General features: G+C 38.2%; 5 protein-coding genes across 22 annotated transcripts; 1 reads left to right on the forward strand and 4 right to left on the reverse strand.

The window, feature by feature from the left end:
- Positions 1 to 1,730: 1,730 nt before the first annotated feature.
- Positions 1,731 to 18,452, reverse strand: XRCC3 (X-ray repair cross complementing 3). Of its 7 annotated transcripts, none has more exons than XM_056346700.1 (10): positions 17,647 to 18,448; positions 17,419 to 17,557; positions 16,801 to 16,906; positions 16,304 to 16,441; positions 15,216 to 15,422; positions 9,033 to 9,187; positions 7,986 to 8,198; positions 5,754 to 5,800; positions 4,567 to 4,696; positions 1,731 to 3,107 (listed from the first exon to the last, which is right to left on the reverse strand). In XM_056346700.1, exons 3-10 carry the CDS (start codon positions 16,886 to 16,888, stop codon positions 3,009 to 3,011), a joined length of 1,077 nt encoding a protein of 358 aa, XP_056202675.1. In that variant the 5' UTR covers positions 16,889 to 16,906; positions 17,419 to 17,557; positions 17,647 to 18,448; the 3' UTR covers positions 1,731 to 3,008. The 7 variants fall into 7 exon arrangements, 6 of the variants coding, with proteins under 6 accessions (XP_056202675.1, XP_056202678.1, XP_056202679.1 ...); XR_008823085.1 differs by lacking the exon at positions 1,731 to 3,107 and adding an exon at positions 6,634 to 6,782 and having other exon boundaries at positions 4,609 to 4,696; positions 17,647 to 18,449; XM_056346703.1 differs by lacking the exon at positions 16,304 to 16,441 and having other exon boundaries at positions 17,647 to 18,452.
- Positions 18,453 to 18,651: 199 nt separating this feature from the next.
- ZFYVE21 (zinc finger FYVE-type containing 21) lies at positions 18,652 to 34,859 on the forward strand. 4 transcript variants are annotated; one of them, XM_056346707.1, is made up of 8 exons: positions 18,656 to 18,881; positions 24,974 to 25,024; positions 27,650 to 27,818; positions 29,551 to 29,626; positions 30,326 to 30,417; positions 31,273 to 31,326; positions 32,846 to 32,988; positions 34,345 to 34,859. In XM_056346707.1, the coding sequence occupies exons 1-8, from the start codon at positions 18,750 to 18,752 to the stop codon at positions 34,378 to 34,380; spliced, it is 753 nt and encodes a 250-aa protein (XP_056202682.1). In that variant the 5' UTR covers positions 18,656 to 18,749; the 3' UTR covers positions 34,381 to 34,859. The 4 variants fall into 4 exon arrangements, 3 of the variants coding, with proteins under 3 accessions (XP_056202681.1, XP_056202682.1, XP_056202683.1); XR_008823086.1 differs by lacking the exon at positions 34,345 to 34,859 and having other exon boundaries at positions 18,652 to 18,881; positions 30,976 to 31,326; positions 32,846 to 32,916; XM_056346708.1 differs by lacking the exon at positions 31,273 to 31,326 and having other exon boundaries at positions 18,661 to 18,881.
- Positions 34,860 to 35,564: 705 nt separating this feature from the next.
- On the reverse strand, positions 35,565 to 104,506 carry PPP1R13B (protein phosphatase 1 regulatory subunit 13B). 6 transcript variants are annotated; one of them, XM_056346683.1, is made up of 18 exons: positions 104,275 to 104,506; positions 80,622 to 80,769; positions 73,578 to 73,697; positions 72,047 to 72,114; positions 54,492 to 54,593; positions 53,289 to 53,463; positions 52,709 to 52,905; positions 50,822 to 50,986; positions 49,813 to 49,993; positions 47,943 to 48,098; positions 44,575 to 44,744; positions 43,225 to 43,726; positions 41,890 to 42,656; positions 40,147 to 40,284; positions 39,932 to 40,065; positions 39,066 to 39,232; positions 37,956 to 38,155; positions 35,565 to 37,090 (listed from the first exon to the last, which is right to left on the reverse strand). In XM_056346683.1, exons 1-18 carry the CDS (start codon positions 104,281 to 104,283, stop codon positions 37,049 to 37,051), a joined length of 3,441 nt encoding a protein of 1,146 aa, XP_056202658.1. In that variant the 5' UTR covers positions 104,284 to 104,506; the 3' UTR covers positions 35,565 to 37,048. The 6 variants fall into 6 exon arrangements, with proteins under 6 accessions (XP_056202658.1, XP_056202657.1, XP_056202656.1 ...); XM_056346682.1 differs by lacking the exon at positions 104,275 to 104,506 and adding an exon at positions 90,307 to 90,517 and having other exon boundaries at positions 50,846 to 50,986; XM_056346681.1 differs by lacking the exon at positions 104,275 to 104,506 and adding an exon at positions 90,307 to 90,516.
- Positions 104,507 to 117,604: 13,098 nt separating this feature from the next.
- ATP5MJ (ATP synthase membrane subunit j) lies at positions 117,605 to 122,349 on the reverse strand. Its single transcript, XM_056346714.1, has 4 exons — positions 122,202 to 122,349; positions 120,484 to 120,607; positions 118,683 to 118,703; positions 117,605 to 117,802 (listed from the first exon to the last, which is right to left on the reverse strand). Exons 2-4 carry the CDS (start codon positions 120,605 to 120,607, stop codon positions 117,777 to 117,779), a joined length of 171 nt encoding a protein of 56 aa, XP_056202689.1. The 5' UTR covers positions 122,202 to 122,349; the 3' UTR covers positions 117,605 to 117,776.
- A 5,972-nt stretch (positions 122,350 to 128,321) lies between these two features.
- On the reverse strand, positions 128,322 to 133,003 carry RD3L (RD3 like). Of its 4 annotated transcripts, none has more exons than XM_056346710.1 (4): positions 132,720 to 133,003; positions 131,729 to 131,817; positions 130,705 to 131,010; positions 128,322 to 129,825 (listed from the first exon to the last, which is right to left on the reverse strand). In XM_056346710.1, exons 3-4 carry the CDS (start codon positions 131,001 to 131,003, stop codon positions 129,528 to 129,530), a joined length of 597 nt encoding a protein of 198 aa, XP_056202685.1. In that variant the 5' UTR covers positions 131,004 to 131,010; positions 131,729 to 131,817; positions 132,720 to 133,003; the 3' UTR covers positions 128,322 to 129,527. The 4 variants fall into 4 exon arrangements, with proteins under 4 accessions (XP_056202685.1, XP_056202688.1, XP_056202687.1 ...); XM_056346713.1 differs by having other exon boundaries at positions 131,729 to 131,820; XM_056346712.1 differs by lacking the exon at positions 132,720 to 133,003 and adding an exon at positions 132,047 to 132,636.
- Positions 133,004 to 142,907: the final 9,904 nt, after the last annotated feature.

Raw genomic sequence — 142,907 nt, forward strand, 5'->3', positions numbered from 1 at the left:
TGGAAAAACAACTGGATGTGTTACCTAGTTTGTACCCTTTTTTAAAACAGCTCCCCCCATCCCCCCAAGCCCTCCTGAATGGTAGTAAATTAAAGTAGTTTTGAGAAGTATGTGTGCTGAAATTGTACCATTTGAATCCAGTAATTTTGAAAACGGTGTGGTTCTGTTGTAAATACATAGAAAAAGGGGTGTGCGGTGCTTTGTTGAAAGTGTGTTTACAATACTTGATGAGTTCAAGTTACTTTAGTTTTTGTTATGCAGGTCATGTATTTTGTCTGAAAGCTGCTAAAAGAATTGCGTTTTTGGTAATGTTAGCCTGTGCTGAGAGAATAAATGTTAAAAGATGTGATGCTGTGAAGTTTACAGTTTTATTATAGCAACTTTACATTGTCACAGAGTTATTGAAGTATTGGTGTAAACGATGGCTTTTGGTTTTGTGTTCTGTTTTGGTTTTGTTTGTTTGTTTTTTAGAATAGTTTAGAATTGAGGGAAATCTTGAATATCTAAATTTGATTGTTTTTTTTTCTCCCAAACCATTTGCAGTCGTCTCAGTACACTGAACAGCCAAGGTCAGTAGCTTTTTAAAAAAAGCCTGAAATGACAAAACAAGAAGCAAAACACAGTGCCACCATCTGACAGAGGTCAGGTTGGGAAGATGCTTATGCTTATGGTGAAATTGTGAAACTGTTCTTTAGCTATGGCTACTTTTAAATACGAAAGATTACAGAGAACCCTAGTTGGAAGTTCATTTAATGCTCCAGCTACATCAGGAAGCTCAAAGCTGCTGTAGCGGTTGTGCTGGCACACAAGAGAGACTAGAAATTGTATACAGCTTGGAACAAGCATAGCCAAGTACTTCTAAAAAGCAGATCTATCGGTAGGCTCCCTGTATTTAGTCTCAATTCAAGCATGGAAGGTTTTTGAGTCTTTAGTTTTAAATTCTGTAGTAGAAGCATTACACAGTAGTGGTGGGAGGCTACAGTATATAATTAAGCCAGATGAGTTCCTTCCAATCGGGAATGGTATTTTCTCCTTTCTAGGACCTGGTTTAACAAAACAAGCCCCAAACCCAGTAACAGCAAAACAGAAAACCACTGCCCCCCTCTGATCTGTGGATTTCATGTTTGATTTTAAAAAACTAATAAACCTTCCAAGATTGGATTTAAAATGCTGCATCTTGCTCTCCATGTGTAGTTACTGCTGGTCACAGCTATGGACAAAACCCCATTCAGAGTTTGCCTGGTTTTCTTGCCCCATAAAACTTTGTTGAAAATAAACTTCCACAAATGTTGTTTGTAACAAATAGTGGTAATTCACTTGTTTTCATCAAGAAACTTGTAATGAGAATTTTTTAACGTGTTTTGCTACATCTGTTTTGTTAATAGGTCAGTCATGTAAATTTTTATCTTTACCAAGCACAAATTAATTTGGTAATTTGGTTCAACTTTTCCATAGCAGCGTTTCCAGAACCCTACATGATCCTTCTGCTGAAAAAGGCCTCTCTAAATACATCATGGATCTGTAGATTAATTTGAAACTGTTTAAAAGTTTCTCAAGTGTCATTTAATGTTTCTTTTCAAAGTGTAGAAAAATATTTAAACATAATCTTACAAGATAAAGGTGATACACTTAATACATTCTAGAATGTAAATTTTCTTTGTAAAAATTACTTCCATTTTTTTCCTGTATAGAAACAACTCTCAGTTGTGAAATCCAAAGATGAATAAAGCTGTATAAAGGGAAGGTTCTTAAATTGCATTTATTGAAACTTAAGCATGTTTCAACGCTTTTGACACAAGGCTTTGCAGATGGCAGATGCTTTGTTCAGTCTTTGTGAGGGTTTGCAGCCCCAGAGCTGCCCTACAGATTTCTGACTGGGGGTGTAAGTAACTGGAGAAAGTGGTAGAAACTGCAGAGGGACGTTCAGCTGCTGCGAGCGACTGACGTAAGCCTGGGCTCAGTTGTATTTTGGAGGTTAAAGGTGTGCGCATGTGATGATGCGCCAGGAAGCACACTGTAATGTGTTCTCACTCAGCTTTAAACCTCCAGCTGGAAAGCTAAGTAAGTTACCAGCGTGAGTGATGACAGGACTTACTTAGATGTTACTTAAATTTGGTGGTAAAAGTGTTCTTTACCAGGTAACCCGGGGCTTTGGTTACAGACCCATCTGTGACGTTTAACATGTCTGTCTCATTCCTGCAGGCGGTCAGGTTGCAAGAAGAGATGTTCATCAAAATACTACGCAACTGAGCCTTGAGCCGCGTATCCATGAACGTGGTGCACAGAGAGGCCAGTTCCTGGGGCTGGAGCCTGGGCTTCCGTGAGGCTCCTCAGTAAATGCATGTCCAGGTAGAGGTTGACTGATGCCTGTTAATCAGTTACATCTGTCTGTGGCTTTTTTTTTTTCTAAATCAAATTCACGCAATAGGATGAGCAATATACTGGCTAAAGTTCTTGTCCCAGATACACAGGCCAAGAATGGAAGAGAGTAACTTGAATGTTACTTGTGCTGTATTAATCTATGGCCAGTAAAATAGTTAGGAAAGAGGCATGGAACAGAAGGATTTGAGGACTGAGGTAGCCATGCCTCTGAGCTGTAGCACTCACTTTTTCCTTGGCCAGACTACACAAAGATTTCTAAGCTTCATGGTTGGATTTTACTAAATACCAGAGAACAGTCATTTTCAAATACAGGGAATTAAGACAATTTAGGAAAGAGATTTAGAGACAATTTATGCTATTTGCACAAGTCCCTGTAGATGACTGAAGGGATTGCAGAACGCACTGAAATAAACTCATCCTTCTTTCTGCTTGCTTAGCGTTTCCTTCCTTCAGCTTCGAGCCACGACTGTGCCTGTTCTCATCCAGAACTTCCCGGTGGCAGTCACGGAGTCCCTGTCTTCCTGGGTCTCTTCCTTGTGTCATATGCTCTGTTGTGCTCAGAGAACTCTTCCTGCTGCCAGAGAGTTCCACCTGACCCCATGTCTGCTACACACTTTTCCTTTCTGCTACCCAGCTGCACGCTTCCACATGGAGATGGCTGCTGCACCCTTAAACAGGTATGACTGGGGAAAGGCAGAGGTGGCTATTTCCCTTACATAGTGTACCTGAAGAACACAAAAGGAATGTCTCTGGACTTGCCTTTGGCCAAGTGACAGTCATTCCTCTGAACTTGTATTTATGGAAGAGACCGTATTGTTTTAAACTACAGAGAACAAAAGGTTCTCATTTGCCAAAAGACAGAACTGAGCGATGTAACTGCACAGACAGATGTGAGACCCGGTAGGCTGCTGCTTTGGGCAACCTGGGGAGGCAGGCGGAAGGGGGAAATCTGAAAGCGTAACAAGTACGTGATACAAGTGAGCAGCGTACACTGGTATGAGCAGCATCTACATAGCCTAGGCCCAATAAGGTCTAAGTCCTTTAGAAAATGCACCTAAATAACTTCCTCTAGCTTGCTTTCACATTGAGTTCAGCAATGACTAGAAAAAGCAGAAGTCATAGCAGTAGCCTGAGGACAACAGAAAAACATGAGAAATAGTGTAAAGATGGGAAGAAAAAAGCGTCGTCAACAAAAACCTGAGGAGAGTAATAGCTCTATGGCTGGATGAAAACAGCTCGAGGTGCCCTTCAGAAGCCTAATTCCGTTAAAAGCCCAGCAGCAAGGACAAGGTACTAGAGGCAGTGATCCAGAAGCTGATGGAGAATGCTGTCCAGGTCCAGTAAAAACAGAGCAGGGCCGAGTACCAGGAAGAACAAGAACGGGGCCCTTGTTCTGAAAGGACCTGGTTACACCGCTTCAGCAATTAGCAAACAAGGGGATGGAGGTATGTGGTTTGTTATTTTTTAAGTGGAAGATGCTGAAGAGGCTTCTGCTATAAGGGGAGGGGACTGGAAAGCAGAAAAAGAGTGGAAAAGACCAAAAAAAAATCTTGAAAAAATCTGTAGAAGTTCTATGAAGCTAGATGTGCCTGTGTAGTACAGAAAGCAGTACAATTTTAACTCTTTACAGTAAGATGTTAAAATCAAGTATCTTTCTGGAGTTTTTTTTAATCCCAATAATAAGTAGTTTAAAAAAATGGGATAGCTGCTTTGTGTTATTTCTGAGGCCCTACAGATAGAAGAAGGGCTATACTTAATGGCAGCATGAGGCCCAGAAACACCAGCAAGCAAAATTAACTGGTCGAGTTTAGGTCCCTTTGTGTCTGGAAACAGAGTGGGTACACAGCTGCAGTCTCCTCCTTCAGAATACTTTTCTCACAAGGAAAAGCTGATAAACATATATCCAAGTATTAAAAAAAAAAAATCATCTTTCACAGCGTAAGCAAGGCTTACTGTAGTTGTATCACTGTCTGTGCATTTCAGGATCCGTTTCTCTCCTCTAGGAAGAATTTCATTTTACTAGTAATTCTTCCTGAAACAAAAGTAGTGTTAATTTTTTTTTGGAGCAGGATACTTTACTATGCAAAGGATTTATTTTATTCCTTTTACACCTTCCAATTTTACTGTATAGTAGCGAAAGGATGGAGGGAGATGAGGAGCAAAAACTACTCTGAGAGTCCTCACACTTCCACTGTGGTGTGATGCCGCTCCAGGTGATCGCTCAGGCTGCGGTACTCGGCTGACCATCAGTCTCATTAGCAGCTGATTTGCCCAGGTTATTCCAAGTGCTGGATAGGCTTTGTTATCCGCTACACTATAAAGAAAACATTACAAATTTCTGCATGTGTGAGTTTAATATGAAATATCTTCACTTCTGTTGTAACAAGATTACACTGAAAGAAATTATCTGCTCTTTCTCTATATTTAATGTTGTTTGCTGTATTTAAAACTGTGTCTTTCAAGACAGAGATTACAGGGTGTACGCACAAAACTATACTCTAGGTTCTCTCTATAGCAAAGTGCTTCTACACAGAACAATTCATTCATTCTTCCAACTACAACCATGGTGAATACCTGCCTCTGCCTTGGTGGGCCCACTCTTGTGACAGGACAGTAACAACAGAAAGATGGTTGAGCTTCAAGTATTTGAAATGTGTAACTGCTGGCCCTGGATTCCACTCAAAGGTATATTTAGAAACGTTGGCTAGATATAATACTGCATAAGTATTACTTTAAACACTAAATTTAAACCCATTTTTCTTCCTGGAAAAAGTGCCATCTCTCCAGTAAGAGAATTACAAGATAACAAGGGGGGAATAAAAATCGAACCTTATCCTTGTTCCATGTCAGTTTCTGTATCTGGAAGATGTAACTAACTTCTCACAAAAACACAATTTATGTAGCACCTAGCTTATCTAGTAAACCGAGATTCAAACGACAAGTAAGTATGTTTCGATCCTGTTAATACCTTGGTGTCAGAAGGTATTTTTCTTAAGCAACTAACAAAACCAACTGATAAGGTTCGGTTACTGTATTTTTTTAATCGGGCAGAAAATGCACTCAGTTATATCAAGAGGCAAGAAGAGATGCAAAAATACTCTTGTGTAAGTAAGCAAGTGCCAGCCATTAACTCCAGGTAATCTTCCCCCTAACTTGCTGATTAGGGATTATCGTGTAAGTGTATATGACAGTTTCTTCCACTTCACGCACATCAGTTATTGCCAATATCAGCAAATACAACATTGCTGGCTAAATGCGCTAGTGCTCCTAACACACTCTGGTAGTTTATACTGGAGTTAAAAAGAGAAAAAAAAAAACGGTTAAATGCTGCTGTGTATGACATCGTGACAGTTCTGTTGTGGATGACTTACCTGCAACTGCCCTGAGCAGCTTCCAACTCGCTCACTGCATCGGTCACCTAAAGCAGAACAACAATGTTTGAAGTTGATCTGTAGCCCTGCATTTGTTTTTAGCAAGCAGAAGGGCAGGGAAGGGAACAAAGCCTATAGAAAATCCAATTTATTGGATCACATACTAAGCCAAGTTAGAAAACATGTACTCTTTCAAGGCAAGTGAGAAGGGAGTTGTGAATTATAACCTTATTCCACAGCGCTACACCTATTTAGCTAGCTACAGCTTATATGAATTTAACTACTAGTAGATACTTAATTTGTTTAAAAAAACCAAACAAAAAAGCCAGAACCACACAAAACTCTTCCAGTGCTGTAGCTATACATAAAAGGTACTGACATCCAAATCTCCAAAAGGTGTCCTCAATGATTTCACCCCCTTCGAAGGCCTGCTTAATGGAGCAGTTTGACTACAGCCCAGAAAAATCCACACCTCTCCACTCCCTCTGTTGTCTTTTAATGTCATAATTCTTCCACACAAGTTCTTCACAAAGTACAACCAATTAAGTTCTAGGTACTTCTCTACATAGAATGTACATAATGGATTAATTTACAGCCATAAGCTTTCTTAGTGTTATTATATCCACAGTTTATTTCTGTAGCTACAGACCTGATGTAATGAGTCTCCTTCCATTAGGATACAGTCTTGAAGGACCCTCTGTCAGCACATGGTCAGACTGTTGTCATTCCATGTCCGGCACTGACTGCATCTGTGAGCCAGCACCAATGTAAGACCCTCATCATGGGAAGGCAGATTTAAGAAGCTCCCTTAAATTACTTTTTTCCCTCTGGTGCTGAACCATTCCAAGGCAGAGGCTGGGTACGTCTAGACATGTCTTACCCTTAAATCTGATCTTTTGCTGGCTAGATGGGTCCTCAGAACCCCCAGGAAAAAGGCAGATAACCTTTTCCAAATGCCCGTACTTGGAGTATCCCAGAAACTTGAATCCAAGGAACTTGAATCCAGTGGTTGGCTTGACAGTGTAAATGCTGAAACACACAAACCTTGGCTCAAAGAGTAAAATCCAAACCATGCTTCCCAGGGAGAACGAATTGTCTCTAATACCAAAATTCAGAAAGCAGTTAAAGGAACTGTCAGTTTTCCTTAAAAGCTAGCTGACCCTATGAAAGACTACGTAAGAAAAAGTTGGTTAAGAAATCAGGAGTAATTCAAGGCTGAAGTTTAAATTCTACTGAATCTTAATGGGAATCTTAGTGCAAGTAAAACACTGAACGCCTGAAAGCTGTTCATATTACTGCTACGTGTGAATTCCAATACACTCCCTTCCAGTGCTGGTAGTAAGTGTAAGGCTTTACACACTGCCCATTCTGTAGTCCCAGAACTCCTCCCAGGGAACAGAAATCAAACAAGTAACAGCTGACTTGATGTTCTAGAAACATCTTTCTTCCCGACATAAACCCCTTCTTGTTTGTGACTCAAATTCAACTTTTCTCCCTACTCCTTTTCTTCTGCTTTGAGAAGGAAACCTCCAGGCTGAGTACTTACTTAGTTGATTGAAGTGCCTTCTGGAAAGGAAGTTTTCTGACAGTGGCCTGCCTGTGCATTTACTCACCCCTTTTGTGATTAGACCAAGAGCAGTGGCATGCCACTTCTACAGGATGGAAGTAGGGTCTTGTTTAGTTTTCTCAAAAGAATATTCTTTTTGACTAGTATCATTTCTGGCCTTTTTTTGGTTGAGCTCAAGTCAGCCTGCATGCATTCTAATGCTTTAGTAATTTCAGCAGTAAGGCAAAGATGCTGAGCTTCACAAAAATGCAAAGTCCCGGGTCATTCATGGCCTCCTGTATATGTGGAATATCAGTGTGCATGCAGAGTTCCCAGCGCAATTGGGCTGGCAATGGCATTTGAAGCTAGTGTTAAGAAAGAACTCTGTTATTTTAGTTTGATGCTTTGTGCAGTTGCTGTAGGTACCTATTTTCATTAGCTTTAATGGACAACCTTTGAGAATATTAACAGTCTATAAAAGCCTAAATGATATTCGCAAAGTTTAGAGAAGTTAAATTTACTAAAGTACATCAGTTTAAGGAAGCTTCAGTTTCCATCAGTCATCGATACTCAGTTAACAGTGTTAAATGCAACACTAAGAAATCTGCATACACAGATTTCCCTCCCCCACTCCAGCCATTTCTTAAATGGTCCCTATAAAATGAGGGGCAATTTGGATGTCCTACCTGATTAATGCACAGTATTGGAGTCCTGAATCTAGTGCTTAAACTGTGAAGCTGTGCTCCAAATGTCTGCAAATACCGAGCCTTCGTAACAGAATCTGAAGCTCCAAATTCACATCGAAACAAAGCAGCAAGAGAGTCTATGATCACCAGCCGCACCATGCCTCTTGTGAGCAGGAGGGAAATCCTTTTAGTAATGCAGTTGTGAAAGGTATCCTACCGCAAAATACAAACAGCCAGCATTAAAACAGTTCAGAGTGATCTGTAAAAATCAAGATAGTAACTACAGATATCACTGCTGAAACAAGCTGAGAGTTTCTAATCGTAAAGTGAGTTTGTGTCTTTAAGTCTCACTAGTAAGCATTTTTTGCAAATCTCTTGTGGTTTTACCTGAAATAAAAATAAAGAGACCAAACTGCAGTGTACAGTTATCTGCAACTCTGACTTAAATCAGTTATTTACCAACATTTTGAAAGCTCAAGAATGCAATACTGTGATCCTAAACGGCTCCCACATTGCAGGAATGGTTCTCACTGAAACACTGAGAGGTCGACACCAGCACTGAATATTCAAGCCAGAAGTCTATGCTGCTGTTCCATTAATGACATATTAACAGCAAAATACATACCTGCTACATCAAGTCCATATTGATCAAGAGTCTTTAACAACTTTGGTGTTGCAAGTTAGTCAGGATACACACCAGCTTCTGCGTATATATTTATAACCTGTCTCCAAATTCAATGAAGATCTCCCTAGAAGCTGCAGTAAAACTAGTAGCAATAACTCTACTACATTTTAATAAATATAATGACCTACAAAAATCCACCACAATTCATTCTAAAAAAAATTCATATTTATCTTTTAATATATTTCATAATAAACCCCTACAATCGACAGTTCTTTAACAGCAAATTGCAGAGGTTAACTAGTATTTGTAACAGATCTTAGTTGACTCTTAGCTTTTTGAAAGGTCTCTTGTATCAGAAAAAGCCTGCGGTTACTGGATTATAGTGTAACGACTATGCATTTTTAATTTGTGCTAATACTTACTAGGTCTGCTGCATGCTCAACAAAAATACTGTTTCCAAATTTGATCTTTTGTATGATTTCAGCTGGAACATCCGTACGCATCTTACGTTGTTGTTCTATAAGTTGTTGCAAACGCTTACTTGGGAATATATCTTCTGTACAAATGTAGACAGCTCCTATAGTCAAGGAAACCAATTCCGTTATTACAATAGGGCTATCACATGCAAAATCTTCCTATCAGCACAAAAATAAAACAACACATTATGCACTCAAAAGCTAGACATATGCACCTGGAAATTCATGCTACTTTTTTGCAGCCATATTGAATCAATGATGAGAAACAAAAAGCCACTCCTATGACTTTCCTGTAGTGGCCCGGTCCTTTTTTTGATGCCTGTTGACACAATTGGATTTTTGTACTCTCTATTAGCTGACACATTTTGCACAGCTGCAGAGCCACCTGACCACCTAACCTGGATGACTGTGAGTATTGTAATTTATCCAACCCACTAACAGTGATACTGCACAGTTTGCTTGTTTTGGTTGGAAATCCAAACCAAAGCACTATACTGTGAAGAAAATGAACTATCCCAGCCCAAACCATACAATTAGTATTTTGATTAATTTCACTCACTGTTTTCAAATTTCTTGGGTTTAAATTTACATATGGAGGGTACTCATTGCCACAATTTTGTAAGCCAGTTTAAAGAGGATCACTCATCCAATCTCAGTCCAATTAACTCTTCCTGAAAATAGTAGATTAGATAGAAAGTATTATACTTCAATCACATTACTGTGAGTGATGTCTATATATTTTTACTGCGGTTTCTGGTTAGTAAGTATGCATTATTGCAGACAAAATTAACCATACACATCAAAGATGCTGGGAAAGAAAATATGCACAGTATTTTCTTTAATAAAAATTGTTAGTTATTGCAGAACTAGACAGAATTAGCAGCTAATACTTATAGGGTTACATCTAAGGATTAAGTCCACTCACTAAAGTGGCTGAAGCTGCTAACGCAGCTTGGCAGCCAATGTGCTTGGCAATATGAGACATCCTGAACGTTTCCACCCCACTGGTCTACCCCTATGCCAGCTGCCCAGGGAGCGGGAAGTCCCATTTCCAGATGCAACTTCCAAATCCAATCCAAGTATATTCCATGGGAAAAAAAAATGAAACTATATCCAATAGCATAAACTGAAAGATCTCAGGAGCGGATCAAGTACAATTCATGGTTAGTTTATCAATAAAAATATTCTGCTGATGGACACTTGTAGAACACGGGGTTCTGAATTCTGATAATCTTCTATACAAGGCAAAGGTGAGCCTGAGCCTAGGCCTGATTTTCTTTAGGCCTAGGCTTGCATCTTTAGTTTAATTCTCCCCAGCCTGACTATAAATTCTTATATAAATCACCCTACTTCATTTAACAAAAAAATATTTATCCGATATACAGTCTTATTTTTGAATACCAAAAAGCTATCAGGCAAAGCAAAACAATTTACCTATGCCCACTAATTAAAATAATTGTCTTTGACAGGTGGGAATTAAAGACCTTCCTCAATTATTAACACCTGGAAAAATACTTCAGCATCATCTATGCCTTCCATAGGAGATACTGAAATGTTCCTGCAATTTCTATTTCCATTCTACCTAATAACAGGTTCAAATTATACTTTGGCTTCTTTTAACTCCCCTTGGCCCTGGCAGCCAATAGCATTTATTACGAGAAGATTCATTCTCCATTCTTAATTCCCCAGTTCCATTACGTATATATTTATGTCAGACGGAATGAGGGTTGTTAGCAGTTTACAATATTTGACAGTAAATAAGGGCTACAATAAAGCATCAGTGATCAGAGCAGTCATGATCTGATCATGATCCCTGAACTACAACACACAAAAAACCTAAGAAGCTGAACCACGAATATTTTCTGTACTTCCACTTTTTTCCTAGCATTTGAGTAGATAGAATTCTGAAATTTAAACTGTGGGTATAAATGCTGTCTTCGGTAATTACAATTACTGAAGTCATACGCAATACCAGTAGACACAAATGAACACATACACAAATGTTCATCAGCAAAGAAGGAAAATAAAAGAAGAAAAAACAGAGTCCACAGTTACTTGTATCCATTAAGTTTACAGTGACACCAGTAGCCTGTTGAATACTATCTGAATTTGTATGAAGCTCAAGTGAGGAAAACAGTAAACTATTAATTATATCACTTAACTGCTGAAGACTTTTTAAATAGCTAATTATGAAACAGTTAATTAGGTGAACCTTAACTTTCTTGACTATTTCCCCAGGTTAATTTCTCCTAATTGCACTAATTTTCACCTCACTCTCCAACTTGACAATGACTGAGTATCAAATAGGCAGGTGAGTATTTTTACTAAGGGCAGTTCATGCATTCCTAATCAGATTTTCAGTTTCATGATTTCTACAGAGACAGTAAGTCAAGAAAAATTTCTAACCACAGATTTGACATTACGTATAACTAATACCAGTACTCACTCAGACAAACCAATTATGCCTTGCAACACTTATACCACAACACTGAAAGTCATAATGATGCAAATTCAAAACCAAGTAAACAAACAAAGAAATAAAGAAAACCCACCAAGATATACAGCTTCCTTAAGCCCGCGTGGTTTTTGAATTTCATAGTAACAAAAGCTATGCCAACTTGTGATAATAGTTCCTGAAGCAAAACATTCTGGACTTCTCACCTACCATTCTTATTCACAGCCGATTGTCTTCCACACAATATTGCCTAATTCTGAAAGACAAAGTTTTCTTTACCATGAATGCTGGCTTGCAGACGAATCATCTGCTTTCCAAAAATCCAACCTGCCTTAAGGAGTATGTCCCTTGTCTTCTCCTTGGTTTACTTAAAAAGGATGGAATGTCCATTACTTTAGATTTCATGGTTGGTGGGTTTGTTTTTTTTCTCTGAATGCAGATTTACATTAGATAGATCGAGAAATGTATTTTGATCCTGAGATATTGTAACATTCAAGACATTTCAAAACAGAAAACCTACTGAAAAAAATGCTTTTTTCCAAAATTAACTTATCTGGAGAAAAAGAACTGCAGAATTTTAAAGATATTTTTTTTGCAGGTTATTTCATTACAGTAATAAGAACAGTGAAACACTGAAAAAAAGTAATAAAAAATTGAAGATTAATTCCTTCTTAAGCACAGTTCTGCTTCACAGACTGGCTATTTCTGCCCCAGTTTAGTTTTGTAAATATCAGCAGTCACCTGCCTATTTTCTGCTCTGCTGTAATGCTTTTTCGACACCAGATAAATTGACTACAGCAGATATTGTACTCCGAGTACCTAACTGGTCCATTTGTGATTTCTCAAAAATACAAAGTGGCACAAGTTTGTGGATTTTTTTCCCCTTTGAGTTCTGCTCATTTCACAAAACAATTGCGTAATTTTAATCTTGAACTTTAAGAGAGTTAAGCCATATAAAATTTATCAGAGTAACTTTGCCCCGGCTTAAAATTTGAGTTTCATGGTACAATGAGACCAGCACTCTCTCCCACCAGACCTTCATCAAGCCTCTTCAGCTTTTGTTTGTGCTCTTCAGTTTGAACCACAGTAAAACTTTTGATTAGGGAGAATACGCACCCATGCACTAAAAACACAGGAGCTGCTTCATAGCCAAGTGACAAGGGCTAGAAGAGACTGACAAACAACTAAACCCAGTATTAAAGACCAATACCTAATTATGAGGCAAATACACTTAATATTCACATATCTGTAAAGATAAATGAATTGTCATAACCTAAATAAAAAGAGGAGACTAGTACAAGCATCATGCTATTTGTAGTTTATTAGGAAGCTGTTAACAAGTCAAGAGTCAGGGTAGTTACCACTTTTGGGAAAACAGTGGAGAGACACTCTTTTAAGAAGTCAGTTGTCCTCAGTGATCATATAAGCGTCTTTCCTCACAGGTCCACAAAAAACAAACAGAAATCAGCTATTTCATCAAATCCCAGTGCTTCACTTTTATTTAGGCTGATAAAAGTGCTATGCTGGTTGTTGACCAAAAACCACCCCAAAGCCAAACAAATAAAATTAAAAACCAAACCAAAACACTAAAAAACCCCACCCTCAAAGGACAAATCTTGATTCCTACAAACTGTCATGCATCATACCAGCCTGTTACTAAGATTCAGTAGAAAACCTTTTTTTTTTCTAGTTCAGAATTCTAATATGGTTATGAATGCATTCACACTATATGCATGTATTACTTTTGAGTATCTGCATATAAAATAAATTCAGCCAACTTGTGGTTGGCCATAACTGACACTCTTAGAATGGTAGACAGATAACCTGCAGGCAAAGGATGTCCTAATTTCTTTGTTTGCTGCCAACCTCCCAGCACTGAGAATTGTAAACAAGATTAGCACTAAGTCAAATGAAGTAAATACACAATAAATCTATACTGTCTAAAGAAATGTATTTCAACATCACCATCAAAAGAACAGGAAGTTTCCAGCACTAAAACAACCACACAAAAAAATCCGCCAATCCACCATAACTTTAAATCAGTAGCAAAGTTTTAGCACCGAGATTGATCTTCTATTGGTAGTGCTAGACTTCTGTGATAGTTACTAAGCATTGTTGTTCTCATCAAGTTGCCTAAAGACTAAAACTCCTCATACTTAACATAAGCTTTTAATTCCTGTATTTCTCGTAACTCAACACAACCTTTACTATTCTTTAGGCAACCCTTAATTATTGACTGCAGAGAAACCAAGTTTCATTTTCTAAATGCTATGCAAACAGAATCTGCTGCTATGACTGTATGCAGTCTAACATATGGCAAAATACCACCCTGAGAGTAAAGAACTGCAAGAATTAGGATTCCACTACTCCCTTTGCTCTCCAATTCCAGCAGCAGGATAATTCTCCCTTCTCTACCTTCTAGATTGTCAGAACTTCTGTCCTCTCACCCCTTCCAAAACACTCTGATCCTCTCACAGGATCATCGATATGATTGGCATTCTATCCCACCTTTCATGAAACTCTTAGGAGCAGGTAGATGGAGAACACTGACACGACACAGCAATCGCAATAGCACCAAGTGCTAGGTGCATAGGAAACAAGAATCGTATTCAAACAGAAATAATGAAAACACTTTGCCATTTTGTAGCCCTACAAGGAAGACTGTAGTCTGGTATAAATAGGGAGAAGTGTTGGGGCATGAATAAAAATGTATTTGCAAACTATCTGCAGTAGCTAGCAGCAACACACAAAGGAATTGAACAAAATCTATTTGCTTCTGCCCTGACTAATGATGTAACTTAAAACAAAGTGATATAAGCCACAGGCTAATTAAGGCCCTTTAAGCAAGATCTTCATTTGGACATTCCATGACTTTTCGACATGGGTGGATATAGTACAAGAAATAATTGAGTTCCCCCACAACAAACCACTGAGCTGCCAAATTAAACCCAGGGCTGCACAGAAGGAAGAGCAAGATCACAGCCAACACACACCTAAGGCAGACTACCAGGACACCAAATCCTGAGAAGTGACACAAGTTTCCTCCCTTGCTTAGGCTGCATAAAATACTAAAAATAAAATTAAAAAAATCAGGAGTTAGAGAAATGTGATAGGTTAAAAACCCCATATTCAAATAAAAGAACAAATCTGTATACTGTGGCAAGGCCAGGAAAATTGCAGGTACAAAAAAATGTTAACTTTGTTCAATTATATTTCCATCAATTTTACTCTGCGAATCACTATAATTCTTGTCATCAAACATTCTCTGAAATTTGAAACCTCCAACTAAGAATATATACCATATATCCCAAGATGTTTATGGAAAATTATCTGACAAGCTGCTGTGCTGTGGTTGTTACCTGAGGAGTCAGTAGCTACTTAGGACAGCAATGTTTTTCATATATGGTTTGCATATGTCTAGTTTAACCCACAGTGGCAGGCAGGTAAACAACAGCATAATTTAACACAAATTTTGTATTGCATTATGCTGTGATGCAAGGCATGTGCACAGCATGCTTTTGTCTGTTTCAAGGCGTACTAAAGTATCATTACTAAACGAGCTTACTACTAAAGCTATTGCAGAAGGGCAAGACATGCACTGAACATGTGCATCTACAAAGACAATATATTCCTCCAAGTGGCAAATTAATCAGTATTTATTTTTCAGTACTTACCAGACTCTAATCCTCCATACTTGTAAGGATACTGCACACAAAGGCACAGTTGTAAGCTAATCTGAGTCTTCCCAGCAGAACTTTCCCCGGCAAGTTCTGTGATTCCCTCTAAAGGAATGCCACCTTTTAGCAAGTTATCTAGTACTGAACATCCAAGGCTTAGCTTCTGGTGTTGGGAGGTGAGATGATCTTGGTAGAGCTGAAGAGCTGGAGGGTTTAGGATTTTTTTAACATGGGGGGGGGGGGGGGTTTGGAAAAAAAAAAAAAGTTTTATTCAGTATCTTTCTGACACACAAGGATACAAAATAGAGGCTGTATACCAGGTTTATATCTACAAGGGATGCTTTCTTTGCTGATGGGAAATTTTTCTGATTCAGCCTGGTCTTCCCCACATCTTTTCCTCACCCTCACAGGGCCTACTAACTAAATGCCTGTTCAATACTTGATAGTTTACCCTGAGCCCTTTCTTCCTCTCAAACTTTTTTCCTTTCTCTGCCTCTAAGGAGTCTCTATGGAAAGCTATGCTCTGGGAAAATACTGCCAGCAAGGTTCAAGCACAGCAATTGCAGAAATGTAAAGCTATAGCAGACTATGAAACAGCATAGAAGGCATCTCGCTAAGGCCTGATGAAATAGGCAAATCACAAGAAAATAACTTTGAAGTACAGAGCTGCCACGAAGCATTTGTACAGGAGGATCTATTAGTTTCTGCTTATTTTGGAATAAGGTGTTTATAGTGAATCAGTTTATATAGTTTTTTAAGTTTTTCAACAAGTCTTAGTCCAAAAGGAAAATAGTGAGAGAGAGAGAAAGAAAAAGGAAAGATTCTGTTCCTCTAATCAAGTTTTTCAGACTGGAGAATCATTTTGTCCCATTTCAAGCAGGCTTGATCCTGAAGAAGGACACCCACCCACTTCCATCTCTTTTCAAGGTCTCAGAGGAACCGTCCTTAGGATAGTTTAATAAAAACACTTGCCTTTTCATTTTCAAAAGCCATGTTACTGTGTCGAGGAGCCAAAAACATATTTTCTCCCAGTGACATTATTTTAAGACTTAAATAAAACTTTTTTTTTGTATTGACCAGATTACCTGTAAGCATACTGTTTCTCCTCAGCGCATGAGAGACTGTTTTCAGTAAGCACTGTATATCTGCACTAGATAGTTTCATCAATCTTTGCAAGTCCGCTCCAGAAAGATTTAAAATCTCTTTTATTGATTTTATGTCAGCTGAAATTAGAAGAACTTTTACAAATACTTTTGGCTGGATTACAGTGTTATACACAACAGTAAAACTTTTTCCACTTTCTACTGTTCATTTACTTGAAGTTTATCTACGCTGCATTATTGTAAGCTGAGCAGGCAACTATTACTTTGTACCAACAAACGCTATAAAATTGTTCAGAAAATGATTATTGCAGCATGGGCAAAAGCTATCCATTCTAATTACTCAAAAAACTTGCTTATCAAATAATTAGTTCTAAAATGTTAGTATACATCTATATACTTATATGCATAAACACACAATTACATAAAGGAAGACACTATGGCGACAGATCTATTAGTAAGACACTGGCAAACTAAGTTACCTTTCTTAAGGGCAGCAACTACTTTAGGGTTCAAGTCAAACTGCTCCCAATTCATTTCCTGATTACAGCGCCGGGCTGAACAGCACATCAGGTAATTTTAAAGCGGCTTTTTGACATAAATGCAACAACAACAAAAAAGCATCATTCAGTGTCAAAAGTTTGTAGGATTTTCTTCATGTATTAACAATGTATTTATCAATTGTCTTAGAAAAGTAACAGCGATTCGGCACACTGGTAAAAGTCTTCTCAGATGGCTGTTTAAATATATTGTTAAGAGTTCAGCTAATAATACTGCAGTTAAGAACTACTAGTAATTTTAATTGCTTGTGATCCTGCATAGTACTTTTGCTCTGGGTTGAAGCTTGTGATGTTGGATAGTCATTTCTACCCTGCCACACTTTACACTAGCTTTTCATTTCCCAACAGAAAATAAGATCCCATGCATGTACAATTTGGGATGATCCAGGTCTATTCATACACTGGACAGTCAAATACATTTTGATCAGCTAAAAGCAAAATTTAGCATTCAAACCAGTTTCTTGTAACAACATTAAACATTCTTTTTGATACAAAAGGCAACAGTTCACAGTTCAGCACTACAGCTGCCTAGAAGAGTACCTGGGCTCTGTCACTGTTACCAGCTCCCAGTCAGGCAGGGCTGCGGCGGGTGCGTTGAGGGTTACACAAGAACACAGGAATCACGGAGGGTCCCTCTGTTAACACGGGGGAGGAGAGGCTGACGACAGAGGGGAGGATTCTGACGACAGAACAAATGCAGAAGAAGGTTCTTTTCGAGCAGCATTTATTTAAAGCAACACTCTGACAAGAGTTTTAAGTCGAACTTACTGAAATGAACCATGACTATAAGGACCTTTGACTGGAGGGACCTCAGACCATTCCGTATACTCCCCTCCCACGAAGCCACTCCACCGCAGCCACTGTGCGAGGCACTGGGAAAACAGGGAAATCACCGGCGGGGAGCCAGCGGGAAGCCAGGCGTGTCCCACGGGCAAGGCGCCGCCAGGGCCTACCGCGGCCTGCCCTGGGCACGGGGCGCCGAGCGGCAGCACCGCCGTGAGAAACGGTTGAGGGGGAGCGGGACAGCCGGGCCCGCCCCGCCCGCGGCCTAGCAGCCCCCCAGCACTGCCGGGAGCGGCCACGCCACAGCCGGCGCCCCCGCGGGGGCCTTGGCGGCGGCCGGCAGGACCTCGCCTCAGAGCACCCACAGACAGGGCCGCGACACCGCCCTCGCCCTCGCTACGAGCCCCCCGGCAAAGGCCGTAGCCAATCGGCGAGCAACCTGCCTGCGACGTCACCGGCCACAGGCCAATCAAAATTCCTCAAAGCGATCTCCGCGGCAGGACAACCAATGGCAGGGCGCTGCTCAACGAGCGGGCGGGACGCTCTGCGCTCTGGTATGGGCTCTTCCGCGGGGCTGGACGGGGAGCGGCAGCGGAGAGGAGCGTTCGCTACTGCCAGCGGTGACGCGAGGGCCTTGGGGCGGGCGCTGCCCACTACCAATGGCGGGGCCACCACCGAACCGCTCCTCAAGGCCGCGGCCGGCGGAGCCCGCCCGCGGGCGGCCCTGCTCGCTAATTGGCTATCGCGCTTCCCCGAACGCGGAAAGCGGGGGCGGGGGTGAGGCTCGCGCTCCCTTCGTTTCCGGGTTGCGGGGCAGGCAATTCCCAATGCGCATGCGCCTCGAGCGGCCAAAGGGGGTGGGGTGGGAATGATATACCGGCCTGAAAGCCCACGCGGTACAGGATTGGCTGAGAAGTCTGGAGCCAGTGTTCTATTGGGCGTCTGGAGTATGTGGGCGGGGACGGGCGGCTCGCCGCTTTGCATTGGCCTTGCGCCGTGCCCGTTGCGAAGGGCCCGGGCGGCCATTGGGTGGTGGCAGTGCCACTCCCGAGGGGGAGAGTAGCGGTGGCGGAGTTTGAGGGGGGAAGATGTCGGGCTGCGAGGCCCGCGACGCCAAGAAGCTGGTGCGCTCGCCCAGCGGGCTGCGCATGGTGCCCGAGCACCGCTCTGCCCGCAGCCCCTTCGGCCTGGACGAGCCGCCCTGGGTGCCTGACAAGGAGGTATCGGCGGGCGGGCGCTGCCGCTCTTCCCTTCCCAGGCGGGGCGGGGGGGCTCCCTGCGCGAGGACAGCGCCCGCTCGCGCCGCCTCAGGGGCCAGTGCCCGCGGGCAGCCGCGGCGGAACGCCCGGGCGGGAACCGCGGGTCGAGGTCGCGCTGCTTCCCCTTCCCTCCGCCGCCGCGGTTCCCGGCGCCTCCTTCCCCCCCGCTGCCGTCGCTGCCTGCCGCGGCACGGCGCTGGTCGGAGCGCCGGGGAGTGGGTTTCCCGGCCCCGGGGCGGCGGGGGGGAGGTTGCCGGCCCCGGGGGTGCCGCGCTGGCCCGCGGGGGTCGCCCGGGTGCTGAGGGGCGAGTGCCAGGCGGGCTGGGCTCGCCTCCCCTCGCCAGCCCCACCCGGGTGCGGTTGTTGATTTCCCAACCCCGGGATTTTGTTCCCCTGGGTTAACGCACAGGAGGGAGGGGGCTGCCACTCGTTCCTCAGGGGTGGGCGGCCCTGTCACAAACGTTAGTGAAGAACTTAACGAGGTAACAGCATTAATGTTTAGGGAAGCAGCCTCTTTAAATGCTTATAAAGGTAATTCTGAAGACCGTGTTGATTTAAAAAAAAAAAAAAAAAGCAAAGTATTAAGGCACTAAGGCTAAGTTAGAACAGCTCTTCTGGCTCCCGATTTAAATGTTCATAGTGTCAAACAAGTATTGAATAACTTAAACTGCTTCAGTCAGCTTTGTTTTTACATTCTTTTCAAATAACCTACGTGATCATTATATTAAATTTAATGTAACATGCATTTTTTGTTACCTCTCCCTACAGCTAGATGCTAAAATAACTTGACAATCAGTTGTTTGTTTACTTATTGCCAGCGTTCTGTGGTGTGGATGCATGCCAGTGTCTTTAAATGTGGCTGGAATGAAGATTTATTTTAGATGAGCCAATATGAATTTAAGCAGGGAGTCTGTAAACAGAGCTGTTCTTTGCCACATACTGACGTGGTTGGTCTGTTTTGTATGGGAACACTATGTCCTCCTTGGTGAGGAATGAGGAAGAAAATTTTGTCCCTACCTTGTATCTCTTGAGGCAAAGAGCTCTGTGTAAGAGTAGTAATTCTGGAGATTCTCTGCCAGCACAGCTTCTGCAGCTCAGACTAACTTTTACTGTCATAAGGTCTGTGATGTTGGTTTTGTCCAAAATAACCACCGTTTTTTGAAAACTAACTTTTCCAACGTATTTTAAACAAGGGGTCTGCTAAAACATGTTGTGGGAGTTTTCTCAATTTATTCTCTTCCATACTTAGTCAATAAAAAAATCAATAATTCTCCTTGTTATCTGTAGAAACTAGTTATCGGCCTTACAGGGGCTGTAGGTAAGACAGAATTTTCACTGACCACGGCTGAGTGTCATTTGAAGGTCTGGGTGCTCAGCTCTCCGGGTTGCCACCCAGCTGGCGCCATAGTGGTGTGGTGTACTGGGTGTGTTGCAGACCGAGTGTGCATTTATCAGTGAGCTTGTGGCAAAGTCTCAGCAGTTATTGTGCAAGCGGTTTCCCTTTGCGTTGCATGGAGTCTGCTTTTGCTGCGTAGATAACTTGGTGTGCCCTGTGTGCACTCACTTAGGCCACCTGGGAACCCGATTCCTGACATCCTCATCACCATCAGTGGATATGATTTGTGTAACGGTTAAATTGAAATTAGTTTTCTCCCTGACCTTCTGAAATGTATTTTATATTTCAGTAGTCATTGATTATAGCAGGCTACTCTCATTTAAAAAAAAAAACAACCTCCAAGGTACTTGAACTCATATATATATATATATATGAGTACTCTAATAGATAGTACCATCTTAATTCAACTAAAGGCTGTTTGAGGATTGCGGTAGGATTTATTTAAACTAGTTAGATAGATTTTAGAATTAAGTCTGTATATTTTAGATACATCCATCTGATGTGTATGGTTAGTTTGAATTTTATGTTGCAGTTGTACTGCAAGTATTCATGTTCCTTAAAATTCAGTTTTTCCCCTGTAGCCTGTTGGTCCGTAGGCTGATAGTGTTGGTTTATGACTGAATGTTGCCTTTGCATCAGTCTCTGATATTTGCTATTGAGGGGAAGTGTATTATAGGCAAATGTTTTAAGTGTATTTGTTAATGCATATTCTTAATCTTGCATTATTGTTATTTTGTAGAAAGTTGTTTTACTAGATTTCTTAAAGTGTATTGAAGTTCTGACATCCCTTTGGTTAATGATTACCAAATTTGTTACAGAGTTTTTCCTTAAATAAAGCAGGTACATGATATACTGGAAAGCTTATAAAAACATGTTTTTATTAATAAAACAGAATTTAAAGAAAATGTTATCTAATTAGTTAATTCAGCAAGAACACTTGCTCTTGTTACCTTGTCAGATGTAATTAAAAAAAAAAAAAAAAGTGTTCTTTATCCAAGACAAGAGAGTGGTATTAGCAAATGTTGATCTGTCTTTTCAAATACACTGGCTTCTGCTGTGCACCCAGTAACACAACTTCAGTAGCTTTATTTTTCTTATGCAGGAAGAGGCTGCTGGCTTATTTTAAAAAAGTAAAGGCACCTAAAAATTATGGCAGTTAGTAGTTTTGCAAAACTTACATAACACTGAAATATATTGCAATTCTTAAATTTTATGTCACAAGATTATACAGTCTTAAAATACCAGTTGCTTTGAAGAGTTTGAAGTGTAAGGCTGAAGCAGAACTACAGAAAACTTTCTTTTTGGTAGTCTTCTAATAATGTGTCAAGGTGGATAGTATTAAGAAAATTCATGCTGAACATCATTGAACTTGAAACATAGCTTAAAATGCTTGTCACTGCATGTGCCTTGTCTAACCTGGAATTTCTTTGTTAATCGCCAGCAGGGCTCAACTGATTATGTTCCTATTAAGGAAATCTTGGACTAGAAATTGAGCAAAATTTGTGTGTTTGAATGCAGAGGTGGCCAAACCTTGTGACATCCAGCTGTGTACCAGATCTTTGTGGCTGAGGAACACTATGTGCCTCGGAGCTGGGATGTGTGAGGGGAGCTTACAGATGTGGTGAAATTGATTCCCTAGAGCGCCTCAATCACTGCAGGAGGGAGCTGGGCTTTGCATGGCTGGGTCCTTGGTTGGTTCAGATGCTCGGAGTTGGCACTAGCAGTGTGACAGCTGTGCTTGGACTGCTGCAAACTTGTATAGCTCAGGCAATGATTTGGCCCTGTCCAGCTGTAATATCAGAAAGCATTGTAAGCCAGATCTGCCACATGTTTGCATTGTATCATTTTCCACTCTGGCATCAGCTGTTTTTTTGGTCAGGTGTGTTGCAAGGTGTCATTTGATGAGCTTGTGAACTTCTGCATTTGCAGAAGTTCACTCTGTTAGGAGCTCAGCCGAGTGTTATCTTGTGTGACTTTCTGAATCTCTTTGTTATTGTATATGCAAATAAAGCATATGAAGCGTAACTATAGCTTCCTGTGCATCTACAGTATTCTCACCTCTGGCTGAATCCAAAGTATTATGCAAATTTGTTATCACACTTCAGCAAATCTATGAGAAGTTCTACTGTATTTGTAATAAACTAGCTCTCAGTATTTTTAAATTAATACCAGGATCCAGCAGCTGTTGGATGTTCTTCCATTTTCCTCTTGCTGTATGAAGTAATCTGATACCAGTATTAGTGTTATATTGATTGTATGTGACATGAATATACTGGTGACATGTGTTTTTATTTCTTACTTCATATTTTTTTGTTTCTACTTGACAAAAAATTTAATTTGCACTAGTTTTAAAAAGCCTGTATCTTGAAGACCTGGAAATAACTCAAACATCATGCTTCCTCCTCTGTAAATGTGATAAAAAAACCCTTCAAGCAATAAAGCTTAATTCAATACTCATGTACTCTCTAATTATGTCAGCATATGGATGAATAGGAAGAATTCACCTTTCAAGGTGTTCCTTGATAGAGATCTCTTCCCAGGCAAAGTAGAAGTTGCTCTTATACAAATGGGTTCACTTGGTTCTGGTTACTTAAAGCAAAGTGCCTTGAAGGAACAGTGTATCAAGCCTGCTTGTGTTGGAATATTTTTGTAGGAGAATCCCGTTCTGTGATGCCTGCTACCAAATGTCATTTGACTTGTGGTTTATTTATGACTGTTCTATATATCAGGCAGTACTATCATGATAGGTCTGGAATTCAGAAATGCTTTTCTGTAGAGTTTGTGTTAAGTAAGAGGATGGATAACTTTGTTCCTTCCTGAAAAGCAACTTGTATGTTTAACATAACATTGTATATGAAATCTATTTAGGATAGTATTTAGAAAAGTGTTTTTTCCCCCCTCCTTTGTGGCTTGCACTTTCTAATTTCTGACCAAAAAACCCCCCAAACAATATGTTGTCATTAAGAAAATGAGTTAGGCTTCTGGTAAATTTCAAAATGTACCAGAATTCTTGCCAGGTTCAGCTCCCAGAGAAGCTCTTAAGCTACACATGTCAAAATTTAAAACACTAAATCAAGATCAACATAGAGTAAAATGTGGTATTAGCAGTAGAGTATTACTTGTTTCAGAGCTGAAGCCTGGGGTATGCTGAAGTTGCTTTATGCTGAAGGTTATTCATCAGTGAATGTTAGAATAAGCTTTTCTGCAGCTATTGTGAAAAGAGGTGGTTGGCTGCCTTAATTCAGTACAGTATTTGAAACAATACAGGAACATTTCTGGTTCTCTTTTGTGTGGCATTTAGAAACAGATAGCCTACTGTAACAAATACTGCAAGTAGTATTTATGTTCCATTACGGTGACTGCAGTTACGCTCTAATGTGTTAAACTTCTGTTTAGACATCAGAACACTTCATATAAACTATTGCGAATTATCAACAAACTTCTACTTAAAAAGAATGTGAAAAGTTTCTTGGGAATTTTTAATTTAGCTGCTGTAAAATTTTTCTTGGCTATAGTTACTGAGCTTGTCTCAGTGATTGGGTATCTGCTGAAGCAAAAGTCCCTGAAATGGACAACAAAAGCTGTTGTAACCTGAAGGAATTTATAGAAGATAAAGGATTAAGTATTGAAATACATTAATTAAAGGCAAATGGTGATTAATGTATGCTTAGCAAATAGCACCTGCTCAGCTTACGGCATGTTTTTGAGATGACATTTTGCTGTAGTCTGAGACAGTTTGGTTTGAGGAGTTGCGGTTTCTAGAGTTATAAAACTTACTACAGGATCTAACCATGTTCTCCTGATTCAGATGTCAGCCTAATTTTGCATTAATATTTGCAAATAAATCTAGCGATATTTGCATTATAAGCCTTGGAGAGTGGTTTTTGGTATGGTAGAAAAAAATACGTAAAATCTTCATGAAAATCCAGTGATCTAATGGCAGAGTATCAGCCTTTTGGTAGGTGACTTTCTATACAGAAAACTTTACTTGTATAACAATCACTAATCACTTCTGGTAGTTTAGAAAATTAAAACTGTCATCCCCTAAACTCTACTTAGTTGTGAGAGGAAAAAAAAAAGTCTTCAGTTTTTTTTTCTGGCTTTTCTTTTGGGAGGAGTGTGGGTGTATGCTGCTTTTAGGAAAGAGATATTTCAGGAAGTGACATTTGTAGCTGGAATAAAAATTCTTAGTGGCTTGGAAGAAAACCAAGTATCTCCTAGCATTTTTCAGAAATGTGTAACTATTGAGAGCATTAAAATATAAACAATGTTTTAGAGAGTCAACAGAGCATCACAGTATAATGCAGTGAGGATGACAACTTAACACAAATCAGTCGACTCTGGAATATATGACTGACTGGATAGCCAAACATAATTAAGCATAATACTTCTGAAATGTGGTTTTGACTGCTGGCAAGATGCAGTATTCCTTAGGGCAAATGGGTTTGGCAGCATTTTTAGTCTTAGAAATGGGGATGATGTTATTTTGCTACATCAATATGAAATGAAAGCCATCCATAGTGAAAAGATGAAGGATGGAAATTTGTTGGAGGGGTTTCTTTTTAGGGCATAATATAAAGCTCAGTCCTTGTATGTGGTAATAGGTTTAAAGGTTTAGAAATCTTGTAGGTTAATCTTAATTTGTACTGTTTTCTAGTGCCCAAGATGTATGCAGTGTGATGCAAAGTTTGACTTCATAACTAGAAAGGTAAGAGAAACCAGTGAAGTGTAAAGCATTAACTGTTGCAAAATACTATTATGGACTTACTTGGATGTAAAATGTAGACGATTTCAGTAGAATAGCATGCAAAATCAGATGTAACTTGGAAGTAGTTTTTCTTTCTGTTCTGCCTTTTCTGACTACACATCCTTTTTGTTTTAATTCTGCTTTGAAATTCTTCTTGTTGCTCAATGTGTACTACACAGTTAGGGTTCTTCCAAATTACTGGGTACCCATGGGATTTATATTCAAAGGAAGGGTTAGAGCAGCTCGTGTGGAAGTGGCCTGCTAACACCAGTACTGACACAGAAACCAAATCAACTAATTGCGTTCTGTTTTGGGAGATAAAATTAGTTGTGGAAATGTAAGCAAACATGTTTTCAGGAGTAATGAATTATAGTCTTACACTTAAGAACTGTATTGTTAAAAAGCAGATAACCAAAACTCAGATTCTTCTGTTCTAAAAGTAAAACAAGATTTATCTCAGGTTGGGAAAAGGGAATTCCTGATTAAAATAGAAAGTGTAAACCACCTTGATTGCTGTGAGCCATAATTAGGCTCACTGTATGAAGAGAAAACACTAACATTAGAGTTAAGTTATGTTCATTGCATAAGAGTAAGCAGGTCACTGTGGACTGCACGCTGGTGTGCGGAATACTACTATCAGAAAACATTCTGCTGATATTGGGGTTTCTGCATGGAGAAGGAAAGCAGCCTGGCTCCCCACCCCATCACCCTCCCAAATAAAAAAGTCCAACAATGATTTTTAGCAGGGAATATAATTCCTTTGTATAACTACATTGACACTGTCAGCACGTGCTTGTGGAAGTGTGACTTACAGCGTACTGACATAATTGATGTTTTTTAATTTATTGTTTGGAGGGAGAGGGAAGGAAATATTGTAAACCAGACATACCAATATGTTAACCAGGTAGGTGTAAGTTTTCAGGAGGCCTGAAAAGCATTAGGATGTCAGTTAGTAATCCTAGTAATAGACTAGACTAGACCATTTCAGTTGGAAGGGACCTACAACAACTATTTCAGTCCAACTGCCTGACCAGTGCAGGGCTGACCAAGTTAAACCATGTTGTTAATGGCATTGGCCAAATGCCTCTTAAACACTGACAGGCTTGGGGCATCGACCACCTCTCTAGGGAGCCTGTTCCAGTGTCTGACCACCCTCTCGATAAAGAAATGCTTCCTGATGTCCAGTCTGAACCTTCCCTGGCACAGCTTTGAACTGTTCCTACATGTCCCATCACTGGATCCCAGGGAGAAGAGATCAGCACCTCCCTCTCCACTTCCCCTCAATCATGGGAGTGCACTTTCTCCTAGTTCCTGTTTTACCTTTTAGCTGGATGAGTTACGAGCATAGTGTTTGGTTGGAGTGTTCGGGCTGAGAAGTACTAATTCATTAGGCTGCTGCATTTTACTTGTGTTAGCTTTGGGAAGTAAATGCAGGTAGCCCTGGCAAACAGGTACTCCAGAGAATTTTGCCTAGTATTTGGAAGGAAAGCCTAAAACTGACCAAAACTGCAGTGTATCAGTTCCTCATATCAAACTGTTCAAACTTGCTTTGAGCCACAAATGAGTTCCTGCTTGCCTGGGAATACTGGTTCTCACATGAGAACTTGCATCAGGAAGACCTGCTGGGACTGTCACACCCCAACAGTGATGTGGAGCACAAGCCACTGGTTGCAGATTTAGTAGCTGAGAAACACAGTGCAGTACTACTTCTGGTTTTGCAACTTCATTGGATTTGTACTGTTCCACCTCGTATTTCTGATGGAGGAATAGCTTTAGGTTTTAAGTATGAAGACACTATCTTTTTTCCATGGGAAAATCTTGAGAGTAGGTTTTAAAGGAGAAGCATAGGATCTGCAGTTGAAGTTCCCTAATGCTTTTGCTTGCAACTGGGAAGGGACCTAGAAACCACTCTTCTCTTGTGTATTTATTGACAGTAAGGTGAAGGATTTACTGTACGCTGGAGAAGCCCTTTCAGTGTCTTGTCTGGTCTGCTTTGGAAGCATGTTTACAGAGTGCCAACAGGCTTATAGTGCTGCTGTTCATACTGTATTCAGTCATCAGAGATTTCTTTCTACCACCCTAGCAGTTACATTTCCCTTACCTATCCCTCAGCTTGCATGTTTCACATCTGAGAAACTGTTCTGTTTCTTGGGGGATGAGTGTATTTAATGTAGTAACTTTCTCAAATTATTCCCTAATAGTTTCCTTTGTAAATAAATAAAATACTCTGTGCCAACAGGCCGTGGCTGTAGCAAGATACAGCTGCTGGGAAAGCAGGTGCAGGGCCAAGAAAGATAGGGAGCGGTATGGGAAAGTAGGGAGTAACAAACTACAAGGCTGAAGTACAGCAACACAATTAGCTACATGGATAGAATGCTTATTTTAGTCATGATAATTAGGGGTGTGAGAACCACGCGCGTTTAGAGACTACTAACCAATTGTATTTCTGCTTTACGAATATGCATGTTATCGGTTCTATATAAGAAGTGTTAGAAACTAATAAAGTTGAGCAAGATGCATAACTCATATTGAGCGTCTTCTTGACTCCGGTGAACCCTTCTTCCAACAATATTCTTTCATGCTTAGCATCACTGTCGAAGATGTGGAAAATGTTTCTGTGACAAGTGCTGCAGTAAAAAAGTGCCTCTGCCTCGCATGTGCTTTGTGGACCCTGTGCGCCAGTGTGCTGAATGTGCCCTCATCTCTCAGAAAGAAACAGAGTTCTATGACAAACAGCTTAAAGTACTCATGAATGGTAAGGACTGAACGCGTATTTATGCTGTTTTGATCTCATCTGTATTTATTCAAATTGTGTTAAACAAATCTGATAAACAGTAAGAGTAATGCCCCTTGTCAAACAAGCTGCATTTTTGCCTCCTTTAAAGACTGTTTTGTTGTTACGCTTGTTTGTCAGTTAATAATTCTGTGTAATTGACTTAGAGAGAAGTTTACACTTTTTAGTCAATGTTTACAAAGAGTGATTTAATTAAAAAGACAGGAATTTTTAATGCCTCTGAGAACAGATGTGTGTGCAGTTGACATTTTTCTTAAAATGCATCTTTTAGCCATATTCCTGTTACATTAAATAAGGATGAAAAATACTTGACAATAGAGAATATTTTAATACTTTTTTAACAAGATACAGTGCTTGTTTCAGGCTTAATTTGTGAGCTTTGATCTTGTCCATGGCTTACAGCTATGGTTGATGGCAAATCATCCTGAGTAGTCCATTTTGTATAGTATTAAAACTACATGTGATACAGTAATTCATGTTCCAGTTACATTAAGAAAGCTGAGTCTTCAGTTTTTAAATGTTCTGTGATTGTTCAGTGCCTGTGGATGGTCTCTCAGCCCGATGCCAGGGTGTATGATCGGTAAGCTAAGCCACATGTCTGATTAGCACGAATGTTCCTAGGGAGATTCTGTGTTCAGGAAGGAGTATGTTCATCCCTGTAACACACAATGATTCGTAATTCTGCTTTGCAGATGAGGGTGTAGGTGAGTGTTTGAATAATGCATTTTAACCTCAAGACCTGTTTTAAACCTTGTCCTGCTTGCATTTGTGTTAGACAATGAAAGTCTGAAGTTGTGCCTGACTTACTGTAGAGCCAGTGGTCTGAGAGAGGTGGTGGTTGTGATGTCCTTTGCCGTTTTGCTGCTGTTGTCTCTGTCTTGCTTCAGCAGCAGCCTGGGGTCCATGACGAGGGGTCAGTGAGACTGTGTGAAATAGCTGAAATACAGCGAGGTGAAGCCCATTGAGGCTGCATGGTTCACGTTATGGAGATGGACTGCAGGCCATGTGGCAGGGCTGTATGTTGGGTTTTTTTTCATCTCCCAGACCAGCAGTATTGGGATGAGGTAATACAGGGAGCATAAGGCATGGAGGAAATAAAGTGGTTAGGCGTGTAGTCTGTTTTATTTTAAGTTATGCATCACTTCACCAGTGTAGCCAAGATGACTTTTCCGATGTCAAAGAAGCTGTTTTGAGCAGGAGGAAACATAACGTGAAGGCTGAGGTTTATTGACCTCAAAGTAAGGCTTAGCTAGCCTTCAATGGTGAAAGAGAGGTTGTCTTTACTATTTAAGTGTAGAGCTGAAGGTCCCATCCTGCTGTTAGATTTTTTTATTTTTTTTTTAATACCAAAACAATAGTTTGTATTATGGTGACAAGGTGGGGTCTTTAATTCTTGCCATTTCCAAATCTGTTCTCATTTTTAAAAGATTCATCTTGGATATCATCTGTATTTCCACTACATGTGGGAGAAATTACAGAGCAATTGTGAAAGGTCCTGTGAGTCAAAACATGATAATTAAAGATCAGCTTTTTATACTTCAGTGTTCTGCTGATGTTAATCAGTTTAACATTTCAATTGGTCTGTTTACCCAATTCAGTGTATTAGGTGCAGTAATTAAAAGTTAATTATTCTTTTTGATACTTGAATCTTCCTTCCAAACCAGCATTAGAATACTAAAACATTTCTTTCCAGGTGCTACATTCTTTGTAACTCTGGGAACATCAGATAAATCTGAGCTCATGGTTTGTCGACTTTCCAACAATCAGAGGTGAGAAAGATTGATAGAAATTACACTTGTAAACTACATTATTGTTGCACTTACAGCTACGTTATTATCTTATAACCTGAACAAAATATAACAACAACAGGCTGTGAGGATATCAGAGAGAGTATAGACACAACTTTATGGGAGTAAGTTGGTTTGAATTTACTAGCAGTGTGGATCAGAATGCCTTGGAATGGTGGAGCTCCACTCGCTGATAATGCCTCTCAGTGCCACTGGAGTACAGTGGTGTTTGCCAGCTAACAGGGGGTCACAGAAGTGGGGGCAGGAAAAAATCTGTAGCCCTTGATAAAAGCTGGTTTCAGAGTGATTCTAACACTGCACTACATTGTTCATCGTTGCATCCCAAAGCATTGCTTTGGTCATCCCTATAATTTGGTTGGCTAGAAAACTTTAGATTCTGTGTTCTCTTTTTCTGCTAGAACTTTGGTAGAATGCTTTTAAAATTTTGAAAGGGTCTTCTGGCAAACTGAACTATAGGTTTTGTGGTTTGTTTGTTTTTTTTTTTCTTTAAGTGAAGAACTTCAATTAAAAGTAATTTTTCTTGCTTGATTTTTCTCCCTGTCCACCCCAAAGAACACAAAAATAGCTAGTCACTGAGAGATTATCTTTTTCCTTTGATTTGGACTTGATATTGTAGGGGAAATTACGCTTTTTTTAAAAAGGTTTTCTTCTGTTACATAGGTATCTGGTTTTGGATGGAGACAGCCACTATGAAATTGAAATTATACAGATTTCAACTGTTCAGATACTTACAGAGGGATTCACTCCTGGAGGTAATTTTTTCATTGAGTACAAATTAACTGTTAAGGAAAAAATTACGTGAAGTAATTATTGTTTAAGCTAGAGAGTGCATTTCTAGGTTATTGGTAACCTAGGTGTAACTATGTTAGTTACAGCTGCTTTCAGAATAGAGCGCAGTGTGTGAAAGCCTGTCCATGTGGCTGCTGGGATTTTTGGGAAAACCTAAAAATTGAGAAATTGCCTTCCAGCTATACTATGGGAGAGCTTCTTGACAAACCTGAGTAAAGGTGATCATCATCTGTTTTGGTCCTTTCTCTTGGCTAAATATAAACCCCTATTGATTCAAAAGCTCGTAGGAGGGAACTGTTAAGTCTTTTGTAGCTTCCATCTCGGAATCCAGCTGGGATTTCTCTTCTATGGGTACAGTTGTGAGGAGAGAGAGAAAGAGAGAGAGAAACTGGGGGGGGGGGGGGGGGGGGGAAGTAATTAAACTATGTTTTCATAACTTCATTCAACATGAAGGGGTGGCCAAATGAAACTGGTAACATCTGAATCAGAGGGCAGCTACTTACTGCCTCATCTCTTATCAGATTTTAGAGTATTTCAGGATGAACTTGAATATGATTTCACTGAAATGAGAGCAAACAAGGTCAGGAATTTTAATAATTGTTCTTTAGCAACACCTCTGCCACTGCTGGATTTTTCTAATTGGACAGCCTATCTGTGCAATATTCAGTCAGTACAGCATGTTAACTTTAACAAACTTATCTTGGTATTCAAATCAACCAGACATGTTGCTGAGTTACTTAATGCTCCTATAATTCCTTGTTCACTACTCTTCTGACTGCTTTGTCTTTTTGCCTGCCTGCCTGCCTACCTGATGGTAGAAAAAGATATTCACACTTACACCAGCCTTCTGGAGAGCCAGCATATTACTGAAGGTATCACCGGTACCTTTGAGCATGACTCACCTAAGCATGCTGTCATGACCCCCCTCCCATCTTTCTTTGCGGTGCTGGTTTTTCGCTTGATCTGTAGCTGTTCAACTTAAAGATGAGTTATGTTCAAATCTGACATGTATCTGTTCCTTCCTGTCTGTTTAATAAACTGAGAATGAATGTTGTGTAACTTTTCAGAGAACTAAAACACTCAAGGCCTTCTTTAGACCAAGTGTGCTATTATTATCTGTGCTAGAAGAGAGAAGGGAAGATGAGAAATAGTATCTTTGGTGGTACACAGTATTACACATCACCTACTTCAGCAGAGGTATATGCCAGAAATGAACAATGTACTTTTTGTGTACTGTCCAGTAAGGCTTTGCACTGAATAAATGAACTGTTAATTAACGTCTTGCTTTTCCACATCTTTAAAAGAAGTAAGACCTCTTGTTACGTAAGGTTACTGCCCAACTCGGTAATGTCCTGGAATGCCAGACTTGGGCAAACTGGTTAAATCTGGTGTTTGATTTCCACTGATTTAAATAGTGCCTTAATCTGTTATCCTGACCAGGTAGATGCAGGGGTGGGAGTGATGAAGTTGGATTGCAGTTTATCCTAGAATGGGGGGCACACAGTGACTTGTACAGACACTGCCTGCCAGCTTTTGATCAGGTTGCTTAGATTGAGATTGTCTTTGTTTGGTTTCTTGGCTATTACAGTCGTGGCCTCCAGGAGCCCTCTTGTGCAGACATTTTTAAAAAGAACTCCACAAAAAGCATCCTTCTGTATATTGTGGTGCTGTTCCTGGGGCTTAGTTTGTGCTTTACTACTCCAGGAAATAATGCCAATCAGATGCGGTATTTTAAACAAAGCTTTTGTTTCACATCTGTATTTTTGCTTTGGTTTATCTCTTTTACTCTAGCTGCATAGAGATTAAGATACAAACATCTTGCTATCACACTGTTGTCAGAGCAATGACTTTCGTAGCGGATTTCCTTCAGGAAGTAAATGATGTTGCCAGTTGTTTTCTAGTCTTGCGTAAGCATCTCTCCCAACTCTTGTCAGGTTTGAAGGGACTTTTGACTGCTACGCCAGGCTTCTCACCAAGCAGGGGTCCCTCTTTGGTATCAGTCTAACTGGACACTAGTAAATCAGTTTACAACCTGCAGGCTACAGTATGAAACTATGGTGTCTACTCCAGAGAAGATGTGGTAACAGTAAAACGTGAGGGTATTCTTAGTGTGGGTAGCTAGCAACTTTACCTGACGGCTTACACAAGTGCTGCCTCGGCCGTTGCCAGAGAGAATTACACAACATTGAGTCTGCACGTTCTGTTGCCTGGCACAAGCTCCTGCAGTCACCACCTCCTCTGATGTGGCAGTTGGTAGTGCACTGGCAGTTAGTAGTGCTTTGAATTAAGTGATAAGCTAGTTTTCTTCAAACGTGCCTGTTAGCTAAGAAGAAGTTGTGTTACTTGGTTGGTAAAACCTGTTGCTGTTCAAGACTTTACTTCTTTTTTCAGGAGGTAATACTCGTGCCATAGGTATGATTCTGCAGTATAAGGTACCAGGATCAGAGGAGGTAACACAGATGAAATTTACAGCCAGTGAAGACTTCAGCTGTAACAAGAAGTTGTCAGCAAGCTGGCTGGCAGCTATGCATAAGGTAAGCAAAGGAGGGAAAGCTCAGAGAAGGCTGAAGAAAATCTTCATGTGGGGCTGCTCAGTAGCACTGAAGAGAGTCTGCAGCCTTAGGAGTCTTTTTTACCATTATTTTTTATTTAAGGACTTTAGGGCCTTGTCACTAAGAAAACAGAAGCTATGGATTGTTGTTACAAACATGACTTTAGCTTTATGCTCAGGTACCTGACGAAAATGGGCACTACAAACGGTTTCCTAACATCTTATGTATGTCATTAGGTGAAAAGAAGTAGGAATTAAGACTTTCAAGTTCCTTAGGTTTTTGTTACTCACTGAAGAATGTGCATTATGAAATACTCTTCTGAACCTAAACTCAGCTAATTGTTTTCACTACTTCATGAAGGTTCAAAGAAGTTGATTTTTGAAAATGGGGGCAGGACCCTGTGGAAGACTGTTCCACCTTTTGTTGCTAGGCTCTCTGTGGCTAATGAAACTGACAGTTATGGGAAGGAAAAACCAAACGCACCCCTAGTTCTGGAACTTTGTTCATTTGACCAACTGATAATCCAAACTGTAATTTATAAGCTGTCTGCAAATGCAGGTGCGTGGCTGTTTGCTTCTTTATCCCTGTTGTTAGGTTCCCCAGCCACCCCCAACCCTCGTATTGAACTCTGCATTCAGCAGAGAACTTTGCATTGCCACGCGAGTGCAGTGTAGCACTTCCTGAATACCTGTTTTAATTCACCTTTCACAAGCGATGCAACTCCTGCAGATGCAGTGAGAACCGGTATTTTATGGATAAACTGAACACCCTTCCCACACTGATTTGTCTCCTTTAAACTCTTCACAGGAGTTAAGCTCGGTTTTGAGCAACAGTCAGTGCTGTGAGACTTCCAGAGGGCCTAGCTAACAGTACGTAAAAGGACTTGCAGCTAGAGAACGCACATCTCTTCCCATGGCAGGGGGCAGGTCGAAACTGTTGTTTGAGGCACATGAACACCTTGCCAGAACTGTGCAGGGAAGAGGCAGAAGGGGTGTGGGGAATATAGACCGGAATAACATTGTTTACTGCCTATGTTTAGAGAGATTACCAAGATCTCTGAAACACTACTACTAGTCTCTTCATTTCTGACCAAGAAGAAACAAATTAAGTTGGTCTAAAATCTTCAGTGACCTAGGTTCTGCACTTAAGTAACCCTGAATAGTCTTGAAAGTTTACTCTAGTGCCTATCGCATTGGTGTTAAAGGCCTTAGACTAAGGAAAGTAGAAGAAGAATTTAAAGCCTTGGGTTGAAAGGAAGTTTTTGGAGGGGTAGGAAGGAGATGAGGGGGCTGCAAGTGAAACTTCAGTTAACACAGTGACCTTTTGCCTTCACATCAGGCAACAAAACTTCTTTATGAGTCCCGGGACCAGTAAGGGCAGCGAACTGGTGGCCGCTTGAAGGAAGACACTAGCCTCCACGGACCCGCCCTCTCACTTTTTGCTAATTCGACAGCTGGTAACACTTGCTGTTCTTGACCCTTTCCCATTCCAGTGTGGTTCATGATGTAAGAATTGGCAAACACGAGAAATTTTTTTGAACCATAAGTATTCACTATAGTGTGCAATATGTATACAATTAATGCTTTAAACAGCCTCACCTTTTAAGACTCTGTATATTTTGTTAAGCCTTTATTGGCACTTAATATGTAAGTGACCTGCACTACAGCTAATGTACAGCACAACTTTTATAGTAACACTTATATATACTGTTTGCTACAGAAAGCAAACAAATGTGTATGTCTCTTCTGCAGAGAATAGCTTTTGGGTATAGATCTCAGGTTTTTCCCTCTATCCAAATGTTTAAAATCAAATGTACAATAAAATCTGCCTTAGATATGATTTTATAGAACTCACTTGGGGTTTGTTTGGTTTTTTTAAGCATTTCATTTTAAATATCTAAGTATTTCACCAAATACCACCAAATGGACTTACATGAACGTGACCTTGGAACTTAATTTCTGTAATAAGTAAATCTCCAGAATAATTCTTAGTTTTGTATTTTCTTTTGGTAACTAGCTTTTGTTAATCTAACTGTAATTGTATACAATTTAATGTACAAATATGAATAAATTAATTCACTTATTTAAAAAAAGGTGATACTTAATTTTACAATATATAGCTTCTTTAACGACGGGTACCATGGTCTCTGCTCTGAAACTTCTGACTTGTTATAAACAGCACCCTGCTTTTAGTTTGGAGTGCTGCTAATTGGTTCAGCTATTGGGATGAATCCTCAGCTACATGTGCTGTGCCAGGTTCTGCCCTCAGTCATCCTACCCTGGTAAAAATTGCGTATGTGAACACAGCTTGTGTCTAAAGGACCCTTGAAGGCTGTTCTAGACAAGCATTAATTTGGCACAGCTGGAATGCTGGAGAACTAGTGTGAGGAGGTTCCAAAGCTGCTGGGCAAGTCATTTTTTGTGCAGCTGGTAAAGCCGTGAGGAAGCATGAGTTAGCAGATAGAACACCGCAAGCTAGAACTAACCTTTTTGTGTCGGCTGTGACCAAAGGCCTGTCTATCCTTGCTCCCTGTATAAAGATACTGGAGAATGCAGCCATGCCTTAGCAGTACTTTATTGTGCACATTTACATGTTCTCTGAATTAGTGTATCATAGGCTCTTGAAATCATCACATTCATGTAGCAAATTCTTCAACAATAATACCCTTTCACTTTTCACCACAATATATACAGTTAATGCTAACCTGTGGTAAAAGCAAGTTACAGCACTGCAGAAATGGATATATAAATTATACACAGAACTTGTACATGAAGAATTAATCAAATTGCATACTGTTAAATGGGAGAAAATTACAAGAAATATGGCTAAAACTTATAATGGGAAATTCAAAATATAGTTTTGGTATATAAAATCATGTACAATTAAAATTCCAGTGAAGTGCCTTTTTTTTTTTTGCCTTTTTTTTTCCTTTTTTGTTGCGTGAAACTACAACGTAGTGGAATAGGTTATTGCATAACTTGCCTTGGCAACAGATTTAGGCTGCCAAGAACCACAGAAACTGTCCTCAAGTAAGCTATTGCCTTTCTTAAATCCTTCCCTAAACTTTGTTTCTTTCTTCTCCTTGACTTAACATCTACACTACCCTCTTTCTACTTCTATCCCATCCTTCATATTTTCTTCTAGACTGACTCAGGCAGACTTCAAATGACACAGTATAACCCTTACCCGGACTCTTACCCTTTTCAACTATTGCACTTTCATCCATGCAGACATACAAATCCCTTAAGCTGCTGCAAGTTCGGTACTAACTGTTGTGTCCAGGACGGACAAGCTCGGGTGGTTAGTAGGGGATCCTTTACATTAGCAGAGGTAACACTGGTGCTGTAGGCTGAATAGTCAGAAAAGAAAACACCAAGTGAAATACTGTGTAGGGATTTTGAGATGTGTACAAATACTAGCTTGATTCTAAATGCAAATACTAGATGCCAGATTATGTAAAAGCTTTTGTCAGGGTTGTCTAGACCAGGATTGAAGTGTAGAGCATGTAAACACTTAAAATCCTAGCCTTCATCAAGCTTTGGTGACTACTTAAGTTACACATGTAATAGGTGAAGATCTTGTGTCCTAGAACCCAAAAAGTTGATCAGTAATAAGAACTCAACATTCACTGGTATCGAACAAAATGTCCAAAGTCCTGACGTGGGACAGTTACTGTGGGGTTGGAGCAAACTGGACAGCGTATCTGCACTCCGCAAATGACACCTCTGAACATTGAACACAAGAAAGCTCCTACCATGGAACTTTTAACTTAAAACACTGCTTTAGATGATAGTTGGCGCAACACTGTAGGTAGTGGAGGTATCACTGTCCTCATCAGTGGTGGGTCACATAAAAACGATCCTCATTTACAAACTGCAGATCTTGAAAATCGTGGATGCTGTCCATTTAACAAGAGAAAGCACCATTAAAACTAAATGTCATAGTTTTATTTCTCTGTGTGAAATGATCAAAAATGATGGCTCCAGTGTATGTTTTAAGTTTCCAGTTACCAGCACGGTATTGCACTGTTGTACAACCGATTTCAAGCAAGGGTTCGCTGTCTAGGTTTTATTCGTGGATATAACTGTAAAAACAGAATAAAAGTATTAGGCTTTGCGTGCTTGATACCAAGTTAAATATAAATCAGTTCAGTTATAACCAAGGGGTACTTGCTAACAAGAACTGGGAGATGAAGTGTTTGGGGGGTGGGGGGAGGAAGTTTTGGTAAGCTACAGCATGTTCTTAGGTAACCTTTGAAAAATCACACAGAAACAGCAGGATGCCAAGGGCTGACTTACTCCTGGCAGCAGCAGCAAAATTGCTGCTGTGAGGGTGACTTCATTCGTTTAGCTCCAAGATCCCAGACAAGACCAAAGGACGGACGCTTTGACGTAAGTACAAGAATTCCCTGTTGAGCCCCAGAGGGCTTCCTTCCTGCTCCGTACGGTTCCCTTACGTGTTCTGTCCCCTGTATCTCTCTACTTAGTAGCCATATGTTCCCCATCTCCCATGGTAGCAGTGTTCCCAACTTGCCTACAGTTGTCATCTTCAAGACTCCTTCCTGAAAGTTCTAAATTTCTACATATCTATATATTGCTTAGCTCGTGCCAGGTATTAAAACCCTTCCTACAGAACTTCCTGGGCCAAAGCTTCAAGCTGCCTAAATAGAGCCACTGCACTTTACGTAGGGGCCCTATATTTTAGCCAAGGGGGGAAAAAAAAAGCTTGTTAAAGATTAAAGCATAAACTACATTAAATGTATTAACTTGCCAAATGAAAAACAGCACTAATCTCCTAAACATAGCCTCTCCTTTTTGTTTGTAATGACACAGAGGCCAGAAAGAATAAAGATAATCTGCTTTGTGCCACTTCATACACAGAGGGATTCTGACCAAAGATCCATCTGGCGTTCCTGCTTCAGGAGGAAGTAAAAAATAAGAAGAACTTACCCCAAGAAGGTTTTTAGGCACATAGCCTTCTTTGTCATTGAGGCGGGCCCACCACCACTCTGTTTCATTGTCGTCCTTACGTCTTAGAATAGTAATGGCATCACCCTCGTGAAATGACAACTCATCATTATTCTGGGCTTCGTAATCCCACAGAGCGTACACCACTCCTTTATTCATCACTCCCAACTTCTCCTGCACTCCTGTTAACAACAGATTGGAGAACGCACTAGACAGTAAAATACCTTGGGTTTCTCCCCAAGTTTTTTAGTATGGACACTGTGGCCCAAATATTAGTCTGTTATTTATAAAAGTTTCATGAACAATATTCTGCACTTCCATGACGAAATACTTTCAGAAGTTTAACTGTGATAAAACCAAACTTTACAGAATGTTTTAAACCAATTTAGAGCGTAATGTTTTCCTCTTATTATATACACAATAGAAACTTTACAATCTTACATTCAAATGAGAATAAAAGTAGTTTTACAAATGTTTGAGCAAAGCAGCTTTCTATAACTGCTGTTATGTTTCTCACAGGGCTGCCTTACACAGTAGCACTTGGAACCTTTTGAAAACCAGCAACGTCAAGTGTATAGAGCCTTAATGAAACTTACAGCTTCTGATGGAAATTAAAAACTTGTCTGTTACATCCAGGTACTTTTCTTGCAAAATACACATTTTATTTATATATACACACACACTCTCTCTCTCTCCAAATACATCCCTTCATTAATTATTCATAAAGTATATGTATGTATTCATGTGATCTAGAAATTTGTGCACCTGGAGGTTAGGAATATCTCTGTCAAGATAACTGATGACTCACTGTTGCTGTCAAAACCTCCCCATGGAAGCATTTCCTTGAAATTAAGCCAAATTAAACTTTAGAAATCTAACATTAGAAGGACCCTGCAAAGTAACTCAAAGAACAGAAGGGCTATGAGCAATGCAATAATGAAAATACTACTCTGCTTTTACTATTTTGAAAGAACAGGTGGTTGATGGGCAGTATTGTCAAATCTGGGGCCTAGGCAGATGTTTCATGCATATCAGAGAGAGAAAAAAAAAAAAAAAAAAGCTAAAAGTTTCTGAAGTAGTATCACAGCTTACCATACAAGAACTGGGAACACTGAATATAGCCTTCTTCCATCTCTTCACACTTGTCTGCAGCAGTTTCTATATCACTTATAGTTGAAGCGAAAATAGCTGCCCCAGATTCAACCAGCAGTTTACAGAGATGAACACTATTGCAAGAAGCAGCACAATGCAAGGGTGTCCTGAAATAAAGCAAAAGTGTATACATGAAAAAAAACAACTTCCATGAATCCTAGCTTTTGCAATAGAGTTTAGCCTGTCAGTTTTAAAGAAAATTGTTCTTTATGATTATAGCCTATGTATGCATTGTTCAAAACCTGCTAAGCAACTGGAGTGCACTCCAGGATTTACCTGACTCCAAGTACAGCCACACATTATAAAACAGATGTTAGCAAAAATGTCTGTTCTCATAGCTTAGAAAGCTGCTGGGTATAAAAAGGTATTTTCCAATATGAGGAAATTTGAAAGGCAGAACAAAGGCGAGTGAAACAGATCAGCACAGCAAGGCTTCACATCCCCTCCAAACACCTCTAAAGTGCTACACCTACCTGTAAGGCTAGATTCTTCAAGGACACCAAAATCTGTGGCGAGTTATATGAAGGTGAAACTTAACCAAATTAACTTTTGTCATGTTTTATTTACAGTTTAATTATTTCAGCATCTGAGCAAGAAAGGCAACTATACCCCTAAGGAAAACCAAAAAGTAATGTACTTTATGATTTAAGTGTGCTTGCACAGGAGTTGAACACAGATCAGAATGTGCTCACTTCCTAGGTGTAAAAGGGAAGGAAATGGTTCCCAAAACAGGTCTCGACTAAATCTTGAGTGTGCATCAAAATGGCATTTCTCCCAGATGCCAAGTTAAAAATCTTGACACTTACCACCCGTCACTATCTGCTGCATTTACATTTACACCAAAATCAAGCAGGAACTTCACAATGTGGTGATGACCAGCACACACTGCGTTATGCAAAGGTGTAATTCCTTCATCATTTGGTTTACTGGGATCATCAACCTATTGAAAACGTAAAATAGTTCAGCAACTTTTTTTCTTCTTCTAAATATCTAAAGAGGTTGCCATTGTCTAGAATCTCACCTCATATATGATTCGTTGTACAAGATCAAATTCTCCCTCCAAAGAAGCATCTAGGAGAAGGGCCAATGGATTGAACTTCACTCTCAAACCGTGGCCTGTTCTTTCAGAGTTAGGTTTCTTCAAGTTGGTACGTTTTGTCTGAGTAGAGATGAAGGTTGGAAGGCATCATTTCAGCTCCCGTAAGTAGTACAAATTGATTCAGTTACTTTTTAACTCAATGAAGAATCCCATCCTTCTTGAATGGTAATTAGCTAACTATGCAAACATTTCTGTCAAAGTCTCTAAATAAAAGGCTCAATATCTCACTACGTCTTATCCAGTCAAAAAATGAAAAAAACACACCAATATCATTTAGAAGCTTCTAATTAATGGTAGCGAGTACAAGAAATGAAGTACTTAAGTCAATGATTTTTGAGCACGACTATCTTAATTGTATCTAATACAAGCTGAATGTGTTTCTGGTGGATTGTCTCAGGCACTGTCAAAACTTTTGCTTAGACTAGAAAGCATGACACAATTAAGCCCGAGTATCATTCTCTACTCGGAGTAATCTTTGCCTTGAAATAGCGAAAGTACCTGCTGTAGGTCAGTACCTACAAAGAGTTTTGCTGTGGGAAAGAAAAGTACAGAACATGAAGCTGTTTTATGTGACGTTCTAGCTGGTGTTATCGGAGGAAGCATTCTCAAGATCTGAAACACGGAAATGCACTTTGAGAATATTTTGAATCATTCACATGCGTTCTTGCCACCTTCCAGAAAAAAACATTATTTTTTCCAGAAAATATATTCCAGAAAAAAACTACAGCTTTTATAGAATGCTTTTAGTGTCTAACACTGTATAAGATCCATTTTCATTCATGCTCCTATTTAGTATGGCTATTTCAGTTTGGAAAATAAGCCTCTCACAGTACGAATAGTATCTGTTGCCAGCATGTTCCATTCTCCCAGAAGTATCCTGGCCCGCTTGTGCTCATGGAAAATGCATTCAGGGCTCTGTGCACACTGCAGTCCAGTTGTCAGAGGAATGCAAGTTCCCCAGATGAACCAGAAAGTGGAGATGTTCTTTGAAACTAATGTTAAAGTGCGTCATACATCAACAACTACAAATAAAATTCAGTTTTCTCCCTATTTCCAATTCTCCATATGCTGTAGATTTTGGTAATGACAAGTATTTAAAAGATTTTGGTGCAGCTGGAGGAGGGCCTTTGAAAGCGATTCAAATTATGTGACAAGCCCATTAGAAAAAACATTTCTGCTAAAACAAGTCAGCTGTGTTGCTGTTAGTGTTGGCCATGGTCTCACAACTCTGCTGAGAGGGGAAAAGGAGCACACTTCTCCCAGAACAGTTATTTTGGCTTGCCTGCAAATTAAAAAGCTTCCCACTGATACAGCTTACCCTTAGTTGCAAACAAATTGTTTTGTAGGCCCAGGGAAATGAGTATTTTTAATGGAATCTCAGATTCCAGAATTAGTTCTACAAGAGTATATCCCTAAAAAAGTTCTACAACCTAAAGTACATACACAATCTCCTGTTACCTCCATTAACAGCTTTATTATTAAACAGCTACAGCAGTATAACTAATCCACCAGAATACTCCTTGGAGCTCCCCTGGTTTTTCTTTTCTTTTAATATGAAACGTGAAGTGCAAACATACTGCTTAGCATCCTACCATCTTCCAGTTGCACTTAAACACACAGCTAATTCTATAGTTCAAAAAACTGTCTTTTTGCTTTGTTACTTACTGGAGGAAGTGGAGGAGGAACAGCAGGTGGCAAAGGAGCTTCATCTTCTACTGGTGAACTGACCTCAGGTGTGGGACTGGATGACTCTTCAGTAGAAGGAACTATAGCAGGATTATTGTTGTTATCTTCAGTTGTCTCAGAGGTTTGATTTGTGGTTTCAGTGCTTATCAGTTCCTCGGTAGCAGGGGAAGGTAATTCATTATCGTTGGCATCTGACGAAGGGGGTGGCTCATCAGGGAGGGGAACTGTAGGCTGTATGGAAATCGGTTCTTCAATATTGCCATTGGTACTAGTGTTACCATTATCAACATCAGCTAAGATGCCTATGAAGTCCTGTGGATTGCTTGGCTGATAAAAAGGAGCACTTTCTATTCCTCCAGCCAGAGTATTAAAGCGCTGATACAACAATTTTTGTATATTTGGTCCACTTGGGCCTTCTGGTTCAGTGATAGAACTACGCTTCTTTAATGGCCTAGGGGCATTGGCCAATTTTCTTCTTAGAGCTTCAAGGTCAGCATCGCTTTGATAGCGTAGGGGTGAGTGCACAATAGGTGTCAGCTTAGTAGGACTGAGAGGACGAGGAATGTTTTCCACATTGCTGTTTTCACTGGATGGCGGAGCATTTTCCAGCTCTTGATCTTTTTCAGATACCTCAGTCTGAGGCTGTGACTGTGGCTGTGAGGAAGTCTGCGCAGGCAAAGAACCATGAAGGAATGGCAAGGGTGAGGGAGAAGTTGAACCAGATTGTAATACAGGTTTTCCGTAGACTGAAGAAAAGAAAGAGAGAAAACAGTGAAGAACTGTTCTCAAATTAAGTAATAAAATATTTGCAAATAAATTGCATGTCTCTGTTGCTACTCGTTTGACACTAATGCAGAAAGAAAAAACATCAAATTAATTGTATCAGAGCCTGTCAAGACAGAAATAAATACTCACCTGTTGGTGATGGTGATGCTTCTTACCATTACAAGCTACAAGTAACACCTGGAATGTTTTTCCTCTTTCCTGAGGAAACAGTAAAAGAAGAAAAACTCTCCTCTCTAGACACTGTTTTTTCAACTTGTTTATGAAAGTATTGGTAGAGTAACCAGACTATATTGTTCTAATTGCATCCTGTTCTAAGGAAAAGTTAGCTGAGTGTATACTTATCACCCCCAAAATACATGGGATCATTTTTCTGCCACACTGTGCACATAAAAATACCTTTCCTCTTCTCACAGATTTAGACAAGTTTTTCAAACTAATATGGAAAGTAAACTAAGCCCAGTAAGTAGATCTCAACAGTCTACTTCAAAGCAAAAAAAAAAAAAAAAAAAAAAAAAAAAAATATTCTACCTGCTTTTACTGACTTGTTTAAAGTATTGTATACAGCTTGTTGATAATTCTTTGGTGGTGTTGCTTGCTGGAGATACATTGAGTAGATGGAACTGGAGTTCACTGTCTGTGGCCCTTTTCGAGGAGACTGAGGTCTTGATCCTTTATCAGCTAGAAAAGGTCTGATTGCCACAGTTAAAGGGAGTTCTGGCCTGCCATCTCCTCCTGGAAACAAGGGGGGACCGGAAGGTTGATACGTAGGGCTGGGAGGTACAGAAATTCTCTGTTGAATCTGCTGTGAAGAGCTGGGCTGATGTGCATTGCTTGGTGGCGGAAGCGGAACAGGTCTTTGCCGATTTGTTATACTAGTGCCAGGTCTGGGCAGGCTGCCATCCTTCCTTCTTTCTAGAGAATTTGTAGAACCTGTTCCTAAGGGAACTGGACTTGGATAGGTCCCATAGTTTTGAGGCAACTGCTTGCTTACGCCAGGAACTGTCGGTGGCACCTTCCCCAGGTCAAGACCCTATGTAAGAACAGTATATACCGTTTAATTAAATAAAGTATTTGTGAGCGAGAATATTCCTCAGTCAACAAAACATACTAATAATGTCGTGTGACAGCAAAGCAGTAAATATAACAATTTGTGTTCTTTAATCACTAGGTAAGATTCTACCTGAATTTATCACAAGACCTCACTGTACATCACGCAGAGGCTGCTGTTTAAAGGCATCTTCAGCTGTAGTACATTTATATGAATCCAAAACCACCTGCATACTTTCAAAGCCTGAATAACCTGTTCTAGGTTCTGGGTCTCAGTATCTAGTTGATAATGTATTTGATAATATACAGTGTGGTAGCACTTTACCAAAACTATTTAAAGACGACGTCCTTATTCTTTAAAGATCAGAGTCTTAAAGAATTCATAAAGTACTAGAACAACACTGCAAAAAACCACCACCAGTGGACTCACTCAAGGATGGATTTAATGACTTCTTTTGCGAGACAAAAAAAAGAAGACTGCATTTAAAAAAAATCATAATTACACCAAGAAAAAAGACTAACAAAGATTTGAATTAGAAAAACAGAAAGGTGGGGGAGATGATTAGGAGAAGCAAAGGGAGAGAAAAGGGGGGACCAGGTATGTAGAAGAACAGAAAGGAATACAAACTACTGAAGTTGGAAAAAATAAATACTGTCATGTGGTAAGAACAGAAAGGAATAGAAGGAATACAAAGGTAATTTTCTTTGTGACTATTTAAGAACAGCAGCAGGGAAACTAGTTCTGTATGCAACTGAAGTGAGTTCAGGTATGGAAGCCAAAAGTTCATGTCAGCAAAACAGATCTATAAATATATCACAGATGAAACCCACCAGCTTATCAGTACTTCCTAATACTGAAGTTGGCAAAGGCTGGCTGGATATAGTTCCTTGTTTTAAAGCAGTATCCATGCTTGATTCTTTCCAGTCTGTGTTGGAGATCTGAGGGGGTTTGACCACAGGCGTTGAGCTCTGTTTAAGTATTGGCCAGTTGCCATCATTAGCTTGAAAACAGACAAAAATACTGTATTTAAGATAATCCACACCACCACTGTAAATAAGCAAAACGTGAAACACAATAGCTTGGATTACAACAGGATTAATTTGATTCCAGAAATGAGATAAGTCACTATTAATGTTTGATTCAGAAACTGATACTCATTGCCCAATCACTTCTCATTACCCTTTGACATTCAAATTGTATTGAAAATTTCTATAGAAAAAAAGATATGGTTGAAATTTTGGTTTGAGCATTGCATATTCTGCTATTTGACAGCAAACAAATTCAGAACAAAAATCCTTCTTACAGAAACACTTCACCAACATATTTGATACTATCCAGAGACACTACATGTTAAAGCTACGTAAGCTCTGAGTGGACTTACTCCATATTTAAACTATGGTTACTAGATTCATTCACTCATAACAGGATGTAAAAAACTCCATTCAACAATGGGGTGGAACAAAAGCATAAATTCCTTTGCTGGAAATGGAAGTTAACTTACCTTTTGTTTTTCTTCAACATACTCACCTGATAAGAACAGCCCCAGAGATTTACTTTTAAAGAATTTTTATAAAGTCAGCTGACAGCTTCAACTCACAGCATCAAGATACAAGTCATGGGCTTTTATTTTCATAATATGCAAGAAATCATGCATAGCTGCACATAAACTGAGGCAACAAATCCTTAATGAAGTCCTAGATGCATTGATATGTTACTTTATTAACTGCGTGAGACTATTTAGTTTGTTATCTAAGTAAGCAACAGATTTTAAATAGCCTGATAATTAGATCTGTTTTATAGTAACTAAATAGATCCCTGGTTAGATCCTAAGCTTTGATTTGCCTTTAAAAGATTAAACTATAGGTTTCTCTTACTCTAAGGAGACCAGAGATCACTTCTCCTTCCTTACTGCCTGTAATTATCTTTGGGGAGCAGTACATATCAGTAAAGGTGACATGTAACATGTAACCAACTTTACTAGAGAGTAACAACTAAAATGGAGGGGAATTTGTGTGTGTGTAGATTTACTGAGATTTCTGAATATAGAGAGACAACATCAAATGAAAATCAGGTATATAACAACAAAGTTTCCCATTTCAGTTTAAGTTCCTAGAAAACAGAACCAGCAATACTATTTATGAATTCTTTGCCATCTTCTGTCTGGTATAGTAGATAGTCTAAGAATAAGCTGCATGGTAACATTCTAATTACAGTAAATTTAACATCACCACTTGTACTTTCTATTCATGAGACTTACCCCTCTATTGAGTATTCCTTTTCTCCCCTCTGCCTGCCCCCCGAAATGACCTGAAAATTTCTTAATAATTGCCACCCAATGTTTTCACTATGACGGCAAATTCACTCTGTTAGCTCATAAACCTATTTATAAGTTTGTTAAAATCATACCATTTTTTAAGCGAGCAGAAGATAGTTATACTTCTTGCATTTAAGCTACCACACCAATTATTTTGTAATTATACATGTAGATTATTCCTTAATATTACATACACTATATTGTATTAAACTTTCAAATCAAGATCAACTGTGTTTGAATTTGGAGAGTTAATTACTCTGGAGCAAGAGTATTTTTGTGTTTGGTCATTAAAATAGGTTTAACACTTGCATGTTTTTTTTACACTGAGCATATTGTATATAGTCCAGAAATCACTTTTCACACTTGCAGACTGCCAGGATGTAAAGTAACGATGCTAAGCTTTAGTAGTGGCAACATCCAAGAACTGGACATGTTGGGTTTTTTGTTTGTTTGTTATTGGTTTTAATCATCTGGTATCAAGAGCAAGACCCAAAAAGATGGCCATCGAAACACTTTGACCCTAAATGGCAAATTTTACAACTATGCACTGAATTAATATTTGTTGTACAATACACATAGGACATTCCATAACTCCAGTAAGGTTATGGTTAAACATAAAAGCATCTTTAGCTGTAAGTTTAGCTATTCAGAAAGCACTTACAGTAACAACAGCAAAAGTCCAAAAGAATTTAATTAATTCTCTTACCTGCAAATACAAGCCCACACTCTTCTATTAGAAAGACAGTGATACAAGAACCTTTTGTAATCCTTGGAATTTCAAATATTAGCATGTTCATCCCCAGATTCTGAGGTAACAGACTGGAAGTAAATTTAGACTCCCTCCTCTCTCTAACTTCTCTGTTTTGTTGTACTTATATAAACATCAGAAGGCAACTGTTCCCACTTTCACGTCCTTCACATTACAATCTGGCAGACTTGTCAACTGCCATGTACTTTTTATGAGCGCCTCTCTCACATACTCCCAACAACCCAAGCTGAATCTCAGGCACTTAACTAAGCTGTTGCAATCTGCAACCGCAGCGTATGACGCCAGACGCTGCATGACAGGAGCTAAATGGAGGCAACCAAACAAAATCTTGCCTGCTGCTATCTTTGGTTAGACTGAACAGGTCCCTGACACTTACCCATTTGATGGCAACGCCCTTCTGACGTGCCCTCACTAGCTCCTGCTCTCAGCCATCCCATAGGCATTTTAGCCAACTGGCTTCCTTTTCCCCTCCAAACGTACCTTCTTGTCTACTGCTTGTAAGACTCTCACTGGTCTATTTTACATTTACATAGATAAGACAGTGACATGCAGACACATTTTGTGCACTTGCTCTGACTGCACCTAAAATTTTTTGTAGGTCTGGACCCAGTATGCTTACTATAGCAACTGAAGTGCAAAGTATAACGTTTTTGTCCAATGGAAGTTAACAAGATTCTTGCTATTGACTTGGACAGAGCGAGCTTTCATCCCAACTCTGGGGCCAGTGCAACATGGAAACTGAAAGCTTCCCACAAAATAAATCAAGCAAAACCCGTATGTAACACATCCATCTAATCTGAGATATACTAAAACATGCTTTGGTGATTGCCACAAATTTTCTAACAACAATTAGAAAATTTCAAGGTTTTCCAGTGAAGAAAACTCAACCCTAGTACACTACTCCAGGACTCTAGGAATGGATTTGCTGCAAATCTGTTTCCTTCAAAGACGAAAAGCAACTTCTCAACAATTTTACATCTCAGCAGCATCTTCCGCATGCTAGACTACAACACAAGTTCTAAAGATGCTGTTTAATATGCATCTGTATGCAAGAGCTCAGATGACCATATTAAAACCTGAGTTCTTAGCTACCCAGAGATCTTCTATGGACTCACAGTGCTGGGTGTCAAAGAGAGTAGGTGCCAGGCGGATGACATTGTGAACAGCAGACTGAAGAGAAGTGGGAGGTGACAGAATAGGATCCACTATTATGTCTAAATCAGAAACCTTCCAGGTGTCTGGAGATTTTTTCACACACCCACAGTCTGTCTCTACCGGACACACCAAGGCAGATCCAGTTACACAGAAAAAGAAAGAAAAAAAAGTGGTGGGAAAATTATAACAATGACAATGGAGAAATCAGAACAGGAACACTCAGATAATGAGAAAAGCATGACAGTTGAAAAAAATTCTCAATTTCTCTCCTTCCTGGAAGCATATAAGCTTCTTACATAAATCTATCTTAATGCAATTTATTCAAGTACCTTCAGAGTAATAAAACACAAAGTCAGTCCTAAGGCAGAATAATTACTTTTATAAAAAAAAAAGTTATCATTCAGAGATCTTGTAACCTCCTGAGGCAGGTCTAGAAGTGGGTATGTGTCTCTTCTGAGGTTGATATTTACAAAACAGTGAATCATTTTTCATTGGTGAACATTAAAGTTAAGAACTGGCCTTTCCCATATATGGAAGAGAAATCCACATGTCTGAAAACAAAACTTGCAAAATATGTCACTTCAGCAAATAAGTCATTCCATATTCTTAAGACCTCTCCATAAATCCACAGTGATGTGGTTTGTACAGCCTTCGAATTAAACTAAAGGTACTGTTAAATCACTAGTATCAATGGAAAAGAATGGGGTTTGTTTGTTAGGATAGTTTCACTTCCTGAGTTTGGGAATTTTGGGAGGGCGTTTCTGTCATTCTTTCCCTACACAGAAGTTCAGATTGTCTTCCCTCCATCTCTTCCTCCCACCTGGAAGCATGCTGCAAGCTTTGTTTGAGTATTCGGCTTTAAGTACTGGAACGTATGTGAATATTGCAGCAGCTTTGCTCTAGTGGTCACTTCTTATCTCATTTTTAGATATCTCCTAGGAGAGACCAGGCACACTAAGTCCTGTGGTTAGACCAATAGGATTGTGCATTTCAATTTGTATTTTGTATGTTTTCTGTGCTAACCATTTCTTACGAATTCTGATTTTGCTAAGATGTGAGCCCAGAGGTGTGCTTTGCCAGAATGAGAACTTAAGGTACAAATGTCATGACCTGCTTCCTTCAGTCATCAACAAATTAAAAAAAAAAAAAAGAAGAAATTCTATTTTATAATGTAGACTGAATTATTAATTATGGGAGATGTGGGACAGTTTTGGACTTCAGGTTCAGGGGAGTACTCTGGAGGGGCAGATCCTTCACTAATGAAGGCAGAAACAAGTGAACAGCATCAATGTTAAGGTTACTCCTTTTCAGAAAGGCTTCAAGCACCTCAAATTCTTCCATCTCAGAGCAAAAACCTCCCAGTTTTATTCTATTTTCCTATTTAATCTGCTTCTCAGAAGCGATACTATTTTTACTTGTTCACAAGCTTTCTTTTACTTGACAAAAAGCAACATACTGTAAATAGTTGTTTATAATATCGTTTGCCACAAAGTTGATTTAATTATTATATTCAAACACACAAACGAATTTAAAAGCTATTAAAGACAGAACATAGAATCTGTGAAGGAACATGTGCCCCTTTTAGCGGTATACCAGCTAGTAAAATTTTGAAGAAAACACTCAGTCTCCTAAGAAAAATTCATGGAAAGAGGTAAAAATGGCTCACATCAAATGACTAATGTCCATCTCACAGAACAGTACCAAGACATCTAAAACTTGCCTCTTCCACTCAGAGATTATGCCAACAGCAGGTCTCCTAAGATTACTCCTTTTCTTTATTACTCCTTTCCAAACAATGTGTACTAATAAACACCACACTTAAGTACTTACCAGATTTTGATCTTCCATGTGTTGAGCTAGAAGCAATGGTGAGAGACTGTGGTTTAACTGGATCTACTGGTACAGCATAAGTGCCAGCACTTGGAACTTGGATGTAAGGTCCTACTGCCGCCACCCTTCCTGAAGCACTCAAGGATGACTGGGGTGATGAAGTTCCATTAATACGATTCAACTAAAAAAAATCAGACAAATTGAAACGTGAACTTCCATTTAATCTAGGCATTTGTGCATGAACAGGAGGTCTACATTTAATTATCTAGAACCATGCACTGTAGCTAAAACAGGTTAATAATTAAGTTATCATACTCCATGCTTCTACCAAAAAAAAAAAAAAGGTAGAAGGTACAAATTTTATTACCTACAATCAACGCCTCAAAAATTGAATTTCTCAGCCACAGCACATATGTTTATTGTAGAGACCTGTGTAATGTCTCTTTCATTGTGCCTTTCTTAGGAACTTATTTTAGTCCAATTGCCTAAGTGATCAAATATGTATGGGATTTTTTAAAAGCAATACCTCCAGCTAGGAATACATATGGAAATCGAGAATTGATGTCTCTAGTCCTTAGATAAATGGCCTACTGAGCATCTGATTTCTTTTCAAAGTTCCAAACAACTATTAAGACTAACATTATCAGACCACTTATATTTTTATTAACTGTCCATACCAGAAGGTCAATTTTATAAAAAACAATTTTTATGCTTTCATGCTTTGAAACACAGCCCATAATCACACTTTCCTTCTTAGAAATATAAGCTACCATAGTTTTTAATATAGTATGGTCTGTGCCATAAAGAAAAATAAAAAAACACATTCTGTCTAACAGTTTTTCTGATATCTACGAAAAACCTTAAAATAGTTTTAAGAAGCTTGCTACTTTTAAAAGAGGTTCTTTAGATGTAATTGTATTACTCTACTGGGAAAAAGTGAGATTCACTTTTGCAGGTTTTTTATGTTCTTGATAAACTAAAGCGTGGCCCTTTTAACAGTTTATCTTACAGGGATGTTTTCTTTTTGACGTGCCTCAACTTTTTTCTTGTATAGTCGTTCACGCAGCTCATTGATTCGCTTGTCCATCATAGCCACCTCCATATTGCGTTTGTTTAAGAGTTCTTTCTGCTGCTGAAGCTTGGAGTTCTGCTCCTGGTTAAGCCTGTTACGAATCTTAAAAAAAGAAAAAAAAAAGAGAAAAAAGAATAAAGAAAAAAAGAAAAAAAACCCCATGTTAACCCAAAGCAACTTGGATCAGCAACTTGTTCTGACGTCTCTAATGTATGTTTCCATACAGGCTGTCAAATTAGCATTTGTAACCACGAAAAACTCTTCAAATAGTGAAAGAATGTCCTAATACACTAGTGAATACCTATTAAATACATGTAGACTGCATTCCATTTATAGCAAATGGATTGAAGAATTAGGCATAACAACATTTCAAAACTGAATTCCACCATGAAAAATTAAGTCAGAAATAGTTTGTTAAAAGTTATGTTTAACCAAGATGGTTTGTCTATCATGAAAACTAAATGATATAAAACTTGTAACGAAATCATGCTATTGATTCTGTTTCCATTTCCACATGAAACTTCTTTATATCTGGATGGGAGGTTAACTGAACTACTAGTACAGGGACTAGGCACAGATTTTCCTTTCTATATGGGGATTAAACTGAAACCTTCACAGCAGGTTTGCAGTAGATTAGGGGATGGATTACCTTTAAGGTTTAAATCAACCATGACAGTCTGTATAATTATTTCTCTTGCTTTCCCATTGGCATGTTTTCATACCTTCAATAAGCCTGACAGTATTGTCTCAGTGTTCCAATTTTCATGGTAATGTTACATGCGAAAAAAAACCTGCATGGGATCATTATGAAGCACAAGAGAAATTTTTATCTTCTGAGCATCTTTGCACTTAGAAATACTCAAAAGGCAGATATGCCTTGTAAAAATGAGGAAAGGGGAAAAAGGTTCTTTATTCCCAATTAATGAAAACGTGATGGATTAATTTGTATGTTGTATTTGCTCATCTAAAGAAATGAGCAGAACTAATTTAAAATATATATTAGAGTTGTTTTCTTGATCACAATAAAGTACATGAGTAAATAAAAATGTCTGCAGATCCCGATACCTTGGCACACAATTAAGTATTCCTTAACTTTCAAACATAAAAACTGGAGAAAATTTCAATGTCAATTGAGTATTTAATTGCTCATGTGAGAGCTACACTTCAGATGTAATTATCTTCTTGGAGGAAGACCTATGATAGTGATACAGGGAATACTGTGTGAATATACTGCAGCTACAGTGCACTATATGGTGCAGTGAATACAGTGCAGCATATATTTTTGATGATTCTGTTACAATGTGTTATTTAATTCTTATGGAATTTATATATTGTTTATTAAAATTGTTAAATATTGTTTATTTACTGCAAACATTATAGCTGTATTTTCACAACATACTTTAAATTTGGTTTTATTTACTGGACAGTCACGTCTCCAAGTTAAGATGACATTTAACTGAGCCTGCTACATGTAGTTCTCCGAAAAATAGAAAGGACCAAAATGAAAAAAAATAAAATTGAGAGATTGAAACAAATACTAGATGTCAACATTCAATATTGCAGTATTAGAGGCTGAGAAATGCCCTTCAGAACACTTGCATACTTTGTATAGTTATGTGTATGAGCAACAACAAAAATAGTTTTCAAAGCTAATGATTCTGTTTAAAAGAGGTTATATGCTAACTACAAACTCACACATCAACGTCATTCCAATACATTACTTTTATGAGATATCACAGAACCAAATGGCCACCTGTAACAGCAGTAATTCAGCTTTTATAAAATCTACAGCTATCATCCAAATAGCATCTCTCCATTACTTACCTGTAGCTCTTGATACAACTTTTTTAGTTCTACTGCTGCAGGTCCTGTCATTTGTCCATTGTAGGACTGAAACCCATTCAGTTTCCCTTTCCTTAAATCCTCCAGTTGCTGAGTAAGCTGATCCACCTTTAACACTGCAGCCTGTAGCTCCTGCTGCTTTTCCTGGAACATGGCACTTATATGCTCAATTTCTGTTGCTAAAATTAACAAGATAAAAAATAACAAAACAGAGTTTAGTAAAGCCGAAGTTGTTAACTTTTTAATTCTACAGGTATTGATAAATACAACACAATTGTTTTAAATCTAGTACATGTATGCACATATAAAATATTTATGTATTGGGAATTTGCTAAGTAATAATATTTCCTAATAGAGCACAGACTTATTCTGACCCTATGCCTGACTAAATAAAACAAAAAGTGACATCATATACGAATATCATAGAAACACGGCACCCTCTGTAAAACAAAAAACATTCTGAAATCCTGCTTCAATGCTATATTGACTAGTAGCATAGTATTATTTGCTAGTCATGCAGTGAATAGTAAATTAAATTAAATTATATAAAAATTCCACATACACAGGTTGCCATTCATGATCTTGCTGTAATCCACTTGCCCCCTCATGGCACGGATTTTTTTCAGCTTTGTCTCTTGGGTTTCAACACGTTCTTTAAGTTTTTGAAGCTTTTCACTCTCAGAAACAGACTGCTGCTGACGACGTTCTTGCTGCTTCAGATAACGCAAACGTTGTTCCTGACAAAATGAGGTTTTAGACAAGAGGTACTTTTTTAGACAAAAAGTTAACTTAGAATAGCCCGTCATGGATCAGTGGGGTTTTTTATTTCCAGAAACTAGAAAAGTTTGTCTTTAGTTAAAAAAATAAAAATGTATCAGTCTTCCTAGAAAGATTCTTAACATTAACAAATCTGGTTTAGAGCAGAGATTCAAAAAAATTTTTAGACCAAATATCAGATTTACATATGTGTGCAAACACAACCCTAGCCTGAAATTCAAACACATCCATGAATCTTCCTCTGGCATTTGTTTTCTGACACTATTAACACTTTTCCTGATGTTGCAAAATGAACTTCCGATGCTGTTACCCAGCTTCCCAAAAAAGACAAAAAAATACGTCCAACAGACCATTTTAAACAAGTTGACCTACTGTAAGGTAATGTTGCATTTCTAAATAACAGTCCCTCTGCTGGGCACACAAGGAAAATGTTTGTTTTTCTACATTATTTCCATCAAGAAAGAACAACAGAACTGGTAAGTTGATTCCTAGCTACTCCAAGCATTCAATGCATAATGTATATCGTAACACCTACAACAACGTCAAAAAACATTAAACCCACTCCCCACACTGAAAACATACTTAAGATTCTTGCATTTCGGAGACTTTGGAAATGCAATACACGAATATATATGAAGTGGGCATATTATCATTTCACACCACTATTACTATACCGAAGATGAGCACAGAGTCACGCCTGGTCTATCACAGATCATAAAGTGGGCCTCACAAAAGAGACAAATAAAATGTAGCCATGTTTTTATAAAGACAGATGACTTCGCTTGACATAGGTTGTTAAGAGTATCATTTACATTGAAACGTTTTATATCGCCTAGGCCAAGATGAAACTGGTAAAGCAATGGATTTCTCAAGCTCTTTCTTGAGCTTATCTAGAACAAATTAGTGTGTTTTTCTGTATCCATGGAATTTATGCTTGTGTGTGTTTGAAGAGAATTTGTATTTATTATGATCTGTATATAATTATTACCTTAGCAACCAACATTTGCTGTTGATTTTCAATCTGCTGCTGCTGTCGGGCAGCCATATCTTGAAGTTCAGAAAGAGTGAGCTCAACCCGTGGATTTCCAACCTGCATAACACAAAATGCTACATTAGTGTGTTGATCTGTATTAGGTGTTGTGAGTATAGAAGCTAAATCCCCACTGCTCAGAGGAAGGCTAAAGCCTCCTCCCCAGGCCTCAGAGGAAGAATAATGATGGACACCTCTGAAAAAGCAAGGAACCTCTGAGCAGAAAGAAAAGACACAGACCATGCACATACCAGGGGCAGAAAAAGCAAAAAGTGGAGAAGCAGATGAAAGAGAAGACACTAAAAGACAACACAACAGAAAAAAGCCTCTATACTACATTTAACACTGCACTGTACATACACAGTACTGGTATGGCACATGTGATAACACACATACAAACAGCTATTTTAAACAGCAGAGAAACCTGAAGCTTCTCTCCTAACATTTTCAGTGTAACTGCCTTGGCAGCTTTAACTGGTGGTTAGCATTGTTTACCTAGCGCAAGACAAGACCACAGGAGAACCCTTAGCTAAAGGCTGTCACTAAGCTCACATCCCAAGATGATGAAATTTCCTGGCTGCTTGGAGCATTTAAGGTAAGAATCTGTGAAAAACAAGTCTGTACAAAGTGAAGCAAAGTAAAGTTAATGCCCTTTGTATAAGGAAGTGGCTATTATTGAGCAAACCGTCAAAGAGGAGACATTGGTGGGGCTTTATTAGCCCTTTTGCATTTCAAAACTAACAACTGTTTTAAAAAATTGGGGTAGAGAGGCAATTACTGAAAATTATTTTAAATTAAGATAATGCTATGACAACGTGTGAGGCCAAATATTAAGTGATTTTACAAATTAATGCACTGTTTCAGTATATTCATAGTCCTATCAACAATTATAATTTAAATTTATACATCACATTACTTCAATTCAACCACATTTTTTACCATGCAATCACAAGAGAGAGAGTGCAGTGTAACAAGACAAATTCCAGAAGCTGACACTTGCCAAATACATGCTTTGCTATGCGGAAAACCCAAACCCACAACTTTAGAGTTGCAGTTTAACCACAATTTTTTAATTTGCACAGAAAGAAAATACCAGCCTTTGAAAAATTATGCTGAAAAGCTGTAAAGTTCAGAATAGCCCAACATCTGCTTCTAGGTATTTACGTGTAACTCAGTCAATTTATTGGATCAGTGTAAAAGCTGGACTACTGCATTGTAATAATTCAATGAACAATGCAGTGTTTTCACCAAACTACAACTACACTATTAGTAAAACAAATTAAAATTACATTAATTCCTATGCCCAATATAGTCAATACTGCTGAAAAAGCAAAGAGAATAAATGTTGTAGATAGATTGATAACTAAAACTCTTTCAACTGAATGTTTACAAAATGGAATGGAGTCTAAATGTTTTATAGACATACAAAAATAAAGGGGTGGGTGTGTGTGAAGAAAACACTGGAACACCTCCCCACCCCAATCAATCACGCAGCAGATTCCAGAGAAAAGCTGGTTTAGCTGCTCTGCTTTTCTGGGCCCACCCTACCGACATCTAATGCAGTCCTGCAGTGATCCTTGTCCAACGCGTCCTCTGCAATACTCGTACTTCAAGAAAAATAAATTTCTCCTCTAACAACTTGTTGATACCAAAGTATCTCAGCCACTTTGAATAGCTTGTTTCATATTCCTACATCACATTCCTACTTAAGTAATTTACCAGTTCTCCAACAAATGCATAACATAAATCTGTTTCTTTAAGCTTCAGAGAAGAAAGAAAAACACTATTTGTTTTAAAATAACAGATTACTCTCTCTTCTTTTTTCCCCCTTTTTTAAACTATCTGAACTCAAATTAATATTTTATGTTTCTGCATACAATTATTTAGGTAAGACATGCACCCCAAGGTCAGTCACTAAAATAAGCCAGATTTGGAACACTAACTCTTAAAGCTGCTGCATCTTAGATGCATGACAAACATGTCAGACTACAATTTTTAGACAAAGTTATTGTCCCTCTTTGAGCATTTCCTACTGGATAAATTATGGAGTGAAATTATAATTTTTAATGGATACTACATCTGAAACGCCTCTTACTAGTCAACAATAATGAAAACTATAGTAGAGAAGTCATTAAAAGATCATCCATGTATTTATTTACAGTTACAGCTATACAGAATAGTGGAACCAGAACAGAAGGTAAAATCCACACAAAATGCTGATTTTCTATTTCAACACTTTATTAGTGAACACAGTAATTAAATTTTTTTAAAAAAAAATTTAACTTAGTAGTAACTGTTTTTATTAACATGACTTATGACTGACAAAAGTCCTTCCCAATATTCTTTAAGGCCAAATAACTTGTGCACACTCATGGCCATCAAAGAGACATTATTAATTACACACTGAAAGGCACTAATTGGGTAAGAAAGTAAGAAAGCTTTTCCAAGTGCCATCCACAAACCAAAACGTCCTCTCTTGAGACAAAAAAATAATAACATAGAAAAATAGATGCTGTGCCCAGAACATGTTCAGGTTCTGCTGATTTCCTCTGGCACAACCTTCCTGCCAGAACAACCTAAACCTTTACATCCACTTCTGCTGGACTCTAAGTAATTCTTGAAAGGGGCTCAGAGTGGTTTGAAGGCTTCCATCTGAATCACCGATTTTAGAAGTAAAAAAAAAAAAAAGGGGGGGGGCGGTGTGCATGTGTCAATTGATAGTATTTTCTCACTACACAAATGCTCTGTTTCAAAAACATCCATCTTGCATCAGGCTACGAAAGTCTTCCCAATGCTGCCCCCTCCTTTCTGCTTTGATCATCCGGTTAACAACATTGATAGCTCATTCTCTTTCCAGTAGTAATTTCCAGTATAACACTGTCCAAAACACAGAGATCTTTCATTCTGCTAAGAAGTCTTGTTAAAATATATCCAGACTCAAAAAGCAGTATCTGTATAGGGGTTGTGCATGTTTCAAAGTAAAAAGGCCATTTCACCAAGTGAAAATTATGGATTTTCTAAATAAAAAATGTAACCTGGAATGCACAATGACAATAAGAAATTGGTTTGTAAAAGCACCAGAAACAAAAAAAATCATTTTGTTCCAAAAGCTCAGAATTTTTACTGCTTTAAATAACCATATTTGAAAGTATATCTTATAACGCCTGAAAATTATGGCATTTGTATTATGTAAAATACAGAAGATTAATTATAAGATGAATGCAAATATTAGCTTCTCCTTGAACAAGCTATTAACTACTGTAAAACGTCCCATTTCGAAAGTGTAATGTCTTAAAACCTGTATACATGGCATAGCACAAGAACACAGGAAACAGTGCTAATTAAGCATTTAAATACAAACACCCTATAAGAAATCTTTTCATGTTTACCTCACTGAATACAAGTAAGCATCCCTTCCACTTAAAATAACCACACTGTACTTAGGAAAGAAAAGAGACAGCTGAGGAAACAAAGTTTTAAACCTGTAACTTCACTCGCAGTTTGTTCTTTTTCATCCACATGGCAAACCAAGTGAACAGACCAAGCAGAATTCCTTTTTGACATCAAATCAATTATTTTCAGGTCTCCAAAACAGGACAGCATTGTTTTCCAAACAGCATGAAAAACACTGAATCTTGCTCTTGCCGAGATCTAGTTGAATCAATTTGTGCAGAGCGTTTCATATTAGTTGAGTCTGCTTTTAACCATTTGCATGCAAACACCACCACTGAAAAAAAAGTCAGTCTTGGTCCTTCTTCAGAACCTCAGGTTATGCAAGGCAAAGAGAGCACTGCATTTTCTCAGTTCTTTAATGAGGTTGTTGGTTTCCTGGATTCTTAAGTTTGTGCTGTTCATACTAGTTATTAACAATTTCATCCATGAAGTCACTCACCTCTCAAAACAAACACAAGCCTATCACATTTAAGGTCCAGACCTCCTCCTCTCTCCTGCAGCAAGAGAAACCTACATCCTACAGAACTGCCTTCTGAAGGAGGTACTAAAAAGCCACTACAAGTATCTACTCCTGCAAATTCCACAGATTCATTTGCTACATGGTGATACATCAAAGCAGACAGTTTTGCTGAATTGTAAATTTCTTTCCATTGATTCACAGAAGCATTTACACGTAGAGATGAATTAAATGAAATGCTATAGAGCAAACACTGCATCATTAGGCACTAAGAAAGTATTATGTATGTCTTGGAAACACAAGAATACACCTGTATTCCCTGTTGTCTTAATATTGGCAAAAATCTAAAAAAAAAAAATATTTTGTTTAGCATGCACTTTAAAAGGTCATGATGAGAGACAGAATTTGTAATGAACTGGAGTTTCAGCTTCTGACATTACCCTCCTACTACAAGCTAATATTTTACCATTTGATGATTAATATTTTTAAGACAGGTGAGATGAATAGTACAGTAGTAATTAAATAGTTTGGGAACCAGTTTACAAGCAACCTCAAAACAAGTCATACTGTAGGCATTTAATTAAGAAAAGGAACCTCCTTTAATATTTAGCTCTCCACATTAGTCTTGTCACTTTGAAAATTCATTTTCTCATTCCTTCTTCATTTCTTTCTACTGTCACACTATGCTGTTCTGTCTATCATCACAAACTCCTCAGCCTACATGCTGCTGAGCTATTATGAAACATCTTATTCATTGGCAACCCACAATACTAAATGAAAAATGGCACCTGAACTCAAGAACATTTGACAAGCAGAGTGTACTGTAGCCAATACATGTAAGCAGTAAGGGCAAATTCCAGTGGGTTTTTGCTTTTACTCCCATCAGAACTATCTTTTAAGAGGAATCTAATTATGTCAATATTAAAATAAAAAACCATGAGACCAATGTTTTTGAATAGAATATTTTTTAAAATATGAGAATTAGGATGTGATTTGATTGTATGTATTTCTTTGCCTCCATGTCTAAGTCATGAAGATACTTATTTTTGATCATTTTCTAAGTTTTCACTAGTAAGAACAGAAATTTACTTTGAAAATAATGATGAAACGTACACCAAATCCACACCTGAGACACTTATGATTTCAGAAATAAGAGCTTTAAAGGAAAACAACAAATATTCAAAAGCTATACAGGCCACCATAATGACTGGCAATTTCACATTTAGGTTCAGCAGCACCTAGCCACTCAAAATCGCTAGTGTAAAGCATAATGTAACCAATTAATTGAAAAAGAAAACCAAAGCGTACAAGAATTTACCAGTCATTTCCTGCACACTGTCTCTTCATATCTTTTTCTAGGTTTGCAAAAGCCACCATGTCATTAACTTCCCTTATCTAATTCTTCCTTCTTTTTAAGATAGGTGTTCACACCCATCTCCCATGCAATTCTTCTTCAGTTCCCTTCCCAACACCCTGCACTAGAAAGCGTAGGTTCAAGTACCTCAAGCCTCCTGAAATGGGCCAATCTCCACCTTCTCCTATGTGTATTCTCACAGGTTTTCTAGTCTTTTTCCTACCATTCACCATCATCTCTATCCTTACTCCCTCATTTACGGCTTCTCTTTTGGTACTTTGGCCCACCCTTCCCTTACAGTCAGATGATTCTGAGGTTAAACCACCAATTTACCAACATAATCTAGATAAAATGTAATTAACAGTGTGCAGAGAGGTGAGAAAGTCTGCGTCTTAGCTTTTGCCTTGGAGCCCAGAATAGCTGGTTTTGACCTTGGCCATCAAAAACGCTACCCATAAAGTTTTTTCTGCCTGTATCCCAATACTTTCAACTGCCTATTAATTTATTGACAAGGCAATACAGAACAGCTACTAAAGACAATGTGGCATATATCCCACCTGCAACCCAGCTATGCTTATTTATTCTTTACATAGGTTGTCACTCCAAAATTGTAGTACAGATAAGGAACGTTTTGGGCTAAATGGCCTTTTTGGCTAAAACCCAAAAAAAGCAATCCTCTGAAGTCCTCCCATACACATACTCCCCAAAACATTTGCGATGGTAAAGGTAACCACATCCTCAGCCAGAAAAAAACCCCATGTTTTCTTTCACATTTAATCCAGGTTGGGACAACACCAGCAAACCAAAGGCTGGTGAGGCAGACACACCTACTGACTCCACAAAACCAAAATCCCATGCACCCAAAAAGCCCAAACACAGACCAAGGACAAGACCAGTACTGAATTAGAGGCAGAAACTGCAACAGAGAGAAATCCAAGAAGCAACTCCTTCAGGCTCATGATTTAAAGAATTTACTCCCCCATGTGGGATTCATTAACGAGCCAAGCAGTTTTGCCATGGTAAAAAGAAAACATCATCTTCACCAGCCTAATAGGAGAGGACAGCAAAGGCCAGAAAGGTACTGCAAATTGTTCCAAAACAGGCTTGAAATGCCAACATAGAAATTCAAAGTAAATACTCTGTTTTTACTGCACTGCAAGACTCCATTGTCCATGATCTAGAGCAGTTTTAAGTTGCTGGTTCCTTCCTAGGGCAAATGAGGGAATACAAAACTTACCTCCAGACTAGGAATTTACCTTTGTAGAGCTGTCAAACCCCAGAAATCTATATAGCACACGACAAACACAGAGCTGACAGGTCTGGGACTATGTATATAAGCATGTGGACAAAAGAAATGAAGTGTATTACATAAATGAGCATATTCCCAGAATGAAGCAGACTCACAACCGTAAAATGAACAGGGGTAGGTTGGAGTGCTCCCTAGCCAGTGATTTCCAGACTGGGATCAGAGCTCTGCCTCCCCAGACCGGGGCATTTTCCTCCTCTGTGCCACATTTACAGCAAAGAAAGACCTACAGCTCTGGCTGCAAACTACCAAATTGCCAAAGCAAGAAAGTAAGGAACAGCTTGCTTTGCCTGCTGAATCTAGCAAAAGATTTCCTAGTTCTCCCATGCTAACTTGGACACAAGCAGCAGAAGCCCATCAGTCACATGTACTTCTCTTCCTTAAGGCTCATTCAAAGGAACGTAGTTTCAGGGATGCTTTAATTAGCTTAGTTGGCAACAAAGCTTTAAAGGTTGCTGAAGAAAAGGCAGGACACACTTTAGGTACATGTCCTCAGCACAACAGTAGTGATGGGGAAAACAGATGGAAGATATGGGAGTTTATTATACCAGTTCTGTATCAAATAGGTCTTATACAAAATATGCCTCCTTGTGCTATCTGAGGAGTATGAGAGGAGAACGCAGGATGGAGCATATGCTGAAGATGATTGATTCTGACCTCCTTACATTTCTGAAACACACTAACCTTATATATCACCAAATTGAAGAATTCTAATAGATTTTGATCACATTTTCCATGAAACCTGATCTTAGTGCCATGTACAACGAAGACAATTAGAAAATCTCGTGTGAAAACACATATATAACACTGTAAAAACACAAAAGAAAATATCTGGTTTTATTTAAGCTAAAATAGAATTTTTGCTGATCTCAACATGGATGACATTATTTCCAGTTTAATGGCTTTATCCACAGCTCTGCCTTGCATTTTTTTAATTGGGTCAGAAATATGCCGATAGCAGAAATCCATTTTAAAGAATCCAATGATAACAGCACGTGCCTTTTTTAGCTTAATGGAAAAGAACAAGCTAATTATACCCAGAAAAGGCAACCAGAATATTGGGAATTAAAGAAAAACATGTCTAGCACGTGCTATCTCCTGATAATCAAATACTCTAGAAATTAACGTTACAAATCTGGTAACTTTACTCAGAAGTTTATATAATAAAAGTGTTGTTTTATTTGTGCAAATACATACAGTAACAGTTTCTTAGGATAAACACACTTAAGCCGCATCCCAATTTGCTGAAAAATCTCACACTAGCTATGTTTGATAAAATCTTAACATCTCTCAAACTATACTACCTTGTTAGCAATTCCTCCAACTTGCTGATGCTAGTAAGTCACTCTATTTAATAAAATGTTTGAAGTCTACTCAGCGTAAGCCACAGACTCCAGATTTCCTGTTTTCCCATATTATTTTCTTAGAAGTCTCACAACTGAGGCTGTCCTCTCTTTTGCACAGAATTGCTAAGAAAAGGAAGAACTTAACACAAATCAAAACAAGGTCAAAATAGATTTTCAAAATTAAACATGGATTTAAGCATATATTGAACATCTGCTACATATGAAATAAACTCCTTATAATCACATCTACAATATAGGAAAGTTGTAACTGGAACTCAATTATTTAAAATACTACTTTCCTCCTTGGCCTTGCAGACACTTTTAAAGAGCCACAGAAATCTTAAGCATGTTTATATTAACTTTAGTATCAGCTAAAATAGCCAGTAGCTGACTTGAAGGATCAACCTCATACACATATAAAAGTAAATTATCTTAAAAGAAATTATGCATTCTTATAGAAATAACAGATCAGTTGTGCACAAAACTTTATATCTGTTTACAATACCAATCCTTTCACACAAGAGTGATTTTACATAACAGGCCTGTTAGAATATATGTTGAAAACACTATCCAAGTGCCTTTAAAAATAGTCTTGGAAGTATAGTTTACTGGGTCTGTGAGAAGAACAACATCTTAATCTGATAGGATAGCCAAGTATGGTTAAGATGCACTTATTAGTCTGAGTGACATCTTTAGCATCAAATGTGTGTTCATTCTTCCCTTAATTGTTTCAATATTAAGTTTTTCTGTGGTAATATAATATTGTTTATATGAGAACAGTACAATAAAACATTTCCAAACCACACAAGTACTGAAAATAAGCATCCTGTAACTGAAAGATACATTGTGAAACACAGTGTTCAACTTGCGCTTCCCATAAAACCTAAGTGGTTAAAAGCAAAAATTGACCATGACATTACAAAGTAATGAGCTTTTGGTAAAGGTCTTAAAATGACAGCAAATGCATCTCACAAAATCTGATTAAACTATGAATTTCAATTCAAAGATAAGGCATTACAAACCCCAAACTAGTCTGCATTCCAGGCACATGACAATGAAACCCACAATCATTTAAAGTGCAAAAGCTACAGAGTATTTAAATAACATGTCCACTAAAGTGTAAACATAACATTTTGAAAACTAATGAATTACCTGTTCACTATTTTCCCATGTAATTTTTAAAAGAGCACATCTTTATTTGACGGCAGTGCCCATCAGCTGTAAACATTTGTGTTGCGTTAACATGCTTCAGCTCCATGTTTCTGTTATTTTCTGTGTACACTAATTATTTAACTGCTGTGAACAAGTCATATCAACTATTGTACGCATCTCATGAGTTCCTGCATGGCCTTTTTGGCTTAATGCAGTCAACAGGAGGTAGGGTATTTTTCAGTCTTATTCCACATGAAATTAAGGTTTCCCCAAATTCTTTATCAATATGAAAAGCTGTCTCTCTCCATTCATCAACAATCAGCTAACGGAAAAGGCTAGTGGATTTTGCCAGAAGTAAAAGACCTAATTATGGCAAGATCAAGCCAGCTGTCAACTACAATCAGCTTGATTCATTGCACTTTTCATATTCAATAGAAAATGTTGAGCAACAGAGTTCTTTTGCAGTTATCAGGCTAAACTGGAAATATAAGAATACAGACAATTTAGCTTTAAAAACACATGAATTACTTGTTCCATTTGTATTTTGTAGTCTTACCAACTCACTGCAAAAACTGAATACCCCAAAACCAGAGGAAAATCATCATTATTTGTATTTAATGTTACTGTTTAAAGTGACAAAAAACCATACCACCTGAAATTTAACAAATAGTTTAACAGAGACTGCCTAAGATAAAAGGCAAACAGTACAGTCAGAATAGATACCCCAATCTCATGCAAATAACCTTTCCAGTGTTTGCTGTATGCTTTTCCCTACATATTTCAGGTCTTTCTTAAATCTTGCATGCCGGAAGATGAATACATGACCCAGCAATAAAAGCTGAAGCATATAATAGCATAAATCAAGAAGCTGCAAGTCAGAGAAGACTGCAGCAAGCCAAAACCTAGACCTAAGGATTTTTAAATATTAAATAAAATACTAAACCCCATTAACAATTTCTTTTGTATCTAAAAATTATTATATTGTGGAAGCTTACAAACATAAAAAGCTATAGTTTACCTTGTCAAACTCAAGAATGACATGCAAGTTCACCCTCTCTTCGTTCTTTCAAGAAAGTCATTCAAGCATGATTCAGTGCACTTAGACAAGAGATCCAGCCAAATGGGTCTCCATAAGGACACTGAAGAACTGTATGTCCAAGCACAATACAGTGAATATTCCAGCTGCATAAAGAACAGGCTTATTTTTAGCAAGCGAGAAAAGGTATGAGCTGTAGAGTATGATCATCCAGTAGGAATAAGAGAAGAAAAACAAGTTCAACTCCCTTGCTCCTAAATTAGCTGGAGGGACTTTCATTTCCTTCGCTTTGATCCGAGGAAGACTGCAGGGGGAACAAACCTAACAACAATTGGATCTGGAGGCAGCTGCAGAGACAATAGAGAAATGGAAAGGTTCACTCGCCTGGGAAAAACATGTGGCTGGGAAATAGTTATGCTAGGTGTCCGAAGGCAAAATGGACAGGAAACTAAATGAACAAGTCTGTGAACGTGGAAAGGTGTGTCAGAGAAAGGAGGCCACAGTAGCACTGCACAAGAAAAAACACAGAGACTGTGGAAAAGATGAGAGAAAACACTAATTTGCAGATGACATGGCTACATAAAAGACAGAATTCTAAAGGTGGCCTGAAAAGGAACAGTTGGCCTTATAGGTACCAGAAGAGTCTCCTGCTCAGAAATGAAAGCTGCTCGGAGAGGCAGAGGGACTGTCTAAACTTTCAAGCTTTCACAATTAAGCTCTTGGAGCTCTGTACTGACACAGTCAATGTAATCATCTATGTCCTGTAAGGAACTACAGAAATAAAGGAAAAGGCAAGTCCCATCTTCCTTACAATACCTTAATATTAAAATATTTGGCTTAATTAAAACTGATATGTGACTGCGAAAGGATACAACTGTGACAAAAGGCACTGAAGTTTACAGTGCCAGTGTAAAGACTGTGAAAGCACAGCAATGCTCCATGAAAAATAACAAGTGAACTCTTTAAGTAACGTTTACTTTATGAGCTAATGTGTATTATGTTATGTGGCAGCTGAAGCACTCATTTATTCTAAACTATTCTACCTTTATATAAGGGCCAAGCAACTCAGGATCTCTATGTGCAGCGACAACTGGAGGCAATTCTCCAGGTTCCATTTAGTTAGAAATCTAGGAAAAAAAAGAGTAAATTGCATTGCTCCATGTTCACAGTACAAATATATGAAAATAAATACCATAGAGGTTAAACAAACAGACAGGACTTCTCATCGTCCCCCTTCCATGGAGATCTGCAACTAAGTATTGGTGTAAAATTGCAAAGCCGTGCCTCAGGAAAAGCAGTAAGATCTGTAAAAGTGGGAATTAAAGGTGTAGCTTGAGTAAATGGTGCAGTTTAAGGCTTTCCGTCTCTGCAAAATGGGAAGTCACTTGTTGGCTGTTACAGACTAGAAAACTGCATCTTCGTTCCCTGTAACTTCTTGAGCAGAGCTACTTTTGATGCCCAGAAGGGCAGCAGAGCTACAAAGTCTGTGTGTTACGAGTGTGTACAAGTGTCTGTTTACTGTGTGTCTCATACCCATTGCTATCTAGATAGGTATTTGGTATCTAGAGTGACAGATTAAAAATTACGTAAAGACATAGCGAAGATACGGAGGAAAACAGTTCTCCTGCAGTGTTCCAAGGGTATTTCCTGTTGCCAATTAGTCAATCTTTAAATTTCTCACAAATTAATTCAGATATTAAGAGCTAACATTAGTTATAAACTAATGCTATCATAACTAAAATTGTAACAGGAAAATTACCACAGAATAAGCCTGATGAAACTTATAAAATTATTTTCATCAAATGTAAGCATCTAGTGTTTGTCCATATGGATTGAAATCTATTTGAGATTGCACAGGACATGTCAAAACACTGTTGATGACATTCCAAGTCCAAAACGGATGCGATTCTGCCTAAAAAGTTTAGAAGAGGCCTCAGAGTAAGGTACAAGGTCAGGACTATCTGAATTCGCTACAGTTTCATAGAAGTTCTTTCTATGAGATCATATAGTTAGTCTTGTAGAGACGTTACCATACATAGCTGTCCTTTACTGAGTGAAGAGACTGGGATTTCTAGTCCAGCAAGAATTCAAAAGGTATTTGTATGCATGAAAATTAGCTTTAGACTGTAATTTTATTTTTTTTTTTTACTTCCAAATTTAATTTTTTTTCCCTTAAGTCCTTTAGTTGGATTAGCTTTTCTATTTTTTGAAGAGCAGGATACTGCCAGCTGTCTGGAAAACGCTTCAGACAGACTTAAAGAACTGTATCAGTCTGAGGGGAATCCAAACTCTTATTAAGCTGACCCAGGGCTTGAACTAGATATCTGACAGTGCAGAAGGCTGCTCTAGGGGCAGCAAGGCTCCCCTCTCTGTTAGTGAAAAATAATTTTAGGAATGTATGTCTTAGATGAGGGAACTCCTTTGACTGTAAAAGTAGTAGATACAATCATTTTTGTCTTCTTAACAAAAGCAACAGAGAAAGTTGCAGCAGAAAATGAGGAAAACTTGGATCTGATTTAATTACCAGTTTTTTTACATGGTCAAAATATACCAGGAAGCCTACAAGAAAATTTCTTGGGGGGGGGAATTCTCTGCAAACTGTTTGAATTCCTTGCGCCTAAATTTCTTTTTATCATCTTTTAATGGAATTTGCTCAGACTTTGCTATGAGCCCCCTGAAAGAACCTAGATTTCCAAGACTGACATAGTTATTTGTTCATTTTAAACAAGTTTGATTAAGACCTGTCTTATGTGAATGGCAGCCTCTTCCAAGTACATTGTTAAATGTTACAAACAGAAAGTACTTAATGCTTACAAGCTTATATTAAATTGAATTTGCAGCTGAGGTTTGAAGAACAACTATTCCAGACTAAGCTCTTTATCCTTCAACATTTCAAATGAGAAACTTCAACCAAGCCCATATAATGTATTTCTCATCTCTTGAGGTTAAAACTTCTTTTAAAAAAAATGGTTTGCTTTTTTCCTTACAATTAGATTGTCATATGTTTGCCTGACAGGCTAAGGAAACCATGAAGTATTTTTACCTGTGCAAGTATACTTGTAAAAACCCTCAATCAGCCATCTCTGAAACTTCTTTATCAGATGCTTTTTAGAACACATTTTAAAATATTTAACTGTCATAAGTGTAATAAATGACAAAATGTATAATAGATGTTTAATGCTTTTTTATCTGGTCACACTTGTATGGATCAAATCATTAGAACTAATGAACATACAATTCCACTCAAGGATTTTGGCATCACATGTAAATCTATCTAAACTCTTAAGTCTAGAATTTGATAAGCCATACCACAGGAACTTGAAAGCACTGTAGCTGTACTACTGTCACGATGGAATAGGATAGAGAGACTGACTGCATCACGTGGCTTCTGCTCTCTGTCAGCAACCATAGGCTCTTGTAAGTTAAATTAGTACTATTAAAAACTGCTTTCCATCTATTTCTAGACATTTTAACCTACTTGTTAATGGAATTTCCCTGAGCAATTCCCCCAGCATGAAAGAGTCTCTTGATGCTAAAACAGTTAGACTACCAGTATAAAAATCTTGCTAAAAGCCTGATTTGAGCCACTTAAACTGAAATAGTGAACTTCAGTTCTGTTATCTAATTGGCATAAAATTTTAATTCGCAATTTTATGTACTGGTCACAGCTTCAAGACTAATAAGATTTACAGCAGTGTGATTCTCCAGTTTGGGATGACGGGGAAGTTTTCTTCCTCTGGATAAGTTTCTTTTAATAAAGCTAACACAGATTTCACAGCGAGAGATAAAAATCAGGTTCCACTTTGTATTTCTTGACAACAGCTTCAGTCACTACCCATCAAGAAAAAAGCTTATTGATATCAGTCTCTCTGATTTTACTACTAGAAATAACAAGAAGAGAAAATGGTATAGGCGACCACAACCTCATTTTATTCTCTCCAAGTAAATTCCCAATTAGAAAAATAATTCAAACAAGGCAACTACAGCAAACGACTATCATCTTTGTATACAGACTTTTCATTACACTAATTACTTCTACTCAGCCCAACACACTTTAATTCCATCATGTTCCAGCACCCCATCCTTTTTCCCTCCAGAACTGCATCTGCTTTCTTGTTTTCTCATCTCCAAGAAACTTCTCGGTTATCCGATTACCTTCTCATACGGACAACTGTCATCATTCGGTCAGTCCTCTTTCTGGGACTTCCTTTAAGCACACCTCGGATCCACTTTTCCTGTTGACTGGTTGCTGCACCACGACGGGTGGCTCCCCAGTCCCTCCCTGTCCTGGCTACCACTGACCCCCAGTGGTTACAACTATAGTTGCTCTAACTCACTGTTCCCAGACCACTGCAGCCGCTATGGAATGACGGTTGGATCATGCTAGGACATACGGGAGCAAACAAGACCCAGCATCCTATGACCACTGTTTCACGGCCACCGATCACAGAATCGAAGAAATTATTCTTCGATTATTAGGTACAAAGGAGCTTCTGGAAGTCAGCCGGTTCAATAACCCTTGCTCAGAGCAGTTTAGACTGCTCAGGACTTGATTCAGCTAGACAGACATTGTACACGCTCCGGACAGTCTGTTCCGATGTCTATTACTCTCACCGAGAAAACATTTTCCCCGATATTTAATTAGAATTTCTCTTGTTACAACTTGTGTTCAAGTCCAGCTGGCTCAGTAACACATGCAAAAGAAAGGAGGAGGAGGAAAAGGCAGCTATTATCAGAGAAGAGAATCCCTCTTGACACGCTGTCCAATCTCCTTGGCAAAAGGAAATCTTCAGTTATGTAAGTCTTATCTCCACATATCTATACCTTTGGGTACCGGCGGAAACAGATGAGGCCCTGATTACAGCATAATTCCACTTCTAAGAAGGAAAGTTGTAAACAACAGCAAACCCCAAAAGGTTACCTCAGCAGTGAGACAAGTTGTCAATTTACAAAACCTCACATAGTTTTTTCCTTTAGACTTTGTTATGCAGAATGCAAAGTTCTCAGATGAGCACTTGCAGGTAAGTATTCTTTTTACAACAATGCATGTTTCACTGTTTGAAGACACCCAGCCTATTCTATTTTTAACATTAAATCTTTATTTGGAAAATAATCCAATGAAGTTTAAGCATTTATATACTGTGATTTCAAGCTAACAATTATTTAATAATTGCTAATCAAGCACATATAGTTTCAAAGAGCAAAAAATCCTACTGCATATGACAAAATGCCAATTAATAGAATTAACCAAATTGAATTCCAGACAGATTGCCCATGATTTTTTCCAAGACTATTGATTCAAACATTAAAGCAAACACTCAAAATTTTATATGCACATCACACTTTCAACTCTATCCCGGTATTAAGTAAAAAGCAATTATTTCATCATTAAAGCAATACACATAATAAAGATATACCTGAATGCAGAGTATTTGGTAAGATTTGAGCAGTCTTCAGTGTTCCATTGGTTTGTATTGACTTTAGGGCTAGTCTAACATTCAGCATGCCAGTAACAATGAATAAGCCTAATGCATTACGTAAGTGTAAGCTGATTAAATCCTTGATCCTGAAGCCACCTCTTTTTCCCCCTCCCCCATTGATTTGAAACTTGGCACAATTAAAAAAAATCTTAGTTTTATACACATTCAAAACCTAATTTGTACCATTTTTCGCATAAACCCCACCACAATTTACATTAATATAACCCCTTCAGGTTTTAGTCTTTCTTGTATTTTACCAGGTTTAGGAAATTATTGAACGTCCATTTAAAAGTGATCAGTTCCCTAACAAATTTTAATTTTGTGGCTAAATTTTTTTTTTTTCATATATACTGAACGGCACAAAGGTAGCAGTGTTATTCAAGTTATCAGGTCTGAGTTCACCTGTAAAAATTAACAGCAAATTTAAAGTACAATGCCACACTATCATAAACTTCAGTGCTGCTAAGTGAGATTGTAAGGCATACTGCACATGCCAGTCCTAATTTCCAAAGATATTAGTTTCTCAAATGAAGTATACGTGCTACGACCTACATGGAAGAATAGATCAGGAGCAGTCATGAAAGAGTTACGTTCCCCTAGCACATTATAGCACTATGATCTCACTACATTGTCAGTATGACAATGGAAGCAGGATAAATGGATCCTGCAGCAGAGGATATGTTAGTGTTCTCTACAGAAAAGGAACTTAGAAAGCAATACATGATTAACTGTTTTGAATAGGGCAAAAAAATTCCTTCCACTAGGCCCACATGCCATACACAAAACAAGCTGCTAAGAGCTGCAAACTGATTGAACGACTTCGTTGCTCTGTATGTGTGAATTTTAGATGCCAATTATCAGGCAATATACAAGCACAGCGCTGTTTAATCTCCACAATTATTTTTAACATTTTAGTTCCATTTTTCTTCAAGACATCTCAGCTTGAAAAACCTGATTTGTTTGCTTTTGAACCTTTTCTTAAGCACTACTTTACCCTGAGAAAGAGCCCTATGCACATTTGGAAATTGACAGTGCTTCACAGAGACAATACAACTATGAGTTGGTGAGCTCAGATCTTTTTCCTGAAATTTAAAAATGTTTAAAAATAGTCAGCTATAGCTACAGTGCCCCAGTCAAGGCAGCAGAATGACCCTGAGCAAAGGAGAACAGCATATGCTCTGTAGACTCTTCATTAGTATTGAGGATGAGAAGACAGAGAAGAAAGTAAAGTGAGTTCCAGCTCAGTAGAAGGTTTTTAAGCCATGGTAATTTTTAAAGTAATGCACTACATTTTACTTGTAAAAGAGAGAATGTTCAAGCCAGGACTCACTGAATGCCACCAAACAGGTTGCCTATGCTATGTAATATGCATTTTAAATTAGAAACCTAGTAATATTTTAGTCAAAGAAAAAAAAAAAAAGGCATAGAAATTAACTAAGTGTGTAAAAACCAGTATAAATAGGTGGCTCTGAGGGGGTATGCAACCCCTTCTACCATCTGAAAACATCCCAATCCATGGATATATTCTCATATTTTAACACATGAGGCTATGTTGTGAATCAATACCAGTGAGATAAATCAAACAAGGAAAGATGTCTGGAGGCAATACTAGTATGAAACAATAATGTAGCTGTTTTTTGCTCCACACAGGATGAGTAAGACAGAGGAAGACAGATTAAAAAATGCAGCAATTAATAAGACTCCAGCAGCTTCCCACATCACGTAAGTGTATTTCTAGACAGAAAATTTAGTTTCATTAATGAAAAAGCCACATTCTCCCATTCACTTTATAATAAAACAATCTAAACAGAACAAGGTCTATACATTTTCCACCAGTTCCCACCATACCAGAGCTTGAACAAAAAGAATTTCAAAAACATCAAATATTTGAGTGGAATTGATCCAAAACCTTTAGGATTTATTACATACCCCATTCTCTGTACGTTTCTCCACAGGTATATTTATGCCATTTCTTTGATTTTGGGCTTGACGTCCACCTAAAAGTAAAGCAAGTGTAAAGTTCAGTTTTCAACACAAATTGTTTTCACTCTTGAATCTGTCCTTTCCAGAATTTTTTGTATAAAGTTTTTGCCTATAAATCTTTATTCTGCTAGTCCCAACCCCTTCTTACTAGGTTATTCTTTGTAGGCAGTGGAGTCAGCAGAAATAAAGCATTTACTTCACAGACATCATCTGTTCAAAGTACAGCCATGCAGCTGTCATGACAAAGATGTCATGAAAGGGAATGTAGCGAGTGTGACTACTAACGTTTCATACTTCTATGTCTACAACAAGCAGTACCTTCAGTTGAATTAATTATAAATTAATACAGTAGAGGAACCTTTTCTAATACCATACAAACAACTTTAATTTACGAATTGATCCATAGGTCAACGATTAATTAAAAAGCCTTGCACACATGGTTCAGATGCATGTATGTGAAACTCTGTGGCTTCAGGTGTATCTTAAATTTCTTCGCATACTTTAAGTTTGTATTGCCCAAAGGATGACCAAGTATTTTACAAAGTACCTAATTAATACAAAAATAACATGACATAGGATTTGATACTTCTGGCATGCAAAGCACCCAGGAGTTACTTAGAAATACTAAAGGAAACTCCAGCTCTAAGCAATAAGGACTCAGCCAAGACTTGAAATCCGGTTGTTGGAAGTAGTCAGATTAGTTGAATGAGTAAGGATAACCTGAGCATGCAATTACACATCTCACTGATAGAACTTTCATATATACTTCATAGCTGTCAGACTGTGTAAAGGATAACACACAGCCTCAAAAACCTTCTCATAAATTAAGTATAGCCTATACTAGTTAGATCAGAAAACTGAAGTGCTCCTTGTTTTTCATTCCAGTCTTAAGAAAACCCCACTTCATACAGAACTGTTTTACATAAATACTTTTGTTGTAGATCCAAGCAGACCAGCAATTTTTCAAAGTGCAAATTATCACCACCATCAAATATATCTACGTGAAGTACTGAGAAAGTAAAGACACGGAAACCTCTACCATTGATGTCGGTAAAATAGATTTTAGTTTCTAAAGGAGGTAAAGAAGTTTACTGATTTTTTTCTATGGGGCAACTGAAAGAACAGGAAGTCAAAAAGCATATTCCCACCCACTCAAAATGTACGGACTTTCTCTCAACAAGAAAAAACAATGCATTAAGCCTCTAATACCCACCAACATGTTTGGATCAGTATTAAGCAGAACAGAAACTGATCTTACTACAAAAATATTACTCTGACTGGTAGAAATTGTTTTAGAGAAGGAAATTTGAGAATATGAATAAATGTGCCCCTGAGGAAGGTTCAAAATCGCTTTGGTATAAGGAAGTTGTACTACACATATCGGCTGAAATGCACTGAAAGAACTGATGATCGAACTCACTTCAGAAAATACTCTAAATATGTTTAGGTAACAAGGCTACAGGGTAAGTGTACTTACTCTGTTCATTACTTTCAGCTGGTGACTCCTCATGACGAAGGAAGAATTTCACCTCTTCCCTGCGGGGACCCCATTTCTGTAGGTGGTCATACATCATGTGATCAAAGGGTATGGGCCGCTCTGAAAGTACAAGATCAAAAAACTTATCACAACTATTTCAAATTAAGCTAAGTTTTATAGAATTCTCACTAAGAACCAGAATGTCCTTTTTGGTAGCAATTCCATCTATCTGGTATATTTTGTCTTAGGCAATGTCAAAGAAATGGGCTCCAACAGACAATAGTTGCACTGTATTAAAAGCTAGCCTGTTAGTGTAACATAGCTCACTGCTTAACAGCAGTACCTAACCAGTTTGCAAAACTATACAAAAAATATCAGCGCTTAGAAACCCTAACTTAGGAATTCTTCATCACAACCTTTTTCACCATGCTGATCTTTGCACTTTTGCTCCCCATCACCACCGGATGGGTATTTCGTTCATTATTCAAATGACCGTTCAACATGAACCTCCAGTTTTCCACTCAGACTAAAAGCCTTATCACTACACTGACATTACATCTCCTAAGAACTTGAGCAGGTGCTCCCACTCCAGTACACTATGCCAGACAACATCCAGTGTATGTGGAATTTCTGTCAAATCTTTGAACAAATAAAGGCTAAGTTCTATGCAGCAGTCAGTCTCTGTTTTTCCCCAAAGAAATGTAAAACATTCTCATAGTGTAGCTATTTCTTCCAAATTTATCAAATATATTACTAAGAGGCTGCCCACTATATATTTAGTATTTTAAAATGAAAATACATTTCAAAAGAAAAGTTTTCAGTTTCCCTAATTATACTTTTATTTTTTATTTGTAATTTGTTTTCATTAAGGTAAGAAAATCTTCCTTTTAAGATCTAATACTAAGCATGTTATTAGAAGATGTCTTCAAATCAGAATAAAATTATACTAGAAGAGATTTAATTAGCTTTCCTACATGCAGCACCATGTCAAGCCAATATTACTACAGAATATCAGGCTTAGATGGAAACCAGAAAGCATAGTTTGTGTTCTTCATTGTTAGAAGCAAAACGCTCTCTTCCCCTAAAAACCCAAACCACAGTATCTCCTACCAGGCAAAGCACTGCTAACAATTTGTTATCCATTTCATACTTTACCCATTTGACATAAGAATACAAAATGATTCAAAGATATAACACATATCTTGGGGAAAGCCTGGGAAAAACACAAATACACATTTTTATACTGCAATTTAACTGAATTTATATTTATTATGAACTATATAAATGTATACATCTCTTGATAATCTTGGGATACTCATTTGTGTTATTTAAAGAACAATACATTTTCATACTTTATTCACAATTGATTTAATACAATGAAGTGTCTTGTCAAAATCTGACATGTCAAATATGTATAGTGATTAACACAGTTTAGCCACAGTTAGATCTCGCTGCTTTCAACAGGGAAGGGTCGTTTCAAGCACAAGCTCATTACATTCATCAACTGACTGGTTACCTGTCTTCCTAAGCCCCTCAACAAAACAAAAAAAAAAATCACAACACCTGGATTTTAAAATATAGATGCTTTTATTTTCTTTTTATTGTTCCTCACACAAGTAGACTCCAAGAAACAATGTCAACAGTGTTTATGCACACAAGAATAAGGTCAGTGGCTTATTACAATTTAGTTCTTGAAAGGGAATTTGAAAAACATGATTTTCAGGTTTTTCAACTCCTAAAGTAAAGTAGGATTTCAGATGCTTTGAAGAATATCTACTAAAATTGCAGCATGAGTCTTCTAAAGATCACAAAGTGTAAAAATATTTAAATGGTTTAGTTCAGAGAATTTAGGACACAGAAGGATCTTTAGGAATTCTCCCAAACAGGAAAACTACTACGTAAACCTAGCAAGAACTGAAGCATGATAAGAAGGTACCAAGAAACTGGATGTCTGAACAGGGTTGTGATAATTTTGGAATGGTGAGGAGTGGCTGCAGCATCACTCTTGGTTAAGCTGGTGTCCCATTAAAAGTAAGGCCATGATCCTAACAGCTATTCAAAATGAATGTTTCATTTACATAACATAACTTGAAGAATCAAAGCTAGTATTTTTCAGACATGACCAAGAGAAATGGGAAAGACATTTTGTACTACTTTTGCAATTCTTCCACAAAAAGAATTCAGGATACATTGCCTTAAATTAAACAGAAAACAGGTTAAAGTAATAACAGCAATATCATCATCACTGAAATGAATTTAAAAAAATAATGAAAAAGCACTAATTGTTCTGTGCAACTTGGCTACATGAAACAGATTCAGATAAGAAAGGGGAAGAAGAAACGGACATTAACACTTGACACAAGACATGATGAGAATTAAAGTTGCCATTCCTCCCTTCAGTTTAAATCCTTTAAATATAGAAAAAATGTAGGAATAAAGCATGTTCTTATATTTGTTGTAACTTAGGACAGCACAAAGAGTTATTTTTCTGGAAATACCTGTTCTCTAACAATCAAAATCAAACAAAAAACCTGCAGTTAAACTTTACCAGTTGTTACAGCTTCAGACATAGTCAGTCATTGTTTTCACAATACTATTTCAAACTTTAATTTTTTAAACTTTAAATAGAAGAGAATGAAGAAAAAGTGAAATAGGAGAATGGGTGTAGAGTAATAATATACAGGTTGGATCCCTGTAACAACACAGTAAAAAAAATATCTAGAGAACGTTTGTTTTCATTAATAACTAAGTTATAAACCATGATATATGCATATCTCATAATTATTTGCAAAAACTGATTTAGATTTTAAGTTGGATGAAAATTCTGAAGACATTTAAGGTAGACTCCTTTCCTTTTAAGTAAAAGTTTTGAGGATGGCTTTTTAAATACTTTGAAGTGACTGAAACACCCTCAAAGACCAAAACACAGATAGTGCATCAATAAAGAGAATTGCAAAAATCTTTCTGCTGGAACTATATATTCACTATTTAAAACAAATTAACTGTCAGACTTCAGAATTTGGTTTTATCCTGATTACAAATATCCTGCTGTTTGTAACAAACACATTTAAGCCTGCTATACATGAAACAAGAATACAAAGTAATGATTATCTCCATAGTGGGGGAGTTCACTGCAACGTTTTCCCCCCCCCTCACGGTTGCAGAAGTACACTTGTAGTAAACAACTGTTTCTTCCATAGTCACTTGCCCCTGTTACCACTAAATTCAGGAAGACCAACATTAATTGCTGAAGGGCGTTCCAGATGTAAATGAAGTGAATAATTGAGTACTGGGGACATTTAAAGGTTTAAAACCATCCTCTCTTGAAACAAAACTACAAGTTCCTGGCATCATACCTGTCTTTCGATCTCCTTGCCAATTGCTATTTGCAATAGCTGAGGAATAAGGAAGAATATTCTGTAGGGTTTTTTTTCCTGTTATAGCATGAGAAATCCATGCAAAAAGAGGAAGCTTCAAACTGACAAAGCAATAGGTAGTACAAAATGTACTGATGTATCAGGCACTAATGTTTTTCAACTTTTTCAACTATTACTCATTTCAAGAAACTGGAAAGAAGGAAAAGGAACGAAACACAAAAATCAAATGTGAATAAAACAAATGCTTATGCCACGCAGCTCTGAAGAATCAGTTTATTAACTCTTAATACAAACAATACTTTAAACTATTTTACAAGTCTTGTGAAGCTCCTCAACCATTTCTTTGCCACACAAAAGCAAAGAGAGAAAAGCTAACATACTAAACAAGTAAGTTTTCCAGCAGCTAAGCAATTGTAATCCTACTCTGAACTCTAGAAATCTTACATAATTTTTTGAGCCAAACTTGCATGGATTTTAATAACTTTTTCTGAAAGACAAATGGTCTCTGTCACCCTCTAAAATATAAAATTAAGTATTTCTCATTTATTTGTACATGCACATTCAAAAGAGGAAGACTATTAGAGGAGACAACATTTTCTTAGATTGATACAATTCAGAAAATAGACAAGCTTTGGGGCACATAAACTGGTTTTTTGTACCTGATAATAAAACTACAATCTACAAGCCCCATTGCTTAGAATTTGAGTAGACATGTATTACTCAGTTGGGCTACCTAAGAGAGGCTGGGGCTACCTGCAGAACACAGGAGTTAAGCACATTCACAAGAGGAGAGGTATGACAGCTCTCTTAGGGAGAGAGCTGTGATTTGTCATCTGTGCAACATGAAGAGACTTCCAAGAAAACAGACCACGTACAGTGTGTGACAAAACCTAATGTGTTTATTCAACCCATGATTTTCTGTATCAAATTTTGTTTTGAATTTCAATTTCCAAAATGTTCTCTGAAAGAGCTTCTCTTGAAGAGAAAGGCTAAGGGGTCAGAGACAGTGCAATAGAAGAGAAAAAATGCTCTTCCACTGGCACAATATGCAATGAAACTACAACAAATTGCTTCACACTTCCCACTCAGAACCAGGGCTTTAAGTTTTTTGGTTTTCTAACTGTTGCACTTAACTGTTTAGACTCCTGTTTTCGACATCAGATCTCTGCTTCAGGCAAAATTATTTTTCAAAACTTCAGATGAAAGAGTTCAATTTGGCTCGCGAGAGCAGCTGAAGGAAAAAATATTTATGCCCTCTTTAAAAAAATAAAAATATCACTGTGTTTCGCTGATAAATTTATGTACCCCAGACTTCAGAGCATGAAGGTGAGACCACCAACACATATTTTGTAACAGTATCCTACATTTAAGAACAACAAAGTGCTTGTGCTGAAATTCCTGTCCCAGACACTTAAAACCGGTGCACAGGACATCTTTTTCGCTGACAGTACAGGCCTGTTTGGGAGATCCAGAAACATGTGACTGTCCATCCATCGTGTGCCCCCCCCCTTCTCTCTAGTCTTTTCTGTCCCACACTTTCAATGGAACAGATTTATACTGTTACCACTTTGGGTATTTAGCAAGTGAATCTAGATTTGTGAAAGCACCTTCACATGATTTTTAAAAGAAATGTGGAGCCACAAGCACATTCTAAGGTTGCACAGACCCATTCAACATGTAGAAGCTTTGGGCAGGATTCTGCTTCCTAAACTTAGGTGTCTGTATGTAGGCGTACACTTTCAAAAACTGGGTGAGCTCCAATGCTCAAAATCTAAATCTAACAGATAACAACTAGCTGAAATCAGCAATGTCCGTGTTCCACTCACAGTAATATCTAGATCTCCATTGGCTATAATGGGACCAAAACCACATCAATCACAGGGTAGACACACGAAATGTAGTCTTAGTCTCTCCATCACAACTTCCTGGACAAGTTTTATTTCCCACTTTACAGAAACTTTGAGCTTTAGATATCTAGCACTTTGAGAAATAAGTATTACATCCACAGGCAAAATATTTTCTCAATCTTAGAAGTTATTATAGAAAACATGTGCTTGCACTTGGCAGGGTTGCAAGCTGTGAGTGTGCTAGAAAGATACTGTGGATCACTTTTTCAGTTTCCAGTCACCCTTTGAAGCTAGCTGGCAACACTGTCTGCATTTTTTAAGTAGTACACCCTCAAAGTATTGTGAAAGCAAAAGAACAAGTAATACCATATATGTTTCACAGACAAGTGTTTGGAAAATATTGGGAATATTCGAGTGCTGTTAAACACAGTTGCAGACCCATTTTAGAAATTTATGCAATGCACTTGGCATCATAGACTCTCCATAATCTCAGCTACCAATGTGAAAGTTTTAACCCTCTTGTAAGTTTTATCCTTAAAGACAGTTATCTAACTAAGCATAAACAGGATTTGTATTCCTTGGACTGCAGACATGCTTAACCTCTCCCTTCCTCACTCTTGCCTAAACTCTTATGAGTTCCCATTCAGCTAGGAAATGTTTTGAGACACCTTTTCCCTTTACAAAGTCTCAGAACAGTTTAGAAAAGAGGAGGAACAGTTCCCCCAAGAGGAAAATGTTATAGATTGCTAATATTTGTAAGCTCCAAAGGCATCTGAATAACGTCAGATATAATGTAATGCTTTACATTACACCTGTTTGACAAAAAGCCCCGACCAACATAAAACACCTCTATGCAAAACTTAAGAATTCAATATCAAAGCACAACCTCATCAGTCTATACAAAACAGAAGACAAACAGCTTGAACACGGGTGACCTTAGTAACTGAGGGATAAGAACTTGCCTAACCGTTATCCTCACCCATCCACTGATTCTACTCACATCCACACTTTGATATACTATGACCTGGAGGCTTGTACTACACACAATTGCAAGAGCTCATCTAGAAACAAAATCTGTAACAGGCTGTTTTGACACACTTCTGAAAAGAACTGCCCGCCTCATTCTGTGAAATAACAATTGCAACACACACTCAATACGGGCACTACTATGTGCCCCAAGGGAGGCTGTCAAATCTTTGAGAGGAAATGTTCATGAAGAAGCTGGAGATATTAAGTCTGGCACAAATCTGTCTGCAGAACATCTGCTATTCATGATAGAGAAGAAAATAAAATCTATACTAATTTTTAAATGTCATGTTCTGTTCACATGTCTAACAGTGAAGAAATAGGATGGGAAAGAACACAGGTGGTGATCTACACCCACTGACCATAACAGAAGATCACAGAGATTCCATATTGTCATTTAAATACCCTCCATCCTATATATGCAGCATAACTATTTGAAATAAATGGTTTCTAAAATAACTAATACCCATCCCATTATTTTTTTCTTCTAAGATGGTGATACAGAATACTTTTCTAATGTAATTTGAAAAACTGAAATACAGAATACTAACATATCTTACACATGCATTTTATCAAATACTCCGTGCTGAGGAAGAAAACAGAGGGGTGAAAAAAAAAAAGTCAAGAATTGTATTAATCTCTACAGATATTGAATTACCATGCTTTGCATCAAAGTTTGCTAGAAAAAATAAAAAAGTACAAATTGAAATCATTAATATTGAAAAGTCAGTCTTATCTTTTTTATAATTAGCACATACATTTAAAATCAAATTTCCACTGAACATTTTACTTACCATTTCCACGCCATACTTCAGCCAGATGGCAGCTTCCTTCTCCAGGCTCTTTGCAGAACTCTACTACATCACGACAGGTTGTTTCTGGTGTAATTGGAACTTCTGTCAGAATCTGTTCATTGTTGCTCAGAAACACAGTTAATATCATCTGAAAGAAAAAAAGAAAAGTAGCAGAATATTTAAAAAATTTTACAAGAATAAGATTGTGAGTAAGATTTATAATCCCCCTGTAAATGGAAATGTATTCTTATGGTTGGTTACCACTATCCATCAAAGCAGTTTGCAGTTTCTTGTAATTTTGCCAAAGCTTAGTCCTTCGTGTTGAATTTTTCTTGACAGTGCACTGAATTGACAATTTTTTAAAAAGCTTCATTTAGTTCTGTCTGAAAATAAGGCTAGGAGGGAAAGAACAAGTTGTGGCTATGTTGAATGCTTGAAATCATAGCATTTAAATGTTGCAAATAAATACATACTTTGGCAAAGTAACCTGAAGCTTCGCAGCTGAGCGACCCTTGGCATGATCGACATAATTTTTGCACTTTGTCTGAAGACACAATTACACTTGGTTGAACTGTAAGCCTTTGGTTAAATGGCAAGCCTCAGAGTTTAAACATGCTCCCTTCACTCAAAGTTACAACACTGAAAGACTACTTTTTCTCTAGTAAACTGATCCCAGCTATTCCAGTTGGAAAGTAGCTACAAACCAGAAAATAGCTTTTCTTCCCACCCCTACACCTTCTTAGTAACATTCAAGATGACTTGACATCAAGGAAAACAGAAAGAAGAAAGTGGGATGAAATGTATAAAGAAAAAGCCTAGCACTAAGAGCTATTACTAATATGGGTCGATGTAAACTTCTGTTGAAATTGCTTGCTCCACCTTGAATAAATGTGTGCGCAAATACCTGTACCCAGAGATACTCTCATCCTTCTTCATGCTAGCAGATGTAACTTGCTGCAAAGTTAAAACACTCAAAAACTCTGCACATTAATCAGCCTCACCCCTTTGGTGCTTATGTATTATGATATGTTCATTAATAACACGTTCATTTGCTACCTTCACCCCCCATGAAGGGCCTCAGCCTCATGGAGCAGTTTCAATGGATTTGTTCTGTAGGTCCTCATGTAATTTACTGCAAAAGCTGGAAGCACATAGTAAACAGCTGAGGGGCTTGTAAGAAGGAAAAGACAACATTCCACCAAGAAACAAAGTCCTAATGCAACAATGTTGAAGTGATTCTTTTTTTTCCTGAGTGAGACTGGTTCAGGACCAATAAAGGTTGCATTCAAAGACAAGTATTCCTACGCTACACTAAATCCTCTGAAAGATACCTGACCCTAAGCTCCCGCTTAAAATTAAACAGATACTTTTAACCATTCTACTCTGCATATTAATTTCCCATCTGTCATCAAAACACTGTTCTGTAAACCCATAGGGATGGCACAGAGATAACCTGATGTTCAAAAGACAAAGATACCACAATAATAATGTCACTATTATTAATTTGACAAAAACAGTAATTTTATCTGCAAGGAAAGTTCTTTCAGATCTTTCCAGTAAATAAAATGTGGGATCACATACTGAACCACAAAGATTAAATCTAATTATTTAAAAGCTCTTCCTTAAATGAGCACGCTCCACTTACAGTTGGACTTCAGTTTGCATAGGCAATTCATAAAAACATTCATAATATTTGTAGGACATATATGTGGAGATTTGCATTGGTAACAGCTAGATAATGAGCAAGAGCAGTCTATCTCCTTTAGAATTATGCAAAGGACAAAATTCCAGGAAAGCCCAGGCTTTGAGCTCTCAGTCTCCTTGTCAGTCCTCCAGCTATTTTAGTCCATGTTTCTACTCTCCCTCAGCCTGCCAAGTTTGTACACTGTATCCTGAAGTTTTCAAGTGACTACAACACAAGAACAGTCATCCAGGGCTGTGAATATACCAGAATTCACTCCGAGTTTCTCCAACAGCAGCATTAAAGCATGCTATACTAAAAGCTATAGTACAAGCTAGGAGGAAGCTATAAGGATGCAGCCACAGATAGTAACGTGCCTGTAGCCACCTACTGTAAATAGCTCACAACGTTATTTTTTCCCCTGTAGAAGATTCAGACACAGCCTCAATATCCATGACTGTGGAATCTTTTACAGAATAAATACCTGGTGTGGAATCTGGCAGTGGAATTTGATCTCTTAAAGATGAGGAGTCATACATGAACATAAACCAACAGGCTTAGAAGAAACCTTAAGAGGTCATATAATGCAGTCTCTTGGCCTCAGGCAGGATCAACCTTCAAATGAGTCTGATGTCCTTTGTTCTATATGAGCTTGTTCAGGCTGTCCTAGAAACCACCCTGACTTCCCTACGAGTTTTGCAACTTCAGGTGCGCTCCCCTAGTACAATGCAATGACTTACAATTGCAATAAAACTAGACCGCCACCACAGGAACAGAAGATGGCAGCTGATGTAGCACATTGCTTCCCTGTTAAGGAATAGCCTAGGAATCACCTAGAAAGCTAAAATTCCAACTGCTGAATAAAGTCTTTTCCTCACAATTTTTCTACAGTCTTGCTGGAAAAAAATGAAACTTTTCCCATCTTCAGCTGATATCCTGAATTAAAAACCAACAGGTATACCTTTAATTAGACCCTCCTCAACAACAATTTTTGTGGATACACGAAATACATTTTACTCAACTATTCTCTTATGGTAACAAGACCTGAAACACTGGTGCTTGAGAAGAAATAAACTGTACACCCACACCTCTACTGCCTTATGCCCAAGTTAATTTACTAACTCAGACATCTAATACAATAAATATTGTAAATACAATTAACGCAGCCCATGTAAGCATATTCTATCCTGATTGCAGAAAACTGAATTTAACTATCAGAAAGCAATCAGACAAGCATTATTTCAGGACATGCTGAAACATTAGAATTTAAAACAAGTCTGAGAATATTTTCTTATAGTAATAGTCATATATTCAATTAGAAAAACAGAAATAGCAAGTTCTTGGGATGAAGATGGGAACTTAACTCAGCTGGCTTTTTACTTTACATGTAACTGTTTTTTAACTAAACCCCACGTTTCCACTCAAAACCAGTGTTCCTGTCAAAAATGGATCAGATTATTATTACTCTTCCTGCATATAACCTATTTTATGTCCACAACAATGAAGTAATCTAGAAAAATCACACCTATGAAAGATTAGAAGTGAGACCAATTAAAGCAGTGAACAAAAGTTTAAAAAAATCAACACATTCCAAGAAAATGAAAACCATTAATTTTTCCCTTTGTGCTATCCGCTGCCCTCATTACACAAATCTAGATATAGGAATGCCTACCCGATATTAAAGATATAGTGGATAGAGATCTTTTTGTGTTAACGACTTCTGCCAATTTAAGAATTATCAAGCATAGGACTGTGAGTTACAAATATACTGGATATTTAATATGGCTAAATTCACACACTGCTCTTTAGTCTTACTAGATTTTCCCTTTGCCTTCTTTTTTTTTTAAACCAACCTAGAAATTTCATTATGTAAAAGTAAGAAACAGCAAAGCAACAAGAAAACCCCCAACTCCTCTTCCAGCAAGAGTGATCAGACATTTCAAAAACAGATTTCTCCATTCCTTCTGTTTCACAAGAACTGGAAGGCATTATCTTCTCACCATGCATTTTCCCCTAATAAGAGAGTTCCAAAGCACTCATTCGTGATTTTGTGCTTTGCCATTTCAGAGCACTTGGTAGTGTCTACAACTCCAACACAACAACAATCAGCAAAGAAAAAGCCTTCTTCAAAGTTAATCTCCCTTGCACCATAGAGACCTCAACATCTCCCAGAAAGTTTTAATAACTTTCATCCTTTATTTTACTGACTAGGGAGTCCCAGGAGCTTGCTATATTTAAGGTGTTTCTAAAATGATGTTTTAACCAGAATGTCCAAAACCTTATCTTACTGAAATGTCAAAGCTCCATCAATCAAATATGAACTTGGATTAAGACTGTTTTCACTTAATAAAAAAACTGCAGAAAGAAACACAAGTAATATGTGAAGACGTGAAAAATCATCCCTTTGATGAGTCATACTAATATGCACAACTCTGCATGTAGAATGGACACAAAAAAAGTTAGAAGTTATCAATTATCTCATGCAAGTTTGCTTGCCTGGAATTCATGCCATTACATAAAACTTGCATCAGCTACAGCTGTAGAAATTCTAGCTGCATATTTCAAGTAGTAAAACAGAACTTTAACTTTATTTTGAATATGAACGCTGTCCCTTTTTAAGGCTGTACTTAATTAGATGAAGCTTTAAGCAATTACATTTTAAAGAAAACAGACTATGAAAGTACAACCACAAAACTGTTTTAATTAAAGCCACCTAAAGATACATTCTTGACTCAAGTAATCAGTATTTCTTTAAACTGTTGAGATTTCAGAACAAATCCCAAATAAATCTGATGTTGATTATTATATGTAAACCGCAGAAAAACAGTAATAAGATTAAGCAGTTTCACATCCCTATATTAAAAAGAAACATTTAAAGCCCATCCAATATAGTTATTCACCAGCATGCTTTTCTCCAATAACTATTCACCTTCAGAATTAAACTGTTATTTTCAAAATAGATCTGTTGAAGAATTTCTTGCAATATATTTACAGGTCTTATTTTAAATAAAAGCACCAAGACATACAGCAGATTTATTATAAATTACTCTGTTTTTCATCAGGACATTTCTTTCCTTTAACATCTTTCCCTGAGAAATGACTGTGTTCAATTTCCATGTTTCTGAACACATTTCTTCACACCTTCCTCGCATCCAAGCTGTACAAACTTCAAGTTCAGGCCAAAATTTAAAGCTCAGTAATGCCTTTTGACTGTATTAGCAAAATTCACAAAGGTAGCACAACGAACAGAGTTCAGTTTGCAAAAAATACAGAAATGAGTTTTCTGCCAAAATGCAGACTTGTGAAACCAATAGCATGTTTCCTACTACACTTCCAAATTTGAAGCCAACTGTCTCCATATGGCCTGCAAAAGAATTCACAAAGTTGGGAGCAACTTTGAGACACTAAAAACATATAGCTATGGGCTACTAACAAACATTAAAACCACAAAATTCACTATTCATAAACTTAAGCATTTATAAGGTTACTTAAACCAAATAAGCTAGTATTATTCTTGGATAACATTTGAGATTTTGATCAAATCTGCAAATTTAATGTTGCTTAAATGTACTCTATATTTATATATAAGCTCATATGCTAGTTGCATTAACTTGCCATTTTGCAATCACTGAAGGAAGATTTGATCCACTTTCATCAGGCTCTGCACAAGAAAACCTGGGTACAGAAAGCATAACCAGGAGGAACAGTCTAGTCTGACAATAGTTGTACCAAGACCTAGTGATGGGGTATAAAACTACTTCTCTTGCTAGGGCACAGAAATCAGTTTAATGGGGGGGGGGGGGGGGGGGGGGGGGGGGGGGGGAGTATTTAACACCTCTTATAGAAATTTGGAATTACAGCATTAAAAGAAATCCTTAAACAAGATTTCCTTACATTTTTATAAGGCCTACATGTATGCAATGGCTTAAAGAACTGACAAAAACCACAGACACTTCTTGTCAGGACTTTCAGGACTGCTGCCTTTGCCCTCTTCAGTAAACGAGCTTCATACATGACAGCAGGTATTCAACAGGATTCAGCCTATTTCAAAACCCTACACCTACTTGATACTTATTTGCTGAAGGGATACTTATGACACTTTTCTTGCTCTTTTGTTACTGAAAGATAAAAAGATACAGCATCAATTGCAGATCTGAAATTTGAAGACTCTTACTTTCGCAGTGGCAGGCTTTTTTTGTAGGGCAGAGAAATAAGCCAACATCTTTGCTACAGGAAGGAAACAGCAACTATCATCACATATTTAAATACATTCAACTAACAAAGATAGAGCCACAGATTAGTAAAGGTATTGTAGTGATTAACTCAAAGACTTCCAGAGCTCTAGGAGAACAATACCTAATGAAAACAATAGCAACTAAAAGTTCACGTTCGCTTGTGTAAATCCAAGCAACCCACAGACTCGCATGGGTGATCTACAGGCTGTGAGGAGCAAGACAGGAAGAGCACTAAAAACTGACGTAATAAATGTTAAAGTTTCCAGAATCTGCTTGAGACAGAAGAGTGACACAATCATTTAGACATTATAATCCTACATCAGATTTTAGACTATACTTTGTGATACTGTACTTCGTTGTATTAGAAGTCAGTCAATCCACAGTACTAAACTACTGCCAGCTCTCCAGACGTTATCTTTATAGAAGCTGTTTGTTGTTTGTCACAACACTGGAAGGTCTTCTTTTTGATTCAGATGGTTCTGTTAAAAGCAAGCAGGAGCTGAGATTTGGCTAATTAATTTAAAAGATGGGCAGCAAACTTGTGGCTACAGAAGGGAAAATGGGCGTAGCTGAAAAGGGACGAGTTAAAAGCGTTTAAGAGGTTGCATTACAAATAAAACTATTTAAAAGGAAAACCATCCAAGTGCAATATTTAACATCATTAGCTAAAGCAACTCAGCCTGAAGTTAGAAAAATCTATAAAACATGCCTCTTGCGATGTTTACTAGTGGAAAATGTAATTTGGCGCTTGCTACAGAATGAGTTCAACATCCCTGCATGTATTATCTGTTGGCTTGGTTCCTAAATTGCTACATCTGGAGAAACAGCAAGAGATCTTGTTGTTGCTCCTTGACACAAATAATTCTACCAAAGGACTGTCAAGACACTAGTTACCATGTAAGAGTCTTTAGAAAGCAGAGATAATTCTAGGCATGCTGACGAGTTCATGCTGAGCACATTTCTCCATTAGGCAACACACATTACAAATTGAGAGATTTTTATTTTTTCTGGAACAAGGCTTTGAAATTTTGTTTTGCTCCACTGTTTAAAAGACTGTGGACCATATGCTATCTTTCACAATATACACAACTATTATTAGAAGGTGGACACTGGAGACTCTCTTGAAAGACTCTCCTCTAATCAGTTGATGCTGGTTTTCCTAAACCCCTTACAAGGTTCATGACAACTCAATATATAAAAGTAAGTACTTGCACCTTGCAAATTAGTATTCTGTGATTTGCTATCTATCAACCATGAACAGAAGACTGATCTTCAAATCAAGAAGCTCTGAAGAAGGCCCAGAGTTTTTCTGGCACTTGCTGGCTTCATTAAGGATACTCTGTTTTATCTTTTAGAATATTTGCAGTCTGTGAATCTTAGGTTGACAAACCTCATCCAGTACTGCCTGCCTAACTTCAATGCGATTTATCTAAAGCACCTTGAAAAAAAAATTTACAATCAGCAAGCACATCAATTTCGTGTTGATTATTAAATAAAAAAGTAAAAGAAATTGCTAATCTATTCTCAAAACTAACAAATGTCCCTGCTATAACTACATATTTTAGTAGTTGTTTAGGCCTATTAATATAAGCATTCCTTAAACAAAGGATTCTTGCCAAAGTCCTTTTAGAAAACTGCAGCAGACACCGCATTTGCAAATGCATGGAACACTAGTTATACACAGGAAAAGTCAGAAGTTCAGGGGACAGCAAGACTCCAGATCAAAACAATAGCTACACTGGTACAGTCATCTTTCCTGAAGTCCATTTGTCCATAAACTCTGTCAGCTCTACTTTGATAAAATATAAACATAATGTCCAGATTTCTACTATTCTTCACATCTCCAACCCAGAGTCTTCCAAACCAAATGATTCAGAGAGTTAAGTGGGGATCCCCAGTACAGGGTCAGGTGTGGGTCCGTAGCCACCAGGGAGGAATCACTGTGGCACGACAACCGTATCTCACTCTACAGGATCACAAAACCAACTTAGTGCTAATGTTCAGAGGTCTAAATCTTTCATATTTGTCAAGGTAACAGCATGTCATACATGAAATGCATGACAAGCCTGAAACAACAGTCCTAAAATATTAACTGCCCATTTTATTAGCTGATGAGATATAAATATGTTTAAGAGTACTGTTAAATATGTTATTTTCCAAATCATTACAGAAGACATGTTGCTGAAGAACAACACAACTGTAGTGCTGTAAAATTTGCAGTATACTCAGGTGAACTGGCAATAAATTAAAAATGAAATTAAATGAATCCAAGATGACTCAGCTACAGAGATAATTTCATTACATAAGAATCTCAGCTTTCTAGTCAGGAAAAAAAGTCATATTCACCAAAAGGAAAAGTTAAAAAAAAAATACAACCAAACTAAAAACCACAACCAAACCAAAAAACTCGTACACAAACCCAAACCAAAAAAATACACACCACACACACAAAACCCCTTAAGACCCCAAATCCTACAAAATAGGACATTACACCACAGACTCAAGAAGAACCAGACGACAGATAAGACAGACAAAACATCGAATATTTTAGTTTTATTAGGTGGGGGATGTGAGGAGAAGTCCTATTCAAGATTTTTGCATATTGGCATTAGCAATACTGTAATTCACTTTGAAAGAAAGTTCACTTTGACAGCACAAGACAAAGCTGAAAAGCAGAGTTAAGCATAAGGTTGTGGGTTAATTTTCCTGAAAGACAATCCTCAAAATCCACATGCAACAGAAGTGTTCCACAGAATTTGTATCACAGAACTGAGTGTGCTCAAATTTTTCAACTACTTTGACCAAGGCTAAGGAAAGGGAGGTGCTGATGTTTCTACAGTCTTGTGTTCGACCTTGTCAACAGCTAAAGCAAAGTCATCCAAAATCCACTGAATTCCAGAAAAGCCCGACCTACCTACTGCACTGAAAATAATCTCATCAAAAAAGTACAGTATACTAAGACAGACATTTGTGTTTTTTCACTTAAAACTTTTCAACAAAACACCACACACGCCAACAAAAAAGCAAAACTACAAAAACAACCAACAGTATTTTTACTAAAGATAACGTGCTTTTTGTCAATTAATAAAGGTGATTTGCAGCACTGAACATCACTTTTTCATTTTGAAAACAAGTAACAGCTTTTATGAAATCTACAGACACACACTCCTATGTAATGTTGCAATTGGAATCAGCGCTACTCCTTCCTTTTATTTTCAATAGAGGGAAAGAAGAAGGAACTGCCACAGCTTTCTCTCATTGAGCAGAAAGTATTAACAAAATACTGATTGTTTAGTGTATTGCTTTCAGGGAATACCAACCATTCAGTCTTAGATGTAATGTCATCTGGCTTGGCAAAAGTATAAAAACTGGAAAGTGAATACATCCTTTGGGATTCAACAGGCAATCTGCAGTTTTCCTTCCAGAGTGGAAATTGCACATAATAGAAAATAACTCTTTCCAGTGCATTTATTTAGTTTTTAAATGATAGATTTAAAAACTAAAAGCTGCTCTGTTTTACTTTCAGAACTCCACTTTGGCTGAATCAAACCCCATAAATAAAAATCAAATTATATAAGGTAAAATTAAAAATTTTAGACATTTCACATACAGAAGAAACCCATATAAGGCAATAATCCCTGATCTTCAAGTAAAAATCCCACATATGCACACTCTAACCCATTATAAGGATACACTCTTTGGTTTTACAAAAAGAAACCCCACAATGTTTAATTTTACAGCAAACGAAAAAAAAGCAATGTAATCCTACCTTCTTTCTTATCATTCTGTCCTTTGTCCATTTTCTAGAGTTATGTCCAGTCTTTTCTGGTAGCCAAGATTTCTCTTTTGATGTTTTTATAATATTCTGCAGAACCATCCTTAAAATATTCTTCATGTGGACAGTTGTAAATAGCAGTAAATATAAAAATATTGTGTAGAGCTAAAACCTAAGAACAGTTCCTGTGCAACAACTACAGTGAAAAACTACTTAAATGGAGTATTTTTGGTCTACTGGCATATGAATTCAAGCAGTAATGACGAGCAGTGATAAGATGTTCTAAAGAAACAAGACAGGCCACAGTTGTGACAGGAACAAGATAGGCTGGATCAAGTTTCACCTAATTAGGCAAGGTTGCAGTAGGGGAGTTCTGCTACCCTCTCGTGCAATAGTAATCTTTGCTGTTATAATAATGACAAACAGTAAGTATCCATCTTAAATTTACATATAAGGCTCTGACTGTCTCAAAAGAGACAGAAGCGATTTTCCTGTTGAAGGGGACAATGATATGAGCAGGAGTTACAAACGCAAATAATCCTAACAACTATCATAAGACATCTCCGTGACACATTTTCTTAAATCAGAAAAATATTTTTAAAAGACCAACCATCTTAAAAAGAAAAACAACAACAAATCCACCATGTATTTATGCCTAAAAATACTATAGTTCAAGCACCACTCCATTCTTGGCAAAGTCTGTCTTCTTGCTGGACGTAATTCAAGCAGCAGAGAATATAAAATGGCAAACTATGTTTCTGATTGCCTCTTCATGTCAAGGGACAACCAATGTTTATCATCATTCCTGTCAACACTATACAGGATCCAGAGTGGGGAACAGACAGAGAGATGGCACCAACAGTGCATTTAGTTCTTACTCTACAACTGCAGGAGCAAAGCATGTTCTCCAGCCCGATCTGTTCTCGTAATAGAGAAAATGGAGAGAAAGAGTGAGCAAGTGACCCAAGAGGGCAGGAGGGGGGCAAAGAAAAAGAAAACCAAAAAATCCAACCCATACTATGAAAGATCAACAGAACCTGAACAACCTAGAGCTATGAGCTACCTCTTCTGTGTAGCATATTAACTGCATTACACACTAACTGCAGGAAGGGAAAAGTCAGGGGTCCTCCGCTTCATTTGTAACAATTCTGTGGCTCACATTACCCTTCCCTAAAAGCAGCACCAGAGAAAAAAAAAACTAGTAAGATACTGTATTTAGCCTGCTTCAACATTCAGAAATAGCACTGTCCTCCCTTAATGCATTTTGTCGGTAAAAACCCCATTCTGATTGCATGCAGCATTCCTTTCTCCTCAGCAAACCTATTACGTTGAGAGTTTTATTGAGAACATAATTGGTAGAATCGTTTCAGACTTATAAAATGCGGCAACTTAAAAAATTTAACCTGTTAGCAGCTGAGAACATTTTAAATAAATGAGAAACTGGAGGATACTTCTTAAAAGGGAAGGTTGTTTTGCTTTTGGAAGGATGGAAAAATCTAATCTGGTTGTTCTCCAAAACCGGATTGTATCTTTATCTGCCAGAAAAACAAACTGTATGACAGGAATAAATATTTGAGAGGAAAAGCTGGGCCCATATTAATACATATTGTGCCACTTGTCCAGCTATGGCTACTGACTTGGTTCTTCTAAACAAATCCCCAAAACTTATAAAAGCCTTACTTGCAATAGAAACACCTGATACACATATGAAGACCAGAAATAAATGGGAGGCTTCAAAACTAAAGCCTGTCATCCCTATTGGATAAGTGGGTTCTTTCAAAAGGAGTATATGAACCAAAATAAACACGTGTGTCACTGAACTTCCCTTTTATCCTGTCATCCTCCCTCCCGAAATAAAACACCTGTGTGTAGTTTGTTATATCAGATAAATAATGAAAACAAGCACAGTGTAGCCTTTTACTTTCTCTAATGTAGTCCATAGACGTATTGTCTCCACATGAAGTATCTGATCCAGCACAGTTATTTGGCTGACTGATTTATAACCATTACTGTTAGGCAGGTAAATATAAATCTATGATGTATGTAGAAATAAGGATACCACAACCTCTGATTGCTTAATATACTATGAGCCTCAAAATCCTAAATTAAAGAAACAAGGGGATCTTCCTCCCAAAACATGTAAAGAGGTCCTCTAAATGAAGGAGGTGAGGTACATGCAGTATTTCATAGACATAAGTTACGATCCTGTATTAAATGTGAAAACCATGTAAGATCCAAGAGGACTTGCCCTGTGTGATAAAGCTCATATTTAGCAAACCTATATATCCGCAGATGATGTAAAGCACTCAGTGGGAAAGTAAATGCAGTCTATGATCCTATTAAAGCATTTTAACATGAAGACTCTCATGATCTCTGAAAGCCACATGGAATGATGTAGGAAAAAATAGAAAGTAAAACTGAAAGTATAATTCTGTAAAATGTACACAACTTCACATGAAATATCTACACACAATGAAAAATTACTTAACATAAAGCTATAGATTAAAATTGGTGGACGTGAGCAACTAAGAATACACAGAGAAGTAATGGACAAGTATAAAGAAAAGCAAGAATTCGGAAGGAATAAAATATGACACTGCATGCTGGGTATCACTAACTTTAAACTAAGGCTTATTTGTTCTAATAACTTCTGTTCCACTCTGCCACCCTGTTTTACCCTTTCACTATTTCCACTTCTTTCCTCCTGATACATAAGCTATACTGTAAATGCTTGATATGCAAATGTAATCATTTATTTTGAACATGCCTAACTACAAAGGTGCACGATTGCACAGAGGCCCTCTAAGCTAAGCTTTTCCACATTTGTGGAAAATTAAACAGACACCTTAAGATTACTTCCAGATTAAAACTAACTTATACTTTGCATATAAGATAAAGATTTTTCTAAAACAGCTCATTTGCTTTCCATACATTCTCTTTCAGTTTCTCCAGTAGGATCAATCATCCATAGATTATATAGGGAAAAGTAAAAAAAAAAAACCACAAAACAACCACACACCAAAACCCAAACAATCCAATACAATTCCATCAAATTTTTCAAAGGTCCTTGTAAATTAATAATACTTAATGAGGCAGGTTTACTTATCACTTCCACTTAGGTAAACTGACAACTAAGTTTATGTATTTCATAAAGTTGTTTCACTGGGGTAAAGAAGTGATGTTCAATTACACTGTAACAACTGTATACTCAACAACCTAAGCAGAGTACAATTGGTGGTGAGTGTGTTTCCTTTTTCCAATCAAAGGGTAAAGAAAAAAGTGAAAAATAATTCTATTTAAACATGTCAAATATATACATTCAAATATATATATCTCCAAAACAGAAATTGTGCTTAGCATGCTTTTTTCTGGGGGTGGGGGTACGGGGCGGGTGTGTGTGAAAGGGATTTTACCAACTGCTCTCCAAATAATGTTAGAAACACAGTAGCATCCCTAAGTCCCCAGCATATCAGACTGACTACAGACACAAATATATAAAAACATGCATAGCTACATGACAACACTCACATTTTTGTGTTCTTTCACATATTTGAAGATACTTCTCACAAGAAAAGGAGAATTTTCCACAAGAAAATTTTCACAAGAAAAGGAGAATCACTGATTGACTTTGGTCCCCACTTCAGGTGGAAGAAAGGAAGACAAAAGGTTTATAAAGAAATCCAGACACAATCAGAACACTCTCACCTCTGAGCACTGGAAGGAAAGAGGTTGTTGAGACCTCACTGCTTGAAAATTTCTGTATCATTTGTGAGATAAAAAAAGTTGACCAAAAGCTTTTTTCTGCTTCTGAAAAGATACAGGCAAGTACATGCACACTGCACACCAAGCTTACTTGTAATTTTGTGCCAAGGCTTCTCAGTTCTGTAGAACTCAGAGTGAGCTGAGCAGTAGTAGTTCATAGCTTCAGATGGCCGGGGGAAGGGAACAGCAGTAAATGGGGGTAATCCAGTAATGCATTGAAGACTCAAATCACAAAGATTTGTTAGGCTGAATGTTACAAAATACCCAGAAACACAAAAATATGTATTAGAAATGTTGTATAGCAAATCCTCTATTTAGTCTATCTTTTATGTCCCTTAAAGTGATTTTCACACTATAATTTTGTACTGTAAATACAAAAAATCCACTATAAAAAGGATAACAAAGTAGTCTAAAGGTTGGTAAACATGAAAGTGAATCAAATTAAAAAGTTCTTTATGTTTAGCTAAAAATGAGCGAAAGCACAGTAGTTGATACAGCAATCAAATTATTCCAATCTAAGTATTTGAGTTGGACTCCAAAATCACACCGAGGTAAACACAGCAGTTTATAATTCAGAGTGTAAATTGATTTAAACCACCTTCGCCACTTCACCTCCTATCAGTGCTACAAAAACAACTACTACTGCTCTCCACCATCCAAAAAAAAAAAAAAGTAAAAATAAAGTGCTGCTGTCAGTAATTTGGTGGGGCATTGCAAGCAACAGACTTGAAACTGATTTGTTTCAAAGTAAAGCTTGGATTTTTATAGCATATTCCCATATCCAACATGCTCTTGCTGAAGTGGTGATAAATGACAATAAAATAATAAATACACTATGCTAGTAGTACACCAAGCAGCTCTTCAGAAAACGGATGGAAAAGATTTCCAAGTGACATCGGCTAGAATAGACACCAATCCACGTGATACGGTTTTAAAATAATGGCATTGATCCTGACATGATTTAGAAGTGTAGAAGAGGTCAACCGTTACACATCTTTTTTCCACTATCATAAGTACATGATTCAGACTTGCAGCTAAAATTTTCTGAAATTTAGATAACTTGGGACAATAAAGCAGTATGTAAAGAAATTAAGCACCAGGCATGCCAAGATACTCAGAGCTGAATGCAGAGATTAAGCTGCATACAGAGATGAGTTTCATGGTTTATAAGACACTGTTTCAAGAATTCAGTAATCTCCCAAAGTGTACATACAGTCCAACTGTTTGGAGCCTGAATAATAATTAACCAATTTGTTAGCCTGCAGAATCATCCAAAACTTCAATTTCAAGAATTTGCTGGTTTTAAGTACACAGCAGGAAGACCTAAAAACTTCTCTGTTGATGTATCCAAATAGCAACTTGTAACACTAAGGAACCCTGTTTGACTAAGTATGTATTTGACTAAGCTAAGTTTCAAACATACCCATGTACTATAAATTTTATCTTACAGGATTTGTAAGAAATGGCTGTCCATTCACAGATGCTAGTACTTTCTCAGATGCCCAAATAAGTTGGCTAAGCTGTCAGTGGGGGTAACTTACAGTTTCAGGCAAGTAATGACTAGCTGAACTGTTTAAACTTACTAGATACTAGTTACCTATGCTGCCCGCATCATTACATGGTATATGCTCCAGCTATCACATTCTTCTATGAAACACTAACAATCTATCAAACAGTTTACAGACATGAATTATACCATAACAATGTACGAATAGCCTCTCCTTATTCGGTATCTTTTCAAAGGAATTGATTGAGATATTAATAACATTTATTAAAGACATACTATGACAATGTTTTGAATGTAAATAATTCGAAAACCCCTTTTTTTGGCTAGATGGGATAGGTTGAGATCAGGTTTTGACCAACACACTGGTTAAGATTTTACAAGATAGTCAGATATGCTTTCTGAATCCTGTTTTTTTCTAAAGTAGTAAGGATAGGGGGAGGAGGAAGTAGAAAAAAAGAGGTTGAACTATGTTGAAAATACCACCTTCAGAAGAGGAGTAAGGATGCCAACAGGTGCAGCACTGTCTTGATTCATAAATTAAACAAATTGCATTAGGAAACAGGATTAGAAAAGGATTTTCTCATGGAGACATACATTCAAAATATGTCTCCTCAACTTAAACTGCACCTGTTATTCTAAACTAAGACTTAGCTTCTTTGAGACATTAAAAAAAATACGTATCTGCAGGTAAGCCTGTACTTAAGGGCTATGGCAAACTTTGCTAGTCTCAAATTGCCCTATTTATTTCCCTTTAAACATCAGAAAGCAATGCAGGCAATACTTCTCTCCACGTATTAATAACGCAGCCCTGTCCACTGCTTTTTAAATCTAATACTATAAACTCTTGACAATTCTCAGCTATTCACCTTAGCAGCTCTGGACAGATACATTCTGGTTTTTAGGAGAGTGAGGTTTGCTGGTCTTGAAGTGTCAAAAATCGGCTCCCAGGAGAGCAGAACACAGAATTAATTCAGATGTTAATCCATGCACTGTGCTTTTTTGCATGATGTCAACACCCAGGATTTGGGATTGGAGAAATTGTCCTAGATGAGCCTGTCTGAGACCTTGGGCACTGTTTTTTTGTTTTGATTTCAGAGAGCAGGCAAGTTACTCTTCTTTGCCACTTGGGACATGGATTACATCGCAAAATCATCTAGATATATCTCACCATATTTATTCACCACCATGGAGCTGTTTCAGGTTGAAAAATCCAAACAACCTAAACTGTAGGAAGGATGTAATCAATTTTACCAATCTACACATTTCTGCCTTTTCTTGTGCTGGTTCCAGTGCTTATCTGACCCTGCAATGAGTTGGTTTCAGTGTGCTCAGCTGGCAGAAAAGTATCCTGGGGTTAAAAAAAAAACCAAACAACTTCCTGCTGAGTTTGCATGCTGGAACAGCTCAGCACAGAATCAGATAAATACCAGAGCCGATAGAAAAGAGGGGGCAAGCAGGGAGGCAGGACTACGGCAGCCCCTGCAGTGACATCAAAACTGAAGCCTCAGTTTCCCCTGTTCTCAATTTATAAACAGTACTTTAGTCATGTGCAAGCTGAAATCCTTTCGTCAACTTAAAGTAGACATAAGGATACACAGGTTAAATACAGTGTCTGCAACATATGCAAGTTTAGATTAGATTGCTTCCCGATTAAGTTGGAATTCCTTAAATAAAATGGTATTATAGCTAGTCTCCTCACACATAATTAGAACTCTGCTGCTATGCAAAGCAATGAATTTGAAACCACCACCAAAAAAAATATCCTAATTTTACTTCCACTACTGAAGAACTATACTAAATTACACTATGAATCTTAGAGGATAAGCAAATAATGGGCAGAAATCAGAAGGAATGTAATACTGCAAAGTGGGGGGAAAAAAAGATGGCAGACTAGCAACTGCTATCTAAGTTTTACTGGTTTTCCTTTTTTTTTTGGTCCCAACTTTATATTTGTTTCTCAAGATTTCCCAAAAGACCACATATTCTACTCAGAAACCAATATTCCTTACTTTCTCCTGTTTCATGGAAAATGTAAAGTGTTACTGGATACGCAATAAAGATGTGAAGTCTGGTGAAACCATAACTTATCTCTGGAGTAACACTGTTACTGCACTGCAGAGATCTTGGTTTCATTTCACTGTTCTACTCACCTGCTAAGTAGCCAGAGAACAAAATTCAAAATACTGTTGCCTGGGGCACAGCTCCACAATAAACTAAACTGAAGAAACAAAAATACTGAAAGGGAGGGATTCCACTTCCCTATCACCTTCTCTGTTACCAATCTCAGCCAAGTGGTCTGCTCCCTCCTGCATGAACACGGACATGACAATGTAAGCTGATTTAATGCACTAACCTGGCAGGAAAAAAACAACAAAAAAGAAAGGAAAAAAGAAAAAAAAAAAGGCAAAACAAAGGCATACCATGTACAGGTATCTCTTCAGCATTCTTTGGATACAACTATTTTTCACATTTTTAGTGACCTGGTTCAGTCTACTGAGGCAAGCAGTGCAGTCCATTCAAAGCAAATGGTGGGAATGAGCAGCAAGGAAGAGGAAACAGCCTCTTCCACTGGCCACAGGAAATTGTTAACCCAGCTCATCCCTATTGTGAAACCTCAGCCCTGAAAGGAATTCAGTTGCTCCAACATCCTACTGCACCACAATGATAAACCTGCACTCTGTGACACAAGCAAGATTATATGTACTTGCTTCTAACCAAGATTTAAGAAAAAGCATAGACTGACCTCAAATCTAGGTGAAGTGACTGAAAATTGATGTTCAAAACAATTCTTTTCCTCCACTAAGCATTTCATATTCTTGCTTGTCCTTTGAGTTAATATAGAATTTATGCTTTGTCCTCCTGGTAGCATTGTTGCTTTTGACACAGAAATCTGATTCCAAAAGATGGTGTCTCTTATTGCAACACATAATTCTATTATTGTCTGTCATAAAAAAAACTGCTTTCAGAACCTCAAAACACTGAGTACATTCCACAGATAAACTGCCTAATACATTAGAGATTATTACATGCTTCCAAGTTTAACTGATTTTAATGACAGATTTCAAAACTACCAGAAAAATGCACCAACCCGAGATGTTAAAACTAATACTTCATAATATTTATTTACTTTAAAATCTTATCATTTAAGAATCTGCAAGACACAGGATTCAAGAGCAATGGAAAAAGCTGTTTGTAAGTGAAGAACGATTTAGATGATATCTGAAATTACCTAACAACATAGTTTTCCAATTTAAGAGGGAAAAAAAAAAATCTCAAAAATAATCTCATTTTGCTGGGGTCTGACACGAGCCCAAGACTGAATCTCCTATATCTCAGGCCAGCATATTCAGTTAGAGTTGAAGTATTCTGAGCTATCCTGTGCTAGTAATTAATGTACGGTAATACTAAGCTTTTAATTTAGACAAACTCATAAGACTTGTAAATTCCACCAGTGACTCATGATGGAAAGCAAGCAAGACACACCACCACCACCACCCTACACCCCCCCAGTTAGGTAGTAACTCGTTTGCTTCTTCAAACCTCCATTCTCAACAATTATTTTTTATTTTCGAAGATGGCACTGGCTTATAAGGAGAAAAAATTAGACCTAAAACCCCCTGTACATTTGAAAAGGTAACAACTGTGAGCTGTGACTTTAATAATGGTAAATTCTTCAAAAAAGGCACTATCTTTATCCCATGTATGAACAACTCTTAGCATAGTGGGGGTAGTTTCACAGCTGAATGCAATCTTAATATAAATAAAAGAATAAATTAGAATGTTTTTAAATAATATATTTCACATCAAACCTGGATTTGTTAGATTAACATAACTCAATCTGGTGGAATGGAATTTTGTTGTTAAATAAATACCTATTCTCTCTAAACTCTACAACAGGTCAAAATCTCATTTATGTTAATATGTTAAAAGAAATTTATGAGAAAATTTTGAGAGAAAGGATACTATATATGTTTCATGAGAATACACACATATCTATTAAAGATATATAAATACTCTATTATCAGAGTAGCCTATGAATAGTACTTTTCACTGACATGGTGAAGCTGATGAACTTTATTTTTAACACTGACCACGCTATATTTGGTCATCCTAAAAAACCAGTGACGTGATCCAAAAACCCATGAAATAGCCTTTAAGCTTTGTTGCAATAAATAACTCCATTAATAATGGCTGATAAACTTGCAAATTATTCTCTACAGTCAGTTCATACTTACTCAGCAAACAAGGATGGTATCAGTATTGCTGGTAACTTTACCACTCTGAATTAATTGCAATATAATTTATCTCAACATCACTGAAAATTCCTAATATTATTTAAACATATTGAAGTGACATATCTTCCTTTAGACTTTTACAACATAGAATTGTGTTAGTAGTGACCCTGCTAAGGGAACAGTGCACACATTTGAAAGTATTTTTGCTTTAAGTTCGGAGTAAGCAATGCCCACTTTGGACTTTTGAGGAAAGGTTTTAGACTGAATACATCACAAATGTGTACCCATTTGGGAAAAAAACCACCAACCAACCAACCACCACCAAAAAACAAAAACCCTTATTCTTAATTCACCTGGAAGATAGCTTAATTCAAAAATAACTACTGCAAATGCCCATCTTTGGTTTGTGTTTTATCAGTCATGTAATCTGTCCTCATAGGTCAGGAACGTATATAGCAATTAAGATATTAATGCACACTGTAATACTTGAGATCCATTTGTATATTGTCTAGTCTAACATAAAATATGCATGTCATGATCCTCTTTGAAGACCTGCAGTCACACAAAATTAACTAAAAAAAAAAAATTATTACTGAACAGTCTCCAAACTTTTCACTCTCACCTCTATTAAAACAACAAACACAACCACATGACCCTACACAAAAACAGACAGGCCCAAAAGGTCTTTGACTCTAAGCCTCATACAAAGTCCCACAAGGTTCCTCGTAGATGAGTTCAAAAACGTGAATGCTGGCTGCAATCTCACTGATATTAATTTCTCCCAATTAAGTTAAAGGGAAAACCAGAAAAGCTCTGCAGCAATAGGTGTTAGGGGAATATGCAATACTAGCTATTCCGCCTAAGGAACTGTGATGGACTGAATCTCTTACACAGCATCCACCATCACCTCTCTTACCACTTTACTGATGGTGTACAGACTCTATGTAGTTCTCTGCCTTTGACACGATATGTTACCGTGCACATGCTGTAAAAGAAGGATACCCAAAATTTTGGTAAGAAATAGGAAGCATTATATGCTTCTCAACTGTAGCAGTTCCTTCTTCTACTGCATCTCTTCTTAATTAGGAAAAACAGTGTTTCTCATACTTGACTTTTTCTTGTCTGTACCCTAGTGTCCAAGAAATATGGCTAATACTTGTCAGCAGAAACAATTTTGGAACTACCATCCAAGAAGAAAAAACATCAATTGCATTTTAAAGGAAAAATTTCCAACACTCTTACAAAGATAAAATCCAAAGTCATCGCCCCCCCCCAAAAAAAGATAATTAGGCTCCTACAAACAAGGTACATTATGTGTACTGGCTGAAAGAGGAGCTATATCCATAATATTTTTGCAAACAAACAAAATACAACCATGGCTGTTTTAATGCAAAACATTTCCTGTTTGGAAGGCTATCACAGAGTTCTGGGTTTGCACATTTTATTCTAAGAATGCAACAAATATTAATTCTTTTTTCAGTAAAAAAAGCATCACTATATTCAAGGCATACTTATAGCAACTCTTTTAGCAGGTTCCTTAGTAGAGGTGATATTCAGTGTTGCATCATAAGCTCCTCATACACATAGCCCTTATGTCCTGAAGGCAGTGAAAGGGTTTATGATAGATGTGCCTTGTCAGCAAAGCAAAAAACAACAAGTGCGTAAAGTGCAGTCCTCATCATTATTACTTCTTGAAGCCCAACTGTGTTCAGGACCAAGAATATAGTTATTTTTATATTCTTCAAAAGCAAAGTAGAATAAGAACTATGAACTTATATGGAAAGGATGCTAAAGAATAAAGAGGGAGGTATCCTGGTTACAAAAGAAATCATAATTGATAAAAACCTCTTAGAAGTAATCCTGTTTCCTGGGAAGGTGAGGGGGTGGGAATCACTACTAACAAAACACAAGAAAAGAGGAAAACAGTAATTCTATTTTCTACACTTCAGATATGTCTTCATTCTCAAAAATGGTTGTACAGCATGTAAAAAAATTACCAATCAAAAAATGGCCTCAATCAATTACTTCAAATCTGATAAATGCAAGTCTTAAGAACCTAGAAAGTTTGATAACTTCTCATTTTAATTTGTGGACACAAAACTGGAGGGATACCCACTTGTTACAACAGTTCAAGTCTACCAGTATTAAAGTCACTCCTCTTGCTATTATACACTTCTGCTAATTAAAAAACCACCAAACAAAACCAAAACAGAATCAGGGAAGAAAAAAGCTTCTATGATGATTAATTCAAGGAATTCCATCACTAACAAATTAGATCCCTAGCTTTTCCCTTTTCAGAACACAAAATCTCAAGGAAAAAACCCAAAACATTTGGTCAAGTTCTACAGCCATATGTTCACATTACTTTGATATTATATGTTTGTTATTCCAATAAATGGAGTCGTTTTATTCGTCCTTACAGTCCAAAAATAAAATAGCTGGGATGAGAAACCAGAAGACTAAAGGCACTGTCACAGCGTCCATTTAAATATACATATTCTCAACTACATTATGATAGACTGTCCATAACAGCATCTAAAAGCTCTTTGGAAAAGTAAAATATTTATTATTTTAGGATCTATACTAAGTAAGCTGTAATCTGCAACATTACTACCACTGCAGCAAGGTAATTTGTTTTCATTAAAATTCAGCTGTCAGTATTAAAAATGCTTTGAAGTGTGTTTCAAAAACATAATAAAAAGCCTGAATCTTACACCACCTTCCAATAAGCAGAAACAACTGCTACATTTAAACAACCACAATGGTAACAGAAGACACTCGCAGAAACAACCAAATAGGTAAAAAAACCCTTCTTACAGGAAGCCCATCACTGCTCTGCGAAAGTTATCCCATTAGCCTGAAACCTACACATGTGTTAGTAATGGGAAGCAAATACATTTCCTCTGGCTCAGCCTGTGATTGGCATGTTATGCTTTCAGTAAGAATTTTATGAATGTAAAGCATAACCCAAGTTGCGATGGAACCTGGAAAATCTGACAGTCACCTTTTTGTTTGTACAAGCTGACATCGGTATGTTTATGTAACAAGTCTGAAACTCAGTGAACTTTGTTGCTGGTTTCTAGGGTGCCTAGCAAACTGAAATTCTCATAAAGTATCAACAGAGTATTCTGGTACCCAGCAGCTGGAAGAGTACATCAGGTTAAAAAGCTTGTTGTAACAGCTGGTTTTTAAACACTAGATGTACAATTTCAGACTGAAGAGTACAGGTAGTTTGAGCTATTTATTTCCTCCTCTCAGTCACGAAACAAAGTTAAAGCAATAAAATTTTGTAAAAGACGTCTTGATATTCTCACCGAGCAGCACTCTGCTGCAGTGCTTCGGTTGCAAACACTGCAGAGGAACTGTAAATAAAAACCTCATTTCTACTGGAATTGGAGAAAACATGGGAGACAGTCCATACAAGGGACTATCTCACAAACCCACACTGAGATCAAACAGCGTTTGAAAGAAATCAACAAAAAGAACGTAATTGCTCGTTACTCGGTCTCTGAGGATCCTGTCATAAAACGAACAGTCATCGAGAACTCCCGACCGCCGCACCAGCCCGCCGCGAAAGGGGGCGGGAAGAAGAGGGGCAGGAAACCGAGGGAGATTCTGTCACAGAAGACAATCAAGGTTGTTTGCGGGAAAATGAAAGGCTTTATCCTCGATAAATATGCGACGGTTTCACAGAAGAGCTGGCACAAACCGAGGAGGGAGCCCGCCTTTCCCTCGGAGGTGGCGAGGCTGAAATGAAGCCGCCGCCTGCACTCGCCTGACAAGCGGCCGAAGGGCCGGAGCCGCCTGCCCCGGGACCGGTGAACCCTCCGCACGCCCGGGCGGCCGAGAATCGGCGTTTGGAAGGGAAAACCCAAAACAAACAAACATCCCCCCCCGCCACACACCCACTCACGCAAACACAGGGAACCCACCCACGCGTCGCACCGGGCCCGGGCAGCCAGCAGCCGGTCCGCCCGCCGGCCGATACCCCGCCGCCGAAACCTGCGCCTCCCGCTGCCCCCCGCCGAAACTGCCGCGGGCGCAAGACGGCGCCGGGGGGCGGGGAAGGAGCCCTGTCAGGCAGAGGGCGAGAGCGAAGCCCGGGGGACGCGGCCCTCGACCTGTCACGGCCGGTGCAACGTCGAGAGCGGCTCGGCCGGCGGGGGGGGGGGGAAGCAGCCCCTCGCGGAGGGGAGGGGCGGGAGCAGGTCGCGTCTCCCCACAAGACGAAGCCGGCGGGGGCCCGCGGCCCCACCCCCAGCGGGGAGACTGACGGCGCCTCCGCAGCACCGTCGCCCTCTGCCCCGGCTGGCCGGGGCACAGGCAGGGATGACGGCGGCGCCGCGCAGTCCATCCGCCGCCGCCGGCCCCGCAGGAAAAGGCAAGGCGTCCCACCGCCCGGCAGAGCGGCGCCGGGCCGGGAAGGCGACGGCGCGAACTCAGCCCCTTCCCACTCACCGGCATCATCTCCGCAGCCGTGCCCCTGCCAGCCCCACCGAGGCTGCCGCCGTGCCGTGCCGGGCCTCTCCTGCCACCGCCGCCGCCTCTGACCGCGGAGGACGCCGCGCTCGCCCTGGCGGCTGTGACAGGTGCCTCCCGTGCGCCTCGCTCCCCACAGTGGGCGGAAGGAAGAGGCGAAGTCGGCGGCGGCCGGGCTCCCAACCCCCCTCCTCCTTCTCAGCGCGGCGGCGGCGGCGGCCTGCCTGCCTGCCTGCTTCCCTCAGCGCTTCCTGCTGCCGCTCCGCCCGCGCCGCGCCGCCCAGCCAGGGGTTAACCGCCGCCGCGCCCTCATTGGCCGAGGCGGGAAGAGCCGGGGGCGGAGTGGCGGGACGCGCGCGCACGGCCAAGGGGGGGGCGGGGGCGGGAGCTGCGTAGGACGCGCGCGTCGGTGTCGCACGTGACCGCGGTGCGCCGCGCGGTGCTGGGGCGCGCGGGTCCTCCCGTCGGCGCCGCGCTGGCGGTGCGTACCCCTCGCGCACCCGCCGTGACGCCCCCACCGCTCCCCCAGCTCCGTGTTTCGCGTGGGCCTCGCCTCGCCGGTTCTTCCCGCGGCCCCGCTCCCAGCCCGGTCTCTTCCCGCCGGTGCTGTGCTGCCCTGCCCCCGGGCCGGGCCCCCGGCGGGCGCCGCCTCCTCTGGGCCCCGGGGCTGGAGGAAGGGGCAGCGGCCCTGGGCGCTCTCTGCCCCCGGAATGCGGGGAATGCGGGGCGGCTCCGCCCGGCCCGGCCTCGCCGCTAAGGGGGTGAGCGGCTGGGGCGCGGAGGAGCGGGGCGCCGGCGTGCGGGGCCTGGCGGCGGTAACGCGGGGGCGGTGGTGTCTCCCGTGGGAGGGGGCGCGCCGGGGAGGCCGCTTCCACAGCTAGTCGAGGGCTACGGAAACACACCTTGGTGCCTCGCTGTTCCTGGTGGCTAAATAACGTCGTGTCTGGCGTCGCCTGTGTTTTACCGTCCCTTCGCCCCCGCGTTACTGTGAGACCGGTGCGATGCCCTGAACTGCCCTTCAGAGCCGGCGCGAAGGTGGTGGTGTCCAGCACCCTGGTGCTGGGCTCCCCTGAGACGTGCTCTCCTGCTGGAAAGCTCATTCTGTAGAGCTACAACACCAAGATGAAAGTTAACAGCTTGGAAGGAGTCAAGCTCGACTGTAAGTCAAAACATCGCCATATGTTAGTACTGCAGCACACGCAATGTAGACAAATTTCATATTGCCGAGACTTAAATCCTCATCTACAAAATAGTTGGAGCATTGGGTAGGTCCATGTGTTTCTGTAAATGGCTGGTTTCCAGTCTTTTGTTACTTCGTTTGTAGAACATTGTGACACATCTCAGCTAGGAGGGAAAAAATGGTAACTTGCAAAGTTGTGAGAGCTTAGATAGTATTTGTGTAAGACTTTGAGGGTAAGTGATAATAGCATATTAGTCTCACATATGAGCTTGTGTGTTAAATGTAACCCATTAATGTAAGATTCTATAACAGATAACTGTGTAGATTCTTAAAAAATATGTATGTGCCTAAGATTTCATTGTGTATCCTTGTCAGTGTATTGGCAGGCTCTGGTGTCAGTTTTGTGATAGCTCAAAGCTTCTGCTTCTTTTAATAGATTGGTCCTATGGGAAAAAAACTATAAGCATCACAAGATAATACTTTGTCAGTTTAAAATTATTTTGCTAGTACTATTCAGAGTGCTACTCGCTGACAGTAACACTATTGTCATACTTAGTTTCTTGTGAACTGTGATTCTACCTGGCACACACAGCTTAGGAAACAGGTAAGGCTATATACTTCAGACCCAACAGAGAACTCCCAAGGTCTACTTAAAATGGTAGCATTAACCCTGCAACTAGGCTGACCAGCAATGAAACAGGCTATAACGTGCTCATAGATCTTAAGGAAAAAAAAAATATCTTCATCAAACTAATACTGAATTTACTGAACAAAAGGACAGCAGTGAACAGAAATTTACTTGTCCTCTTACTATTTGTGGTGAAATTCTAATTTTAACAAGAAAAATGTGCACCATTTGTCACTCATGTTCCTTAAAAATTTGTCTTTCTCATTAACCAGTTCAGATTTTTCCCAGCGATTGTTACATGAGGGTCTATAATATCTTTGCAGGTATACTTTATAGCTGACATCCCTGTTTTCAGTGACTAATAATAAAAACTAACATACTATAAATATTACTCCACTATTATTTCTCCATGGCAATAGCAGGAATGCTGACAAGATGAGGAGTGGGAGATTATGGTGCAGACAATCGGTGCTGCGAAGGCAGGCACTCCTCCACATAAAGCCTCTGTTGGAATAATGGTCTCTAGTAAAAAAGTCTGTCGACCTTGTGTTGCTTTTGGCATATGCAGCTTCAGCCAATGCAGCAACCAGACTGACTGGATACTGTGGACTAAAGAGGAAATGTCTTCAAAAGGTACAGTACATACTTTATATGCAAGTCTGTTCCTAATCCTATTTTTGCTTTCCTTGAAAAAAACCCCACTTGTCTTATCCCAACCCATCTTCCTTTTCCGATAGAAATAGGAAAGAAAAAAAAAAAACCACAACTAACCAATATTTACCAAGTGTAAGACAAACCTCTACCTGCAGTGTGGCAAGTTAACCAACATCTCCTCTCCCACAGAAGAATCTTTTCGGGAACCGCTCTTTCAGCTGTCAAGGAACAGAGCAGCCATTCAAAATCTTCTGATTCCAATTCCACCTTAAAACTACAAGTGTTTTTTCTTCTGTGAGCAGGACAAAGGTCACTTGTAGTAATGTAGAATTCCCCCCACCCCCCAATTGCCTATGCGTTTCCATACCAAATGACTAGTCCAACTTTGTAGAAAAGTTGCTTAGCCAAAGCGGCCAGTGATATCTACAAGTTAGTTGCCTGTCTTAGTTAAGTGAAGTTGTATGGTAGCAGTCATGATCTGAGGAATGCCTAAGAAGATAAGGTAAGAGAATTTGGTTATGGAAGCAGATAAAGCCAGAGATACAGAACCTAAATTATTTGTTTCCAAATACACTGCTGTTGTGAGAGGTGCTGTAATGTTATCAGCCTTTTTTGAAAGGAAAGGATTTGTGCTTATTTGTTGGTATAAGTATTAAAACATGTTAAGCGAATATTTTTTACGATCCTCTTGGTTCTTAAAAAGACCAGCAATACTACGTACCTTTAGAAATTGAAGCCACTGTAGCTTAACAGGTATTTATTCAATTCACAACATCAAAAAATGATGTTTCTTATTTATGGTATGGTTAGTTTTTGAGATTTGTGCTGAGCTTGTGTTTAGCTAGAAATTGAAATTCGATTGAAATGTATAAACTATGTGTTTTGATAAAATACTTGAAATTTATGGGTACATAGAGAAAAATTATCAAAATGTTTTGTATTTTATATAATTTCTTATATGTATTTTGTTATAATTTTATACAAAAATTATAATAAACATGTATTTTGTTATAATTTGTATTAGCCTAGATTTATTGAAAAAGGGAGATATTAACTGCAATTAATAATTTGGCAGGCATCATATTTGATCATGCACATCATTATCCTTGATGGAAGTCCCAGTTCCTACTTGTGCTTTATAAGTATCTTCTAGCAAGACTTTCAAATGTAGATGTTTAAAGTTTTTAAAACTAGCAGGTCTGGATCTCTCCTACTCCTTTTTTGTGAATAGACAGAAGGAGGAAAATGAGCTTTCCTACCTTCTGAGATCCAAGTTTTCTCCAGTTTTACAGTAACTTGCTAAGATGCTTTTTGGAGCATAGGAAATTTTTTTTCAGGCTTTGGAAGTGTCACAGGAAAATAAGTATTTTTAATTAATTTTTTTTCTTTTCATGTGGTTTTATTTTAAATAACAGGTACTTCTATTTATAGCCAGAAAGTCTCAAGAGGTCGGACATTTAGGGTGGGATCCATCTTACCCAGCTATAGTAATGTAGAAATTAGGCGCCTAGTCTCACTCGCTCATCTAGGCTCCTTCTATAGATACATAGGCATGGGGAGGGAAGGGGGAGAGGCAGTTCTGCAGGCAACTCATTCCACGCTGAGATACCCATCCCACTATCTAAATCTCTTGGTCTTTGAAGGTGCCTATCTCTCTATTGATTTAAAATGGAGCCTGGATGACTGGCTCAGATTAGAGAGCAAACTTTTGGATGGCTACAGTTAGGATGGGTTTCCTCACATCTGGCAGAACAAAATCTCTACAAAGCGAGTATGGGTAGGAGTGTCGGGGATTTTTGTGTATGTGTATTACCAAAAAAACCCAACCTGTCCCTTCTAAATAGATGAGTGGATTACTTTATTACAGAATACAACTCTCCTTTCAAAAATTACATTTTGCATTTGCTGTAATGCAGGAGGAACTGGCCGTGAGCAGGTAAGCAATTTTATAAGTTGAGTCACAGAAGTATTTCTAACTTGCCAGGCAGTTAACATGCAGGTAGGTGCAGAGCTATGTTAACAGGTGATACAAACAAAACAACTCAGTATTTCAACGAGAGTTTCATAGCAAGTAGCCTAAAATCTTGAGTGAAGTACTCTGTGAAGTAAGTGTGTACATGTAAAGGAAAAGTATTTTGACTTTTTACTGTGGCCTTAAGTAACCTTTCATTCCAGAATCAGCTGACTTCCTAAGGCTGCAACAATAAGGAATTCATACTGAACAACAGTCATATGCTGCCATGTCTGAATTCATATATAGCCAGTGCATTTTAAACACCACCAAACCTGTTCAGAGATAAACTATAAGTAATAATCTAAAGGAAACACTTTGATGCCTGTTTTGTATACAGTATTTGAGACACGTGAACAGGAGAAAGATACTTTTTCATCGCTACCTTGTAATATTCTAAAGTGATGTTATGCTGGACAAGATGACTAATGTTCTAAAGTTTCCATGGTGCAATCCACTCAATGCATCATTCTGAAAAGGAGTACAAGTAAAGCAGGACTGAAGCCGTATGATCTGTACGTAGCATAGCTGTGTGCACTTCCTAGGGATTTGAGTGTCGATACATCATGTGTTTCAGCCCTGCAGTCGGTGGATTAGAGATATAATTTCTTTAAACAGTAATGTAAATTGTACACTTAATCCAATACACATGATGCAAAAGAGCGTACTTAGTGGAGAATGCTGTGGCCTCATTGGGAATGTGTTGCTATAAACTCATATAATTCTTACACTAATAGGTACTGTTAATTTTTTATGTTGTACGGAAGATACGGCTCTGTAAGACATTACATACCATTGCTTGTACAGATGGAAAATCTTGTTCTGCTCCCCTGTAATTTATAATGATGAAACTATTAACTATGTTCGAAGGGGTGGAGAAAACAAAAACTTAAAATGTGCTGAGAGAGATTCTGTCTGCATGTAATTTTAGGCTTATAATAATTTGGGCTCTGAAGGTGTTTCTTTACAGAAATATTTTTTCTTAAATTTTCAATCAGTTTTCTACATGATGAGTGGAAGTATATGTGACTAGCTAGATGATGGGTTATTAGATGAAACATTAATTAGTGAGGGGATAGAGTAACAAGTCAATCCTTCACTCTTTTCTATGTGCCACTTTATCTTGGGTGTGCCAATTTGCTAAAGTATGAAGGGAAAAAGGATGGGGTCATGTTTTAAGTCCAGCCATTTAGTTTGTTACTCTTAAGTCTAAAATTGTTCTCAGGTATCTCAGCCATGATTCAGTGAGTCAAGTACTCAAGTGTTTTTAACAATTTCTGTATGATTTAAAGTATTTCATCTCTTGGCTAAAAGCCTAATGCAGCTAATTTCAACTTTTATATTAACCATCATTTCTTTGATTAAGATGGGCAACTATTTTATTTACTATAATTGAAAACAGTCTGTTTCCTTATGTTTACTGCTGGATCAGATGCAGGTTTGTTTTCATGTTAAAATTGTATTTCCGTATTCAAACCCAGTAATTTAAAATACCTATCTTCTTCTAGGGTATGTCTTTTCTTGGTTAGCTTACTTGAAGTAAGTAGATCTAGTAAGAAAAAACATGTAGCAGGTACAATGTTATGGAGCTCATGCTTCCTGCTGCTGTACCTGGTAATGGGTGGAAGGACTGCAGCTTGGAACGGAAGACTAGGAAAGTCCTCTACTTGATCCTGAAGTCTGGGATATACTGGAAGATGTTTTTCAGCAATTACTGAGAGAAGGTGATGTGCAAAGGAGGCTTGGAGAGAAAAACACATCTCTGAGTGGAAGAATACTCACACGTACTAGGAGTATAAACCAAATTAAATGTGTACTTAAAAAAATAGTAATCTCTTCATACTTGGTATTTAAACTACTACATTATTAAGGAATGTTACTTCCAGGAATGTAATCTTATCTGCTTTTGTGTGTATAATCATCACAGATCTTACAGATCAAAATACACAAGGTAGGTTTCCTTCAAAAATACAATATGGAGTATTGATGAATCTGTTTAAACTAAACACCATTACCATTGTGAAATAGGATATGGTTATGATTTAAAATATACCTCTACAGAAAACATTTCTGTGCTGTATGTATCTTTTATACATATATATGTTAAAAACCGCAACACCTTAAGTGATCATTTTTTAATTACCAAAATTGTCAGAGAATGGCTGTCTTTATGCAGGTGTACACAATTTATTGTCAATCTGAGTTTTTCTATCACAGACACTTTTTAAATAGTGCATTTTTATAGAAGAGCAGATGCACATAGATAGTCTGACCAGATGATGTAATCTAAGCCATTTGCAGTGATGTTTTTTCCATGCTATAAACAAAAATACTGGGTTTGTGCCTTGCTGACTCTTAAGGTTCACCCTTCCTAACTGTTCTAGGTGGAGTAATCATGTTCTAGTCCTGGGAACATTGACACAAGATGATTTTGTCTCTTGAGTGCCTTCGTTTGTAATCCTCCAGAAACATATTTCTGAATGTTTATTTTTACTGTTGTGATCCTATGACAAGGTTTACAGCAGTTCTCAGCTGCATAAACAGAATGTCAACAGTAAAGGGAGATGAACTGTATAGGACACTGATGGGACCCTATTGAAAATGATTTTGTGAAAAACCCTAGAAATAGTGACAGTAGAAAATGTATCACTGGTATGTGTTTAGAATCTATTTTAAGTTGATTTATTCAAATAACGTATCGTAAGATGCAGCTGAACCTCAGATTTGAAAGACTGAAAAGGAACGTGTTCAGCTTGAAAGGAGTACACACAGTAATAACCTACTTGCTTGGGTATGATTAGATGCTACTTTAAAGGTTTGCTTATTACTTATGTCTCAAGTTCAAAACAAGTATTTCTATTCTATAAATGGACAAGCTACAGCACAAAGTAACTTGAATCTTTTCTCTCTTTCTTCCAATTGCTATGTAAAAGTTCTACACAATTTTTTCTTGCCTTCTGTTTCTGTCCTAGACAGGCCCAAGTACGTGTTTAAATTAGTAGCCTTAATTTAAAAAGAGGTGTGTAATAGTTAGCATTAATAAGAATATATAATTTGAAAGCAAAGTAAAAAATATTTTTTGCAAGATTCCTTTTCTAGTTGCATTATTCCAAAAGAATTAACTAAATCAAAGTATGCTGAAAAGTATTTGTCTTGGTGTTTACTAAAACAAGAGTCAAATCCTTTGTTAAAACTGGTATGACTCCAATTCTTAGCTTACTCAAAGAAACGCATCATGTAAATTTTTGCTAATTATTTTAAATAAGTGTCCTGAGGTCCTAATTGGGACCAAAACAATTTTCTTTTCAAGCTGTGTGTGATATTTGTGGAACACAACAGAAGGAGTATAAGGAGAGAACTGTAATGTCAAGTATAAGAGAATTTGAATAAGGATATTTTTCTGTACAAGTAGACTAAATTAAAAGGTATACCTGAAGCATCAAGAGTAGAGAGTTAATCATAGTGCTGCAAAAAAGTATAGCTTGACACTGCTATATATATCCTCAAGATAAGTAATGAAGTTAATTATAGTAAGTGGAAATGGTTTTGTTTGGATTCCCCCCTTCCCCCCAAAAAAGGGTATCCTTGCCCTGTATGTTTGGTCCTGCACCAAATGCCTGTTCACGTTCTGTTTTATTAATGCCTCCTTTCTCCTCCCATAATACTCTACTTGTATTCAGTTTCGGTTTTGCCATTTTGCCTGTTTATATAGCATTCCATATGAAATACCTCACAACAGTTTCTACTTCGTACCTAAAGAATTCCCCCTTAATTGCAGCAATTCTTAACATTATCAAAAGCATGCTAAACACAACAGGTTAAAACAAGAAATGAAGACTACAACTGATACTGCAGGAAAAATCTGTGTAGGCAGTAGTCATCACAGATGGGATTCATTCAGTATACTGCTGCTAGTTCTACCACCCACATAATCCCTATTAACATTTCCTCGCAAACACACTTCATTAGCTCTGAAGAAATCTGTATTGTCTGTTCCAGTAGCTAGCTGAAGTTACTGTGATGATATGGATATAAAATAGGTAAAGGTCACATCAGTTTAAAAAAATTACATTGTTTTTGAAGATCATAATTAAAAGTGCATTTTCATTTAATGACAAACAATAATATATTTTAAAGAACCACTACTGAATTTATCCTTTATTACTAAAAGCATTCTTCCTGCAAGTATTGAGCATTAGGATAGTGTGGTACAATTTTTCTCCCTGTTCCCTATTTGCTTGTTCATTTGTCCCCATTAAGTGATACTATAAACCTGAGAAAACAGTGCACTGTCACACAGGAAGGAAGCAAGGTTCTGCCTCTGCTGAAGCCCAAGCTGACATTTGTGATTTGTATACAGGGTGGAGTTCTGCATTCTTTTTATTCCTCTGAGTGTTGACAGGGATGACAGTTCTTATGGGAGAGACAGCACTTTGATCATGTGTGCAGCTGGGTATGAGGAAGAAAGTTGCCTTAAATTATTTTAAGGGACACAGTGACTTAGGAAAGCTGGGTGAGTGAATGGGAAGCTAGAAATTCTCATCTGCTGCTGCTTTTCTGCCAAAAAACTAGTGGTGGTGTGCTGTAATGCAAATTATAGAGCACCTTTGCTGTACACAGGATCAGGAGATTGATCCAAATAAAAGCATAACCTGCACCACCCCACCCCCGCCCCATACTTGTTTCATTACTTTAGAGGGGAAAAATTACCTGATCCAATTCACAAATAGTTGTATCAGCAAAACCACGAAAGGCACTGTGGGTTAAGGGTAGAAACTCCACAAGCTGGTGTAGGTACCAGAGAACTCACACTGTTAAACCACAACTAAAGACATTATAGTACCCTTAGCAGAATTTAATTGAAAGTTCCAAATAATCCATTCTTATGGTGGGCAGTTAATTCTGAGTTAGGGGAGAGTAACTGTTTCCAAGTAGTTTGCCTGCAGCAGAATAGATTACAGGAATTTCTTGTTTACAAGTTCTTCTTAAATTACCAAATCAGAGTCACATGCCTTTATATTCTTAAAGAGAATATTAGCTGCTAAATGTTAGTTGCTAAAGGTCATGAAATTATAGTATGAAGAGCTTGCTGTTCAAGCACTATCTTGTCACTTCTCGTTTCTCTATTACCAAATTGTTAACCAACATATTTAATGCCTCAGGGAATCTCCATCTTGCTATTCTTTCCTTCCTAGTAGCTTTACAGATTTCCGTGAATGCAACAATGCATTTCACATGTTGATTTCCTCAGTTTCATTTCAGCCATCTGGTGGTGATGTCACATATAGTCACCTGTGTCTAACAAGCACCTGATCTTTTTCCTTCCTTGGGGACTGAAAGTACAATACGCATACCAGCTCTGTATCAGGCTGTATTTGTACTACAAACAGTTGTTTGCTGTCATGATTCAGATAAACAGGAGACTAGTTCAGCTGTTTTAGTTCCTTTAGATCATTTCCGGCAACTTTACTCATCCAATTACCATGAATACACATTTGGTTTTTTTTCCCCAAGTTAGCCATTAAAGAGGTTAAGTAGGTTGGGCCCTGTGACTAATGCTTCCTTGGCTCTGACTGTATTTTGCTGCTCCCTGGAGTATTCCATAGTACTTTATTAGCATGCAGGGGATACTCTGAGATTCCTAATTGTAGGGCAACACTTGAAAATGTTCTAGAAATCGCAGAGTTCCACAATGAAAAATCCTGGCTGTAAGAGCCAGCATGGAGAGGCAAATACAGAAGGGCTTGTACTGTAAAAAGACCACATCTTGCATTAGCATTGCTATTATTAATACAGCTTCCTACTGCTAAGCTTTAATGTTCTGGGTGATTTAAAAAAAATAAATTACCACCACCACAGCAAAACTTGGTCAGGATGGTGGTGCAATAATTAGATGAGGCTTTTCAACCTCTACAGGAGTTTGCTCTTCCACCAATGCTAGAAATGTAGAAAACAGTCCGTTTTTGTCAGTGCTGATGCCTTATTACAGGTAGCAAATGAAAAATACAGTTGCTGAACTATTTTACTACATAAAGTTTACATGTAATCCTCTTGATTTTGAAGTGTCAGCAACATAAAGAGGCACCAGCTAAATGGAAACAGCATGATCCATCAACATGCAGTAAGCATTTTCCCCATCAGTGTTTAATTGTGGATCATGATATTACCTCCATGGATTAAAGATGATCTTAAACAGTCATTTCCATAGAAAATGGGTTTGTTCAGGAGCTGAGACTTGTCTATATAGACACTTAGATAGAACAAGAAACCTTTTTGTTTTAAGCTAGCTTTAGAAGTCACCTTAGCCGAATTAGAAAAAAAAAGGCACATACTCTAAGAGTACTCGCTTCAAGGGTATTCCTTTGCAATGCTTCTCTACTTAGGGCTACACTCTAGACACTAGTGCTGCAAAAAAACCCCAATTACTCCTTCCACACCTCACTGTAAATAAAAAAGTCACTTATAATGCCTTAGCTAACTTTCCTCTGTTGTCTTTTATACCGGTATGCTTCACCATAGAGGAGCAGAAAATATACAGGCAGTACTATAGGCGCTACGTATCATGGGTGTGTTCATTTCTGCTTTTGAGTCAAGGCATTGACTGAAAGTTTATTTCCTCATTCTGTATCCTACTCAAGTAAAAAAACCAAAGAATTATTTACACACCAGTTTTACTTCCCTTACCTTTTGCAGGTATTTGTGTGCTAAGAATTACAAACAGGAAATAATATTCTGCAACCTTCATAAAAATTTCCAACAGAAATGCACTTATGGAAGAACAAGTTGCAGATGGCATTATTTCAGTAAAAATAGTAGTTCTCATAACCCTTGCTGCCCATATGTCCTTTCTTTCCCTACTAGAAAATCAAGCAAATTGGGTATCAAGAAGCATCAGTTGTTGAAGTAGGTTAAGTTTACCTAGAAGTGCAGTTAACTGTGCTCCAAGGGCAGGTTAGCAGAAGCTCCTGTTGCTTTTCAATTAAGCCAGCATGTTGATGTAGCTCAGTCCACGTACTAGGTTCTAGCTAAGGTGAAGAAATCATGCAGTGATTAATGTTGTTTCCCTAACTTGCTTACCTCAGCTCTGTAATTGAAAATTGCTAAAGCAGGTCATTTGAAGCATGTGTATTATCTTAGGAACTATAACTTAGCGATCATAAATTTGCATTACAAATGCACATATAGCTCTTTACCTGGCATAAATTTTCAATCCGAACCACTTATTAACTATACCACAACTCTGATCCACCCTGTAATCACCATTGGCCTAATATCTGTTCATTTGAAGCTCCATTTTCTTCTGGTTTTTATTCTCTGTTCCCTTCTTCTGGATGCTTTTGGCTTTAAGTAAAGAAACAACTAGTGAGTTCTTTGCACTTCTCATTCACTCTTCTCAGTGAGGAAACACTGAAAAAGCCCATATAGAAATTATGAAAGTGATGAAAGAATCAGCTAAAGCCTATCAAGTGAAGATGCAAAACCAAGGAAAACTGGAAGGTGGAAGAAAAGTCAAGAATGCATGAGAGAGAGATCTCACCTATTCCTAGCAAACTGAGTAATGCTACACCTGCCATTTAAAAAAACAACTTTCAAAGAAATTATGACTGGTAATTTTACTCTACTCGTAGGTATAGCTATCAAGCTTAAGCAGAAGTATACATTTGAAGAAATTCACGCCAATACAGTGTTTGGAATGCTTACCATCAGCAGGTAAGGTTATCAAGCTCCTGAGTATTCAGATAAAAAATACTGAAGTGATGGCCAGATACTGCAGACAGGAAGATTGAAAAGCAAAACTTTAATCACGCTTGAGGATTTAAGATGTTTCAGTGAAGTAGTTAAAAAGATGTACGTAAGCATTAAGTCATGAAAATTACTTGAGCCTCTTAAATCTCCCCAAAAGCAGATTAGGCTAAATTTAAACAAAACATGACACGAAGTCCAGTTTTTGTTTTCTACACTACGTATACTTGGTACAGAATTCAGTTCTAAAATAATTTTCTTAAGACAATACAGGTTCCTAGAGTCTCCAAAATATACTACTAGCTATAGAGTTACTTTAACAGCTATCTTCAAAAACCACTGATGACCCATCCTAGTAATACATACATTACTTCTAAATTTTCAGGAAAAAGGAAAACTCTTTGAAGTCAGTTAAATGTTTGCTTGTGTTCATATTAACTGCTGCTACAGTGAGTGATTTCATTATTCCCTTTAAATTCTGAGATTTTCATAAGCTAAAATAGCAGATGAGGGCCCATGTAATACCAATTTTCTCACACAATAAGGGCATGTTTTTAGTTACTCCTTTGCAAAGTTTGTGACAGAAGGAAGAGCCTTTCAGAATTCCCTAGCTCTACTGAATATGAAAGACAAAAAAAGATAGTAACCAATACTGTACTTTTTAAAAGATTTCTGTAAACATTTTGCATGGTGTTTTAATAACAGTACAGCTTTTGCTTTTAAACCTTGCAGAACTAAGAACTCTGTACAAAAAAAAAGTTTTAATAGTAACTTTTTGTACTTTTAATTATTGCACCACAAGTTGAAAAAAAGTTGAGAATTAAGTCCTCACACTTGGCATACTATTAAGTGACATTTTAAAAGTAAATGGAGTATTTCAAAAGTTTTAGCCAAAATGGTATCATTAGGGGGAAAAAGGGGGAAAAAAGGCTTTATGCTATTTTAAGAAACATTGGCTAATTCTATGAAGAATTTTAGTTATAGAAATACGGTCTTTTTCAAAGCACTAATGGAAAAGTTTAACATGGAACTTGGAAGAGCTGTAGAAAAAAAGTGCTTATTCTATAAATTAGGTTAGCAATACACTCCAGCATACTTTGTCCAACATCTTTAATTCCTTGTTGCTCAGTGGATTTATGCTTTGTCTAATTACAGCAGATGAATCAGGTACAGTTTTAGAATCAACTTCCCTATGGTTGTAACTTGCTTCATTTAAGTAAAGATGATGAACCACCAAATTCATACTCCAAGAAGAGAAGAGGTCTTTAATGATGGCCAGCACCAGAGGACTCTGAAACAAAGACATGATTTAGACTGTTCAAACAGTAGAACAGATCAATTCAGGAATGTAGTTTAGAACCTAGAACAGACAACTGTATCTACATCACAGCACAGGAACTGGCAATTTCAACTGCCCTGTCAAATAAAACAAAACCTTCAAACTACTTACATAAACTCAGCCAACACTAAAAATCCTCTTTTGCAAGTTTTAAAGCACTATTATAGGCAAACATCCATTCTTCCTCAGTTTTGGTATGTTTTTTCCTAAATCAAAGTTTATTTATGCTATTATCCTTAAGTCTTCTGGGCAGTATTTTCACTAATTACACATTTAAGCATGTAAATAATGTTTGCATATATAAATTCAAGTGGGAGCAAATGGGCTACCTATCATTGTGCAGAAAGTTAAGTGAGATGTAGCAGCTCATGAAAAATTAAATTCCAGTGTGATGTTAGAAGAAACTGTCCATAAGTATCTAAATACTATTTCATAGAAGATATAAAAACACAGGTACAAGTTTAAACTTCTTAGTTTCTTGACAGCTAAAATAGCAGCTACTCTTAAGACTGAGATTGAAATTTAAGTAATTCCATTAAATGGTTGTTATTTAGAAGAATTCCTCCCCATGCCCCCCTAGTCAAGGCATACAACTTCCATTCTACTCCTAACACCTATGCAAAGGACAATTAAAGACAGAGATAGTATCTGTGCAGATTCAGATGTTTCTAGGTTATAAAACCATCAATACAACCAAACCTACATATTTTGAAGTAGTTTTAAAACATTTTCTAAATCCCTAACTTAAACCCCAAACTTACATAAAATACGATGAACTAGTTTTTACTGCACTCAAAAAAATACAACAGGGTACTGGATATTTAATACTTACTATCTGCCACTGCTTTTTTGCCTGGAGAAAAAAAAGCAAAAAAAAAGTTGAACAATGACAATTAAAAAACATATGTCCTATTTATTTTTTGCAGATAATTTTCTATTAATTATACTACTTATGATTTGCTTATTTAGCTTGAACAAGATTTAACAAGTGTGCAACATGTACTTTTCCATGGTGTCAGTAAACATTATGTTGATTTTTTAAGTCATTTGTTTTTAGTTAACCACGACTCCATGCATTTAGAGACTGTAGGATCAAGATTCCTACTGTAATCCAAAAGAAACATACACAGAACGATACTTTTACATAATATATGGGTTTATATACACACAACATACTGATGTTAAACTGAAGTGAAAGAATACAGTTTGCTTTAAAATAAGTAAAATAGCTTATTTTACATTCCTGTTGTAATTGTTCTACTAAAATACTGATTCACAGTGATCACACAAAAATATATGGAAAAAAATTCTTCAGAAGCAAGACAGTAATAAGAGGTTGTACAAGCTCCACGCTTGGTAATATTATGAATAAGGCCATGAGCAACCTGATCTAACTAATTAAAGCAGTGGTTTTGGACCAGGTGAGTTCAAGAAATCCCTTCCCATCTAAGTTATTCTAAAATATACTTTTCTATAAATGTATGTATTATTTGCAAAACTGTTCCCCAAACTACGGAAAGGGCTACAACTATTAAAAGCTATTTTCGCTTTAAAATAATGCTTAGCGTACAGTTGCTCCATATCAAGGTTTTGGCCCTTAAAACCCTACACCACCACATCTATTATCTAAATTATAAATAAAAATAAAAGCAGCATGACATGAACACAAACTTTTAAGTCTGTCAATTTTGAATTCTTGAAGTTAAAGCAAAAGTGAAACTACTTTTTTCTTCCTCTGGCTGTTCAACTGCTTATATTTATTTAAGCTTGTAAGTGTAGTGCAACAGTTTTGGATATGCTACGAGTTATTTGGACAAAGCTCAAGTAACGTTGAGGTAACATCATTCAGCTGTTCCCACAGCAAGGGGTTTCCTTCCCTGTCAAGTTTATCTACAGGTTATAAGATTTCATTGTTCATAACAGCTAATAAAGGATTTGACTTGCAACTTTTTCAGCATAGTCCAAATTGAAGAACAGGGCCTTTAAGACACTGTAATCTCTTGTACCCTTCTGTTTTGGGGGACGTGGTCCACTCAAATTTATTATTTTTACATTAGACTTTCTGTTTCTTCCTGTGAGAAAGTGATCCAATGTCATGCAGTAACACACACTTTAATGTTCAATGATGCACCCCCCATTTTGAGGTGCATCAGCCCAAAATAAACCAAGTGCTTTAATTTTCACAAGTTCACATGGGAAAACCTTTTAAAAACTGTATTTTTTTTGCATATTTTGAGAAAAACCTCAAAACCATAGGGATTCTAAAAAAATTTCTAATCAAAGTTAGTTCTAGTTCAGAACAGTCTTACATTCCCCTTTTGTGACAAATCTACAGAAGTCTCTGGCTACATTGCAAGTTAGATGTGTGTTTTTAAGAACAATTCCTACATTACCTGTCTTCATAATGTAGGCACAGTTACACTGGTATTTGAATATTTTGTTAGTGTAACCTTCTACAGTGAGCATATTAAAACTTGTAATTTTTTATAGCAAAGACCTGGCCTTAAGTAACAGTGTTAATTTATTATTTGCTGAATATTTTCAATGAGTGATTTCTAACTGTTAAGGATATTCTCATCTATAAACCATATCTACAAAGTAACACCCGATGAAGACTATAATATATAACTTACCACCATATGAAATCTTGTAATAGACATAAGCAGTTAATGCTACACCAACCCATATTTCTTGGTACACAGTGGTGAAGTACAATTTCATGGCTCTCAATGACTTTGGAAGCATTGCCTGCACCATCTGAAAAGTACAAGAAGTTTTGTCATGGTGAGTTTTGCAACTGTATTCCTACCTGCTATATTTTTAGTATATATATACATATAAATACTTATGTATATACACACTCCTGATACAGATCAGCAGCAGTTTACAGATTAAAAAAAATAATCCCAAACTCGCAAAAATACTTATTCCAAAGCAAAGCGATGAACATTCAGAGTTAAGGTTACAATTTAGGGGCTATAACAGTAAAATATAATAAATTACAGCTGATTAAAGGGTTCCAAGATGACTCAATGGAGCATTTACAGAGTAGCAATATCTAGGCTTCTCTCTCCCTATCAGTGACAGTTTTTAATGTTTCCAGATTCTCTCAGGAAGAAGGCCTCATTCCAGACAAGGCAGAGTGGCTCCTTCCTTGCACTACCAGTTAAGTTTCCCTTTCTCCTCCACAGCTGTCTCTCCCAACATGGTAATTTCTACTCAAAATAGCAAAATGAATGATGTTAAGCTACTGAATTAATGATTTATCATGAATATTTTACTTTCAAAATATGACCCAAGAGAAGAAGCCTATCATTTTTTTCTTTCTGTGCAGCTTTGTTAAACAGAAAACTGCAAGATGTTTTAAAATAAAGCTTACCCTAACTCTCATGCAACATGTTAGTACACATTTGTACCACACTGTGCTGAAATACTACAAGTTCTACTGTCTTTCATACAGCACTTCAATAAAGTCACTATTTATGCTTATTACAAGCCAATGAAGCCAGCTATATATACCTATAGACTATATATATTATAAACCAGAGTCTCAGGAAAGAAAAGCAGATTTAAACCTCTATGAGGTAATGCTTACTTACTGATCTGCCATTAATAAATGCAAAGCATCCTTTGGCAAGCATCAAAGAGAAAAGGATGCAAGGGCAGCCAATGTCAAAACAACTGCAAAAATCTAGATGCTTCTTAAAAGAATGAAAGCATGTCCATAGTAATTATGTATAATTATAGACAAACCCACAATTATCTTTATTTATTCATGGACAGACATTTTAATCCAATTTATTACTGTGGACAGATTTCCTGAAACAGTGTTGTGTTTCCACCAATACTATTAAGACCACTGCACCTCCCCTAAAGTTCCCAGTATTTGTAGTTTCAGGTAAGTAGTGCCATACTAGCAGTTGTTCTACTACAGCAGAGTATGAGAACACACTGACAAACAAGGAGACTGAATACAAAGGATGGAAAGGATTTTCCCACCACTACAAAACACAGAGCATAAGCAAATGCTATTTCCAACTAACGCCCTACTAAAACCCCGCGCAGATCTTTCCCCAAGGCCTCGGAGGGCCCGACGTCGTTCAGGCCTTCGTTCTGATATCACGAACAAGGGTGAGTTTGCTTCCTCGCTAACCTCCGCGCTACGACCCCACGGCAGCGCCAGGAACCTGCGCCCGCCCGCGGCCTGACCCGCGGCCCCCTCCGCACGGGGAGCGGGCGGGTAACGGCCGAGCTCGAGCGCCGCCGCCCCTCCCCCTTTCCCAGGCCGAACCACAACCATCTCCCCGAGACGCCCCTAAGCGACGCCCGCCTCGCTCGGGCCGAAACTCACCGTTAACGCCGGGAGCGCGGGGGATGCCTCCGAAGGTCACCGAGCACGGACAGCCTCCGTTACCGCCGCGGGGGATGCTGGGAAAGGACGCGCCAAAGAGCGGCGACAGCCGGCCGAGAGAGCCCCCGCCGCCGCCGCGCAGCGCCCCCTACGGCCGCGGAGGACGAGAGCGCCCCCACACCCCGGCTTCGAGGGCCGGCCCCAGGGGCGCGCCGCCGCACCTCACGACCCGGTGTGCGGGGGGAGCGGCCTCGCTCTACACGGAGGTCCCGCCAGGCCCCTGCGCCCCCTCAGCCGCCCCAAGGCTTTGACCGGCTCCCGCAGAGCTCACGTCTCTGCGGAAACCCACACCCGGGCCCAGGGCCCCGCTTCCCACGGTCTTTTGCCCAATCCACACCTCGCTTCTGTTTCCTGAGAAGCAACATAGCGAGTGTCCCGTGTAAGGACAATGCCGGGAAGGGCCTGTTGTGAGTCTTTTTCTAGCGTGTTGCTTAAGAAATCGCTTGTCCCGGAAAAGCAGGAGGCACCCGCTGGGTGAGGGTCAGGAGGGCTGAGGCATCTTCATGCCTGGGGGCCCCTTCCTCCAGGCGACAGGAGGGACAGGGTGGCCGGGGTTCCAGAGGAGCTCTCGGCCATCGTTCCGCGGGCCACGAGGAGGAAACTGACTGCTCCCTGCCTGCCGTGGCCGGGAACGGGGAGAGCGGTGCCCTGCACGGAGCGCAGAGCCAGGCCGAGCTGCGGTGCCGGCAGAGAGCAGCGCTCTGCCCTTGGGTCACGTGCCAGGGGCGGGGCCGAGCCGTCGCGTTCGGGAACTTTCTGAGCACCGAGGGCGCCGACAGCAGTGCGCGTGTGCCAGTGGTGGGGCCGAGCCGCGTCGTGCGGCGGGCGGGAAAAGGGGGGCTGCCGCGGCGGGGGTGCGCGGTGTGTTGTGCCGTGCCTCGCTACATGCCGCTGTCATCTGCGTCATGCTGCAGCAGCTCACTGCGGAGCAGAACAATGTCAAGTTGTTGGGTGAGGAGGCACAGGCTGGCGCTCTCTGTGTTCCCCCCCCCACCGTCCCCCTGGCCCCTTTGCTGCACAGGAGCCGTTAATGGCTGTGGGGTGGGTATGGGGCGCCTGGTCTCTGTTCTTGGTGGCCAGGAGATGCTCCTCACGCCTGAGGTAAAGGGTTGTCTGTGAAGGCGCCTGTGGCCTCCATTCTCGTGTGCGTGCGTGCCTGTGGCCCTGGCTGTGCAGGGCCTTTCCCCAGGGTCTGAGCTGCCTACTCGGGCTCCCCCGAGCTCTGCGTGGGCTTGGGGCGATGCAGCTGTAGGGTTTCAGCCCCTCTCCCTTGGTAATTGAGACTGTAGTCCAGGTGTGGATAGATGTGGCTATGTGGGTTTCATACACCAGTTATTTTCTGAATTGCTACTTATATTTATTGTCTTGTTTGTTACTAGATATGCAACATGTTGGATTTGCTTTCTCTAAGGTGCATTAGTGCTGGTTTGCAATTGTGGCAGCTGCTGTTGAAAAATTGTGGAACAGCATTAGAAAAGACCTGGTTTATTCTGATACAGGTGTATAACTTAGGATTTCTGGTAGTGGTAAGTGATAAATAAAATTATATTCAGGAGTAAACTTGTTTGTTCATTAGGGAATATTCTTATTCATATTCTCATTTAGTATGTTTTTATGCATTTAACTATTAGATCAATGAGCAATACTGATGATTTGGGCTGATAATTTTTTCCCCTCATAGTCCATTACTAGTACTACTGGGTTTTGTTGTGTTTTCAGTGGCTGATTCTTGAATGTCAAATTATTTCACAGTGCATACATTATTTGACCAGTAGTTTTATATGCTATTTGTAACTAAGGACTTCTCATTTATACCAGAGCTTGTCGGGAAATAAACTGCAGAAGTGGGTGTTACCTACCCTATACATTTGTTGGTAAGTTTGTTAGTTATGCTACACGTTGGTGAGAAACTGGTTTACTTACTTGTTCTTTTTTTCCTTCTTCTAAAGTTCCTCTCTAGCCAGCAGTTTTCCAGCAATTACATGTTTTGTTTACAGCAGATGTTCTGTTATTTTCAAACTGAATCTTTCTGTTGCTTCCCTACAGCAACCTCTGTTTTTTCTGAGCAGCAGTTAAGTGGTGTTTTCCTGAATCTACTGCTATGTGTTTTCTAAACTGTGTATGTGCATTGCTCTTGTGACCCATCTGAAGAATTTAAGTTACAGAGTAAAGCTAGTTCAAGGTATATTAGCATGTTGCTCCTTCATTGTGCTTTATTCTCAGATGGCAGAGTCTACAGCCAGGGAGGAGAACTGTATGTATATTTGCATAGCAGCCAGGTACATTTGGTTTTACTAGTGTCTGGATTTTGAAAATGTAAAAATACTTCCCCCAGATGCTGCTTAAACTAGAAGATGGCGTAGCAGTGCATAATAATCAGTATTTAGATCAGGTTTGGTTAGTGTGCCCATGATTGCTATAGAAAAGTGGTTTGTATGCACTTTGATGTACTGAAGTTTTTTTCAAAATTAGTGTGAGGTAGAGTCTACAGTGAGGTGGTTTTTTTCCTGTATGATGTTTAGCAGTGCTGATGTATTTCAGGAACTCACTTAAAAGGGGGTGCGCTGGCTTCTGAGAAAGAATGAACTTTTTGTCTAACAACATCAGATACTCTTGACAGTTCAGCAGAGACTGTTCAGGCGATCAGTTTGGTTTTGCTTCAAGGAAAGGACAAAACTGGCGCATCAAAATATCTGTTCCTCTCATCGTTTAATTAAAAGTACTGCCATTAGCAAGTTCTGAATCTCTGAGAGCTACTGGGTTTTATGCAAATACTTGAAGCTTTCCAGAAGTAACCAGAAATAACGTTATAGGGTTTTTTACAGCTATTTACTGTGAATGTAATTCCTAAACAGAGAATGTACGAGATGTCTGGGACATCTCAGTCTTTATTTAAGTGCCAGTAACATTTCTGTGGTATCTTGAATCCATCTGAGCACCAAGTAATCTAATTAATCTATTAAGTAACACAGGAGAAATTAGCAAGATTCATCAAGCCTAGTGTGCCAAGGCAGAGGTAGATCTTTTATCTTTCATTAGACAGATACGTCTTTCCACTCGGAAGCCTTAGCAGGTAACTGAATTGTTGGGCTCGACAGCAGTGTTAACAGAAGTTATTTTTACAGGTTGGGGTTTTCTCTTTCTCATCTGAGGAAGATAGAGGGAGGGGATATATATCCTAAATAGCCATTTATATAAGCATGGACAGGATTTCTCATCTGTAGACAATTTTTAAGCATAGATGATATGTGCATGTGTGTGCTGCTACAAAATACAAAGAAACTCTGTAAGAAGGTCTGTTTCCTTAATTGTGTTCTGTTTCCACCTGTGCTTCTGTTTCACAGTTCTGGGAGTGTGCTTATGTGTCGAGAGTTTTTGCAAAACTTGAAGAATCTTGAGAAGGTTTAGATTTGGGTAGGAGGTGCTTAAACTTTATTCACTGGCTGCTTACGAAAGTTTGGAGAAAAAATAATTTCTCTTCTTTTGCAGAGGCTGCATGTAACATAATAGTCTATTTTAATAATTCCTTCAAAACTGTTGGTTTGTTTCTTGCGAAAATAAAAATAATTTCTAATTCTTCAAATGCTTATTTATATTTATTTCAAGCTGGATATATGATTATTGATAGAGACTGTATTTCTACTTAGTCTAAAATGATATATAAGAATGTGTTGGATTAATACCAAATTGGTAATGAGGTGTGTTATTGCACATAAATGTGTGTAATAACTATTATTTTACAAAAATGTTACTGAGACTGTCTAATGGAGTGTAAAAGCCTCATGTGTTCCTTGAAAAGAGATTTAGAACAACTTCTAGTCCTTTACCAATGGTGACTCACTTTCCAAGGATTTTAAAATTTCCTTCTTACCTGAACTACCTCTAGAATTCCTCTGCTTAACTGAATGAAATTTGGAACCTTGCATCCTTCCTTGTTATCAAAACACTTGTGATGCACATTTAAAAACTTAAAGGCCTAAGTGTGGAAAAGATGGTTGTTCTCTCTTTGATTTTTTGCATTTCATAGGTGTCGCTTTCACAGAGCTGCCCTTTTTTTTTTAATAGCTAGCTTAGCTGTCTAAAAACATTGTGCTCTCTTTGTTCTACCTGACACCTGTGAAGGTGGGAGACATTGCTGCCCTTTGAAATTACTATCACCTTTCTGTCACTGGAGTGGTTTGTGTCAGCTGCCTGCCTATGTCGGAAGTATCAGTCAGGTTAGTGTAAGGAACAGTTCAGTTTCAGATCAACTCATGCAAATCATGTAGGCCGTAAATAAAAAGTTCTTAAAGAAACAGTTGAATTCTCAGATAGTCATGTTCGGCTGGGACATGATGACTGGCCTACAGCCATGTTATTGCTATATGATATAATTGAAATCTAAGTGTAAGCTAGATTTCCAGAAAATTCCAGAAAACAGCTCATATTACCTGGCAGGCTGAGGTACAGATTCTTAGTAGCATGCTGCAGTAAACCTAGCAGACTTGTCTAAAATACATTTAACTCCTTTAGTTTGTGATCTTGCTCTTACAGCTCTTCTTTTTCTGCGCTTTTCTCTGCTTTTTAAGTAGTGAAAGTACATAATCCTTTAATCAGATGAAAGTGCTCAGATTCTGTAAAGTTACCTCTCATTTGTGTATTTGAAAAAAAGGACAAAGTGAGGTCTTAGTGGATGGCATTTTTTCGGTCTTTGGTTATTTATTTTTCCTGTACCTTGACTAGTTCCCAGTTTAGTTTCTCCACCTTCTTTCCCCAAGTGTGGACCCTAGAACTAGATGCAATAGCCTAGTTTGTTTCATCAATAAAAAATGCATATAAAAGTAGGTAAGCCTTTTTTTTTGGTGCATTTCCTTAGCATTGCATTGGGATTTAACATTGAATTGGCTCTGATGCCTATATATATATATTTTTAGACTGTTATTCACTTCCTGCCTTTTAGCGTATGTTGTAGTTGATGGTCCTTGTTTCTGGACTTAGAAGACAGCATTTTCTTATATTAAAAATGGAATTGACGAGACATTTATGAAGAATGGGTGCTTTGTGTCTGTGGTCATCTTGGGTTGGTTTTTGGGTTTGGTTGTTGATTTGTTTGTGGGTTTTTTTCTTTGTCCTACCTGTTTTCAGTGATCGTAAAAGTAAGTGGACCTTGCATTTTTACTGGCCTACTAATGTCCGTAAACTAAAATTTGGAAGCTAAGTTCTTGGGGCTTTTTTTACCTATTTTCTGATAGAAAGCTGTGAGGGTTTTACGAGTACTGTTTAAGAAACTAATTTATACGAATTGGTGCTGCAGGAATTTTGCACATTTGACCAGATAAAAAATACTTTCTGAAACCAGCATTGTGGATGTTAATTCTCAATGTAATAGTAATTCTGCTAATGCCTTCCATACACTCAGTACCTGTTACCCACTTTCCTATGGAAAGGGTACTTGAAGTTTAGCTCTTTGGGGAACTTCATCACTGAGGGAAAAACCTTTTTTTCAAACCATTCCCACTCTCATGCAGAGATCCATGTTTTAATTGTTTAGAGCTGCATGAAAAGAATCTGGTACTCTGCCCCACTGATGCACGATAAGTTGAGATCAACACTTAGGGTATTTATCCATGAACCAACAACTGCACAGAAGGAGGGCAGAGTTAATACCAGTTCTGAGTGCAGATATGAGTTTGCACATGTGTGTGAAGTTTTGTGTATTTAGTTTATGGAAGGCGGAGGGACCAGTTACTTCTGGTATTAAGCTGCAATTTTTTATTGTTCTAAACCTGTAAGAACCAATTACTGTAGTCCTCTAGTGCTTTGTCAGGCCTGATTGTTTCACCTTCTGTGTATATTGTATTCTACTTTTCTGCATGAAATGTTCTCTAAATTATAAGCTCTCCAAAGTTGTTGGTTTTGTAAATAATGTTTTTATCTTTTCTGAAAGTATTGTCCCATTTGTTTCACCCAGTATATGTTGCATTATTAGTAAATTCTTTCTTGGGTGTGGGATACAACTGTGGAGCATGAGGAAATATCTTTCAGTTGTATGTTACCAGCCTGAGGAAATCTGAATGTTATCTTCAGTGTGTTTGAAGAAAATTATCAGAGGAAGCAGTTTTCTTCTGTGTCTGCAAAATAGTGCATTTTGTAAATGGAGCCATGTAAGTCTTGCCCATTTTTTTACGATGTGACAGACAGTTTAAAAGGAAATCTGGAGATGAAGAGGTTACATAAAAGATATGTAAAAATTTATTACATACAGTGAAGGGAGCTTAATTGGAAATGTAGCAAACTGAGTTCTGGCATATGTTTTCATCGATTTTCTGCTCTAATTGTCTACTGTGACTAACTGCTACGTATCCAATCAGTCTTGTAAAACTTTATTATGAGCCCATGGTAATAGGTGATGGCAGCTGAAAACCATGAAATTTTGTTCTACTTAAATTTAAAATTATCACCTCTTGCTTTGGAGATGTGTTGACTCTTTTGCCATTCTAGAAAAGTACTGTCTGGTTTGATCAAAACATTTAAGTTTAATGCAGAGTCCTGCTTTCAGGATAGCTTCCAATAAGCCAAATGAAGAAGTACAACTTTTTGAAATAAAATAAATTCATTAATTTCTTGAATGGAGAGCTAGTTGTTAAATGCCATTAAACATCTGATATTTTCATTTAGTTGTCTACCATTACAGTACTTCAGCACATGCAGAGTACAGTTTGGAAAAAGTACAGAAACAGTACATGCAGTGTGTTATAACTTCAGACATTGTTTTCATTTTAGAATTTTAACTCTTGAAGTTAAGAAATAAGTATTTGGCTCAAAAAAGTATTTACCAGTATATTTAGTATAATTGATACTATATTAAACCATTTATCTTGCACACGATAAAGTTCCCATAGAGTCTAAAAGCTGTGTGACAAATACAGAACGTTTTGCCTAACACTTTGTGGATTGATACTACTTCAAAATATGGAAAGCATTCTTTTCTTGTTTAAATACATCTAGCTGTATATGGCTAAAAAATAAAATGCTCCAGAGTTTTTTTCAGAAACAGCTAAATTTTTGGTTAAAAGGTGCCTTCCAAGACAACATACTTAAGGAACTATAAGATAGAAGGAGACTTCATATGTAAAGTTTGTTTGCTGCATACTAGCTATAATCAAGGATTTTAATTTCTGAACTTGGAAAAAAGGGGAGAATGTCACACTACTTATTCCGATGTTTGTGATCACAAGAAAGGAATGCAGACAGCTACATAGCTTTTTGAAAGAAACACAAACCAGCTTAACTTGATGGGTAGTAATAGGGTAGATTCCAGATTCTATGAGAGAAGGTGGGAAACATGCTTTGTGTGTTTTTGTCCACATAACTTGAAACTGTGGGGATTTCATCTTTGTCAGATTTGTTAGAACTGCCTCCGCGCAGGCTGAAATGTTCAGAGCAATTTGTATTCCATGCGTCTGCCAGTTGGTCTTGCTGGCTTTCTCTCTCAGTGGTGGTAAGAAAATCTTTTAAAACTTGCTTGAATATGTAGACTATTTCCCAGGGTAAAACATCATTTTCTGCCAAAACTTCACGAAATCTAGAAACAAAGAAAAATTGAAATCTAATAATCAGCATTGAAAACTCTTCTGTTTCCCCTCGTCTTCTGAGGGGAGGGGAAGGAGAAGGAAATGACTGCGTTCTGGTGTAATTTATTCCTTGCTGCCACATTTCCCCACACGCCTCCCCCAAAAGATTACAAGAGGAAGAGAGATCTAACAATGCATTGGATATGGTCCAGCTATTAGAAAGACTGAAAGCTGTTGTTACTGGGTATGCTTTTCTTTTTTTTTTGCCCTAGCTGGGTAACTTGATTTAAACTGACTTTGCCCTTAGCTATATTCTGGGCCTTAAAAGGCACATAGGCTTGTTCTGTCATTTCTGCGTGTCCCTAGAAAATGTATTTCATGTACAGGCATAGAAGATTTTTTCTTTGTAAAATGGAGGGACAGGGGTGTTTGGTTTGTTTGTTCTTTTTAAAAAATGGAATTTTATATATTTTTTTTACACTGAATTGCTGGTTTTAGAAGCTTTCAAGTATTTTGGACAGTGAAGCTGGATTTCTATGTAACTGTGCGTTGCATTAGTCCTTTAATTTGATCTTCAGTTATTGAGTTGCTATTTAATAAATATTGGGGATAAAAAAGAAAAAAATGAAAGTATTGAGAGGTCACATGTTTAAGCATATGAGACTTCCCTTGTTTTGAATTAGACCAGGAAAATCCTGATTTGAAATCTCCTTAAAGTACAATATATTAAAGTAAATAGGTGATTTCTAAAACACCTGTAAAAGTGTTCCAGTTGCTGGTTGTTGTTACTTTGGAAGAAAGATCAGAGGCAAATACAAGCTTGGATCAGGTTGAAGAAACATCTTACTTATGACAGAGTACTCAAAGTTAGAGAAATACGAAAAAATTACCTGCTGAGTACAGTTCCTGTTTGGCAAGGCTGAATTTGTGAACACAGAACTTCAAGCTGCCGTTGCTCAGTAGCTGGAATTGTGGCTTGAGGGTTTTGGTAGTTCTTGATCCAGTTGTAATCCGTGCCAGTCTTCTGGACTTTCTGTTCATTTTCAATCTCTTGCACTAATCTTTCACGCTCTTTCAGGTGCCATTTCAGTTCCCTCAGTAGGGTTTTTGTAACTACTTCTGATCCAGGATATCTTGTGGGTTTGTAGGAGTCATTTTTTGACCATTTAATCCAGCCAAAAAGTGGCATTTTTAAGCTGTGAGGAGGGGGGGAGAAGGGGAAATAAATTCTTATTTGTGTCCAGGTGATAGGTATAAATAATGATCAGCTGGACAGAAAAACCAAAATTTTTTCCTCTCCCCACTCACAGCTTAAAAATTACTTCCTTCTTAGCAACCAAACATTTAATGGAAACTTTGTTAATGATCCTAAAATATTTTGTAGTACAGTAGAAGCCGTTGTAATAATGATGGCCAAGCTATAATTAAATCTGACAAGCCTTGCATTTTATAATGTTTTCTGTCTGTTTTCTGGAACTATGGAAGTTAGAACATTTCAGAGTATATATCTGTCATCTTGAAAATATTTAAATTTTTGTATATGATTTAAAAAAAATCCCACCAAACGAAAAACAAACAAACCCCAAACAAAAAATCCCAAACCAAGCAAGAAACACCCCCCCCCCCCAAAAAAAAAAACCCCAATCACCAGCAACAAAACAAAAAACCCCAACAAAACAAACTCCCAAACCTCCAAAATTTGAAGTTACCTATACATTTAAAAAGTGATTAAAGTCAAGTGCTGGAACGTTGGGTGATTTGTTTTTAAAACTTCTGTATTGATTTTTATTTTAAATGAATTCATGTTTATATAACCTGGAAACAGAAATATGCTGGAACAGACTCTTAAATTGTAGTTTGTTACAAATCGTGCAGACACAAGCATACTAATTGGAGTAAAATAACGCAAGTTACCTTTGCAGTTGTCTGTGAACAATGTTGTTTCAGGTGGGTTTGCTTGAAGATCTCTTATTCTAGCATATCCCGTTTCCAGGCTGTTACTACTGCTGGAAGAAAACAAGGTTGGTTTTTTCCTTTTTTTTTCTTTTTTCTTTTTTTTTTCATTCACTGAAACTGTGCTTAGAAAAATGACTTTCTGTACTGAATACGACAGTTTAAGTTTTTCTGCTGTTAAGGTACTTTTTCATCCTCTGTACCAGAGAGAAGTAGTAATGCATTTAACCTAACATGGTCTCTCAAATACTTTCTACAAAGTCCATTAAGATTGCCTACCTTTGAATTGAGTTTTGCCGATGGCAGCAATTTAAAAAAAGATGGCAACGGTTTCAAATGCTTGTTGCTAAATCCATCCAAAGGTATTGTTGGAAGTGAGATGAATAATGATAGTCTGAAGCAACTACAGACGTGCTTCTAGCTAAAGTTAAGGCTGTCGTATGATGTGATGCTTGGCTGTGCATAGCTGTAGGTCACAGTTTAGAGCTGTATTTTTATGCCTGTAGAGTGCTAAAAATAACTGTGTTGCTTTTATCAAACTAAACTTTCAGGCCATCGAGATACTGGAAGACTTTTCTCCCATTACAGGGGGATCAAGCTGTTCTACCTTCACTTCTAACCAGCTAAGGATAGTCTTTCTCTAGTAAAGATCATCTAAAGCCTTTGTTAAGTGAGTGTTGACAGAAGAGCTGTTTGACAGTTGCTCAGGATTTTGCTGCTATATTAAATTCTTCTTCCAGATGAATTTCATCAGTCTCGTGGTAGACTTTTTCATTACTATGCGTAGCTGTTAGCATTTTCAGTTAACATTTTAAATGTGTTTAAAGAAGCCAGTCTGTAACACCTACAGTGTGCCATGAAAGACACATTAATCTAATTAAAGTAATAGAATGATAAGGAGATGCAAATTGAGGTCAAACTGATCTAAAAAGCCCAGAATTGTAAGTCTTACCATACACATTGCTTCTCTCTCAACTGGCTGTCAGTTGCCTGCTCCCTCTTTCCTTGATGAGTATTTTGAGCATATCCATTTTTAAGATTCAATTTTCAGGGACGGCATTGTGCACACTAAAGGTCGCTGAAGCAGCCATTTTCCGTTCCAGTTATCTGGTCTCTTCCTATTAATCTAAACAGTAGGCAGAGTATACGAAATGCCCTCTCTTCTGCTCTTTCTTGTTCTAATGACTGTCTTTGCTCCTGATAGTATTTTTCATTCCTACTTTTTTTGCCTCCACTGGGTGTGTTGAACTGCTGGGAGATCAAGGGTTCTGTAAATTTGTTCTAGGTGTCATACAGCATAAAGGATGACGTGTATGGTTGTTATTAAAGCTGATATTACTTATACATTGGAAAAATTCAAATGTCAGTATTAATCCTCTTCAACTGGAAGGTTTTCACATTGCATTGTATGTGGTACTATGAAAATGGAAGGGAGTTAGGTTTATGATGACAGAACTGTCCTGTCAGATTTTCAGATGAAAATAAAATGTTCCTTGCCACCTCCTTTACAGCACAGTTAACATGTCATTACTTTTTTTTCCACTATATCAAATCTGAAAGTAAACTGTTGTACAGTATAAAACCATTGTAGTGTCTTTGCAAATTAAATAATGCATACTGGAAGGTGCGCAAATTACATGAGAAACCTATAACAGAGTGTTTTGGTGGTGGTTTTTTTCTGCTTTGGTGGGTTTTTACCTAATCTTTGATTACATCATTAAATGTTGTGAAGCAGGATAGTGAGAATTATACTTCTTTCCACTGTAGAACGTAAAAGCTGAAAATTTCTATTGCTTCTACTTTTGTATGCATTTCAGATCTCTATTTAGGAAGAGATGACAGCGCATGGGAGGCTGGCATTGGGAAGGAACTTAAAACTAGAGCAGTATTTTATGCAGTTGCTAGCCGGTGGTTGTTCGTGGAAACTCTGTGGAGAATTACAGTTCCATCCAAGTATCCCTAAATGTACTCATGATTCTGCAGTGTTGTGCCAAGATGTAAGTTTTGGCAGGGCTTTGGCTGATAGTGGGTGTGTTCCCTTTAGTAACTAGAGTTATTCTTAGGATTTAACTGGAGGGGGAAGAGGGGAAATGCTATATTTTGATTCTTCTATTTAATTTTTAGGCAGTTCCTAAAATTACAACAATAAATGTAGAAATTATGTGGTCTTCTCTACTTACCTTTAGGTTTCTTCCTTTCTCTCTCTCTCTCTTTTTTTTATTTTTTTTTAATGTTCTTCAAATCTCGTAATTGAGGGAAATGTTTCAGTTTCCTTGACATTCATCTAGCCATCTTGTGCTTTCATTCAGTCTTTTAAATTTAGATAAGTCGGAGATGCTGTGTTTTTAAAAATAATTCCTGGTTTTAAGATGCTGAATCTCTTATCTTTGGCATTTCAACTCATTACTCAGTTTACAAATTTTCCAAAAATTTCAGTCCTGGCACTTTTGCTTTCTTAATATAGTATACCGAAACAATATTTTTAGTTTCAATTTCCCTTCTCTGAGTTTTTCTTTGCTGATACTAATGACTAAAATGCATTATAATACCAAAGTGAGGCTATAACATCAGTTATATGATGAGTATTTTTTTCTTTTGTAATAAGCCATGATGTACTCTGCTACTGCAGCAGAGCAGTTGTTCACTAATTGATTTTTTCCTGTAAATTGACTCTAATTCTCTGTGTGTGTAATCTAAAAAGTAAATTGAAGAATCCTTGAAGTCTTTCTAAGCTTTCCTTCAACCTTTCTTTTACTTTTTTTTCCTAATTTTTGCGTCAAGGAATGTAATGAATTCCTAAAGCATCTGTTTTTTCTGTAACTTAGTAACTGTCTTTGAATTGCAGTGGATGATACCGCCTCTTATGTAGGTGAACCAGAAAAGGTATCTTTCTGTATAAAGATTTCTTATGCTTCCTTTTAAGATAACCGTTCATTTTTCTGTAGCATATTTTAAGCTTGTTTTCTGATGCTGTTCTTCCCAAGGCAGTGATGCATCCATGGTGGCAGTTATAGTCTGTCTATGTTTTATGCTGAAGAGGTGCATCTAAACCCAGTACTTGCAGTGCAAACCCTCAGTTTCCAAGTGGTTTTGTTCAGCCATGTGTGGCTTGGTGTGAAGGTGTGTCGGTCCAGCCCTAATATTTAACCTGGCTCTAATATTAAACCTGAGAATGTCTGGTACTCAAAATGTCTCATCTGTTCTAGGAATTCTTCTTTTGTCTCTTCCTCTTGGACATCACAATTGTGAGGAAGAACTTGATGGTTAAAATGATCTGGAATCAAAAAGCTGGTGTGAAGCTGCAAAGATACTTAAGTAGAGGTATTGCTAGCTTTTAAAGTTCTTCAGGGTTAAAACTTCTGAATCCTTGTCAATACTCTTACAGCTTTGTATGTTACCAAGTAGGAGCCCTCAGCTCCATGTTGAAGACATAGCACAGCTACAGATTAAGAATATTTGCGTACACTACTCATGAGTACAACAGGCAACATACTGATTCAGGTAGCTGAAAGTTACCATAGGGAAACAGAATGAGTCAGCATGGGATGCATGTTCTGAATGTGCTGGATATACCTGGATTTTAGCTTTGTTGGTACAACAGCAGAGCATAACTCTAAAGGAGTACTTGGAGAATAACAATGAGGTGGTTTTGTGGATGTTGACAGGAAACTTACTCTAGTATAAGCAGTAGCATTAGAGAAAAGTGGATTCTTACTTGAAAATCATCATAATTAACCTTATTACCAGCTACTTCAGAAGATGGGACTGGTAATATTTCTTAGCTAAAAAGAGGTGACAGAAGATATTTATTTTATCCTGTCTGAAGCTTTCTGTAATCTCTTGAAAGCTTGCTTTATGTTACTTCGTTTTTCTAAAAAAAAATAATCTCTAGCACAGGAAACGTAGATATTTGCATGATGTGTGGTTAAATAAGTTTTACAATCTGACTGAAATTTCAATGCTACCGTAATAAATAATTTGCTGTAATGCAGAAGTTATAGTCTTGAAATGTTTACCATTCTTTCAAAATCTGAAATTCTCAAGAAGAATAAAAATTCTCTTAACGATCAGCTGTTTTTCCAGTGTAGTTTTATTGCGAACCAGTGCTGTTCTGTAAATGTATTCTGGGACAAGAAAGCTGCAAATTCAAGTCAGCTCTGCGTACAGCAAGAAAGAAGTCTTTAGTCTTAATATATGTGTCTTAACATCACAATATGCAAAGGAACTTCCTAAACTGACAGCCAGGTCCTCTAATAAAAAAAGTCTAGTTAAACTTGGGTCTGCTACTATGCCTGTCTGTAAGAATGACAAATTCAGTACTTGTGCTGATTTGAGTGTGCTGCTAGACAACATACCGTGCTTTTTTTTTTTTTTTTTTTTTTTTGACAGAAAGCCAGTTTGAGAACTTGTTGGTGCCGCACTGCCATTGGCTCTCCTGTCATCTTATGCCATGGGGCTGTGCTTTTGAACTGCCTCACTGCAGTGATTCTAGGTGAAAAACACTTCTGTTTAACCAAATATTGCACTGATGTGAGCAACAAGGTGTGACAAAGGGTGAGAACAGGTGGAGAAGACATGGCATCTGTACCATCTGAGATGCTGCTGACTCTTGCAATTGAAAGAGACAAGAACTATAGCTCTCTTTATGAATGACATAATGTTACACCAAGAAATTATCACCAAAATTATTATTTGACCAAAATTCTTGATAGCAGGTCATAACCATTGCTAGCTAGCTAACATTTCAACACATTGGTATAGTGATGTATGTTATTTCTTTGTTAGTGTCTGCAGGTAATACAGTCACTGTATGTGACTGTAGACAATTACAATTTGCTGCCTTGGATTTTGTGTGAAGGGCTGATGTTTTATTGTTGTGAGTTATGGCCAGTAGGCAGCTAAGTACCACACAGCCCCTCACTTACTCCCTCTTCACCCCTAGTGGGATGGAAGCTGAGGAATGGAAGAATGAAAGCAAGAAAACCTGGGGTCAAGGTAAAAAATTGTTTAAGAAGTGGAAGAAGAGAAAATGAAAACAAAGCAAGTGATGCAAAGGCAGTCATGCATCACCTTCCACGGGCAGACTAATGTCCAGTCAGTTCCTGAGCAATATATGATAATCCTGACTGAAAAGGCCCTCTTTTCCCATTTTATTGCTGAGTATGGCAGTATGTGACATGAAATGTTTCTTTGGTTAGGGTTATCTGCCTGCTTGTACACCCACTCAACATCTTGCACACCTCCTATTCTGTTTGTGGGGGAGTGGGGGCCACTGTGGCAAACAGAAGGCCTTGATGCTGTGTAAACACTGCTCAGCAATAAATAAAACATTGCATGTTTTAAGAGTATTGTTTTGGTCACAAATCTAAAACATAGTATAATGAAACTGCTATGAAGAAAACTGACTATCCCAGCCAGCCCCAGAAGAGTTACATAGGAAGGTTACTGATGCTACCAGTCGTCTGAGAAATGCAAGATTTCCTTTTTGTAGCTGTCCATAGCTAGCAGGTCAGATCATTTGCTTCCATTTATAAATGCAACTTTACTCTTCGAATTTACTGATCAACTTTGCGATGCATTTTTCTTTTGATTTTCCGGAACAACTTGCTGTAGCTGTTTCGGGCTGCAGACAGATGGTGAGTCTACCTCCTCTGATCACTTCAGACAGTGTTTGACTACTGCTTTTGCTTTTTAACAACGATGAACTTGCCAGGAGCTTACATGAGAGGCCTCTTAGTAAGACTCCTTCTTTGGTCCTTTGCTGTGACAGCTAACAACAGTAGTAATTCTCTTTTAACAGTGTTAGCTGACAGAAAGTTGTGTAAGCTATCACTGTACTTCTGTTGCTGTGATGAATAAAATCAGGGTGTGTTTGAAGCTGATTTCTTCCAGTTGGACTGTCTGTAGCATTAACGTTGGTGACACTTCACTAATAGGCAGGGGAGTAACAATGTCAGTTTGAAATTGAGGGGATCTTGCATTTGTTACTAGTCTTCACTGGCATTTTTAAGATTGGCACAGTCTCTTACTTGCATTATATTTTATTCAGACATTTATTTAAGCTGGATTTTACCAAATTGATAACTAAATGCTTTTGGTTTAAATTTCTTGTTTGGTGGATTTTTGTGGGTGTTTTTAGGTTTGGCGCTTTTTTTTGGTCGTTTTTTTTCTTTTTGGCCAAGTTCCTTGCCTTTGTGGCTAGAGGGAAGGGACAGATAAGTTTTAGGGAGTGTAGATGCTTTGTGAACGTTGCTCAAGGATCAGAAACTGTGCTAGATAGAGGAACTGTGCTTTTGATTTAAGCTAATAAATATGAACACCCATCTAATTCATAAACAATTATAGCAGCATTATTTTACAAAATTAGATGTTTCATGTGTGGTAGGTAGAGACATAGCTGGTGTGTGGCTTGTCACAGTCTGCCATGGGTAATAGCTGCCCTCTTCCAAATATCCCCATTTGAGCTATGGCTGCAGAAAGAGGAGCTCATCAACAGCTCATCTGCAAGAAGAGTCCAGTTCTTTGAAGCCCTGGAGTTCATCCCGGTTTCGCCTACTGGCATAAAATCCCAGAGTAATATACAGTAGACTTGAGGATTTGAGCTCGTTCATCCTGGCATATTTGGTTGTTATTTTTCTTGAATTTTAACTGTGGGTAAGATGGCAGGTCTTACAGAGCTATTAGTTTCACATAGAAGAAATATTTCTGAGATGTTGTGTTTCCATAGTCTATCCAAATAAAAAAGATTTGCATTTGAGTTTTTCAGGATTTTGCAAAGCAATTCTAGTGCGTTCCCCATCTCTCTCCCTCTCCCTGACTAGTTAAGGTTTTAAAACAGCTCTGAAAAACGGCTGTAAGGAGAAGCAGTGCAAACCTTGGAGGTGCCTATATATGAAGACTTTATCGCTAAATCTGGCTAATTACATTTTAGAACAGCTTTCTGGAGTGGAAAGAATCATGCATCTCATTGATTCTTAGATTCTTAAATTCTGTAAATCACCTTCTAAAATCTCTATATTAGTATTTATTAGGTTTCACTTATTCTGGATTCTATTAATAATTTTCTTTTTTTGTGACTGAAACATTATGGGTTTTGAATGACTGCATTATTTCCTTAAAGTTAGTGTATTTCTGCAGGTAAGACCAGTCTTCTAAAAGCATGGAATATCAACTAACTGCCAGTTAAAAGGAAAATAATTTTTAGTATGTCCTTCAGTAAACCCAGTGGAAGGTTATTTACTGTCATGGCAAATGTTCAGTTATGTAAAGTGTCACATTATTTTAGTTTCAGAAAACAGGCTTTGAAACAGTCTACTGTATATATCGTACAAAAATTGTACAGCAAAATATTGCTCTGTATGCAGTAAGGCTAAGTGTTTTTTCAAGTGATTCCTCCTCCCAAAGATCTTGAAGTAGGTGAACAGCTTGCGTGTGTGATAGAAGGCATGACTTAGGGCAGTCCCTCTCTCATGAAATGAGTGATGCTAGTTTTATGTTCAACTCCCAGTCCAAGGTGAACAGGCATTTTTCTGTCAAATGAGGCAGAACATAAATAAGCAAAAGGTACATCTATAAGAATTTTTAAAAACACAGCCGTAGAACACTTTTGTTTTTTCAATTGTTTGTCCCTAAAATGGAAGTGTTCTTGAAACTACATGACCTTGAATAAGAGCTTCTGTCCCAAAATTTATCTGCAATTGGATAAGCAAGCATCTTAATCATTGGAATTTCATAACATACTTGAATATTTTCTTTATACAGTTGGGTTTGCTGTCTAGGCAGTGTTATTTTTTTCAAGGAATAAGCCTGTATGGAGTTGTTCATTTAATAAGGCTTTTTCTAGCATCATTTCTAGAGACATTAACTGTGTTCAGTTTATGCATTGGCATTGTAGTATATGTCACTGGAAAGAACCAAACAGATTACCTGTAATAGTTACGGCTGGGATTGGGCAATTTATTATATTTGTTGATAACTAAGTATATGCAGAAGTGCTTTGGTTAATATTTCAAATGCTCAAATACAAAAATATACCAAGTGTACTCTATTGCATACAGACTTGTTGACTTATTAGAGGTCATTCTATAGCTTGAAGAAAAGGAAGACCTTTCTCTAGCTGAATTTATTTAAAGAAAAGCACCCGTAGTGTATTTGAAAGCATTTACAGTTTGATGTGTCAGCAATTTCTGGTGTTAAACTGTTTCCCTTCTAGTAATTCCCCTAAAGTGGCAGCTGTATTTAATTCTATGTTTATGACACTAAATTTTTCCTTTAAATCCAAATCACAAATAATTTAAAAAGATTTTTATCCCAATAAAATGCTCAAAATTAGTCTTACTGTAGTCATACATACAAAGATTGGCACGTTTCAGAAAAATGCTGTAGCAGTTCAACTGTGTGGTAAGGAATAGGGAAGGTATCCCGTTTTCTCTTAAGAAAAAGTATTATTCTCTTACAAAAAGAGGCATACTGTGTACTGCCTTTTTGCCTGGACAGAAAGCCTCTGACAGCCTGTCAGGCTCAAGGTTCCCATGTCTGCTGCTTCAGAGAGTATTTTCCAAAATAGAGAGATCTTGAGATATATACACCTTCATAGATAGCTGACATGTTATGTTTTACAGATGCTAGGACATACCAAGGGTTACTTGTTGAGTGATGTTACTGATTGTGTTCTCAATGCTTTATATTTTAGTCTGCCTTGGTCCACTTAGGGTGGACATAATGTCACGTGTTTGTAGGTCAGCCACAGAAATCTGGCTGCTTTTGAGGATGAAATGCCCTTGGTTTGAATAAAATCACACTCTTGCCTTCTTTTTTGAATGACGTAGAAGGAAGAAAAAAGTAAACATCTAGAGTCTCCTGCATTTCCTTAAATTGAGTACTTGATATTTTCGGTAATTGTCTTTGTCACAAAAATGCTTTTTACTGCCTCTTAATTTGGCAAAATTCTGTGTTTCATATATGCAGCTGAGAAGTTGTTGTTTACCAATGTTTTAATGTATTTGGGGGATCAGAAGACTCTAGGGGAGTCTAAAAGTAGGTGAACACCAAGGCTGGAATCTGGAAATCCTAAAGAATATATGCTGTAACAGGGCAGGTGCAGTGAGATGTGGGTTTTCACTGTGTCAGAGATAAGTGGGGAAGGGATGACTGCTTTATGGGACAGGCAATGCATGTTAAGTAGAATCCAGGAAAATCCTTTCATTATTGTTGTCCTTTCCTAGCCTGGAATGGACTTGAATTTTCTGAATCTTGTAATTCTACTGTCAGCAAATGTTTGTTGAAAATGGTTAGAGAAGTATTCCATCCCTTTTTGTTTGTCCAGGTATATATAAGATTGTACCTCCTACTTAACAAGTAGGCTTACTAAGGATTGCTTGAAAGGATTGTATTGTTCTGATGGTTTAGGATAGCACCAGAGGGCTTCATAATGATTTTTTTTTTTAAATTTTCCTTAAAAAATAACATCATTCTGTAAGCTTTTAATTTTATTAAAGCTGCAAAGTTCAACATTAAAACATTGGGAAATGACACAGTGAAGGCTGTTTGTTCATTTCATATGCCCATATGCAATTTGCCATTTGCATATAATTTTCCCCAAGCCTTTAGCCTGTTTCAATGCATTGAGTGAGCAATGTTCATTCTTAATGACTGGCCATTAAATATTTTCTTTATTCATTGCATAGCCTTAGGTTTATTTACTGCATGCTGTTTTCTGAAGACAGAAGACCTGATTTCTGAAAGAAAAATTGAGCTATCTAAACAAAAAAAATTAATGTGTTCTCACAAATTGGGGGTCATACTGCCCTCATGTTCCTGGAGCTGTACAAAAGTGAAAATTGCGTACATACTTCTATGAGCCCGTTCTGAAATGCTTGATAGTCCATCTGCAGGAGCATTTAGTTGAATACATCTGGTATTATATAAAACAGTTTCTTAGCTGACTGGTGACTAAATACTGATGCTTCTACAAGGTATTTACAGCAAATGATGAACACAGTCCTACCACTCTCATCCTTAGCCCCTGCACCTCAGTGGAAATCTTTTGTTGAAATTATTTGCTTGCTGTTACTCAGGGTTCTGACAGTCGAGTAATACCTGCTCCTCCATGACAGCATTTACTGTCTTAATCAGAGGGCTTTTTGTCTTGCAGAGACTGAAGGACAAGTTGTATTTACTGCGTAGCCAGTTTTTGTTGTCAGAAGATGTGTATCCAGTGCACTTGGTGAGGCTGCAGTCTTACGGAAACGAAAAATAATGGGTTACATCGCTAAAATCTGTATAGTATGTGCATGCAACACTACCAAAATGAGATTGTGTGGCCAAGCTTAATTATGTTGTTTTCAACTACTGAATACTTGACTTTGATACCTTCATTGTGGTTTTGGGTTATTCAGTGGAATAACCTGCTTAATAGCTTGACGAGGTGTATGAACTCTTCCAAATTGTACCTTGGGTTCAGGCCTGTCGTGGAGCATTCCCTGTCCCAACTGCCGGAGAAGGGTTGGAGTGCTAAGTGTTGTAGTCAGCCTGCTGAAAGTAGGCAGCTGTTGCTAATGTTGCTGTTGTGCTATGCGTGCAATCCTGTTGAACCCTGCATTACGACATATGTGAGATCCAGGGAAGAACTACCATAGCTCTATGCCTAAAGTATTGTTAAAATAGGATAAGAAGCCATTTCTTTTTTTTTTTTTTTAACAGCAGTAGGTGATAAATACTTGAAGCTTCCTGTAGGAGGAAATAATGATTGATCTCAGAGAGTAGTCTGTAGCAGAGCCAAGCTGGCACAAGAGTTTGCCCTGTCAGAGAAGGTGGGCGCTCTGTGGCATCAAGAAACTGTGAATTAATCTATGATGAGAGCTGTGTGACACAATGCAGTGTTAAATAAGCTGAAAACAAGAAAATTTTGGTTTTGGAATCAGTGTTGCTTATTTGGGTCAAGAAGTAGACACTTCTGCAGCAGTATCCTTTTATAAAATGTCTCAAATATATATCTACAGAGAAACAGATTTGCTGTGTGTTAGCAAATTATTGTGTAGCAAAAGCTTGCACTGGGCTTGGTTTCAGTAAAAGTGCAAAACCATAGTTTTGACTTCTACGTTGTGTTTTGGTGTTTGTTCTGGTTGGTTTTTGTGGTCGT

This window comes from Falco biarmicus, chromosome 7 (genome assembly GCF_023638135.1).
Source record: "Falco biarmicus isolate bFalBia1 chromosome 7, bFalBia1.pri, whole genome shotgun sequence".
Classification (NCBI taxonomy): domain Eukaryota; kingdom Metazoa; phylum Chordata; class Aves; order Falconiformes; family Falconidae; genus Falco; species Falco biarmicus.

Excerpts from the sequence above, each read along its gene's own strand:
- XRCC3 (XM_056346700.1), bottom strand. The coding sequence starts at position 16,888 with ATGTGCTGTTCAGCCCGGCGCTGTAATCAGGAAATGAATTGGGAGCAG. Across the intron at positions 5,801-7,985 it reads CAATACTGTGCATTAATCAG|GTGACCGATGCAGTGAGCGA; the intron begins GTAGGACATCCA and ends GTTCTGCTTTAG. Across the intron at positions 3,108-4,566 it reads CATCACACCACAGTGGAAGT|GTACACTATGTAAGGGAAAT; the intron begins GTGAGGACTCTC and ends TGTGTTCTTCAG.
- ZFYVE21 (XM_056346706.1), top strand. The coding sequence starts at position 18,750 with ATGTCGGGCTGCGAGGCCCGCGACGCCAAGAAGCTGGTGCGCTCGCCC. Across the intron at positions 25,025-27,649 it reads TTGACTTCATAACTAGAAAG|CATCACTGTCGAAGATGTGG; the intron begins GTAAGAGAAACC and ends TTTCATGCTTAG. Across the intron at positions 27,819-29,550 it reads GCTTAAAGTACTCATGAATG|GTGCTACATTCTTTGTAACT; the intron begins GTAAGGACTGAA and ends ATTTCTTTCCAG.
- PPP1R13B (XM_056346681.1), bottom strand. The coding sequence starts at position 90,432 with ATGAAGAATATTTTAAGGATGGTTCTGCAGAATATTATAAAAACATCA. Across the intron at positions 53,464-54,491 it reads AGCAAATGTTGGTTGCTAAG|GAACAACGTTTGCGTTATCT; the intron begins GTAATAATTATA and ends TCATTTTGTCAG. Across the intron at positions 37,091-37,955 it reads TGCCTAAAAACCTTCTTGGG|TTATATCCACGAATAAAACC; the intron begins GTAAGTTCTTCT and ends CTGTTTTTACAG.
- ATP5MJ (XM_056346714.1), bottom strand. The coding sequence starts at position 120,607 with ATGGTGCAGGCAATGCTTCCAAAGTCATTGAGAGCCATGAAATTGTAC. Across the intron at positions 118,704-120,483 it reads TTACAAGATTTCATATGGTG|GCAAAAAAGCAGTGGCAGAT; the intron begins GTAAGTTATATA and ends TTTTTTCTCCAG. Across the intron at positions 117,803-118,682 it reads CAAAAAAGCAGTGGCAGATA|AGTCCTCTGGTGCTGGCCAT; the intron begins GTAAGTATTAAA and ends TCTTTGTTTCAG.
- RD3L (XM_056346710.1), bottom strand. The coding sequence starts at position 131,003 with ATGCCACTTTTTGGCTGGATTAAATGGTCAAAAAATGACTCCTACAAA. Across the intron at positions 129,826-130,704 it reads ACAGGAACTGTACTCAGCAG|ATTTCGTGAAGTTTTGGCAG; the intron begins GTAATTTTTTCG and ends CTTTGTTTCTAG.